Below are 144,179 nucleotides of genomic sequence, written 5' to 3' on the forward strand. Positions count from 1 at the left end.
CATGTAGTAGACAGAGTAAAAGCATAGTGACCGATAAAGAAAAAAAAAAAAACACAGTAAATCTTGTAAATCTTGTAATGCATAGTATCGCTTGGGAAAAATATATATAATACATATAATAGTCCAGTTTTATTCGGGTATTATGACTGTTTTTATGTAAAATAAGTATCACTGGCAATGAAAAACAAAAAGCAAAGATTCTCCTGAAACAGGAAAATAAAGAAGATAAGTTCCAGTCAGTGTTCAAACAAAATAAACAATTCCATGCAGGCTATATTTTAGACTCAAGATACATTTAGCACGGTGATTTGGTCATGTTTCAGAGTGATTATTTTTGATTGAAGCTGTCAGTGTAATTAACTCATCAACTGCTTGGAGGAGGTCCATTGCAAAACCTTTCTTTTCGGGAATATTTTGCACACCCTTTTTATATATACTATGACAGATCCACACATCAGGTTACTTAATCACACTTCAATTAAATCTCTACATCATGGTTTACTCCCAAAAGAAGGTTTCGAGATGATAGCGTGATACTGATTTATTGGCTGATGTAACTCAGGAATACTCAGAAATGGGAAAGTGACTAATCCTGTCTTGCACTGTACAGACTTGCCCCTCTGTTCTCATAAGAATAAATATACATTTCAGAATGTCCTCCTTTTGTGCTTCTTAAGCAAACTAGTGTTGGCAACTCCTGATGGCTTTGCCATTTTAAAGCAATTGTCCCCAATGCTCTTTTGATGTGATTGCTATAACTCTTTAATTGCATAATATTTACAGCAATTCAACTGTTTTTACCATGTTTTTATTGATTCACTTGTAACATAATGTAAAGACCCTTACAGTAATGCAGAACACAAACAAACAACAGGACACCATTACAATTACCCTGAAGATACTACAGTATATCAGAACCATTAGCAAGCCACATTACCAGCAATGGCAACACATATATTGTCCATTATAGAACACTGGTGGTGGTGTAATGGGATACCAGTATATTGGTTCAGCATTGCAATAGTATTCTGATAGCATATACTATAGTGGTTGCCCCAGTGCTACAGTTTCTCCTTATGTAGTGGAGAAGACATAATGTTTATATATTAATAAATCTCACTGGAACGCCAAAGTACTGTTTATTTAATGCACTGAACTTTGTTTTTGTTCATTAGATCAATAAAGTTGTATACAAATTGCATTCTGGAAAGGATAGTGGGAGACTGGTGGGCAAAAAAACCAAAACTTTTTATTGAACTGATAGTACATTCATGGGTAGGTTTTAAGTTTTGTATTGTGTATTGGGAGTGAGATTGTTTTTCTGCCTCTCTCAATATGGCTTCCTGCTGAGAGCGAATGCAGAGTGGAGAGTACTTACTGTGCAGCAGGCTTTATTTTTATTTTCTTTATTTAATTTCACTCAGTTCTCTCAGAATAAAGCTGCAAGACGTCAGTTTGTGTCAGGTGGTCCTTTAATATCCTGAAGAAAAAAATACACAACGCATAGTACACGAAGACGTCTATTACACTTAGTACAGAACCATTGCATCTCCATTTCGAAGCCTCTTCTGTTTGCCATTGAAGATCATTTGGTAATGGTGCTATCTGTTGGATATATACATTTGGGGTCTGATTTTAACCTTTTGCCAGGTTTTATTCCTTTGTTTGACATACTGGGCTGCACACTTTTGAAATCACACGTGGCACATGTACTAATCTGTGGCCCCATGAACACACGTGGCTCTGGGTTACTATAAATCAGTGTGAAGCGCTCTGCCAAGGTCCGAACCTGGGGCTTTGGACTCAAGTTAAAGTATGCTACTACAGCACAGAAGTGTTTCTTGTGACTGCCTTTTTCATCATGATCTTTAACAACAACTACAACAGCAACGAAACGGACCGCTGCAGCAATATGAGGCTGCCTCACTTTTAGTAGACTCGCTCCTGAAAGAAGGGATGTTGTTTCAAATCTCCTTCTGACCCTGTCGTTCTCTTCCACAATGGTAATGTTTTCATGCTGTTGACAGACGAACGGTATCACAATAACATAAAGCAAACCCTCTGTTGGTAATCCAGTGCAGTACCATCGTAGGGTATCTGTACCACCAGTGTGTTTCCGTATGACTGTGTCATATTCATTTGTATTAGGTTTCCATTGCATTCATGGTCATTGTTTTATTTAAAAGCAGACTGGCTGCACTCACAATGCAATGTAAACCCCTGATGTGGTCTGACCAGGCTGTATAAGCCTTAGCAGAACACTGTAGCTAGGTTAGCAGACTCTACAAACCAGAGCAGTGGTTTATCTTGAAAAACAACCATTGTTCAGCCCTGTATACACTATTTCATCCCTCAATGGCCAAACCAATCTCTGTTCTGTGAAAAGAAATAAAAGTGCAGGATTTATTTACAATCATAGTGTTAATTACCACAAATTCCCTGCTTCAGCATTGATCCCTTTGTTTGTGGTTTTATACTCTGCACAAAAAGCAACTTCCAATAGCTTTCATTTTGTAACTGCAGTACCCATGTAGTTAAATAGTACCTACACAACCATCTTGTGATGATTAGGTTATGTTATTATGTTTTTAGTGCTGTACCTTTAATGCATGACAGTGTCTCGTGCGAGAGACTAAAGGTCACATGAGACTCTAATGACAGTGGAAGAGAGAGAGAGTTCGTTGTAAATGGAGGATGTACGTTTTGTTGCTCTGTTCCTCCTTTGTTATGTCATTGATGTAGAGACAGTATACCCAACGCCTATATGTTTATAGGATTAATACTGCTACAGAAGGGAACAGAGTTATGTATAACACATGAGATATAATAAAAGTCTTAAGTTGAATTCCCTGAAACGCTGTGTCTCTGTGTTTGAGGCCTCTCATCGATCCTGGATCCAAGGACCCCTCGCAGCGACCCCCGAGCGGCGATTCATTCAGTCTTGGGCCTCTCTAAAGCAGAGGCTGACAATCTGCATTGTGTGGTGGTCAGTTTGAGATAACAATGTGCTGTGCCACATAGCCCCTAACATTGTAATACAGTACATTTTCATTGTTTAAAAGTCTCTTTGAGCTCACTGAAAAATCCTTGTTAATTGATGTTTGGACAAGTTGTTTAGCAGAAAGAAGTATGAAACACTGCAACTTTCAACTTGAAGCTATCTCCACTGTCTTTTGTGATACACTTGTCTCTCTCATACATCTCTATACATCTCTCATGTTTAACCTGTGAAACAAACGAATAAACTATTTATCTATCTATCTTCTTATGTGTTAACACCTGGTGACAGGAAAAGCCTTTGATAAGAGCTCTTCTGAGTCCTCACATGCTTGGCTCAAGCACACGCAGCTGTCTGCTGAGGGCACCACAGCCGTTACATTGAGATGAGATTGCACTAGAGGCAGGAAGCCTGAGGGTAACAAACAGTAACCGTTTTTGGGGACTTTCCTAAAGACTTAAAGCTACAGTGCCTTGCTATCATGATAGCATAACAGAAAATAAAACAGGAATCACCTTTTAAAAATCATATCAGGCACTACACATTTACTGCATATTCACACAGTGTTTGCTAAATGGAAAAACAAACTGGTGATGTGCTGCGATAAACAATTCAGTATATTCAAGGCCCTTGTACACACCTTTGGTATTTCTTGTTTACGTAACATTACCATTTTACTTCTTTTAAATGACTGTACTGTTTAACTGCAAAGCAATGACAGACTGCCATTGGCTGTACATTATTACCAAGCAGGTGTGAAGCAATGGTAAGATACATTTACAATGTGAGTGTCACAGTGTGAAAAGATTGCACAGGATTTGGCAAATACAGGGTTAATTAATTCACAACCTGTGTCTGTCCCAATAAGAATGCCATTAATGACTGGGTCTATTAATTAATTAATTACCCTGTTAATTAATTAATTAATCAATTAATTACCCTACCATCTCCAGTAGAAATGGAGAAATGGAGTGTGAACGAAGGGCACAGTAGGTTGTGTTTGGCTGGGAGCAACAGTATTTTGCTTTGTCATTTTAAAGTGATTGTAGCAGACAAGAGTAGCAGGACCTGGCTTTATGTGTAGTTGGTTGTAGCGGTGAATGTGCAGCACCTGTTGTTCAATGAATAATACAGACAGAGAGTGCCCAGTTGCCAGGGTTCCTTACTGCCTCAGCAAGTGCAGGCAGCTTTAGGATTGCTCATAGAAGTTTTAGCAATGCCTAGCAGTGCAAAGGCAGATGTCTGGGATAGTGGCTTTGTTCAGTCACATGCTTGCTTTTATAGAGGCACCTTCCTTGCACGCAAACTGTATATGCTCTGTGGTAAAGGAACAGGGAACTGTAAGGGAGACGGAAATCAAGAGCAGATTTGAAGATTCAGCCCTCCCATACATACAGAGATAAAAATAGGCTGCAACCTGTTTCATATTTATTTCATGGTAAGAGATTGGTTAATGCATTTTAATATATAACACACATATAGGTTGATAGTTGTATTAATCACAAACACAAAGATCTTAGCAGGGATGTGCAGTGTAAAGGTTTACGGAAGCATTTTCCACTGTACCAAATGATCTTCAGTGGTATTGCAGTGGTTCTGGGATAAAGGGCAGTGGTAGCACAATGGTAGTTACACACTAGTAACATTCTCATATCTTCACATACAATGGTATCACTAAACAATACAAACTGGTAATCTGTTGCAGTACCATAGCTGTACCAGTCTGCTACAGTATCAGGACCACTGTAAATACATGTTGCCTTTGCTACATGGTTATTATGGGTTCCTAGTGGTAGACATTTATCAGAAAAAAGCGGTTTTCTGCACTACTGAAAAAAAAGATCTTAGATTGCTGCTGTGTTTGCCTGTTACTGTTGCCTGGGTGACAGAGATCTGAGAAAGTGATACACTTGCCACAGTTTTTTGACAGTATATGGTAGCTTGACAGTGTGGCCGGAGTCTGCTCTTCTTGAGGTCCCAGGACCAGGAGACTGGACATTCCCCTTATTTATAGGTGTCCAGTTTAAACTGGCTTCTCTAGAGCTAAAACTACTGTTGAGGGAACTGTCATCAGACATTAAGAACTCCTCTGCAGGTGGTTTTAACTCTAACTAAATTATAAGACAGAATTAATTTGAAAAACCAAAATACGTATGAAGAGAAACAGGAAGTTTGTTGGCCTGACTATATGCAAATGTTTTTAATGTTCTCGGTTCCCTCACTTTTGTGTTTTTGTTTAGGCTTGTTTATCATGCTCCTGCAGGGGTGACGTCAATTGCAATGTAACTTGCTTCAGCAGAGGGTGGCAGTTAGTTTGCTTGTGGTTTAAGATACATATCAAGTTGCTTCTCCAAGTTGCACGCAGTGTGTTGCAATCTCCTGAGACGCAGAAACAGCCTCCTGAGGTGCAGTAGAGCCTTTACCGAGGTAAGGGCGTGCTGATCTCTTTTTAATTCTTGTACACAGTATAGATGATTCATTAGTTCTGACACTTCTCACACCTGTTGTTGCATGATGAGGAATGAATGGAGGGTGCTGGACTGTATCAAATGTACAGTAAGAGATTCCACTGCAAGGCTTAGGTAGGTGTTTGGTTTTTGTGCAGATTTCATGGTTCTTTTTATAGTTGTGCTCATAGAGCTTGATAGGGAGATTCTATAAGTGAGCACCGCAGTCAGAAGTGGGTAATCTCTTTCACTGTGCTTCTGTTGGAGTTTCACCTTTAGGGATTCAGAGATTTCATGTTCTATTCAAAACCGTTTCAAGATCTACTAAATGATTAGCAAATCAGGGGTATTGTGCTATATTACGTATATACAGATATATAGAAATGATAAATAAAACATTTTAAAAATATATTATTTGCAGTTTTTCTTGTGCTATGCATTTGCCATTCTTTACCATGTCTGTCTGTCTTTCAAAACTCTTTATTCTATCTATCTATCTATCTATCTATCTATCTATCTATCTATCTAACTACAGCTATGGCCAAAAGTTTTGCATCCCCCTATAGAATTAACTCATTGTGCTTCATAAGGTCGAATGAAACCTGCTGAATAATTGAACATATTCAATTACATACCACTTTGCAGTTTTCCATATACTGTGACATTTCAAAATCTAACATGAAATACTGTACTACTATTATGGCTTTTATAATATAATTTTGTAGTTTATTTGACAATATGTTCAATAAAATATCAAAATATGTTTATATATCTCACTCCTAAAATTCTAGGTGAGGCAAAACTTTTTGCCCTAGCTGTATGCATCGATGTATTTGTGCCTGCTCTGATTTTTTATTTATTTATTTTTTTAACATACACCTTTAAGCTTTTCCACACTTATGCCATGCTTTACTGCACTGTGCTGTGCTTGTACTGTGATAGACTAGTGTTGATGTTTAGATCCACCTGCATCATCGTGTGAGATGAAACTGAAATCTTACAGCAGGTGGTCTGCACGAAGAATGGGGCTTCCCACGGTCCTCGCTGAGGTTTTTATGCAGCCACAAATAGCAGGTTTTAAAAGAACACAAACAAAAACACATAATTTGTGCGAGGAGCAATAATTCCACTTAAAAACAAGCATGCATCAGAAACAAACCTGTGAACCCAGCCAGGAACCTGAATAAGACGTGTGAACTTTTATTAGATGGACCTGACATTCAAATAAAGCATCAACCACAATGACCTTATAACAAGTAGACAAGTGTTTGGGCTTATGTTTGCTACCGTTTAAATACTGTTTGGAGGGTAGCAGACACCTTATAAAGGTTTACCACAGTGAATTCTGCACCTTCCTGTGTTGTTCCCATGAATACTGGTTATTTACCATGCCATACCATTAATTAAGTCTGTTTTCTTAATCTGCTAACATGTGCTTTACCGTACTTTCATTATTCTACATTTGATTTACTACAGATTACTGTAAATAAGGAATAAAGTACCCTAATCATGACACTTTATCTTCATTTAAATACATGTTTTTAATGGTTTAGAGATATACGAATGACATCACAATATGCAGATAGGGATCTGGTTAATGGCACGGTCCTGATGGGTTACTTTTAAGATGTGTAATAAGATAATAAGATCAGATAATCATTAACAAGGAACGTTTTTGTTAAAAGGCACATATATATATATATATATATATATATATATATATATATATATATAACACAGTTCTTTTGGTCATGTATCATCGCCTTTATTATGATACACTGGGCCGTATTTTCAAAGCATGTACTCCAGTCTCTAATGAGCTCCGATTTTTTGAAAGAGGTAAAACACCTGTTCATTTTACAAAAGTAAAACCAAACAACTAAGTAATATATTTCGAGTTCTCTTAAGCACTGTTTTGTTTTTCATTTTGTTACATTAACATAATTAAGAAGCAAACTCTTTGAAAACATGGCCCAACATGTCATGTAAAAATATCACAAGAAAAGATACCCAGTGACTCAATACACCCCTACATAATAGTGCTTCTTTAAAAACAATTGGGACACGTTTCAGGAATATCAAACCTGATTTAATAATTAAGACAGGCTTTTAAAAATTCTTCAAATGAAGTATTTTAAACAGAGCTCAGTGTTGACTTTCAGCAGGTTGTCGGAGCTGATAAACCAGTCCTGTGAGTCACAGATGCAAATCCAAGGGTTAGTTTGTACTATATTAGCAGGGCATGCAAAAGCAAACTGCTAAAGCAGCAAACTCGGTGAGATTCTGAAATCAGCAGGGATGGCATGTTGTGGTTAAAGCACAAGACCAGAGTGCAATCTTCAACACCAGGTCAGAGCATACAAGGGCTTGCAGGGACTTTTGGTGCGAATGCTGTCTTAATTCTGGTAACGCCAAAGAAAGCTTTTAATTTCCTTTTGAAAGGATGCCAGCAGAATCAACATAGGAGCTCCCAAAAATATCTAATTTCCTCTGTTCACAGCACAGCCTCTTATATCTGATGATTATGTCTGTTGGTGTGTACGTCTGTCTGCGTGGCAAAACACAGGTTTGCAGTAAATGGCAGGATTCAGTAATGCAGTGCTATTGTCTTTTAATGACTAAAACTTTAGTCAACAGTGTTTTTATGTTAAATTGTTTGACATTGTGAATACTATTCAAGTCTGAACTGCTTTTGTTCTACTTGGGGTGTCCTGCCCGTCGCGTCCCAAGCTGAAAATATATGGGTAACAGCTAGTTCCAAGTGGTGAGCTGCAGTCTGAGGTTCCAAGGATGAATAGAACAGGAGGGTAGCTGTCATCTCTCTCCAGCCGGAAAGCAATTTGCTTACTGTCTAACCTGAATTAACAGACTGAGCCTGTGACCAGTGTGATCATTACAAATCCTCTTTATAAAGACCACTTATACATGGTGAGCGGTTATTACAAAAACAGGTTTTTACTGAATATGCAATACAAACAGTATTAGGATGTTACTCGCCAACAAAATAAGGCACATTTTCATAGAGGTTTCAGGTGACATGATCTGAAAAAAAGAAGTCAATCAAATGGAAAAGCAGACAAAGAACACCAGCAAAAACAAACAGTATTAGATTAATACTTATACAATAATGATTCAATTAAAACATAATACAATTCAATTACAATGCCTAATAATGCAAAATAAATGTTCAAAGATGTGATAATTCATCATAAAAATGCAATACATGTATAGGTTGTGTGATGAGTACTTGAAAAATGTGCCAGTGAGTCTGCTCCAGATTTCAATCAATTCAATCCTGTTTTTGCACTTTCACAAAGGATATGAGATATGACAAGTTCATTAACATCTGTCAAGTCATCAGAATTTCTAACAATTTCCAGTAGCTTCACTGCGATTGTGCAGAGCCCCTGTATACTTCAAAGCAGTGTGCCCCACGATACCACCTACCCCGTCTTATAAGAAGCATGTGTGCCATGAAAAACACAGTATAGAATAATATAGCATAAGAAATGGCAATGCATAGTTTAATGAAAAATGCACACGTGGTTTACAATAACTCAAGTAATGAAACAAAATGTCATAGTGACCTACATTCAACAGCATGTTGAATAGCATCTTGTAACAAACATCATTCAAAAGTTTCATCAAGTTTGTGTAAGCCATCATTAGCCCAGCTAAGCCAGAACCAGTGCATAACTGCTGAATTGCAAAGAATGGGCTAATATTCTTCAATGCACAACAAACTTGTAGATGCTGTCAGCACAGAGGCCTCACTGTGATACTGGAAAGGGTTAAGCTGTATGCAGCTGTCTTGGCAACTTTTTTCTAACAGATAGAATATAAATTGGAAATGAATGGGCGAGAGTCAGAAGCAGAAAATGGGAACAATAGGAAGTCGTTTAATTATTCACACTTTTAACGGTAGATTGATTTATGACCAATCATCTCATGCACATCAGCTGTAGGCGTCAAATTTACATACAGATTATTTATAATAGGTCTGGACAGGAGGGTTACTTTCGGCATAGTCATATTTCTATTAAGATGGTTCATTTAGTTGTGCAGTGCAACCTTACTAATTAGTAAACCAACTTGTCGTTATTGATAAGACCAGAAGAAGTTTGATTGCAGGAAAGAGGATAGAAATTAACTAAAAAAATATTACCCTTTTCAACACTAAGTGCTAGATTTAATAGAAACATACATACATATTTAAAATAGCATGCATCTTTTCACTGAAAACAGTTTAGAAATGGGGCCTACTGTTTTGAGTGGAGTTATGTTTTCAAGACCTAATGATTAAATTCAGTGCAAACACAGTTAGCAATGCAGTATAGGAGGCAGTGCACAGTTTGATGGTCTTGGTAAAAAAAAAAAAAATGTGCTCATTGAAATGTCTGTTATTCTGCATTGCATCATATTCATAGAATGGAACCTAATGTTCATTTGATCTGTTCCACCCCAACTGTAACACCGCACACACACCCACTCACATATACTAAAATATCCTGCTGAGATCGTTTTTTAAAAAGCTTCAGTGTTTGAAGCCTGGCCAGTGGTATGAGCTCTAACACAACGAAACTTCCCGCCGTTTCTTGGTTTGAGTTAGCCCACAATTGAGGAAGGGGTTGAATTACGCTATGTATCTCTGTACAAACTTTGTCAACTTACAGTTTTTTTTTTTTTGTCACACAGGAAAGCCGTAGTTAACTGTGAAAGATCTAACCAGTTCTATTGAATTTGTATGAATCGATGCAATGCGCGACAAACAGGAAGTACAGTGCTGCGTTTTACACTTAACTGGCAGGCTGTAGTCAATGACAACCATTTATTTACATTATACTATTTTAAACTGTTTGCATTCATCACCTTGCATGACTCAAGTGATATTAATCATTGAGTATTGCATGTTTGTGATCAGCGTATTTAACTGCAGTCATTCACGGAGGCTGGTGGTCCAATGCTTAAAGAAAAAAAAGAACTTGTAACCAGGAGGTCCCCGGTTCAAATCCTAGCTCAGCCACTGACTCACTGTGTGACCCTGAGCAAGTTACTTAACCTCCTTGTGCTCCATCTTTCGGGTGAGACGTTGTTGTAAGTGACTCTGCAGCTGATGCATAGTTCACACACCCTAGTCTCTGTAAGTCAATTGATTGATTAAATAATAATAATACCTGTTAACAACCCTAAAAACACTAAGCTTCTTTCCATACCCATTCCTCTCTTTTAAAACTCTTCTTAATCATGACATCTGTCAAGATTTCAAGCCAAAAGTAAGCCTGTTTGGACTTGTGTAAGAAAAACTAAAACAGGCAGATAAGAAGCTGTAGTTTACACACCTACCGTAATACATTGTATTATGATACCATAATACAATGTGTTATTTCCTGACCAGTGTCAGTGCAGCACCCTCAGTGATACTAAAAGTGACATCTGATCAGTCTTCTAAGCTACCTGCAATACCCCAGTTGATAAATCAGAGTCGTCATCCTGCCCCCGCCCCCCCCCCCCCCCCCACTGCTCTCTGTGCTAAACACTGTTCCTTTCAGAGGACATATTCATCTCTATTGTGTCTATCACCCACCCTCCTCCCCCCCAGGTTTCAATAAAGCAGTGTGGAATAACTTTGATCAGGAATGAAGAGAGCTGGCTGGTAATGTTATGAACATGTGAAGAAAATGTGTTGGAGACTGTCAGTATTCTACCTTAAATCAAATGAAAGCACCCATATTGAAAAGCATTTCTTAGCAATGAAAAATCTATTCCTATCTCCCGGGGACTGCAAAAGAACGCTGACACATACTTGGTCAATGTCCTCCAAATACAGTATTATTTTAAAATTACATTTTGCTGCTGACTGGCCACGAAGAAAAAGAATTCCTTAAACTAATTTTATAGTATTTATTATAAATTACAGACATACAGCAGTGCTCACACTAGCGACCTTATTGGTTTAATCACTGAGCGAGATTGAATACATTTAGATTTCTGTTAGCAGCTAAAGTTAAACTAATGAATATATTTCCATTTTATTCCTGCTGAAAATGTCTTTAAAGTTTCTATATAATGATAATGCCTAGATGTATAATGTAAAAACCAGCCAGCCTTGAGTTATTTTGTGTCTGGGCCAATTAGAAAGACTGTTTGCTTGGACTATCAATGATAGTCAGGAGGCATTGTCACAGAGATGAAAAATCTGCAATTTGAAAAACTCTATTAATCCGAGAGATTTTCCTATTAATTGAAAGTTTTATTATCAGAGAGATGTTGATGCACTCATACAAAGCATAAATTATTTTTACAAAGAGAAACATGAAATACCGTTGATACTTTCAGCACATTTTGTGAAAGATTAATACATGTATTATAATATTGGTTAGTCAACAGGATAAGTGTAGTGGGCTGTAGAATTATGGCAAGCCTCCAAGATAAATGAATGAATATGACATAATGGTTTATTAAGAGCAGGATGACAAAAAACAAGTTACATGTCTGAGCATGGTTTTGGAATATCAATTTAATGTCCTTCTTTTGGTGTTCTCTTAGTTTCAGATACACACCCTCCTCTTTTCTGGCCAAAGATTCTTCAATAAATGACTCAACAGCATCAAGATGCACAACAATACATCATTGATGAACCTGCCATGCCCTGGAGAGAACATCGCGGTGGAATACACATACACGCTGTACTCCACCTTCTACCTGATCATCTTCATCCCTGGCTTGCTGGGAAACAGCGTGGCCCTCTGGGTCCTGTGCACATTTATAAAAAAAAAGAACAAAGCGGTCATCTTCATGATGAATCTGACCCTGGCTGACCTGGTGCACGTCTTCTCCTTACCCTTACGCATCTACTATTATATCAACCATGACTGGCCCTTCGGCAATACCTTGTGTATGCTCTGCTTCTATCTGAAATATCTCAACATGTATGCCAGTATCGCCTTCCTGGTTTGCATCAGCATCCAGCGCTGCGTTTTCCTCATCAATCCCTTCCGCGCCAAGAACTGGAAACGGCGCTACGACATTGGGATCAGTATTGTGCTCTGGCTTTTGGTCGGGGCCGGGTGCTCCCCTTTCATCCTAATGAGGAAAAACTCTACGGCGAGCAACGGCTGCTTCAAAGACCTCCCCACGCGAAAACTCAGTCTGAAGCTCTCGGTGACCATGATGGCCTTTGCAGAGTTGACAGGCTTCGTCATCCCCTTGGTGATCATCGTCACCTGCTCCTGCTGGATCATCCAATCCCTGAAGGACAGCTCGGTGTTTAAGAAGGACAGTGACAAGAGTAAGGCTCTCCGCATGGTGCTCATGTGCATGCTCGTCTTCCTGCTGTGCTTCGCCCCCTACCACATCAACTTCCTCTTCTACCTGATGACTGGCCAGGACATCATCACAAACTGCCCCCTGCGGAAAGCCATCCGACAGTTCCATCCCATCTCTCTCTGCCTCGCCAGCCTCAGCTGCTGCCTCAACCCTATAATGTACTACTTCTTGACGACCGAGTTCTCTCAGCTCTCCCATCGAGGCAGCATCATGATCCGCAATCGTCTGATGAGCCGGGAGAGTGGATCCTCCATCAGGGAGTAGGAACATTGTGCAGGACCACACTGGAAAAAGAGACTATAATGAAAAGCAACTTGAACTGCCAGACACATTATTAATAGAAATGTAAAACACAGGTTCCTTGTTTGATGTTGGACAGGTGTTGAACAAACAATAGAAACACCTGCAGTATGATACATAGCACATACTGATAGTAAGCACTCAGAAGTGATGACTCTGTGGGGCATTTTGAAGAACACACTTTGTGACACATTTCCTTGAAGATATTATTAATTCAGGAGAGGCTATACATTCCTCCAGAACAATTTAAACACCTTGTCATGTTGAATCAATACCATCATTGGTGAGCATGGTGCTACAACACCTTAGTGGCACAGTTATTTTTTTTAAATGTATTTTTTTATTAAAAAAGCCAACCCCAGCAGTACCATATAGTGAAATAATGCAATGCACCAATATATATATTAAAGACTTAACCAATGAGTTATTTATAAATTAGCTGTACATGTCATCTTAATTGCTTATTTATATTCCCCATTCTGTTTTATGGTACATACAGTCATTTTGAGTGGTTATGGGTTCTGTTACTCGAATATTCAGTTCAAATATTCTTTCTCAAAATCTCCCATTACCCGACTTTAATTGTGCTTTGAGCTTGCATGAACAGCCTTCTTCATTCCACTGAAGTCATGTGACAATGTGACCTTTCAACTCCTAGCCCCACCTTCATTTTAACAGAGTAGGTGGGGCTGGCAGAGTTGAAAGGCAGATGGAGAGAAATAATAAGAACTCAGTATTGAAGCAACAGAGCCCACAAGCACTTTGAATGATTGCAAACACCATAATAAAGTAAGGGAAAAAAATAAATAATACAAGGTAACAAATAATTCAATCATATTTAAATCTACTTTAAATACAGTTTGATATTCATAAACCTGCTTTTAAACTGTTCTTAGTTGTAGCATACAAACCTTTTTTTTTTAATCCGTCAAAACTGTCATGAGTTGAAGCTTTGTTAACAGGGCAGGGCCCTCCACTTCATATTATCAGGAGTTTGCATAGATTGCAAATGAAGTTTATCATCTTTTTTCACCATTTTGCATTCCATTTTTTGTATTCGCTTTCATGTGAACTATACCATGTACGAGAGAAGTTGTCTTGCCAAGACTTTGAAAACGCATATATGCATTATTAAATATAGCACTGATAGGAAACGTAACATGGGACAATTATCCAAACAGTGACTGGAGGAGTTATAGGCAGATTGATGTCTTGAAGATGCTGTATTGTGTGCCAAATGTGACCCATTTCCCCAATCTTAGACCACACAGATTATTAGATGCCTATGAAATACAAGGCCGTGGGTTTGCTGTGTAAATAGCAGTTTAGATTTCAGTATTGTGCACATTGTGCTGCTTGTATGTATGTTTTTCTTTATTTCATAGGATGCCTATTGTTGTATATATTTCAATGTCTACAGTGAGCTACGTAAATAGACACAGCAGAGCCTGATGTAAGCTACCTGACACACTAAAGTGTATGCAATAAAACAACAACTCTTGAATATATATATTTTTTATTTTCTTTCTTTAAAACAGCAGTTTTAATAAAGCAAATTATACATGTATTCACTGGCTGGCCTTGGTGAAACAGAATTGGTTATAGAATGAACCAGTCTTTAAAGAATAAAATAAAGGTATTGGAAAGTATGATTCAAAGGAGTAAATAAAACAAGTTATTTATTTAAGTACTTCTTATAGTGCTGGTGTAAAATATTATTTCTGTCTGAGAAACATCTGTGCTTATGACCTCAGTCTGCCAGTGTTGAATATGTATAAACTTCTTACCAGAGGTCACCACAGAATCACATGACAGGGGAAAATAGAAAGAGGTACAGTACCAGCAGAAGAGCTTTATCCCCTGGTGTGCAAGGGAACATTAATCCAACCAGGCTGTTCATTCACTAATGCAATCTATAGTCAGCTATACATCCCCCACTGTTGCAAGTTTAGATGAATACATGGGTTAACAGATATCTGAATGCATGTGCTCCCCTCTATTGGTATCTCTAAGAAATAGTTTTACCATCGCTGGAAACACATTGGGAATGCATTCAGGAAATCACTTGCTGGTTTTATATAGTTGTATCTCTCTTTGGCCTTAAATTAGAATGCACAATGCACAAGCATAACATGGAGCCAGCTCCACACAAAACAGAGATATTTATCAAATAAGAGTTGATTAGATACAGCGGACTACAAATTGAAACATAATACATCTCCTTCAATAAAATCAGATTGCACTTTTTTCACAGAGAAATGAGTTAATGTCGTATCACATTGTGAAATCTCTACAGGCTTCTTGCATGTGGTAAAGTGATGTTAAGTTTTCTTAAAGGCACAGTATTAATTCCGTCTCTAACTTGTTCTTTTGGACTGAACCCTTTTTTTTTCTACGACAATCACCTACAAAACACACCCAAACACAATTTCTAGCAATACTTGAATCTTGTGTTTTCTAGGCCTGCAGGAACACAAACGTGTCTTAGCAAATTATCACAAAATGCACTGCAGGTTCAGTGAGTTCTTTTTTTGCAACATAAAGTCTGACTGAGATTACCACCAAGATATGTTTCCTAACCTGATGTCTTTCAACACAGAAGGAATCAAGTCTTACCAGTGACCACAAAAAAAAAAGTTCCTCATTTATTTTGAGATCTCTGGTTATACGGTAAGTTCCAGCTGTATATATCTATTATGTGAAATGCAATTTCAATGTTCAGTTTAATTATGATCGTCCACTTTGATATGAAGCAGACAATATTCATGTGTTAATTAAAGTAATGAAACCACACCTTAAAATTGAAACTGAAACTCCAGAGGCGTAGGCCCATGTTTCAGTACTGCCTGGTGATTCACTTTGCTTCTGTGAGCTGTTACAATGCAACATGCAGCTTGCTCTGACAGAAACAGCTGAAACAGAAGCAACTCAGTGACCTGAGAAATGTAAGAGGGGTCTCTCTGTAAAAAAAAAAAACTGGTAACAACAGCCAGACTGCTGTTTAAGGGCTGTGATTATTGAAATATATTTTTGTTTACGACTGTAAGTCGCCCTAGATAAGAGTGTCTGCTAAAAAAATAAATAATAATAATAATAATAATAATAATAATAATAATAATAATAATAATAATAATAAACATGGATAATACATACAGTAATTGTACCATTAGGAATTCACAATTCAAAATCATGATTCACTTTTTTCTTTTTCTTTTTGATCAATTTTTGTATTCATTTTAAACAGATAACAACAAACACCACTAAATGTAACTAACAAAAAAAAAGCTAAAAAGGGGAAGACCTAAAATATATCCTCAAATTCACCCAGTATTAATTCAGGAATGGCTACACATTCCTCTACAACAATGTAAACCCCTTGTCATGTTGAATCAATACCATTCTCGCTGAGCAAAATATGAACAAATGGGCACCAGAACTACTAGGGGAGAAAATCAATAACCATGGACAGATTGGATGACAGATTCAAGATGACTACAAGGTGTTTATGGGGTGACCATTCCTCAATAACTATCATCTCAAATTCCAGGGAAATCTGGTCTTCAGAATGGCCCATCACTTGAATGTTGATACTCAACACCTCCATCTGGTGGAGCTGTTAGGTCACTGCATGAGTTTTCTTGATCGTATTATTGTGGAGTGTGGGTTCTGAGATGACACGTCCTCCATCCATCTGGAAAACTGAGAGGAAAACACATTTCACAGAGTTTTAATAGATCTGATGTGTGATACATTTTCACATTTTTCATGTGGCGATATGTGGTCTCGTAGCACTAGTGCTATACAGTAGACAGCACTGTTAGTACGTGCTGGTTCTGGCGTACTGCGTACACTGAATAGGGGACCAAGTAGTCCGAGTTACTGTGGGTACTTCCATGGCGTGTACAATGTGTGTGTTCCTACCTTTTAACAAACTGCTTTAAAACTTACACCCACTTTTCTTAACTCTGCTACACAACACTAACCGTACTGTTGCATTTAAGTAAAATGCATATGTCTGCTTTTTCAATAAATTATCTCATAATGAACCGACAACTTTCATACATGCACAAGGGTTGTTTGTATAGTATATTTAATATATTTAGAGTACACAGGGACAGAAGGGAAACAACACATACCTGTGAAGCCAGCTACCAAAATAGGTATCTCTCAAACCCCAAGTTAATTTGTCGTGTAAATGACATTCCTGGCTTCTGTTACATATGTTACACTTAGTCAGGATTCGGCCAATCACCGACAAACAATTTCGCGATTTGAGCACAAATTATCAAATAACGAAATTAAAGGTCATTTCTGTCTTCGAGCAAATTATTTTGGTCAAATTGCCAAATGGAAAATGCCAAACAAGAAACGAACACGCCGCTTTCTTCGGTCTTTGAGTAAAGCGAAATGTGCTTTTAGCAAATGCAGTTCCCGAACACGCTTTGAAGATGCGCGGCTTCATTTCTTGCAAGTGCAACAAGTTTTGTCAAACAAAGACCTACTTCTGTGTTCATGAGGGCGTTCAGTGCAATTCTAAATACCACAGCAGCAAGCCTTGCAAAAACAAATACAAATATAGGAATTTCTATGTTGCTAAATCTAAATTGTGATTTTTTTTTAAAGTGTGCTCTAATATGGTTTATTTTTATGTATCGAATTTGATTGAACAACTTTAATTTTACCTGCCGGTTATTATTTAAACAATCAAAACAGTGTTTTAAAATGAGGCTCAGTAGCCCACTGGAGCTCTCATTATGGACTTTTGAAAATGTTAATTTACCAAAGTTGTAATCGTCAACAATAAAAATTTTTTTAAAAAAAAATAAAAATTAAGGTGGTGTTCTTGTTGTCAAAAAGAGTCTCTGTCTTTATCCCACAGGCGCGGCACTGTGGCGCTGATCGGGTCTGCAAAACATGTTTTCTAAAAAGTGGTACAGTTCACCACTTTCTATGATTATGAGAATATTAAACGTTTAATAAGTACACTTCTTTATTTCGCTTAAAAAACAGTAATTACACACGTGGTTTTATATTTGATTGTGCAGTTTAAATATGAATAAAACTTAATTTTTTAATTGTGTTATCCTTTTTCCTCTAACACTCTATTTTCTAAATAACAAGGCGAGAACGGACGTCAGTTCAAACTCGCTTGAAGTTTAATATTTTATTTAAAAGTTTGTATTTCACGTGATGCCCATTTTTAACACTTCGTAATGAACTGCTCTTCGCAGATTGAGCAGCAATTTGTTCGGGAACTGTGTATTCTCAAAGCACATTTCGCAATTTGATTACACGACTTTACTCAACGACCGAAGAAGCTTCGTTCTTTGCTTGTTTGGTATTTTCCATTTTTCAAGTTGAGCAAAATAATTTGCTCAAAGACCGAAATAACCTTTCATTTCGTTCAATGAGTTAAATCTGGAGTGGTATGGCCCTGCAGGAATGTCTACCTCTACCCTGTACCTCTTACAGTACGGCAGGTGACTCTAAATGTGTATATTCCTCATGAGACTGACAGTCAGACTGTACAGCTACAGAACTATTGTCAATGCCCATATTTGTAATTCAGGGAATCCCCTTACTATTTCGTGGGGAATCCCGTTCGATTCAAGTGAACCTGCTTTACCTGTGTTTTAATGTTGTGTAACACTGCGGTTCTATTAGAAATATCAATAATTTTAACAATGGTCTTCTGTGAAGATATGTCGACAGGAGCCCTTTAATAAGGAGGTAGGTTAAAACGTTTCTTGTTTTGCTTCTGAAAGTATTTTGGAGAACGTGCATGTTTCAGTTTAGCTCACTGTGTTATAGTTCACACTTTGTGTCTCTGATCTGTTGAATGAAGGTTATGATTAATACGGTATGTCTTCTATTTAATGCAAGTAGCAGCTATTGCCCTCTAGTGGATGTTGCTGCTCAATTGGGCTCATTCGGGTGCTCATGAACTGTACGTTAGCCTATACTGTATAACACCAAGGGCGTAGGTTTGGTTTGAACATTGGTGGGGACACAAATTTTTAGGGGGGTGGAGTCGCGGTCGCTAGGGGGGTTCAGGGGCGTGACCCCCCGGGAAGACATTTTTTAGAAGACAGCTGTTAAATGGTCACTTCTGGTGGCTTAAAATGAATGAATCGAGGATAATCTGATTGACATGAAGTTGGCTGGTATACACTTAAAACACTATGATAAAGTGGCACTCCTGGAAGCTGGTTTGACATCCCTGCTATAGAATTACTAATAACCTGAATTATAACCTATCCCAGCCTTACTGTAAGCTACCATTACCCCTACCACTACAAGCATGAGCACATGCACGCTCACGTGCTCTGCCTGCCTCTCCTGTGTCTGTGCTGCTGCTCGTACCTGGGTGCATTGCTTCATTCAGCTGATAAAATAATAAATTAATGCATGCCATATAGAGAGAAAATATATGGCTATGCTAACTTTATTTGCTGAGTATTACTATACAGCATTAGCCTACTATCATATCACAATGTGCCTCAAACAATAATATATCTCAAAACTGAGTCTAACACTTTCACTTTTATTATCACTAAGCCATTACAGACCTCACCTGCGACCCTGTTGCTCCACCTGCCTCTGTACTGCTTTTACCAGGTTGCACTGCTTCACTCGCCTGATAAAATGATAAATTGATGCATGCTGTTTAGAGAGAAAGTATGACTCTGCTAACGTCATTAGTAAATTATTTTTACATTTGCTATGAGAATCAGTATCAATTGTGTTTATTACTTTAATAACATCTTCCTACTTACACTTTGACTTTTTGTAAAAAAAACTTCCTTATGTCCATCTTTATTTTTTTGGCTGCCATTATGCTTTAGTCACCTAAAGCCAAATTGAAGTGATTCGCTAACGTTAGTTGGTTGACGATATCAAAACATGCTCACGCACACTGACACTCTCTCTCTCTCTCTCACACACACACACACAATGATTAGCTATGAAAAGCTAGCTAGCCACCAGGCTCGTGGGGTTAGCAGCTAGCAATGGGTCGCTAAAGTAATAAACCTACTTACCTACCCAATAGGTAGGTAGGTAGGTTTATTCTCTAACTATGTTGCTGATGAGCTGACAATACCTTCAGCCGCGGTACCTGACTTTCATTCAGTCAGTGGCTCACACTCATCAGACTGACCGGCAAGCAGCAGCTTCAGATGAGCGTCTTTACAGAGTCCATCTTAAGCCAGCGGGTCTCAACCTTTTTTACTCACGCCCCACTGAAATTTATTTTTATATCTCCTCCCCCCGGTTAATTTGACTTTTTAATATATATTTTTTTTATGACTACCTATATAATATAGAGCGTTTACCTAGCCGCCTGGATAGTCACACTGTCCATTCAATCAAATATATGTTCGTGTTCGCTTTTTACAGACACGATACAAAAATATCAAACAAGGAGTAAGTTAGTTACAAAGGGAGGAAGGAGGAGGATTGAAATAATGTGACGACGCATTAACCAACAAACACAAACTAAATATTGAATTTAACTGAGTACATTTGTTCTTATTTTTTAAAATAAATGTGAAAAATGTGGCACAATATACACCGTTTAAGATTGACTAGAATGTTCCTTATTTTAAACCCGGAGAATCACCTTTAACTCCCGAGTCCTTGTTCACTTTCGTGCCTCAATAAAAACAGAACACTCTGCTTGGTCGCTGACGTCACCCGCGCACTGAGTCCGTGTTACAGTGATGCATTATGGAATTTGTAGTTCTCTTGTCTGCTGATTACACCCCAAAACCCCACCAAACACCTACAAATCCCAGGTTGAGAACATACTACCTAAGCCAATCAAATTAGCGTTTTTTTTTTTGTTTGTTTTTTGGAGGCGGGAGGAGCAACGAGGGGATCTTGAGAGAGTTAACCCTTTGTGGAGCGGATAAAATAACATGACAAAAGAAGTTTCAGATTTATAAAAATTATCGGTAGGGACAATTCAACGGTCCCTTGACATTGGTAGGGACATGTCCCTACCGTCCCTAGCTAAATCTACGCCGGTGTATAACACATTCATTATTATTATTATTATTTATTTCTTAGCAGACGCCAGTGCGATTTACAATTGTTACAAGATATCACATTATTTTTACATACAATTACATTATTTTTTACACGTTATTTTTACATACAATTACCCATTTATACAGTTGTTTTTTTACTGGAGCAATCTAGGTAAAGTACCTTGCTCAAGGGTACAGCAGCAGTGTCACCCACCAGGGATTGAACCCACAACCCTCTGGTCAAGTGTCCAGAGCCCTAACCACTACTCCGGATACTGCAAATTCTGCCCCTGGTCCTGTTTTTTAAACTACTTTTTGGGGATGTTGTAATGATTGGCATCACAGTCCAAACCGCAAACAATATGTTTCAAAGATGAAAGTCTTGCCATTCAACTAAAGAGCAATCTCTGTAGTGAATAGGCAAGTACAGGCTGATGTCAGTGTCATTAACGCATCATCTGCTAGGAGGAGATTCATTACAATATGTGCCCTTATAAAAAAAAAAAAATGCTATACAAATCTATAGCTATTTATAGAAATCTACAGACAATTAAAGAAAGGTACCATCTGTTTTAAAGATCTGCAGATATATCTACAGAGGAAAATGTTACAGTTTTTCTTTAGTAATCAAGTATTTGCTCTGAAGTAATCATAGGACTTATCCAACCAGTGTTACCATACCTGACTGGGCTTTGCCATGCTTTTAATATGCTATTCTTTGCAATTCAATCTATACTGCAGTACTGTACACGGTTTGGCCACTTGTGTCCACTTGATTGGATTGAGCATCACCCTGAATCTGAGATGCAAAACAAATTGATCATATGGTTTGACATGTGATCCCTGCAGTGCAATAAAGCTGTCGTAGTTCACTTAGTCATGGCTACTCTGGTACCCTAATGCCAATGGTTCTTTAAAGGCAATAATGCACCAATCAGCCATGCCAGAATTGTGCACGTGTAGGTTTGAGGATCAGGAAAAAAGACTTCAGGCATCTTTAGGCATATTTGGTCCAGGTCCTAATAAAATGAATCTAGGTATATGAGGGTTAATAAGATACATTAGGAACTAGGCTGAGACCAGAGACTAGTCACAGTTCATTGAACCCGGTTTCTCTCCAAGCTCTTTAAATTTGTTTACAAAGTCACAGGAACGGCAATGTTGGATACCAAGGGAATGGTGTGGTTTGGACTTTATTATTGAAGTGAGTTCACAGGCAGGGCCATTTTCTTCCTTGAGACACTGGTATTGAAGCCAAATATTGCTATCTGTTTGTGTTGTCTTGCCAATACCACAGTCCCAACAGGGACTCCCCAAGTTAAATAAATACATACACAAGCTACCAAACTGTATTAGAAAGGTTAAGGACACTCTTGTCCCAAAAGCTCAATTTTAAACAATAGTTCATATTGAATAAACAAATGTTTAGTTCAAACATATTTTGTGTTATTTTAGTTTTGAATTCTTTTTAACAATTGTAATCCTGTGTGACAGGTTCACAGGCATATCACTGCACAGTTCTAAAGACAGATTTATAAGCAGAACAGTTATGCAGGCATAGGGTAGGGCTGACAGAGAGATAGTCAGGTACAGTAGAAAGGACAAGGCCGGCACACTGACAGGCAGGCAGGCAGAATGATCAACAGACAGCTACACAGCAAGTCAGGCACAGAATGTGGTTTTAAAGCGCTTCTATTTTAAGGAAGGAAATTTGAAAAAGCCCCCGAAGTTTCCCATAGTGACTCAAAAGCACTCACACCAAGGTTTACACAGCCACTGCCCACACCCTAGTGATAATATCTATATATCTATATCTGTATATATATATATATATATATATATATATATATATATATATATATATATAACATAATAATAATAATAATAATTTGGATGTTCTATAATTAGTACATGTTAACAAAGCTAACATAATTTTAGCACATTTTGGTAAGAAAATATTACTAGTTAATGAGTAAGTAATACCTTGTGTATACGGTATCTCCTATCCTTATAAAAGTTTGGATGTAGTTTGGACGAGAGAAGCACAAATCACGTAGTTTGGTTGAGATGACAAAAACAAAGATTTTTTTCAGTTCTTATTTAATGATTTTAAATCCTGGAGGTCCGGATCAGTACACCCTGACGTATGTTCTCTGCACAGAATGACATGTACTGGAATTTTCAGAAATCCTTAACAGTGATTGGTTGAGTACTCCTGCGTGATTTATTATAAATCAAAGACACGGGGCCAAATACGAAGATTCATATTTTTATTAAAACTAAACGTCAGGTAAAGTAGCTAAGGGTAGACTGAGCGTTCATAGGAAAGCGAAGAATAAAATATGAAACATGATAGAAGATTGAGAGGCAAAGGTGTCTTGGTACACTGCAGAAAAGCAAAAAATATATAAGCCTACATATCATAGGTAAAGACTATGAAACCTATTGATGGCCAACTACAGCTTATTAGATAACACTCTATACACATGTGTCTTATTTAGAATTCATTTATTTAGTTTGCTGGGTTTTTGTTTGGCTACCAGGACCCTTATTGGCGTTACAGGAACTGCATATCCTCTTACTTGGCAGAAATGCAGTAGTAAAGCAGTTTTGGGTCCAGGACACTCCATCCTATTCTTTGTTTATTTCAATTTCTCATGACTCTTCATTGTTTCTGAAAAGCTCTGAAGGGCGTTTTAGATGGCAGGCCTTGCATTAGGACCCACTGTTTCCTGGACTCAGCTGGACCCTGAGCTACAGATCACAACCTTCAGAAAGACACATTCCTGCCAGCTGTACAGATTGGACCATGTCGTGCAGAAAATGAGACTCAGCTATATTTAAACTGGAGGCTTAGATTTAGAGAGAGGCTAAACATCCATGTAGTAAGTGCTTGTAGGTACCTGTACTTGGATTGTGAGGAACCCGGCTCTAGGGTTACTTCACATATCAGATGTGGCCTATGGACAACAGGTTGGTTACCTCTGATTCCAGTTTCACTCACAGAACAGCAGATATTTCATACAGGGCTGTCAAAAGGTGCTCGAAGGCCTTTGGATATATATTCACAACAGCATAAATTATTTCATGAGAAAGGGTAAACACAACCAGAGCAATTTAACATTACCCTAACCCCTTAAACAAACCCCGGCTGCCCATGGTGACCCTACCCCCGATTGACAGTTTTATGGCAAGTTTGTCATTTTATTTGAATAAGTCTGTCATAAAAACAAATCATCATTGGAAAGATCCCCTTGACCAGAAAGACAAAATGAAATCAAAACTCTGTTAAGACATTTGTTCTGCTGGAGATTTGCATAACCACAGCCAGGGAAAGGAAATGCACAAAGAGATCTAACTGATTTTATGATTTGGTCTCTTTCTCTTCAACCCACAGTTCAAACAGTATTGGTTCACTAAAGCATGTGCACAGGCTGATGTCACGTCACTCGCGGTTTCTTTAGAGAAGGAAGCCAGCATGCAATCAAAAAGGGAGGAGATAACTTTATAGTGCCAGTTTGGGTTTGGTTTTCTTGACTGACTGAGGTGGTACCAGCTGAGAAAAGGTAAGGGTTTCTTTAACCTTGAGAAGGTGACTGTCTTATGAAGTGCTTACAATCCTGACTTTCATATGGGAGGGCTCAAATACTTTTCAAAAGAGTCATTTCTCTTATGAATACATGTGTGACTTTCATTTCCCACAGCACCAGAGAAAGAATGCTGTATAAACTCTGTGTTTGTCTGTTAGAAATAATATCTCTGGGTAAAACATAAGGGGTACTCCATTCAGGCTTGAAAGTCAGTTTCTAGTTTAACCCAGTTATCGATAGTCTCTTGATGTTGTAGGCGATGTTAGCATGGTTCCTGGAACTGAAGTAATAACGATGAATCAGTAGGTGACATTTCATACTTCAATGCTTCTTCACTTTTAGCGTGTAGTTTTCCCCTGTTACATCAAAGCGCATTTGTTTGAGTTTGAATCTTGCAGTTCATTATCTCAACAACATGAAGAAGTACTTATAAATATGAGATACTGGCAGTAAATGTTTGCAAGCAATAATATAATTGGGTCAGATTTACTTAGTGTTTGTTTTTCACTTGTTAAAATAACTGTGAAAAACAAACTAGAATTACAACAGAGCATCAATGTATTTGAGGAGATATTATGGATTTTTATGTTTGATTAGTTTTATCTACAATGTGCTTTTCCTTTCAGAAAGACAATGATAAACACACTAGTATAGTAAAAAGTTAGATAAATGGCAACAATTAAATGGCAAAAAATGACCACAAAACCTGTCAATACAGTAGACATTTAAATATATAACAGACCCAGGCAAAGTAAAAGTATTTGAAAATTAGACCAAAAAGCAACAAAAGGGGATTTTATTGTATTTTGTATGCTAATGTTTCTTTTTAATATTTATACTTTTTGTATTTTAGAGGGTGTTAGAATTTTAGGGAATGTCCAGTTGGTATTAGGACTAAAACTATTAAAAAATAAACCATCTTAAAGGGGTCCCCGAGTGGCTCACCTTGTAAAAGTACTGCCTCATGTTGTGCATGGTGAATCATACAGTGCAAGTTCGCGTCTTGGCTGTGTGAAGTGGCCGGTCTTCGATGGGGATTCTGAAGGGAGTGTTGCATTGGCTCTAGCGCTCCCATGGGTTAGGGAGGCAAAACTGGCAAGGACTGTTTCTCATCGCGATGCAGTAAACACTGCTGGACAGGCACCTGCAGGGCTGGCCTTTGCCCTCCAGAGGTCGGTAGCTCTCTGACATCGCTGACAGTTCCATGGGTGTCAAAGAGAAAGCTGGCTCAGCCGTGGGATCAGAGGACGCCCGCTGAACCTTCAGTGTGGGGAATTGCTGCGGTGAGAGGGAAAAAATAATTGGACATTCCAAAATAATTGGGCACACTAAATTGAAAAAATATATAACATATAAAATAAATAAATAAACCATCTTATGAGAATGTCAATATCTTAATAACACCTTAAATCCCTTAAGGTTTATTAGTTTGCTTTATGAATGGCCTATTTGGAATACAGATGTAGGGCCGTATTGTTTCTTTTCTTTTTTTTTTTTATAAATTTTGAATTGCCAATTATTTTTCTCCCCAATTTGCAATGTCCAATTATTTTTTATTTCAACCCGGCTGACCGCTGCTACCCCCGCGCTGACTCGGGAGGAATGAAGACGGACACACGCGTCCTCCAAAACGTGTGCCGTCAGCAGTCCGCTTCTTTTCACTCTGTGGGCCCGCCATGCAGCCACCTCGGACCTACAGGAAGACAACGCAGCTCCGGGTAGCTTACAGGCAGACCCGCAGGCGCCCGTTCAGTCTACAGGGGTCGCTGGTACGCGGTGAGCCAAGGACACCTTGGCCGACCTAGACCCTCCCCACCGGGGCTGCGCTCGGCCAATTGTGCGGCGCCCCCTGGGAACTCCCGTCCACGGTCGGCAAGTGGAATAGCCTGGACCCGAACCAGCGACCTCCAGGCTATATATAGGAAGCATCCTGCACTCCACATGGAGTGCCTTTACCGGATGCGCCACTCGGGAGTTTACAGTTTGTGACGTTTTGACACAAGGAAAAGCTTAGTAAATCTGATTCACTCCTTTGTAAGTATACAGACATATCAGTCAAAGATATCAATGAGGGCCATGTTCCCTTGTTTGGACGTAAGAATGCTTCGGACTGTAGGGGAAAGGGTCTCACTGATCTCCAGAGTGTCAAACAAGAGCCAGAACAAACATTTCTGTGGAGTGGGAGGCGCAGATCTGATTCTAGTCCGTGTTTCTATGCCACATTTCTTTTACATCTCATCACATTTTACTGTAGTATAGCAAGCATTATATCATGCTTTTCGACCAATCATGTAGTAGAATATATGTGGTTTACCAGAGCAATACCCCAAAACGTACTGTTATCAAGCAATAACGGCACTTGAATGACGTCACTGTCCTAATTCCCTTTTCTAATCAAGAGAGCATGTTGCTTTGCATGGCCCTCTGACAGTGAGTAAGAAATGTTACATAGAAAGAACAAACTGGCAAATCGTACTCCCCGTAACAACACTATTACCGTACAAACAAACCTAAACTAAAAGCTACTGGGCAAACTCATTACAAATACGGGAACTTCTGGCTCGTTTCATCCATCTTCACTTTTCTATTTCTTTGGATTGCACTTGCCAGTCGTCATGATATCTGAGCAGAATACATGCAAAATAGGCCGTGTATATTATAGCATTGAGTGAAAACTGGGATTGTTAATACAGCCATGGGAAAACAGTCCAAAGTATTGTTAAGCATGGTATTGGAGGAGATAACTAGTTTGCAAAGAGCAGGCTGTTATATCTTGGAATAATGTTTACATTGTCCACTGTAAACAACTGTCAGTGGCCACAAAAAGAGACCTCTCCTAATGTTGGTTAGGCAGAGAGATGCGGAGGAAGGAGAAAAAATGAAGACAAGAAAAACCTATTCAGAAAAAAAGACAATAAAAAGTTTCAAGTTGCTTAATTAAAATAGCAATAAGAACAAACTGTAACTACCAAAACTCTTTAAAGGGTACCGCACAGAGTAGGCAGTACAGTACAGGTGAGCTACTGCAGGTGCAAAGAAGTGTATTCTTCAGAACCAGAGTTTTGAAATCCCTCTATTAAAATCTCCTGATCTAAGTCAACATTTAGATCAAAGTTTACTTCCATTATTTTGTGAATATTGTTTTAAATGATACACAATTTTCTTCGCAATAGAATGTAGTTGCGTTGCAGTATGTGCCTAGCTTATTTGTATGTTAAATTACAGTTATAGCACTGTTGGACTGCAGGCCACATGCATTTTCCTAATTTGTCACACTTTCATGGCAGTTTTATTTTAATGTGGGTGCCAAAACTCCTCCGATACTCCTACATTTTGTATTGAAGCAGATAGAAGAATTTTGACACAATATAATATACAGCAGTTCTTCAAAGTTACAAATAAAAGCTAAGAATAGAAGTCATTCGCAGTTGTTTATAATAATGACTGATGCCAAAATCTAAGTGCATTATTGTCCTAACTCTGTAACCCACAGAACTACAGCCTACATATGTTTTATTATACCCTAATGAACAAAATGACGTTGAACTTCAGTGTAAAACCCACAGCTGCCTGACAAATCCCAGAAACAGCCTGTGACGTTTTAATAACCACTGTTTTTGCACTTCTTTTTAAAGTACAATAATAGAGTCTATAGTTCTTCTTCTGAGATATGTGAAAATCTTTCAGTGGTGAAATAATTCAAATAGGACATTTGGTAAGTCTGGAAGCACGTGTTGTGATTTCACTGCTGGGCTATGTGGACTGTTGACAACTTAATTCAGCGGAATCATGTGACACTGTGACCTTTCAACTATCCAAAACCCTGGGCCAATAGAGTTAAACAAGGTCACAGTCTCACATTATTTAGGATCAGGAAGCACAAACACATGGTTAAATAACATCAACGGTATCTATAAAGTTTAGCCCAATAATTAAAAAACAGACATAATCTAAATGAAAATGCATTAATCTTTAATTTAATCTCTTAGCAGAATGGCCCAGTTACCTCTTTTTTTATCCAGTATGGTTCTACGTTTACTCAGTTTTAATACTGGGGGAAATCCACTGTGTGAGAACATGCCAGCTATTCTTGAGAAGTGTTCCTCTAGCCTGTTTAGTTCAACTATCCTTATGTTTGATATGTAAAGTATTAGTTTATACATGATATAATGTCTATTAGAGGCTTGTAAACAATGTGCAGTATTCATTTCTGAAGAAAGTGATATCATCCAAGTAATATGGAAAATGACTGAAACCTTTGTCATTGTTTGTCATTGCAACGTGTGCTCTGGGGGGGGGGGGGGGGGGGGGTAGGGGAGTTCTGGAAATTCTTGTTTAACATCTGACAACCAGCAGGTTATCTGTCTATAGAGAGAGAGCAAGGTGCCAAGCCAACATACCTGGGAGCACAAAAAAATGAAAGTGCTTGTGAAACTTCACGAAAAGTCAAACTGCTTTTTGTTTGCCACCATTTAAACTTGCAGTCATTAAAAAAAAAATAATAATAGAAAAAAAAAACACCACTCTCCTGACAGGATGTTTCTCGCTTTCAAGCTGTATGCTGAAGTTAACGCTTGCTACAGCTTTAGTTGTTTCTCAAGTTACAAAGATCAAAGTTGGCTGCAACGCTTCTCAGTACATGCTGAGGTATATCCATCCTGAATGCAGTTTCATTAAATAATTACTCGTAGCAGAGCAGTTTAAGCACAATACATCTGAAATGCTATTGTGCTGCTAAACTGATATATATCAGCATGTTGCTGAAATAAAACCAAAAGTATAATGAACCTGGTTACTTTGTGATCTGTCCCCTGTGAATTTGTACCAGCGCTTACAAAAAAATGAATGACACTCATTTGAAAGAAACTACTTCAAAGCAAGGGAAACGCCACTCTTGAACATAGTAAGAGTACAGAACCATTGGGTTGGGTTCATTGTGGAATGACCTTATTAATTAAAGTAAGGATGAGGGTCATGGATAGGATTGGGCCATTTTAAATATCCATCATGAATCTTAATCCAATGGGGTCACATTTCTACTTGGGATCCTAGCATTTACAAACCGCTGTCGGAATTATCAGTGAATGTTGCAACAGAATCTATAAATCAGCTGCTATCAGTTAGATAAGTTTAACACTCTGGGGCGGATTTTGAAAATGAAGTGCACATTTGAAATTCACACTGTCACCAAAGCTTAGTAAAATGGACCCAGCAAGTCTTCCATTAGGAAACTGCTGCTAATCTAACCATGTGTGTCAAAATGTTACTCTGGGTGGGGGAGGTGATACCATCAGATTGCAAAACTAGAAATAGACTTCTCTGTTGAGCAGACTGCACTGTAAATATGCGTGCATGTGTACTGTACTGTAAATTTAGAATAGAGGAAGCTATGTTGTGGGGAGGGGAGATGCAAGAGGAAGAAAAACAAAGCTGACATACAGAAACTCAATTATAACACAGTGTAAGTCTATGAAAAGTCAAACACTCTTATACAAGAACAAAGGCTACAGAAATGATTTTATTGGAAAAGGCAGTTACTGCTGTGTGTTTTAAAGAGGTGTATTAGCTAATAGCCTTTAGAATACAGTTCTTCCCTCTTATTAGCATAACAGCTTTTGAGCTTTTGTTCAAATGCAAATATCTTAGTTGTTCATTTTCACTTTGACTCTGGTGCAGTCCATGTATCTTGGCAGCGCACTGTGAATTGACTTCCTGTGCAGCAGTTATTAGGATATATGAATGTGGGGTTATTATACCTGATGCACAGGAAGTGAATCTATAACATGGTAGCAGAAAAAAAGGCAGCAGAACAATCTGCTTTCTGAGAGGTAATAAAATGTGTAAAAGCATATTTAACAGGTTACAATAAGTTATTCAGTTAATGGAGACAATTGTCCAGAAATGTATTAAGCAGATGATGTAAAGAATTCTTACAGGAAATGTAAAACTGTCTGGGTCCTCAGTTTATTCAGTGCATACTTGTGTTTTATCCATTGAGGCCATCTAAAAAAATTATTCGTTATGTTGAGATCATGAGATCTCAGGATCAAAATGATGCCAATTGTTTCCAATTGGGTAGAATTGAACAATGTAGCCTATTTTATAGCTGGTAAAGTTGTCACTGCCAGACTTATTTTGCTGGGTTGAAATGCCAGTGATAAAAGCTTGTACATCCACCCATTGTGCTGCCTAGGAGTAACCCTTTATGATAAGACAAAACTGTGTTTCAGTATGTTGTAACCGCAATTCAACCTACTTCAGTCTGGAATGACTGTGTCAGTGGTATTGCCAGTAAACACATCCAGTCCTAATGTAGGTTTGAAAAGCTGTAGGTATTTTTGGTAAAGTCACTTAGAGTTTGCTGGTGAACTGTTTCCTGCGTAGTCAAGGTTATCGCCAGGTCATTGTAGCGCCCAGGTTGAGAGCTCAAAAACATACAAAACATGAAACCAATATTTGAGAACCTGAAATATTGAACGTTCAGTTTTCTTCTGAGAACGCTGCCTTTATCTACTGGCAAGGCACAGTATCTTCCAGAGTATGTCAACTACAAGCCTTTATTAGAGAAAAAGAATAATGTTCTTGATACCGTGTTTTGGTGAGTGGTTTTCAATTATCCTTACAGCATTTCACAAGGAAAGTAAAAACATTTATTGGTGAACGCTTCCATCAGTCTGCAATTGTAAAGATTCCCATAAGGAAATGAGATGCAAATCTTTCTGGTGAAACAGAATACAAGATGCCTCCTTTAGCTGACCTGAGTGCTCCGGCTGGAAACAATATATCTTCTGACCCACTTGGGTTTCAGATCATTAAAATATCTTTCAAATCTTATACTCAGAGTTACAGGGGGTTAACGTGGGTTTAAATACCTGACGAAATTACTGGGCTGTCCGGTGATGAAACAGTACAATTACAAGCTAATGGTATAGATAAATCACATTAGCTACATTTTATTTATTGCCACCTTTTGAAATACTTCATGTAAAATTATTTGACAAACATTTAGACTAGAAGTCTTTATTAGTGTCTTACACAAGAACGAAAACAGACCCGCTGAAGAATTGCTTGCCAGAGTCTGTCGAAGGGCAAAAATGTAGTTTATCTGTCGGCTGTCTGGTTTATTTAAACCAAATTCACGTCCTGGGGAATAGGAAACTATTACTAAAGATTTGCACTCCTTTGATCCACAAGTTTCAGTATTAGCTATGGTTCCACCAAGGCAGGCAGAGCTTACTCAATTAAACTCTATCAATCACCTCTCTGATATGTGGGGGGGTGTGTGTAAGAGTGGCGGTAAGATAACCTACAGCTGCTGCCAGCTCCAGTCTAGTGCCACAGCGTGAAAAAGCTAAACTGTTCAGGGAGGATTCCACGCTCTGCAAACAATAATTAAACTGGAAGAAATAACTGCAGAGTGTAGTCAGACTGTACAGCAGTGTTAATAATTAAAACATGTTAACTTCAGTTGTTCCATTCCCAAGTGGCTAGAACTGCATTGCATTTATAGTTATACTAAATACTACAGTTACAGTTACAATTACTACTGAACACATTTTTAATGCAATTGCAGCTGCACTGCAGGATAAGAGCCTTAATAACATTCAGGTTTATGTTGTTACCACAATGCATTGAATGTAGAAATGCACTGTTTGCAGTTAAACTTCACTCTGCTGTTAGCCATTTATTGTTCATTCATTTTAGCAGTTAGTTCAGAGGTTAGTGTAAAATGTCATTAGCGGTGTTATAGCTCCAGTCCAGTGTTGCTGTGCCTTGCTTAATGCTTGTGATTCTTATGGTCTCTCTGCTTGGTATTTTCCAGGAATCAGCGCTTGGAGAAGACAGCAAAAACAACCCCCTCCTCCTACACATGTTTGGCTTTGCAAAGGGAGTGTGCTAGTTCTAACTGACAGCATTAGCACTGTGAGTGCAGAGGACAAGGCTGGACATTCTCACTATGCATGTACAGAGAAGCAAGACAGGGCCCAGAGAATGGAAGGAGCACTGGAACAGCCTTTGATAACCTTTTTCCAACAAACTGATTCATTTTTGGTTTGGAATTACAGATCACAGAACAGGACAGGGAAGCTTCCCTTGCTGGATTGTTTATTAACTTTTCACAATCTCCCCGAATGGGGACATTCAAAAAGGGGATTTTATTAACGCTTTAGGAATCTTTGATTGTGGAATAAATTGGAAACGACTGTGCATACGGATTGCTCTGGACAAACTTGTGAATAGATCGCTGGGATTTTGTTAGCAGAAAATGAACAACGATACTTGCGAATCGAATTCTCCCAAGGATTACATCCATTTCATCTACGCGGTCACGTACACTGTGATCCTGGTGCCTGGGCTGATTGGTAACGTGCTGGCACTTTGGGTGTTCTATGCTTATGTTAAGGAGACTAAGAAAGCTGTGATCTTCATGATGAACCTGGCCATCGCGGACCTGACCCAGGTGCTTACCCTGCCACTTCGGATATACTACTACCTGAGCCACTCCTGGCCTTTCGGAGAGTTCCTCTGCATGTTTTGCTTCTACCTAAAGTATGTCAACATGTATGCCAGCATCTTCTTCCTTGCCTGCATCAGCGTTCGGCGATGTATGTTTATCATCTACCCGCTGAGGTACAGTGGCACCAAGGGCAGGTTTGACGTTTACCTCTGCATCGGGGGCTGGGTTTTTGTCTTCTTGTCCTGCCTGCCTTTTCCTATGCTGAGGCAAAGCTCAAACAACTCCACCTCCTTCAACCAGTGCTTCGCAGATCTCCCAATGATGAAGGTCAATGTGGCGACAGGAGTGACCATGATGACCCTGGCCGAACTGATGGGCTTTGTGCTCCCGCTCATGGTGGTCCTCACCTGCTCCTGGAAGACAGCCATTTGCCTGCGCGAGAAGAACTATGTGCTGCAGGACAGCGGCGAGAAGCGCAAGGCCTTCAAGATGGTGCTCACGTGCGCCATTGTTTTCCTGGTGTGCTTTGCTCCGTACCACATCAGCTTCCCCTTCCACTTCCTGGCGGTGTCGAACGCAGTGTCCACCTGCAGCGTGAAGATGGCCATCCTCAAGTTGCACCCTGTCACCCTGTGCCTGGCCAGTCTGAACTGTTGCCTGGACCCTATTATGTACTACTTTACCACGGACGAGTTCAAGAGGAGGCTGTCCTGGCAGGATCTGCCAGAGACTTTTCACCTTTATAGAAAGTCGTCTTGTTCAGTGGCTACTGTGGAGATGCCCTTATATGAAGTAACTAATGACAATCTGTAAAATAGTTCAGTATACTGAGATTAAATATTCAACTCAATTAAAAAAAAAAAACAAGTCTGAGACTGTCCTGCCTCAGTGCTCAAGTTGTTTTTAACCTTATACTACATTTTGTCTAGCACACTGGGCATTTAATTAGATGGTCCAAATTGGGGCAATCGCAATGAAGTATAGCATATTTTATACTCAGCCAACTTAAGCTTCACTATCTATTGCCCTGTAAAAACACATGCATAAACACACATTGCTTTTTCTATGGCCTTGCATCTATGCTTCCTTTTGTTGACTATTTTTTTTTCAACAACCAATGAAACTGCCAATGAAAATTAGTTTATTTCTCTATTGTATCAATAGGTATACTATCAATCCCAGAGTGAAAACCAGAAAATGTACTTTTTTTTTGTTGCAGTTCAGTTCAGTATATAGGACTGCTAATTCTACCCTTATACATCTGTTATTTTAATCTGTTGTTCTTTTTTCAAATGCATATTTTTTATACAAGTGTATTAGCTGGGAGGAAAAAAATGCAATAAGAATAAAACTGCGGGCAGCTAACATTTTTTTTCTTTAAATATATTAAGGAATTATTTAAATGAAGGAACTTTTGTCTGTGAATTTTGAAGAAATTATTTGGTTTAAATGTTAACTGTCTAGAACTAAAGTACTTATTTTTGTGGATGGCATGCTTTTAAACAGATTTACCCCCCCCCCCCCCCCCCCCCATTATCTCAGCATAACAATATAGAAATAAGAGTCCCATTGCATTGCAGTTTGGTCTACTCGAGATTTCCTTATAGTATCACATTAGTTAATGTAGACAAACCACTGAGGTCAGATATTACCAATTAAGCTCACAATAAATCTTGGAGTGGCTCAAACCGTCATTCAACAGGATTGTAGGTGGATCCCTGTCCTCTAAAGCAATGTCTTTGTTTTTCTTTCCACTACTTGCCAGAACTGTAACTCTGCTCTACACATAAACACAAAGCTTTGAGAAAGTGCACCAGGCCAGTACAGACAGCAACCTTTACACTGACAACCATGCTGGAATGCACTTTTTGGAAACGTTTTGCTTAACGTTTTTTTGGAAACGTATGTTTCCTTAACTGATGTGCATTATAAAGAAAATAACAAGATAGCCATTTCAGAAGGCAGAAGACAAACAAGTAGCAGAGAAGAACTAGACATCTACAAAACTTGCACAAGTTGCGTTATTTTACCTAATCTTATGCAATTATGTCAACAAAAATATTACTTTTTTTTTTTTATTGTTAGGGAAGCACAGAAACCCTATCATGACTTAAATGACCTTCCCTTTACGTTATTTTTAACTGCAGTGTACATTTCTAACAATATATTTCCATAAATAATATCTATCTTATGTGCCATTTCAGCATGCCTCTTCAAGGTAACATGAAGCTTAAATAGACATTTAATTAATTGGAAAAGCAGCGGTTGGTAATGGAGAACTGCTTTTTTTTAAGTAAAAAAAAAAAAAGAACCTCAAGCCCCAGAAACTTTCTTGCTTAATATCATAATCAATTGTTGCGTTTTCTATGATTTGCAGAAAATGACGTTCATTAATACCTTTCATATAATAAAGCATTCAAGTAATCAATTACACATTTACCATTCCTTTAACAGCCTACTTATACAAAGCCACTATAAAATACATCTGTTGTAAGTCACTTGTAGTCCATATGACTTAAATCCAACCCAGTATCCAAAGAGCTGTGTGCAGCCCTTGAGCTGCATCTGTGAAGTAGTTTTTCTTTGTGAGGTATAGCATGTCATATTGTGTATCAGACATAGCACCCTACTACAGGAGCACCCCACAGCGTTTATTTAACAGGTTTTTAATTTATATTTAAACACTGTAAATATATGTCTGTCTGTGATGTTAAGGTTTATGATTCCTATAACCGTTAAAAAAATATATATTAATAAAAAAAAAAAAAAAAAAAAAAAGCTTTATTTGATGTGGCTTGTATTTCTTTTTCTGTCTATTAATATTTTGGATAGTTCATATTTTGTAAATATTGTCTGGCATTTGTTTAATGATTAGATAAAATAAAACACCTTTGTCCATTTAAGGCTAGATTTTGGTAGGCAGTAGCGCTCTGGGGTGCAGTTATCTCGCTGTGCAAGTTCCAGTGGAAACCAGTGGAGGCGTTTCTCACATTTGGTATCAAAAGAAACGATCTGATCTAATCCTCTAACTGCAGCGACAACAAATTTCAGCTGAAACCAATGAAGATGTTTTTTTTTTTTTAAACAAAGCAAGGGCTGTATTTTATTCTGTTAAGCATCCTGTTATTCATTAAGCAATCGCAGAACCACGAAGTACAATAGTTCTTTAATGCCAGAAATGTGTTCCTGACATGCTTCTGATCTATTTTTTAAGACTATATATTGTGAGGTAAAACTTTATCAAAAAATGCATGCTGGATATTTAAATAGGGAGATTAGAAACTTGTGTAATTCATTTTCTGATCCGAACCAACTGTGAAACCAGCCTAAGCTAAATTCCTACATGTATCCCCTGCAGATAAGCCTGCTTGCACTTTAAGAAAAGTCCAGTTAAACATATAGATTTGTCTTTCCTCCATGCTGACAGAATGCAGCAGGTGCAGAAAAAATGGCCAGAAACTAGCAAAAATGTATCTTGTGCTGAGGGAGCCCAGGGAAGAATATTTTACATCTTTGAGTACTAAATTTACCTATTGTGTTATATTGTACAGTCTTTTAATGTTTAAAACAAAATGTAATTTAAAAAAACAAATAATAGCAGGCAGCAGCTAATTGTTTAAACCCAAGAAGACATCAAACTTCTTACTCTGTGTCTTGAGTTTGGGGAAAGATATAGTAATCTGTATTATCTCGGAATTAAGTGACGTCATTTATGTCTCAATTGTTAAGTTTAAAAGAATTAAAAGCAGGCCAAAAAAAAAAAAAGCTGACTAACATGAGCTTACCAGTTAAGGGGGCAGAGAGGCAACATTTTGAATATTTTTCTACTCAACTTTGTTTGATTTTACAAGCATGCAAGTTAAAACTTCCTGCTTTGATTGAAATTCAGACATTACTTTATCATCTGTTTCAGTTTCACTGCGACTACATAGAGTATAAACTGAACTACAACAGGACGTGTTGCTTCATCAAGTTTCTCACCATTAAATCCTACATTAACACTCAAGAGAAAACATTTCAAAATATACAAAAGCACATCTTTAAGTAGAGAACACTCTGCATTGAATCTGGTTTCAGTTACTAAAGATGTTGAATTGTATGGCTGCTACTCATAGGGACTGGTTAAATCACCACAGGATATAACACCTCTTGCCCAAAGTAAGCACTTGATAAAAAGCCTTGACAGTGTACGTGATCAAATCAGAATGTTGCAACAATGTCCTGTATTGTATCTAGAAGTAAGAATTAAAAAAAATATTGTTCTGTAACTTTCTGGAAAGTGAGTCACTGAAGCTGCAACGTATAAGGCTCAAGCGACTTACAATCGTAAGCAAATACATTTCAAGTGTTACAATACAAGTAATACAATAACAGCAAGAAATACAATAACTTTTGTTCAAGTGTGACAAACCACAGCAGATAATAGTGATAGTTACATCAGGATATGATTAAATAGTGATAGTTACATCAGGATATGATTAAATACAAAATACTACAGGTTAAACACTTGGCAGATTACAGTATTCTGAAGTACAGGATTAAATGCAGTAAAATAGGGGGAAGATAAGAGCAAAATAAAGCACATTTAAATGAAGGGTGATAGTGTCCCAGGATACAAACAGAGGAGTTCTACAGGTGCTGTTTGAAGAGGTGAGTCTTAAGGAGGCGCCGGAATGTGGTCAGGGACTGGGCAGTCCTGACATCTTGTAGGAAGGTCATTCCACCACTGTGGAGCAAGGGTGGAGAAGGAGTGGGCTCTGGAGGCAGGGGAGCGTAGCGGAGGTAGAGCCAGTCTTCTAGTGCAGGCGGAGCGGAGAGGTCGAGTGGGGGTGTAGGGAGAGATGAGGGTCTGGAGGTAGCTGGGTGTAGTCTGGTCAAGGCATCTGTAGGCTAGTACTAGAGTCTTGAACTGGATGCGAGCGGTGATCGGGAGCCAGTGGATCTTTAAAATGTTACTTTTTCATCCACCAGCTAATCAATATTTTGAATTGGGTTCATAGAGCGGTTATGATGTATCATGTATATACATATGGTTAGGTTCTGCCCAGTTTGGTTCAATGTTAAAGAGTAAAGCAGTTGTCTGCTAGTTTCACAGATACTGTAATTACTAATTACTTATTTTTCTGACAGGCTAATTTTACAGTGCCACAATACATATCTTGGTGACCTATGGTCCTGACAGCAGACCGCAAGTATTATTTTTTTTACAAGCTCACAAATATTACTTTCTAGTGGTGTACGTGCGAAACAAGCTTTTAAAATATGCAAGTACATGTGTGAGATCACCAACTGTTGTTTTCTTCTTCTTCTTCTTCTTTTTTGCTTTTTGAGCTGTTCTTTCCTGCTTTGGCCCACAAACCAGAATAGCTCATTAAATAAAAGCAACTTCATATATTACTGAAGAATGTAATATATATTTGCGCAAAGAATGCCACAGACAGACTGAAGGCGTTATATAGCTTGTGTCCCACCAATACAATATACCTCAGGCTTGAACTTTTCAGTGTTTTATGTTTTACGAGTGCTCAAGTACTGTAATCAGTCACTCACCTTTACAGGAATGTGTTTTCAGCTGTTGTGGGCTCTTTGTTGAAACTTCATGAAACCCGGTAATTATACAACTACTTTCAGGCTTTTCTGTTTTTTACACACACTACCAAAATAATTAGCTGATCAACAAACATTGAAACCCTGTGAACAACATTGTGACCCTGTGGTATTATTGTGATATCTTTGCATTGGATCTATGACTATGTGGTCAGAGGTGCAGAACACATGCAAGCTGGATGTCAATTGTATGTTACAACCCATTTTATCAGCACAATTCCCCCAAACGTTGCAGGCTCACATCTTAATTGGTTCTAGCAAATCAGAAAGACCTGTAGTGATCTTGTACTTTTAAGTCTCCTATATGAGCCACGTCGCTCCTCATTGGAAAATTAGCAGGCTGTAAAATGAATGACAGCACTCAGCATTTACCCACTCAGTCAGCCACAGTTTAATCCAGCTGATCAAAAATAAAGGACAAAAATGAAACCGGGAAACCTCTGAAACAGTTAACGGGGTTCATGATGTTTAAATGAAGAACTGAATCAGCTCAAACCAAACATGCTCCTCTAAAAACCTCAATTGCATTTCTAGGTCAATGGTAACAATACCAGTTGAATTATGATACTAGAAAAATGTGTTCCAATAATAAAATAAGGACAGTTCCAATGTACCGGTATATCAAATACATTAAATAACCACCAGGGGTCAGGATATGCAGCGATGGGAAAAATCACTTACCTACTTACCTTTGCCAGTTGCCATGTTGCAATCTAACTTTGGAAAGTGTGTTTTGCACTGTACAGGACATTGTATTACATTTCAAAGCTTTTCCCCACCAAAGGGCCGTACAACATCCTGAACACAATGCACTTTTCTTTCTGAAACAGCAGACGACTGCAAAAGTGGTGCATTGATTAAAATAAACTGCTGCACCACATGCTGTACATTTGTGCGGATGAGACGTGTGCTTACTGGAAACAATGTTGAGAGGTGCAGCTGCACAGGAAACAGTTTTTTTGTACTACTACAAACAACATAAAGAAAGATAGAGGAAGGCAAATAGACCCAGCTATAGTGACACAATTAAACTACAGATGCATAGTTTCACCGTTGCACAAGTTCTCACTTACGTCAATAGCTCAGGGTGAGGGCATGTATGCAGAGTGATCTTGACAAAGGCTGAACCGCAGTGGCAGAGCTGCAGAATTGTTTCACTGTCTGTGTCTACTCTATGGAAATAGTAACCAAAACATCACATTTTGAATACAGTCTAGACCTAACATACTGAGTGAGATTTGAGCAGTTTAGGGATAACATGTTTGTTTGTTTTTTACTCATTCTGTTAAACCAGATATTTATTTTTTAAAATCACGGTTTTGAATATTGTAATTTTGCCAACTGCTTAACAATTACTCATTTGGTCAAATGCCTGCTTTAACATAATGACATTATATATATATATATATATATATATATATATTACACTTTTTTTTTTTTTTAATCATTATTCTAAGCTAATATGAATGCCTTGACCCAAAACAAGTTCAGGCTACAATATTATGATTGAGAACAAAAACAAAGCATTCCTGGGTGCATAATGTAAGGGGAAATGACATCAGTTGCAATATGGTATGAAAACATGGACAAATGTGCCATCAGGGAAAAACCTAAGAAGTTACATGACCTCAATATAGAAGTCAATGTCCACGGATATAATTAGCAACATGTAGATATTAAACTAGTACAAATAATAGTTTCAGATGTTTGAGAGTGTGTTGAAGCCTTACAGATCTTCTGTACCAACATGGTTAAACAACACCCATGATGGATAATGGGGGGGGGGGGGAGGGGGGGGGGGGGGAACAAAAAAAAAATAATAATAATTTTGAGATACAAGCTGTTAAAGATGCATTGCTGTATTTATATTAAAAAAAAAAAAAAAAAATCTGAATTACAACATCGCCTTTAACCTCACCCCCAGGGCATTTCTGAGGGACGATCACTGTGAGCAGGTAGTTTACTTTGCCTGACACATACTGAAATATAAGCAGCTCAAAACCCAGTTCAAAAAAAGAGAAATTAGCCTGCTTAGGATCAAACAATCTTTACCAACAGCAGAAATTAACAGAACTTGACTTGTATTTTCAGTACAGCAGGATGGCAGAGTGTTAATTAGAATTTAACAGCGAAGAGACTGGGCTGGAGACAAAAATAGGTGCAGGATAACATGAAGAGGACAGCACTATTGTGGCTTACTTTCTTAGGACTTCTGACCACCTGAGAATGCAACAGTATCTTCATATATTTGACATACGTTGTCAATGTCTTAGATCAGTTCATGCCTATTATACTGGATAACTGAGTTACCAGCACCCTCTAATGACACTGAAACGTACTACATTCAAGGAGCAGAACAGTTCATTTTTATTCACAAGAGGGCACTATCTCAACATACAGAATATATTATGAAGCTACATATTACAAAAACACATGCAATATTGGGTTTCAAAGGCAGTGAAGAACTGGAACTCAGTCATCACAAAACAAGGAAGTGCACGGTGGGTACAGCACAAAGTGCTGACTGTAAGAAACAACAGGAATTTGGATTAAGAAAAACACTTTCAGAAGGCTCAGAGGGTTTTGAAAGTTATTTTTTTTATTTGTAAATGTAGAATTACAAAGTGAATTTCATTCAATGGCTTACAAAGCAATATCCTCGTGTACTTTTCTTACAAGTCATCCCGTATTTTAGAATTCCTTTATTTCTTCAAACACAGGTAAGACATTCAGTTTCACCCCTCTTTACCGACTGTTCCTCCTTGCACAACAGACCACTTTGATTTCTGAATGTTACTTAAATTAAATGCCATTTAAAAAAAATCTTAGCAGTAGAAATAAAACACTTACCAACTCATGCTGTGCAGATGCCAGTTTTAGTGATTAATCAGAACAGATACAAGCAAATCTGTTATTTCTAAAGGAAACTGCCACCTTAGCAACTCTTAGTGCTACAGAGTCAACATTTACCAATCACCTTGACGCACGACAGGCAGTTGCTTCAATAGCAATGACATTTTGCATTTAAGCCTTACATATCACAATGGACATGGCCTACAAAGACCCTTTTCCAGACAAAAATGAAGTGGTCCATATGGACTATTTCTTTTAAAGGTGGGCCTACACTGAAGATGCACTTCTCACATTGCTTAAAGTCCCTGGTCCCTATCCAAAGGGTGATAAAATGTTTCAAACTAGGGCCGTATCATACTTTAAACATAACAGCACTCAGGAAACACTAAAGTGCTAAAGATATTAAACATGTTACCACCCTCCAAGTGTACTTCCAATCACGGATGAAAGCTAGCCCCATGTTTCTAAATAGGAGAAAGTGTTTGTTTTTTTTCTGAAAAGGACCTCATCTGTAAGACTGAAGAAGCAAGTCTCCCAACTAATAAAGGTAGCACCTGGTCTTTAAAATGACAGGCTTTCATAACAGGATGTGTACTTTTATCCCTGGCATGTGCCTATTCGTTTAACTGCAGAAGGAGTGAACATTTACATTTGTTTCACAGTGTGTAACAGAAATTGATAATCAAAAAAAGTTGTGTATAGTCTTGTAATTAGTAGATCTAGTTAAACACTTAGGCTATTTTCACTGCTAAGGCTAGTATTTTCTCATTAACATACATGCCAAATAATTAGAACTACAAAAGACTAGTTCGCTACGGCCCCTTTCAATTACACACATATATACACCTTCAACCAGAAGCCACACAACCATGTCTGCTGAAATTAAAAATGCCAAAATAATTTTTATATTTTATATTTCATAAGACTGAACTGAAAGTACACAGCATTTTATTGTCTTACAATTTTTTTTTTCTGATTGTTTAACAAAATAATGTTAATAAAAGTATAGTAGTTCTTTTCAAAGTTATAAGGGTGAGAAATTAAATCCTGCTACAGAAGGCACATGTGACATACAACATGCTGAGGACATTTTTGGGACTCAAGCTAAATATTTTCTCTCTTTAATATACTCCAAGATAGTACTACCTACAGTTACCTTTTACCAGTCCTGATGAAAACAAAAAATCCTGAAATAATAAAAAAATATAGAAAACTGAACCTGAGGGGGAAGCAAACACAATCTCCCTAACTTTCCTATTAACCAACATTTAAATATCAGGTCATTTTCTGAGTCGTAATAGCCAAGCAATTTGTTTTCATAAACTTGAAGGTTACTAAAATGAAGAGCGACCGTGCTAACAATCATCTTGAAATGTTATGAAAATGTGAGAATGAATACAACCAAAATCTTATTCACTGCAACAAAAAACACTTTTAAAAAAGGACTGTTACTCATTTGAACAGAAACAAAAAAGGTTGACCCCTCCTCCCCATTATAAAATTAAACAAGCCTGGACTCACAGCAGAGAGTAAATACAAACTGTAAAAAAAATCTCCTGTTTACTGAAAGTGGATAAACAAGTAGCAGGGTTGAAGAACTTAGGTTAATTGTATGCACAAAAATGATTGCTTTTCAGCTTAATTAAGATTTTGACACAAAGCCCAGACCCACCCCCCACTTTCATTCCATCTGCATACCCCTCCCCTCCCCACTCCAACTAAGCTGACGGAAGCTTCTTTCCTCCTGTCTGCTTCACTCAGGCTCTGCAGATCTTGGTTTCAGTAACAAACTTGTTCTCGAAATGCCTGATCTTGAAACAGTTTCCGAGTGAGCGCTTCTGGATACCTGTGGAACAATGAAGTCAAGCTGTAGATTTACTCGTTTTATTTTCCAATGAACATCAGGACCAGTAATCTATTTGTATCGACTACACAAAAGGGAAGATCATTTATTTACTTTTTAAATCAGAATTGGGTCACTGTTACAAATGGTATGATGACAAAATCTGTTCTGCGTTTATCCATTATTCTCATACCTTTTGCCCAGGGACTTCAGAAAATCACCCAGTAGAACCCTTCAGGGATATCAATATCATGTTTGTCCCAAGCCAACTTTACCTATGATGTCACTCCTGCGCTGCATTCTGTAGGTGTCCTTGCCCTCACAGAGCTCATAGATATAGAAACCCAGTTCGGAAACATCATCAATTCGTTCGGTCACCACCAGGTCCTCTTGAATCAAATATGTGTTGTAGGAAGCAGTCTATACAAAAAAAAAAAAAAGTTTCTCAGCTGCATTTTAGAATGTTGTAAACCACCCCCCCCCCATAAAAAGGTGCACTCAAGAATCCTGCCTTACTTCAATTTCAAGTGAAAGCCACTCAAGTTACCTATTAATCAGTCTAATTTCTATAGTTTTATAAATGAAGACTTCAACCATATAGTGGAAGACAAAACTTTGCCGTGTTTGTCAAAGACACATACAATGTACTGAAATCCAGTACTCACAAAATGCATAAACCCATTAAATACACAAATATATTTACAAACCATTAATTGTAGAAAGAGGTCCAACAAATCTCGAGGAGGCATAACGACAGAAGTGTTCAATGGAATCACATAGCAAGTATCCAGCTGCAGATCCAGGTAGGCAGTCAGTTTCTGGAACACAAAACAATCATTTTGCAATATTTAATTGACCAAAATGGGTCAGAGACATTTAGCATGTTACGGTTAGATTATTTACCCGATCAAAATCATGGAGAATGGCTGCTGGGTCTGTATCAGCAAACTCTGGAACAGGGACGTTGATAATGGCCATGTTGTCCCTGATCTCAAGATCCTCGTCAATCCTGGGCAGGTAATAGGGCTCCCTGGTTTCCATTGTGTCTGGCAAAATATTGCTGTCCATTTCAGTGAAGTGCATTCCTCCATGGTACAACTTATGCTGGAAGAAAATACACAATTGTGATGTATAAATTGAGATATATAACCTGAATATCAACCAACCATGCAAAGAAACACGTCTGTAAAACCTTACAAGCTTTTAGATCAACTATGATGGGTTTTTGACCAGATCATCATGTTGTTCATCCTCCATACATAAGCTCAGACGAGGGTGATATTTTAAGATGTGTGCTGTATTTTTTGATATTACATTTCAATTTGATGCATGTCATTTTAATCGGAATTTGTCTACAATTAGGTTTGAAGGATTGTATTTATATTTGGGTTAGTAAAATGTATTATTAAATTCATGTTTCAAATAGGGACCACTTACTTTGGGAATGAAGTACCTGTAGATGCAGGCACCACCAACAATAAGTCCAGTTAAGATAAACGCAAGCCCAAGCAGGGTCAACAAGCATCTCCCAGTGGAGTTCTCATTGGTGTACACAGATGCAGTTTCTGGATCCTGCAACAAGGACATTTAAACACTCTGAATTATAGATGTTCAGTAAATATAGTTAAAAAAAATAAAATAAAATTGATAAAAATCAAACTTAAGAAATACGCAATGGCAAAAAAATTCAGAAAGACTCCATTCCAAGCTTTCTTCTTGATAACACCTGCTTCTTATCTCTTATCTCAAACACAGATGAGGTACATGTAGCACCTGTTTTCAAATTAATATGGCACAAAAACAGTGACATTTTTGGCATGCTCTAGATATATAATTGGTAGATAAGGCCTTCTATATTTATCTTGCTCATTTCCTATACATTTTTAATGTGGTTATTTTGGTGTTCCAAAATATACCACAATTACTGAAGCAGGCTTGCTACTGCTGTTGTATGTGCTGCAGGTGTTACTTTGTTACCAAAAATATTGTTTACTGTAACCACCATTCCTATGTTCTGGCAGCACTATACATACAGTGTGTGTGTGTGTGTGTAATATATATATATATACACACCTCCAATGTTTTGATTCAAACACAGGCTCCCTTGAGAAAGATATGTACAACATATCGAAACGTTGGGCAGCTGGCTCTTTGAGCTAAATATATATATATATATATATATATATATATATATATATACACATACACATATACATACACATATATACACACACACACACACAAAGTATTAAAAGTACAGCACTTCTCCAAAAAAAAAAAATCCATTTGCCTGTACAACAGTTAATTCAGAACTGTTGTTTAATTGGTAGCAGAACTAGGTGTTTGTCGAGATTAAGTTCTTTCTTCAGCTTCTGATTCAATGTGATGAAAACTAGAGGGTTATTTCTGATAAAAGTCCCTTTGTTTGTTTGTTTGTTTTTTAAGGAAGTACACAGATGGTACTTGGGTATCCCACAGTGATTAGCTAGATCTTCCACAGGAAATAATTTAGAGTAGCAAGTGCAGTGATCAAGCCATCTTGTCCATGGGTGCTTAATTATTTCAAGTAACATTTCGCACGGCATCATTTTTTTAATTTTGTTTCTCAATTAATCTTTACTATACTACTGATTCAGAATCAAAGGAAATGCTGCAAATCCATTACAAAAAAAATGCATTTTTTGTTTTGGTACCTAACCCTCATTTTATTTAAAAACATTATCTAAAAAGGAGAAAATAGAAAGTGACTAGGATGACCAGTCAGGTTTCCATCTGCACACTGAAACCGTCTTTAAATTTCAACTCATTCTCCAAAGACAAACGAGGGCTGCTGTAGGTTCCACCTGCAGTCTACAATACAATCTGCAATCAGATGCAATACTAAAGGTAATAGATCGCTTCTATGTATCATGTTTTTTGTAAAACTCACCCAACCCCAATACTCGCCTTATCAATTAATTCATAGTTCCCTGTTCTGCCAACGTGTTTATTTACTTTTTAGTAAACAAGAAACAACTCTAAATCCTGCAACTTGGAGAGATCAAGTTTTGCCAACCCGCACTACTTCATGACATCACTAAAGTCCCAAACTGGGGAGCTTTATACCGATCTGGGCCGATTTCAAAAGGTATTATAGTTGACTCCAGTGGCAGATGGAAGCATGTCACCTGTCTATTTTTCCACCAGCCAGTTTTATGACAGTACATGGAGTAGTACTTATGTCCATTAGCCAAGCAAAGCTTTGGAAGTGCCATAAATATAAATTGAGGCAAATGTATACAAAATACACCCCAATGGGGAACTACTAAATTATAAAAAGGCTACATTTGTGTGAAAAAAAAAAAAAAAACACCAAAAATTAATTCAATATATTCATCTGGCTTTTTGTGTGTTTGTTTCAAAAAGTTATGCATAGAGATATGAATTATTTTGCATTAGTTTGGAGTAAAGTAGGGAGATGAAAAAAAAATCCAGACTTTTTTTCTCAATCTTTTGAAAATGAAAGCACTCTCTTGGGATTACGTACATCTAAAAACAACACCATATTTACGGCATTGTAATACATCCAAATTAGGATTACAGGTAATGACATTACTGCTGAGTGGGTCAGCACTTAAATCCTATACCTAATCACATACTTAACATAAGTAAAGGCATTGACCGGGTTCCCTTATATTAGTGCGATTGTTCAAACATTATTAAGTCAAATACAGAAGTAGAAAAAGTGAAAACATTTCAAAATGTAATACTCGTAATTATTTCACAGTCAATACATTACTAAGAAGAAAATAAATACATTTAGTTTGAGTAAAAACTCTATCTATCGTCCAGGACTATACAGGACACATTCATTGCACGACTCCTTTGATATAAGATACACAGTGCATGCACTATACGCAAAATCACTTGAGTTGAGAACATATTCGCGATATGAATCACTGTACCTGTACTTACTAGCAATGCTTATGACCACTAGATTCAGTCAGTACGACGACAACTAGCTAACTACGCACGCAATGTTATATTTTGGTATTAATCAATCGTTGATATATTGTAACACACTTTTAATAGGGGAAGTCGATACTAAAACATAGTCCGAAAACGTGTTTGCGTTGCATTTACAGTATTTATGTCAGCAACACCTGCAACTTGCAGTGCAAGGCCCAACGTCCGTCTCTGTCCACCAAAAAATAAAATGAAATAGCGAAAATGAACACGTCCGTACCTTTTCAGCAACCAGCACCTCGCCTTCTTTGGCAATGGCTTTTTGTGCCAGGGCAGAGTTGAATGCAATTTTTACCATCTTTACAGAGTCTGTTTTTCACAAATGCCCCGAAGAATGTTGTTTCTTTCAATGTCTTACGCGGTTCTCATGTGACGCACTTTCTGTTTGCAGCTTCTCCTTCTTCTTCAAACCGGAAACCCCGGCTTCCTCAAATCACCTGACCTCGTCGTTTTTGCAGTGTTATAGCTGCGTTTGCAGATCTAGGGGTACGTTCATGCTGACCAATTCTTATAAGATCATTGGCTAAATTGGTCCGATTATACACAGAATCTGCGCAGAATGATTTCCGTGAACGCTAGGTGTTTATATAAAATTTATATATAAAAAAAAAAGAAAAGAAAGATGCGGCATTATTAAATATGTTTTAAATATCTGGTTTACAATACAGTATTTAAAAGAAAAAATGGGTCAAAGTTCAAGTATATTTTCCTCTAGAGGAATTAAAACTTTTTGACGTCACTGTGGTAGTATGCCTTTTTTTCGAATGGCTCAGGATGCAAATATAGCCTCATCCATGTATTATATATAGTAACCAATTTGCATTATAAACATAATAGGACGATACAACAGATAAAATGATAACATCTTCCTGAGCACAGCTTTCTTAACTATTTAGTTGTGGACTGTTTACTACTTTTATTTGAATTGCAGCCTATTTTTACATTATACATGTTAATTTAGTTTGGTGGTAAAATAAATGATGGCTAAACATGGCAGCAAAACTAAACGTGAAACAATTGTGAGCATGTAAACTAATAATAGGGACAGGGCAAATTAATCTTGCAGTGTTCCGCACTGAGTACAAAGCCTTAAACCAGTTGGATGTGATTATCAGGGGAAAAGGTTATAAACTCACATGATGGGATTAATGCCAAGCCTGCTCATGTTTGATCTCTGTACCATAGGGCTCCAGACAGTGGCTGTTTCTCATTTACATTGTATTTCAAGACAGTTCTAGTGTTTCATAACTCTGTGTATTGCATATATATATATATATATATATATATATATATATATATATATATATATATATATATATATATATATATATATATCTGCCTTAAAAGATTTGTGTTGTTCTCCATAAGTAGTTCGAATTGCAATACAGCATGGTATTTTGAAACATTCAACCCTACAATTTATGTTTCCTACTACTACACTGAACATAAATGTATACAAAAATGGTATTAGCATCTGTTTTCTGCATTATAATTGTAAGTGAAAAGCCTTAGCTGATGGGATGTAAAGTAATAGCAGGAAGTGTAGTACAGTGAAGCCACATATGAAAGGTCATGTGATAATGGCATTGACGTGAGCTTCACCTTGCTGCCTTCTACAGTAAAAACAACAGATGCTCTTAGAGAAGTGGCTGTTTTTATTATTCCTTTCAGAAAAAACAAGGGGCTCAGTGGCAATGTCATCCAGCACAAGACTGTGCAGTGTCAATTTGAGAATCTAAGTAATGTTAGATGTCTGGCCAAATAGTGCCCCATATGAAAAATAGATGCTGGTATGTCTGAAATGTATTTAATTACATTTCAGCACAGTAATATGCAATTTATATGCAGTTCTACTTTTAATGATTTTGAGGGATAGAGTATATTGTGAAAAATATTCATATTCAATTTTTTTTAGGACATAATTTGTGTTTAAAATATAGAGTGTAAAAAATATGCACAAAAATATTCTAGATATATTTTGCAGTTGCAATTGCCATTAACCGTATTTATATACCAGTAATCAAAACAGTGGGCAGTAGGTGTCAAAGGAGCTATGGGCTCCTCTCTATTATTGCTGGTGCTTACTATTATTAACACACAGAACTCATAGTCAAAGCACCCTGACACAGAAAAGAAAGTATTTGAGTAATTCCAAGTACAATAAGAACTACTCAGAATGGTTCAGATTGGATCTGAAATATAATGAAGTGTGTTTCTGAAACAGGAATGGGATCTTCAATAGAATAAAGTCTCATAAGACTTGTTCTAATGAATGAATGCCGTAAGCACCAAACTTCAGTGGCTACACTATGTGTTAATGCAAAACATACTCTGTGGCTTCTGTAACCAGACAGAAATATACAATGCAAATGTATTTATTCCTGTATTCATTTAACCAGCCTAAGCAGGTCACACTGTCTGTGTGAGAGTGTGAGTGACTTCAGCAGCTGAAGGAAAATAAACAGCTGGATATTGCTTTGTGATATTTATTTACTTACTTGACTTAATGATCTGCTACCCCACTGAGCAGCATAGAGAGCAGCGATGCCTGTCCCAATAGACCTGGCATTCAGAAATCACATTTTATGAGTTTACTGTGGTAAAAGCATAGTAATGTAATAATGAATAGTGAAAAGATAGTGGAAAGATGGTAAAGAGCAGGTAGAAGTGGTGGGGGAACTACAAAAGCATGATTTGAAAAAACATGTTAAAATGCAGTAAATTCAAAGCATAAACTTGTCAAATTGATAATAAACTGCACAATGAATGTGTGTATATACCTGGTCAAGTACACCAGGTATACACACACACACATTCCCCAAGATTTACAGGGGTGGGGTTCTATTTAGAGGGTTGGTTTGGCTCTGAATTTAAGCAGCTTCTTAATGCCAGCAGAGGCATATGTTGTTCTTTGGCAGGTTTTTTGATGATGTCACTTTTGGAGCTTGCTGTATGCATTGACTCATGGAAGACCACCAGCTTGTATCTCTGTGAAAGGACTATAAAAAATGTGCTTCCTGTAGCTGTAGATCTTGTCATCAGAAACACTGATTCTGATCAAGGTGAACCTGATGAAGATCCATTTAAGATTGAAATATTGACCCTTTCAGTATTCTCATTGGGTTAATAAAGACATTTGTAATGGAGCATATGAGTAAGTGTGTGCACTCCGTAAAGTGCAATTTAAGTAAGCTGTCTCTGGCTACAATCTTCGAGCAGAAAACACTGATCTTTTGTTAGTCCACAAATTTCAATTAAATAGCTGGAGAGCCTGCAGCTCTGCCACTCTGGAATTCTCTTCCCAGCATAATGTTGGGTTCGGAAGACATAAGTTAACTGACTGAAAACATATTGAACAACACATACTTTGAATTTGATGGCTAGTGCACTCCTTTTTGAATCAGGTATCACTTGAATTCACTTTTCAGACTGAGCTGTAATTTATTTAATGACCTGCAGGTGGCTCCCCACCACTCCCCTCCCTGTGATTCAGCTTGGGTTTTATTCCAGGATCTCCTGGCTCATCATAGTCCTTTATCACCAAAGCACCTCCTCACTTGGAATTAACCAGGAGTATATACACCAGCACCATCTGCTGGAATCATAATGTATAACAGGACATTGAAGCGAGTAGAAAAGCAGGTAAGCAGTTACTAGCTCATCACTAGTAAAGTTTAGTAAAATTGTTCTGTAAGTTGCAAATTTGTAGCACTGCACGTTACAAAAATTGTTCATTATTATTATTTTTTTAATAAACAAAACTATATCGGTCACAAACAGACCAGTTTAAAAGATTAGCAGATTTTTTGGGGGGTATTAATAAAAGTTAAATGAGTTTTGTTGTCTCGACAGACAGAGTCATGCATCATTGCTTACCTTTATCACAATGTGTGTTTGTTTTGATATTTGGTACTTTTTAAAAGCTGCTGGAAGGATAACAGTGCCATAACAAAACATGATCGTTGGCTTGTGTTGGATTACAGTTTTAATTATGGCTTTTCTATCTTATAGCCGCCTTAAAAATATTGATAAAAAAATGATATTGGAGGTTTTATTTGTATTATTCGTTATTGCAAGTATAGCAGCATCACAACTAAAATTAATGAAATAAATGTTACAATTGCTTTATTTCCACAAAACATTTGCCTTTTAACATGCTTCTAAACAGGAGCCAAATATGTTCTAAAAGTTATGGTATGGATAGGATTCTGATATAAAACGTAATGCCCCCATGCCATTTAAATTGTTTCCAGGAACCATATTTTAGCTGAACGTGATTGTGGGACACTGCAGTTTTAAATAATCAAAAAAGAAATATGATTGAGGCGTGATATTAACCTCAAAATCAACCTTTCAATGAAGAAGGGTATGAACCTCAGTACATATTTAACATGAACCTCTAATTGTATAAATTGAGATAAACTGAAATCTGGTTTAAATACATTTGATTTTCGTTGTGGGTGTTTTCATTTCTCTGGCATGTTTCTTAATGTACTTTGGATGACAAAAAATAAAAATAAAAAATGGTTTCACGATAGACTCAAGCCATCTCTGGGATTTCCTGTGCTGGATTAATTATGTTTATATTAAAGACACACGAGACAGGAAGTGCATGGTTTGATCATGTCATAAACAGACTCAAAACGCTAGTTTCAGATTACGTCTTTTGCACTGTCTGCATTGCAAGGAACCCCTTCCTTTCAGAGTGAATTCTAAATGCTGATCTGCAAACTACCAACGTTTAGAGGGAACCAGTTGATATAATTGATATAATTCCTCTGCATAAACTCTCAGTCATTACACTGATTGAAGGCAATAGCTGAAAGGTTAACGAACCATGAAAATGAAAATGACAAAATAATATAAAAGTTTCCCAGTTGGTGCTGATAAAGCGGTATTTCCCTTATAAAACTTTACCATGATACATATGTGCTGTCATTTTGCACAACACAGAGAACGCTGCATTTTAAAGCTAATACTACAAACTTGTAACTTTCTTCACATTACTTTGCTTTGCTTTCCCATGGCATCCCACGCTTAACTTTTAGAAGGGTTACAGGATAACCTCAGGTTTAAAGCAGGATGCTGTTGAATAAAACATACTGGAACTCCATACCAAAGGTGTTCTTGCAAATAACTGAACTGCCTCTCTGATATACAAACCTTTCCTACTTTATTTGAGTTTGGGATATAAGGTTAAAAGTATTGACTAGGATGCATTTGCAGCATTCATTAGCAGTCATTCATTGTAATTTATACAGGAGTGAATTTTATACTGTTGAGACATCTGCTGATTCTGTTCCACAGTTGATATGTTGTGTTTATGGTGTCTCTTACTGTATGAGAAATGTCATCTTGTGCACTTCAGAGAAATGAAGTTGCTAGTTCTGGCTGCTCAAACTGTGTGAAATTACATATTTTATAATAAGAGGCACCCGACATAGTATTATAAATCATAAAAAACAAACATTGTACTAAAGAACTGCTATTAAGCATAGTGCTAACTTTGAAATTTTGTTCTTTGTACAGGTTGATATCTGTAAACATAATATTATGTAATGGAATTTTCACAAATCTGTACGTGATTCGTTGATTTCTTATACGTGATTTATACTTTTTCTCAACAGTAGGACATCACAGTTCCCTGTCATTTCTGGATGTGGCTATCAAGCCTTCTTTGCAAAAGAATGATGAGCTGTTTACCTTTCTTTCACCAAGAAAGGCTAGACTGCAGAAACAATTGCATGTGTTTTTAACTTTACTTGTTCATAGAACTGTAAAGTTGTTTTCAAGCCCTCAAACGCTGTTCAAAACTGACAGTACAATGGGTGCTTACCCGGGGGCTTTATTCAAGAATGTTCATAAAAACAACCCCCAGACCTGCTCCCTGCAGCCTGCATCTCACTTCTCCGTACTGTAAATTATTGGTCCCATCTTTTCACATACACTTTTCCTGACTTTGACGTTTCCCATGTTTTGCAGGCTGAATGTTACCGGTAATCAGAAATGGCTTGTAAATAAACAGTACAGATGATTATTGAAAAACCTACGGCTTTGCTTACCAGGCCTCCACCTCAGTTGCAAGGCTGGTTAAGTGGTCTTGAAAGGTTGTATATAGGTTCGTTTTACCATTTGTTTGAACTCTTTAATCCTGGTGACATACATAAAGAGAGGAAGAATTAACAGGCTGTTACTGTTAAACCAAGAACAATCTGAGCTCAATTTAATCAAGGGACACCAGAACCACTTAACAGACGAGAAGAAAAGAATCTCTAACTGTCAACAGAAATAATGCGCGGTGGATGCTGGGATCTTTCTGTTCATGCTCAAGGAAGTCTACAATAATCTGTGGTTTTTGATGCTTGATTTAGTTTTCCATGGGTCTAATTAACACCAGATTAAACCGTCTGCCACTACCATTTATTGCTGAAACTGACAAATGCACTGTGCTTGTTTGCCTTCTTTATGGGAATGACTGCATGCAATAATGCTGAAACATGACCCGCTACACCACAGTCTTTTCGATGCAGCAGCGGGGATAGTTAGTGAGTTGTGTGGCGTATCGGCCTTGCGGTCAAGGCTGGCCAGCGGAAGGAATAGCAGAAGACTGCAATTCAGTGCTTTTCCACACCTTTATTATTTACAAACAAAAAGTTTAAGACAATCAAACAGACAAATCAAAACAGAGCTCAAGCAACGCTAACATGGCACATAGACAGGGAGCACAATCCTCCAGAGTCCCTGTGTTCCCTATCAGTCACCAGTCAGATTTGCCATTCCTTTAGATGCCTGACGCAAGTCATTTTTCCTTGATTGTAGTACAATTGTCATATAAATGTTCTCTCTGTCAGTCATCCACTATTAAACCCTTTTTCAAACTCAGACTTCTACTTATTTTACTGTCACTATTACTATATATGAATGTGTTTTTGTAAAATAAGGGCTTGTATACAGAAGGTCAAACACAAGATTTAAAAAAACAGCAAACCATTTCTGCCGCATGCCATATGTGGTTCAAGTTTCCTTGGTAAATATTAAAGTGTGACAACCATTTTCCATTTTAAAATGAAAACATATAGTAGATTATAAAATCAAAATGGCGAATGGCAGAAATTTCCAAAATTCCGAGCTTGATATGTTAAGTTGTTTTGCTTAAAACTTTGGAACCATTTGTACTTGCTAACGCTATTTCTGGAAAGGGAAGTATCTCAGAGGTCAAAGTGCATAAGGTCATGTGTCCCTGCCCGAACTCCCCGAGGCTATTCAGCTGTGATGGTGCCTGTAAAAACTGCTGTGCATCCACTGTCAATCATGTTCTGGAACTCTCCCTTGATGAACGACAGCATCCTGACGACTGTCTTCCCTTCCTTCTCCAAGTTGGTTTGTTTCAGTGTTCTAAATGTAGACCAAACCAACACATAGGTTTGCGAATGGGAAACAATATCAGCAGGGTCTCTCCACCTATAGTCTCATACACACCTAACACAGTTTCCATTGCTGAGCAAGGATTTCTACTTCAAAGCGAGTATGCGCACACTACCCAAGAGATGGTAGCAATTATTTTTAATTGTGGGCTCAATTAGAATGTTCCTCAGCAAGAACAGTTTTGACTGTGCATCTGTGTACGGTAACATTGGACAAAAGGAGAAACAGCTTATAATCATACATGAAACCGGCCACTTTATTGACAACAGCTCTAAATTATCCCTTCTGTTCAAACAGTGCAAAACTGCAAAAAGGCAACGCATACAATTCCTGGTACAAACCTTGGCTTATACTTTCATTTATTATTGTAAAAGCATAGTGGTAGAACACTGGCAAATATGGTAAATTAAGTGTAAGCGGGATGTGTGGTAAAGCACAGAAAATGCAAACAAAGAGGTAAAGAACAAAGACATCTTCAGTACAATGTCCAGTGATAATGTTGCTAGTGCTAATCAGTGGCAAGACAAATGATTTCAAAGCTATTTGTGGGCTTACTGTAAATACTTTTGTACCAGTAGCAGAGCATCTGAATTACAAATGTTTGAAAGCAACAAGAAAGGGAATCAGTCACTAAAAATAGTTGCCAAACTGCAGTTATACATTTCAAGAGGTAGATTATTTTATCCTGATTCTGTTTGTTCCTTTCTTTCAATCCATAATTACATTTCACTTTTCTCCTCCTTGTCATGACAAGGAATAAGATGATTCATAAGCCTTTAGTCCCCTTTTCTCGAAGTGAGGGAGTGAGTGTACGTGTGTGAGTGTCTATAATTGCCTTGGAAATTTGATAATTTCATCCTTAAGGAGAACCAAGGAAAAGTCAGGAAAAGCTCAGGTTTCGCAAAACTGGAAAAAATTAATCTTGATTAAAGTGCTCCCCTCCCCCCCAACCCTCCGACGTGGAAAATGGTTATAGACTTCACAGAGTGCTGTCGATCATGGAATTATAGCCCCCGCTTATAAGTAAATCTTGAAAAAGAAGTGAAAGTTACTGATATCAAACGATAAAAAAAGATTTACTGCAATTTAGTGCAATTTCAACAGTGATTAGAGCCAGTAGGTTTGCCAGTAGTTTTACACCACTTTAACAATCTATCATGCTTTCAAAAAGCTGTCATCCTTGTGTAGCACGCTGAAAATTAACTCAAACTAACAGTCTAGATCTTGGATATCCAAAAATAAAATCTGAAAAAAAAACACCAAAAATTGTGCTAGGAAAATAAAGAACTGTTTTGGTCAATTTTCATGGTCCATGCATTTGCTAAACTGAGCTGAAGACTTGTTAGGGGACATTTTCTGATGTGCCTCGAGAATTAAGTTGATTTTAATCATCACGGCAATCTCTTGAAGGAACTTCTTGGATAACCTGAAGATCTGAAGAGGTTGTAGTTTCCATGTAGAGGGCCAACCATACTAAACTATTATCTGAAGTTGTTTTCCAACAAAATTGTGTAATTGTTTTGAATGTTGGTTTACTGTTTCCCTTTGCGACATGTCTCCTGCAGGTAAGATGCTTACATCTCAGTGCAATTGCCTATGGAAATAACTTAACATCTTAAAATGAATTCATGCCCTGAACTCCTTAGGGCTGTAAGGTCCTGCAGCTTTGATTTGTGTACAAGTAAAACACAGTCATGACCGCCCCACGGCGCTGCAACAACTATCTTATTCAGTAAGACTGGAGTCAAACTTGGTTCTACTTCCCATCCTGGCTTAGTCTTTTGCTTTAAGATCACACTATGTTTAATATCCCCCTTACCTGTTTTCCTCATCAGTGCTGTTTGCCAAAGCCATTGACCTAGCTGTGTTGAAGACTTACTGGGATACTCCATGATTTCCTCTCCAGTTCAGCAAGCTTAAACCTCACTGTGACTCAAGTCTATCTGAAGTGGGGTTAAACCCTTCCCATCCCAGTTTAAAAATGCCTTCCTTTATATTAATACCCACAAAACATGTGTCTCTGAAAACGAAGGGGTGGATTCAATCAAAACATTCAGCACGGTTTTACCATCCCCATTATGCCCCTGTTCTATGGCCCTGAATAAACATATTAGTTTGTCTTGTCCTGGCTGAGGAAATGGGCAACCACGTCCAGCTGTATGGCTTTAGGGCCTGGATCTAGTCAGAGGTAATGTCCCTTGGGAGGCTGCGGTAGCTTGCCCTCCTTCACCAAACTTTGTAAAACCATCCTGACTATGAAACGGCCACAAACCAGAGACAATGCAAAGCAGCAGGCAAGGAATTTTTAAATTTCTTTAACAGATGACAAGCCTTAATGGCACAACCTGTCTTTAAGTGGTCACTCACTATTACCAGCCAGTAAACCCTGTAAAGTGTTTCATTAACTCAGGTGAATGACTGAGGCACTTGTTTTAAGCAGCCACATACAGTATGTTAAGTCCCTTTTGTGACCAGTCAATTCTGGTTTCACTATATCATAGACAGTGGAAATGCAGCAGCCGGGGGCGCTATGGAAATTACCTAGTAAACTCCAAGGTAGCTCTGAACAACAAATCTTATACAAGATATCTCATTGTCTTCCCAACAGGATTTTTTTTTTCTTTTTTTTTTTTTTTACATTTGATATGAAACAGTTATACATTTTAAATGACCAGTCTGGACATAAGGTAACAAAACCATTTTTAGACCTGTACAGGACTCTACACCTTTAAATATGACTATGTCATTACCATATTCTTGTACTCAGGGCACTTCAGGGGATTACCTAGGCTGTTTCTCTGAGAAACAGAGCTGGGATTTCCATCTGATGACTCGATTCAGGATTTCCCCTCCTATATTCTTAGTAAAACAAATGAAAGTATGAGAAGTGAAAGTGATGCATACAGTACATATACAGTGGGACTTTACAGACGCCTCTGGACAAATGGGATGAACACATTTATTATTGGATAAACACAATATACTGAATCCTGTATCGGCTCTCCCTCTCCCATCAGGTACTGATGTCAGAAGTGGAGTTGATTTCTTCTCTAAGCTTATTTCATATTCATAAAGCGTGACATGTCACATTTTACCACCCAGAGTTGTTTTTAAAAAGTAATAGTCTCATTACAATGTCTGGCCACCAGGAGGACACAAATCCAATTAAGATAAGTGAAAAAAATTCAAACATATATTGAAAGTGTTTTTATTAAACTTGATTACTCATTCATTTTCTTTCAGTTTTCTGGGAGGAAAAAAAATAAGCATACATTTTTTAATTATAAGCAATACAGAGAGTACCAAAAATAAAAGCTATAATATATTGTCAATAAACTGTCAGCTCTTATTTGACTTGAGGTTAAACCAGCAGTATTGTATATACAGCCTGGGGTAGCATGAATTATGGTTGCCTTTATGGTCTATATAAAGTTCTCAAACATAAGATTACATGTATATATACATTTATGCACACACCACTTTGATATTGACTTGTATTTCCCCAATCTAGTAAGAGACAAGTGAAGCCCTTGGGTGGAATAGCAGTGTTTCAAAGTGAAAACCAGAGTCACTAGGCCTATTTTCAAACAATGTGCGGTGTCCCATGTCCACAGCAAGTGAAAACAGATTGGCAGGGCTGGTCGGTGCAGGAATGTTTAGACTAGCACCAGGTCACGGCGATGTGCTTTGAGTTATCCTAGTGACAGAATTCCGCAGCGAGAGCCCACAGTCCTAAGGGACTCTAGCTCATCTGATGCCCGCTCTCATTTGGAGATGCTCGCGCTGAGTGCTATATCATTTGTTATTAATTCCATGAGACGCGCCAAAAAAAATTAATCTCATTTCATGCATCCGATTGTTTGGGCACACTGTGCCACAAAACATACGAGTCTCATTTGAAAGTCTTTCAAGCCGGTGGAATGATCCATGTGCAATTGATAAAGGACAATTTTGACAGGAGGGGGAAAAAAAATAAAAAATACAGGCCGAATTCACACAAAGTCCAAAAAGGACGCCCTATATGTTTTCTAAGTGCTAAACTCCTGGGAAATTACTTCATCAAAAGCCGATCCAGACCACTGTAATGAAGACTGCGGTGTAGTCAATTTACAACTATGTTGACTTTACAGTACTGGAATGAATCCATCTACATTGCATTTCAGTGAAATCACTTCCAGACCCGAGTGTCTCTGAGGCTGACTTCATCCCTTCGGGTCCATGTGCTGAATCCACTGCATGGGGGGAGTTAGCAGGTTATTAGTGGAGTGCTCTTAGCGCCCCAGCACTGACAGCTGTCTGTCTAACCTGGGGGTTACACAGCATGAGCTGAGGGGTTCACTGCAATTATATACTTATAGACCGGGGCAAACAACTACAAACACCTGCTGCACTGTTAATAGGGTGCAGGACAATGGGGAGCCATGACTGCACGGATTCCAAGAAAAGAGTCAAGGTGTTTGAATTTTTAGTGGTACATGTTACTATTTCTCAATGAATGTAGCACTTCATTTGAAAAGTTGGGGATTAAGATCTACAGCAATATCTATTCTCTAAAACGATGCCAAGATTCATCATTTTCCCAGTTCATTGTTTAACATCAGTCTTCAATACAGGCTTAACTTTAAATACTACAGTAATAGTGCTGAACATCTGCATGTTTAATATGACTAGAAATCTCTCTCTAGTAACAGAATATAATACAGCATCTTTCATTTTTTGATAGTTAGTATTTGTTCTGGACCGATCATGCATGCAAGTCTACAGTGAACAGCTTGTGTGTACATAAACTTGATCCTTAGGTTATATCCCCTTCCGTCCATAGGGCCACAAATGTGGTCATGATGTCCAAGGTTTTCACTCATGGGTTCTCTCTTCATATGAAAAAAAAGCTCTATTGATAGCTTTATTGAAGCCACAGTGGAGCTTTAAACTTCTGAGAATGATGCAAAGTAAATTCAAGAAACAACAAGCATACATTAGTTAAGATAACTCTGATATTTCTTCTTACCCACACCAGCTTGCTCTTTTTAGAAAGTAATTACAGGGGATATCAAAAAGAACCAATAAAGAAGTTAACTAAAAATCTAAAAGACAGACTCCAATAGTGCAGGACAATATCAGGCAGGACCTTTGACCAAAAAAAAAAAATATTTTAAACGGCAACCCTGCCCTTCCACACAGAACCTTTCATTTTTGTAGTATGATGTCTTTTTTGCCTTTAAAGTTACCCAAGAGCTAGTAAATCTTAATGTATTTTGCAGCAACTTTATTGGCCAGGGCTGACCAGTTATAATAACCCCGACTGCCAAAGCAATGCAGCTCTGAGGACTAATGTTGGGAAGCAGTGCTTTTCATTTTATAACACCAGAAAAATACTAGCCACCGTATATGAATTATCTTTGAGGAACAAATTGAAGGACAGAGTATATTCAATAGACGCAAATGTGAAGATCCTTATGTAAGCAAGAAATGCTGAGGTTGTTCTGACAAAGGCATATATTCTTTGTCATTCACTTAAATTGGAATTACAAATACTGTTATCCTACAATAACAGGCCCTGTAATCCACAGTAATCCACTCATCATTTTGTTTATATTAAAAACATAGGCCAATCAGTTAAGTTAAATCCTCGTCTTTTGTAATATAATAGCTACAACCAGGGGATGAATAAGCTATACTTGGTTTGCGATTTTATCTATTCAGAAGACTCTCCTTCTAAAGAAATATTAGTTCAGAAATTAGCCATACATTTTGATTTACAAAGAAGGAACAGGTTTTCTGGTAACTGAAGCAAAAGGTGATATAATTTGTTATATATAAACAAAAGGAAGAAAGGAATACAATATTTTATGTTTATGTAGTTTTACATTCTCTCACAGGACTGAGTATAGCTGAGGGGAACACACACAAGCACTGTATAGCGCCTCAGAACACACTGACCATTATAACAGTGTGTTCGAACCAGAGGAAATACCCACTGCATGAGGAAAGAATGCTTTCTACAGTCATCCGTACATGTCGCTTCAGGTGAACCATAAAGTTCTGAAACTGACATTTAAAGAGCTGTGGGGACTGGGGATATTAAAGTAGCTGGAGCAGGCCTCTTCTGGAGCCAGGCATGAACATGTCATCACAGAGATGGATCACAATCCCACTGAAAAGAGAATGAAAAGTTACAGAACATAAAAACATATTAATGTTGAAATAATATGATTTATTTGTATTTCTACCGGCTGTTAAAGATAATGACACTGACATGGCATGCATTATAAAATCTGGATTATAATAAGCACCGGGGGTATTCTGTGGAAACTATACCATAGGATCTGGCACCCATTCTTTTCTATTGTGCTCAACCAAGATATCGTAGTGAAATGAACCTTGTGGATTTATCAAAGAATCCCCACAGGAAACAGTTATGACTCTGGGGTGAAATCTGCTAGCTAGACATACAGATGCAGTTATACCCTGGTTTGAGTTATGGAACCTTTACTGTCAAACAGTCAGGCACCGATCCAGTTTGAGTTGAATGGGGCCCCAAGTGAATCCACCCAAAATGAAATAAAACTTTGCTTGCTTTTGTTATAAAAACCTGGTAGACTGGTCATAAAATGCTAAATTGCTCTAACAATACTTTGAAAGGATACTTAACAGACATTTTCATATAATTGAGTATTTTCCTAATTGTTTACTTACATATGTTCTCTATTTGTCTCTATGGTTATTATTATTATTATTTATTTCTTAGCAGACGTCCTTATCCAGGGCGACTTACAAATGTTACAAGATATCACATTATTTTTACATACAATTACCCATTTATACAGTTGTTTTTTTACTGGAGCAATCTAGGTAAAGTACCTTGCTCAAGGGTACAGCAGCAGTGTCCCCACTGGGGATTGAACCCACAACCCTCTGGTCAAGAGTCCAGAGCCCTAACCACTACTCCACACTGATAAGATAATTATTTGCCATGCTTACCAACTATTCCATTAAAAATTGCTTTGGCACCAGGTTCATTTGACACCCTGTCATAATGCACTAGCGCATTGGTAAATGCATAGAACTACAAAAAAACATATACAACTTAAAAACACTTATGATGATCAATATAATAATGCTTTATTAATATAGGTATAGCCCATTGTATCACAAAGCTCTGATTCTTATGTAATGCTGCAATGTTGAGAGTAATTCTATTGTGCCAGGACTCATTTGATTCTACATTAAAGTCCATTCTAAGTATACTGATGAAGCATATTCCTAAACATTTTAAACTATGATGCCATATTTATTTCTGTATTTCTGTATTTATAATAAAATATAATAAAACGACCTTGCTATCAGTATAGGTGTCTTTGGGTGAGCAGTCTGTGTGTGGCCTGCCTAGGCAGATGTATACAACAAATAAACTGGGGCAGCTGCTTGTCTGTCTGCACAGTGGGACAAAAAAAAAAAGTTAAAACAGCTGGGCTGAGAGATACTGGGTTCCTTCAACAGTGGAGATGGATGTGTGCTCCTTTTGTATAAACCACCACTAAAACACAGCATGCAGCCTGACTGCTAGCTAACATACTGTGAATAAGCTGACAACCCACACACATTCAGGGTGCTTATCCCACATTCCCTAGTTGTTACCTGTATCCTACATTAGGCTTCTTTATTGACATTCTAATGTACTGGTGAAGGTGACCAGTCAAACATTAATTTCCATAAAACTGCCCGATGTTCAGTTATAAAAGAAGATCAGGGATAATATACCATGTGCATCTTTTACTGTGATGTCATGAGGTCTGTCTAATTTCTCAGTGGTGTATTTTGAATATCGCACCAGCAACTAGTTTGAATCCCACTTGTGGAAAGTTGCTGATCTTGGTCGGGGACCTGCAGTGAGTGCTTCTTTGGTCATTACTATTAGCGGTGTAAGGGAGGGCTAGTTCACCTTATTTCACTTCAGCAACCACTGCTGGTTAAGCACCGAACAATCCCAGTTGAAAACTTTCCAGGCTGTTTGATTGCTTCCAGGGTTCAGTAGTTCGGGTTCGGCGGGTGAAAAGTGCCCTTTGGCTTGACAGCATGTTAATCTCCAGTCCTTGAGTGGATGGGCTTGCAACATTTGAATGGAAAAGTTGATAAAATAAAAAAAAAACACCTAAAAGCTTCCAGGGACCCAAGCAGCCAGGCCACTACAATATTGAACCTGCGCCTGCAGTAATAATTGCTCACTTTCAGTTTTCAAAAGGTGAAGGTGTTACAAGCTTACTGCATCGCCTAGGCTAGGGAAAAAATGCTTAGTCAGCTCCCAGTCCACTCTGCAGCCTTCCATGGATTCCTAATTCTGAAGCTGAACCTGTTGAAGGCTTGAGCATGCTTGACCTGCAAAGACGTGAGATGATTCTGGTGTTCTGAGTTTCACTTTACAAATCTGAGAGGGGCTGTTTGTATTGGCAAACTACAGAGCAAAATTCAATTACAAAAAGCTCCAACCACCCACCAATGTATTGCTCAGTTATTAAATAAGTTTGGAAAATGGTAACAAAATAACTTTCTCTGAGAATCTGCAGTCAAAATAGACAAGCAACCTCCCTTTTATTAATACTTTATAGCATATTAATAATAGAGTGCATTGTCGTTTCTTACTGTCTGAGTGACAATATCAAATGCAAAATGCAAATTCCATTTTGGTTCAGCATTTTTTTTTTTTTTTTTTGCTTGCACAGCTTTTGTCAAACATTATTTGTGTTGCTTTTAATATGTATCTGGTTTGAAGTGTTGTGAGAACATTTTGTAGAAAACCAATGTAGATTTATCCCAATGTTCCAAAACAATTCTAATTATTATTTCTTAGCAGACGCCCTTATCCAGGGCGACTTACAATTGTTCCAAGATATCACTTTTTTTTTTTTTTTTTTTTTACATACAATTACCCATTTATACAGTTGATTTTTTTACTGCAGCAATCTAGGTAAAGTACCTTGCTCAAGGGTACAGCAGCAGTGTCCCCGCACCAGAGATTGAACCCACGACCCTCTGGTCAAGAGTACAGAGCCCTAACCACTACTCCACACTGCTGCCCACTACTCCACACTGCTGCCCACTACTCCACACTGCTACCCTCTCCTCCACACTGCTGCCCACTACTCCACACTGCTGCAACAATCTTAAACAAAGCAATCTACAGTTTATACTCTTAATGGTAGCTGGAATTGATGCTCCACTTTTTATTTACAGCATGCAAAATCCTACCAAAACTGAACAGTAATTATTCTGTAATTATGGGGTCACACAATACAAACTATTATGTAACTAGACACCAGAAGAAAAAAAAACATTTCCAGGACTTAATTCTTTCTCAGAAGTACTATATACTTACACACACACAGATACAAAAAAAAAGCATCAAGAAGCTAGCTATTTCTGGATGTCCCTAACGCTATTTTACAAGAGTAGCCTGATGAGAGCAGCAGCCTGTTATAATTGACTGTGTTTCTGAGCCTCTTGCTACATGAGGTAACAGACTGCTTGCCACATGTGGTGTACCACACACTGCTCTGCATATCCACTGCAGGGAGGCATGTCAAGCCACTTTCAGCCTGCTCTAGAGTCCACTTTGCAGTGCTGAGAGTAAGAATTTCAGCAGGCCTGTCCTGTGTTTTTGAGCACACTTTATTTTAAGAGACACTTGTTTCTAGTTGATTATCTGTTAACAACTAGCTACCTAATATGTCAACACGGTGTGCATTAATGACAATAAATAATACCTGCTAAAACTGTTCAGAAAACATAATATCCCTACTTTGGGATTATCAACAAGTCTTTACTGTTAAGCAAATGAGAGGTCATTGTTTTATTTTGTTATCATTTTTTTTTTATTAGTTTATAATTAGTCTAAAATATATATTTACTGTCAACACAACATCTGTTAACGTGTTAAACTGTTAATACACAAAAACAAAATACATTTCTGTGACGGGGGACTGCCCGTCTTTATGAACATGGTTGGGACTGGCAGGGAGGGGGTTAAAAGTCCTCCCTGCCAGGAAAACATGTGAGAATGTGGCTGGAGCCCTAATTGAATAATCAGCAATTATTGATTAATTGGGCTCCAGCCACAGGGGATAAAAGCCAGGGGAGAGGTCCTGGCTAAGGAGAGAGAGTTCCAGAAGAGAAGGAGTGTTTTGTTTGTGCTGTGTTTTCTGTTTTTGAATCCAGTGAAGGCAACGCCCAGCCTGGAAAGCTTATTTTGTAAGTTTTGCTTTATGTTTATTTTATGTTTAAAACCTTTTTGTTTGGCCCTTGTGCCGGTTTATTTTGTATTTGTGTTTATTAAAAACTTTTTTTTTTGAACTTCAAACTGTCTCTGAGTCTCAAACCTCGGTCAATCCTGTCACAATTTCACTACTGGGACTGACGCATACCATAACCATTTTTTTTATTTTTTGATCACTGATAACAATGAAAACCCTATTGAGCCCCTATTTATTATTTGTATTTGTTTGCGGCGCGGATAAAAGCACTGCGTCTTTTGTTATTGTTTTTTATATTTAAAAACCCCGTGAGGATGCATGACTGATCAGCTACTGATTATTTAACTAGCTGACAGTCATGCATCCTTACCAAATGGGTGCAGACTGTGGCCGAGGGGTAATAAGATAATCAGCTAGTTAATCCCTTGGCCAGAGTATAAGAACCTGCAGCTGTCCGTGCTGCAGGGGGGAGTGTACAGAGAGGAGGTACGGGGAGACAGAATATAACAATTGCTAAAACGTGCTGGATTAGCCAGCACAACACTTACTTGTTTGTCTGTTTATTCGTTTGGCCCTCGTGCCCTTTGGTTTCTGTTTTGTTATTTGTTTAAATCTTTTATTTTTGTTTTGTTTATTAATAAAATTTCACCTGCCCATCTATTGTTTTGATTCAGTTACTTCCTGGTCCGTGACGTCACCACACCTCACCACTGCGAGCCATCCTGCCACAAGCCCAAATGATAGTTGAATCAAATCCCACTCTGAAGTCTTTTTAAAGTATCTAAATTAAAAAGTGACAGCTTTTACAAATTGTGTACAGACACGATAATAATAATCGTATATCAAATATTATGTGTTGATATTATATGTATTTCATACCAGTAACCATGGAAACCTGGACACTGGCGAGCACTAGCGATAGTGAAGCACTGTTTCAGGAGTTTGTATCAGAGTGCACAAAAAACACCACTGGGAAATGTATACATATAACTCATGGATTCATTGCAATAGAGGCACTATATTGAACGATATTGCCAAACAGCTGAATACAACATGGTATATTGTTCCTGCTCTTTTGGTGCAGCTGATTTCAATTTATTAAAATGTTTATTAATATTCTTCCTGCAGTTAACTTTTTTTTTTTAACAGATCCTTTTAAAAAAACAAAATACATTTGTAGAACATTTAGAAGAGATTGCTCAAACCTCATCAGTATTAATGGCCTATAGTTTATTCATGGCACAAATGTAGGAACATATTATAATTGTTTATACTTGTTCTGAATAATTTAATTGTCATAAATTATTTTATGGAGCCCTTTATAATGAAGTAAAAAATGCAAACAATATCATATTACAAGTTTTTCCTTTTTTTAACTGTACCATTAAATCTAAGCCACCTTTTGTGCCTTTTGAAACTTCAGACTACTAAAAAAAAAAAGGAGACTAAGGAGAGCAGCATAGGGCACTAAGCAAAACCTGATGACATGGGAATTAGAAGAAAATAGGTACAAACTGTTTAAATTGATTGAATCCTCTTTTCTAGTTTACATGCCAAAGTTCACAAAAAACTTAAACACAGGAAAACAGAACAGCCTCAGTCTGGTATATTTTCCTGTACTTAAAGCCATGTCTGATTCAAGCTCAGGATGTTATTATTGAGAGTTAATTTGAGTGATATTTGATTATGGCTTTTTGAAATGAGCTCTGAACTGGCCCGCGTTTTATCAAATAATGAATCTATTAGTGGGCATTAACTCAGAAAAGATGCTGAATGGTTAAAAGCAGAATATAAACCGCAGTGATGTCATCAAAATAATCCTCCAGCCAACTCATATCCTATAGCCTTTTTTTATCCACACAGTATGCTATCAAATCGTGCTTTTGTTTTTTTTGTTTAGTGCCGTTTGTCAATTGCTTTATAAGATTAGGTTTTGGCAGCGGGTATTATTTAACATAAAACCAAACAGTAACATATAATTGTTGTGTAAGTTTTGTTTTACAGTATGTTTTACTCTTACTTCAATAAAGTAAAACCTGATTTAACCAAGCAGCAAAGCGTTAAACTTAATTGGTTTCCTAAAACAGATGGCTGCTTATCAATGGTGAATACGTCTTTCAAAAGGTTAGTTCTTGATGACAAGTTGGTAAACAAAGGTGACTCATCTATAACTTCAGACATAACTTTTAAAGCAAAAGTGTTTCTGACTTGAGGGATTCATTTGCTGGTATAAGTCACAGACGGATGGTTACAGTACTGAATTAATTTAATCAAAAATAAGAATGTTCTAAAAAAAAAAAAAAAATCCAGCTGTGTCTATTCCTGGCGGTGATTTGTGTGTCTAAGCCAGTTAGTGTCTTAGACTTTCTTTACTGTATGGAAAAACAAATACTTTTTTTTTTTTTTTAAGAAGTGCTAATTTCTAGTCTCACATATGCAGGTCAGTGAAACATTCCCCAGCATACATTAATATCTTACAGCAGGGTTCATGCTCCAGCATGCGATGATCCTGCCACCAAGTTAGAGCCAGCACTCCCATAACAGTGCTAAAGATCTCAATGTGGCAGGAACTGGTTTAAATCTTGGGTAGGCAGTGTGGAAAAGAGGTAATTGATATTTCCAGAGGAAAGACCAAATTGACCCAAATTCATACTTTTCCTTTCCAGAGTCTATTTTTATTACCTTTGCTCCGGTTCTCTCCAAAATGTTTATTTACATAAGGATGGAAAACCATTGCAGTTTAATACTGAAACTTAAACAGGACAATCTGCCCCTCTTCAGTAACTCGTAAATATCCTAATAAGATTACAGGGACACTGCTGCCTTTGTGGATGCTTTCATTGGGGCTGTTATAAACACACATTTGAGGTTTGGCTGATGCAAACAGTCACAACATTCAGATACTAATGTTATTGTTTCCATAGCAAACTTGGGCTTGAGGGTTATTAATTCAGCTGGCAAGGAGCTGGAAGCTATCTTTAGTTTGAGCTGCATCCTGAAATTCTTCTCATTGTGTCGTTTAGAGATTAATCCTATAATGAGATCTGGGCAAGATTATCCAATCTGTTTTTCTTGTGTGTTGAAAGCGGATGGCTTTATTCACAGCGACAGAAATACAGTTGATGCTGTTTTAATAAATAATTTTGCTTGGCATTGATAAAGCAAGGAATCACCAGAAATTAAAGTATCATGGATCAGAACTGCTGTCTGGCAGTGCTGTGAGGCAACTGGTATATCTCTCTTGAAATAGCATGCTGTCTTTCGAGTCAGAATTTTAGGTTAAATTGCAGTGTCTTCTTTTAATGAAAGGCTTCTATTCAAAATGAAGAAAAAAACATTGTAATCCTTATTCACAAAGTACTGCCATCACTGGCAATGATGGCATTAACAAAAGCCAATGTTCTGATTTATCCTTTACTGGATCGCCTAGCTGTGAGCAACATCTTATTGAATCTCTTCAAGCTGCTTTTGAAGGTATTCTTGATAAAGTTTAAATGTTGATGAAGTCTGTTGTTTTTTATGATGACCCACACACCCACACCCACACCCACACCCACACCCCACACACACCCACACCCACACCTACACCCACACCCACACCCACACCCACACACCCACACACACCCACACACCCACACCCACACCCACACCCACACCCCCCCACACACACCCACACCCACACCTACACCCACACCCACACCCACACACACACACCCACACACACCCACACACCCACACCCACACACACACACACCCACACCCACACCCACACCCACACCCCACACACACCCACACCCACACCTACACCCACACCCACACCCACACCCACACACCCACACCCCACACACACCCACACCCACACCTACACCCACACCCACACCCACACACAAACACCCACACACACCCACACACCCACACCCACACCCACACACAGACACACACACACCCACACACACACCCACATCCACACCCACACCCACCCCCCCCCACACATACACACACACCCACACCCACACCCACACACACCCACACCTACAGCCACACCCACACCCACACACCCACACACACCCACACCCCCCCCACACACACCCACACCCACACCTACACCCACACCCACACACACACACCCACACACACCCACACACCCACACCCACACACACACCCCCACACCCCGCCCCCCACACACACACACCCACACCTACACCTACACACACACCCACACACACACACCCACACACCCACACCCACACCCACACACACACACACACACACACACACACACACACACAGTTCTCAGACTGTTTGTTTTAATTTGCTTGATTTACAGACAATTTCAAGTGTTAGTATATATTCTTAAACTAGGTGTGTATGTTACATTGGGCAATATATAGCAGGGAATGACCCATAACTGAATGCAGCCAGCCCCCAAGGAGTGGAGGAAAGAGAGTGTGATTCCAGCTCATTAGATTACTGGTTTGAAACCAGAATTTCCAGATTCTACACCCCCCAGCTCTAACCCCTAGACAGGCTCCAATTCAAAGTTATATACTGTTGATAGAAATTAACTATATCTTGGCGTGGGTAGTGTTGATTATCTTCGTTTATTACGGAACAGATTGAATTTTAAAAAAGAAAAGAAAAAGAAAATGCTTTAGCAGAGGTCTCCCAGGCATTCTTTATTTCAAATTTATTTATTTATTTTTTATTTTTTACTAGCGCTCAGGTGCAGACGCAGCAGAAGTTCAAGACGATGCTTTTGAAACTTGAAATTCCACCTAGGAAAATGAATGACAGCTTTAAAAGTGGGGTTTCTGTCCAAGTGAACAAAACATTTGTTGGGGCAACATCTATTGCTGTTTTAACCCTGGTTTCGCTTTCCCTAATGGCGCTTTAATAAAGCAATAGAGTTTATTAAACAACCCCTGATCCCCCAGACCCACGGCTCCCTTCAGCCGAAATAGAGAGAAGCCCTAAATCCTAAGGCATCAAATTAATTTTGATGATCACACTCCAGGTTTCAGAGCCATATTCAACTTTATGGACCTTTAAGAAACATTCTTTAGTAGACTAATGCCAAAACAGCCTTTCTAGTTAAATTCCTGTGACTGACACTTGAATTACACTCTGTGGTAATGATAATAAGTGTGCAAATCCAGGCCAGATTTGAAGTTTTTCAACCATCACCACTTCAGGTCTGGCAAGAATTTAAAAGCCCTACACTGAAGTTATTTGAAGAGGCACATAAACTATGACAAGCAAACTGTTGAAGAACTGCTGATATTTCACATGTTGTTTAAAAGCTTTTGCTTGGTTGCCAATTTTTCTAAGGCTTTTAAAAAAAGAGAGAGAGAGAGAGAGAGAAAAAGAGAGACATATTTGGTAACATGTCTTTGATGAGTGTTGTCTCATATTTTACTGATCAATTTCATGACATGGACCAGTTAGATGGAAAAATTATGTTCCACTAACACAGATCTTGATTTAAAGGGGCATTAGACAGAGAAATGATGTGAAGTTGTATAAGCACAATAGCATTATACACTTGGACTATACAAACTTCAGGACAGTGGTACTTCACTGTATAGTTGAATTGTGCTTCTGCCGCAACAGGACAGCCTTATGCTAAAATGACTTTGTAACCTCAGTGGTTTGTGTAGGGAGTATTCACGGTTACACCTCTCTAGAAACCATTATCACTGCAATCTACCGGAGCAACTGGTGACTGATAGGGGACGACAATGACTTCAGAAGACCAGAAAGCACAATATAACTGAATTCAGGTATTTCCACCATGTCACCACCAAAACACTGTCTACCTGCAACTTTCAAACAAGCTCTAATATATTTAAATCTCAATTCTCCAGCATTGGCATGAAAACTTTTCATTTTCAGGTACCTACAGCTCTGGCCAAAGGTGTTGCATCACCCTATAGAATGAACTGATTTTGCTTCATAAAGTCGAATTAAACCTGCTGAATAATGGTACGTTAACATATTGAATTACATACCACTTTGGCATTTTCCATATACTTAACAAAATAAACTGACCAAAAATTGAGAAATGTGACATTTCTAAATCTAACATGATGATACTGTACGACTATTATGGCTTCCGGTAGACTTTTGCGATATAATTTTTTGATCACATGGTGTTAAATAAAAGATCTAAATTATGTTCATGTAGGTTTTTTTTTATTTTAATTATGTCTCATTCCTAAAATTCTAGGTGATGCAAAACTTTTCACCATAGCTGTAGTACTCTCCCGCTGCACCTTAATAATGAACACTGAAGTGCTATTCAGTGTTCCCAGGAGCTGTCATCCTAAATATTAATGACTACTAAAAACTCAGCACCAAGTGAGTAAAGTCTTGGAGCCAAACAAGCCAGCAGTGCTTTTTCTTCTCTTTGTGGTATCTGATGGCTTGCAGTGAGAGTATGACATTCATTATCAATTTGAACTCTTTTTTGTTTCTCAAACCACAGTCATGAGCCATGCATTGAGTGCCAGCTGCGGAAATCATATATTGCTGGGAGGCTATACATTTTCATTATAGAAAGAAAAAAAGAAAATATAAAAATCTATTTTTTGGAACAGAAACATATTTCTTACTAGGAGAATAGAATTCCAGCAAACCCCTGCAGAGAGTCACCCAGAGCTAACTTGGAACACACTTGTGGCAAGACTCACTATCCTGGCAATGGCAGGCTTGGTCTGACATATAAATCATTGTGGATGTTCCAACCCTCCTATCGTGACAAATGTACGTTTGCCTGAATTAAGCAATAAATGCTGGTTGCCCAACCATATGAGGCATTAAATCCCAGCAACCATGCGTCTAAAGTGCGGAAATTCATATTTAACATTCCTTTTAACCCTGTTTTACAAAGTTTTGGCACTGGGTGTTAAATTTGCAATCAAAGATTTTGCAATGTCAACAATTGGCCACTGTTGGCACTGTACGCTATCCACAAGTGCCATTAGAATTTAATGTAAATTAGAACACACTTTTTTTTTTTTTTTTTTTAATTCCCAATCAAAGAGTTTATAAGCACCTAGAAACTGAAATTTGCTGCTCAGTTCACTCGGGAAGGCCACCATTTACTGCATGCTATAATCCAATGTTTTTTTGTTTTTAGGAATTTAAGAAAAATTCTGGCATCAGATGTAGTTTTGGAAACTGCTCATCAGCGAATCAGAATGTTTATAGCCAATATAATTAATTACCCATAAACTCCAATTGGATGTTATGGACGATTAACTCCTGTTCTTTGAACGTTGTGATTGGCTTTCAAGACTCTGCTGCGTTATACCAGTCTATTAAAATAGTCATAATCATTTTTAATTATTATTTTACAGTGCTTTTTCCAGATGGTAACCCAAGACAGGGTTGTCAGTCCCTGCAAGTCTCATAACGCCTTCAAAAGGAGAAGCTTGGCACTTCCAACAGAACCCTGTTTAATGTGTAATAAGTATCGCTACTAAAGAAACCCAAGCTGCTTAGGGAACATATCATCAGTAATGAAAAGTGGAGTCTTCAGATGTTGCAGCAAGTTTCCACTTTATTGTGAAATCTCCAGGATCCCTTGGTAATGCATAACTGTGCAGGTTAGTTTTTCATTCACCTTTCAGGTACCCTTAGCCCTCACTGCTCAGTGCTGGGTTACCCTTCCCTTTTTCATTTATTGCTAATGTTTCATCACCAAACCTGCAGTTACACTGAGTAGAATGGCACAATGTGTGTTAAATTAAAGTTTAAGTTAAAGTTTAAGTTTAAATTGAGTTTAAATTAAATCTGAATAGCAAAGGAATCATGTGGGACAATAACAGGTGAAGACTAACATGTGGGAGAGGGCTGCCCACTTGTTGCCCTACATGCTCTCTGTCTGAATGTAGAGTGGGTGGAGGTAGCAGAGTTGAATGGCTATATTGACCTTCTATTTTATCTACTGTGTTGTATTTGAAATATGCAAATCCTGGTATTTTTGCTGAAGGTCACATGGTCTTACTGTAGCTAGAGTGAGTTTGAACTTAAACACATGAAATGATTTGGGACCAACTAGAACTATAGCGTTGTCTTTGAAAAAACTGCATAGTCCAGACTGAAGGATAAAATACAAAGCTAAAAAAGGATCTTCAACAGAAGGAAATGGGGGGGGGGGGGGGGGGGGGCGGGGGGAAGCATGATCAGCAGCATGATCCACTTCACAATGGAAACTCTTCTTCAATTTCCTTGAAATGGATGGTCTGCTAGTTTGACCTGTTCTTCTAAGATTTCCATGTGTGAAACACTCTGGGACTTGAGCACAGCATTCCTACACTGCAGCCTCTCAGGACCATAACCCAGAGAACTCAGCTCAATGAAACAGAATGCAGATATAAGTACGGTATTCAATAAATATGGTTGTCTATAGAGTCTGTATTATTAGAATCAGCTGTAGAGTAGACAGCTAGTGCCAAATGAAATGTCAGTTTCAGATCAGTGTTCAGCAGGGAACTAATGTACTTACCGGTACTAAGTAAAAAATATTTAGAGATATTATTCTTCATTCAGCAATATGTACTGTTACAGGATTTTTGTATAATAAAATTATTACAAAAATGCAGTATGTAATGCATGTCTGTAATTTCCAAGCTTCGGTGAGAAAAGAGCATTTGACAGATAAATGAAAACTATTGTATAAGACAAACATTACGACAAAAGGTAGTTTATTTACTGGTTTATTCTAGACAAGACATGCTGATATATTTTCTTGCTAGAATGCTACTGGTGCCCTTCCTCTGTTGCAGGTAAGTGGGTCCCATCTCAGTCTTACACTTGCACTCTATGCTTCACATTGGAAACTCTGTGGCCAGGTTGGTGCTGATATTTATAACATGGGACGTGAACTTGTAGCATATAGCAGAAAAAACAGGCTTTGTTCGTGTCAATGAGAAAAACAAAGTTAAATGGCACAACAATCAGGGTCTGCATGTTGTTAATGAGAGGTTAAACAATGATTTAAAGGCTTGGGTAGTATTACTGTATGATTGTTTACATAAAAAAAAAACAATTTGTACAATGTGGTTTCAAATGTGAGCTTTCTTGCCTCAGGGTAGAAATAACTTCTCATTGCAAGTTTTCTTTTTTTCTTTTTTTTTTAGACAGGGCTGTTACACACTGGAATAAATTGCTTTGAAGAATAACACAACGTCTTTATTGTGGCTTGTGTCAAATCTCCATCCAGACTCTAAAGTCGTTAATTATTTAATTACACCTATTAGACCTGCTATGGCCCTTGAGGACTGGCTTAATAAAGTGTTTTTTTTGTTTTGTTTTGTTTTAAATTTGCACTTAGCGACACCAGGTGGGCAATTATCACAATTGCACAATTGCACTATCCTTTTAACATTGTGTTGAGTACAGTAACAAGGTACCTGGGAATTCCATGCGCTTTGCAGAATGTCAGGTGGGTGAAGTGTTAAAATAAACCACAAGGGATGTCCTTTCCAATCAGTGCTAGTGCAGTGGCAGGCTTTACCCTGGGAACCCTTTTTTTGCACGTAATTACTGTAGCTTTATTACTTGGATTCCCAAATGATCCAGTGATCCTGTGTTTACAAAATGAAAGGCAAGTCACTTCAAGGAGCTCTGATTTCAAACCAGATTGTGAAGGAGGCTCTTCCATGAATACAAGATGTCATGTGCCGAACCCTGCTGGCAGTATCTCTTGTGTATGAGAGGTCTGATAAAAAATACAGAGCACAGCTTAATGCATAATAGATCTTCAGCATTGGACAGCATCCTTGTCCAGTTATGATGTCTCTTCTTCTTCATCATATGTACTACAGCTTAAAGACACGGCAGTCTCTATCTTTTTCTGCCAAAAATAAGAATATATATATATTTGAATGATTTAAATAATGGTGATATTTAGATCAGCTACTGCTTAGATCAACCAAATAGACCCCAGTGTGTCTTACTGTGCATATTAGCTTCTTATTTTGTTCAACTCCTGTAGGCTCGGACATATCGCAGTTATTAATCATTTGTATGTATCCAGTGCCAAGAGTTTGACGTAGAAATTCTCAAGACAAGATCTCTGTATGATCTGCTAAATCAAAATCAGCTACCCCATTGAGACTCAGCATGTAGCTGAGCCCGGCTTGATCAAGCTGCTGAATGGTACAGCTGTACAGGGAAAGGGGAACGTTGTTTACATCTGTATAGTTTCTTCCACATCACATTAAAATGGTTGATCCCGTTCCAGTGTAAAGGGATGAAAGGGAATAAGCACTTATGTAAAATATTTCAGTATCAGATGTAATCCCCAATGAGCAAGGATGTGTTTACATAACCTCATCAAGACAGTCAAGGAGTCTGATGTAATCTTGCCATCCTCAAACGCTCAGTGGTAAGTGACATTTCAATAAAATCTTTTGTGGTGTCAATAACCTCCAGACTTAGGCTTTAGGTCAGCCCTGAGCAAAAAACGCAGCAGACGACAAAAAGGAAATCATCACAGTCCTCAAGTACGCCTTTAGTTTGTGTGATACCAGGCTTCAGCACTAGATGGTGCTGTTCAGTATCATTTTTGGACACTGATGGAAACAGTCTCTGAGGAACAGCCATCACGTGAAGGATAACATTCCAGACTTAATTGGCTTCCCCACGTCACAGTGAAGACACAAACTGGAAAATGTGTTGTATGTTGTTAAGGTAAGAAAATGGTGTCAAAAACCTGGTTTCTCAGACCTTTAAGGAATACAGTGACTTCCTCAAGGTAAGATTGAGCAGGTTTTCCAACCAAGTTAAGGTATTCTGGTTGTTATCTTTTCTTTGTTCTAAAACCAAACTAGCTCCCAAAATCTATTTAAAATTACATTTTACTTTTGGCATTTCTATCCTTATAGGGGCTTCTGAAAAGTACTAACAACAAACAACTGTGATAAAGCTATATAGTTTTATTTTCTTCTGCAGCATCGTCATAAAACAATTGTACACAGCTTATATAGTTTTTGTTAATTTATTTTTTTAAAGCTCCCATAAGGATAAAGCCATAATGATTAAAATGTAATCCTAGAGTCAGTGGTCTCCAGGAAAATTAAAACATGTCCTAGATGATCAATATATACAGTACCATTATGTCAAACTCTACATGAAGCTTGCTTTATTTCTATAATCCTGCTGGCATGTGCAAGATGTTTAGTTTGTAATATGGAGGGCTCTGTCCAGAGTACCGGTCAGGTGTTATTATATGGTATACATATGTAATATATGTTTTGTTATAAATAATATTTGTTTAGTACACAGCTGTACTGAAGAAAAATATGATGAAATTGATAAGAACAGTAGGCTGAACATTCTCCTTGGAGGACTGTGGGGAGGACAGAATTTTGGGGCTTCATTTTTCAATTACTACTTCCATCTTCACCGTATCATAAACTACTATTCCCAGGAGGCTTCTCGGAGACTAAAACGTAGGTATACAAAGCAATACAGAGCTGGGTGGTCCCGCTACACATTAGAGGGTTGAAATTATTTTATTGATATACATAGTGGATGCATTTTCTAAGTATTTTTTTTAAACACTTATCAATCAGATGTTTAAGAAATTGCAGCCCACATGTTGAATTTAGTACAACATATACAAAGTTACACATGAAATATATTTTTCAAATGATACAGACTACACAGATACATACTTTCTCCATTCAAAACAAATAGGTCATTTGTTGCATTTTGTGTAATACGTATATCACATTTTGTATCAATGTTTTTTCCATCAAATTTGCTAGATAATGGTTTAGGCGATCCAAAATGAAATGTATAAAATCGTTTAAATACATTTAGATCAATTTGATCTGCTCACCAGTTTTGTTATCACTTATTACTTTACTTTGAACTGGCAAAACTAAACAAACTAAAACAAAGTGTTTAAAAAAATGTATACCAACTGCAATACTTAAATATTCTATGTAGGTTCAAGACTATAAATGTTATATCTCTGTAAATCTATACATTTAAATGTTATTACCATGACAACAGCCTGCAACCAATTTATTATTATTTATTTATTAGCAGACGCCCTTATCCAGGGTGACTTACAATTGTCACAAGATAGCACTTTATTTTTACATACAATTACATTTTTTGTTTATTTATTTTTTTACACATTATTTTTACATACAATTATCCATTTATACAGTTGGGTTTTTACTGGAGTAATCTAGGTAAAGTACCTTGCTCAAGGATACAGCAGCAGTGTCCCCCACCTGGGACTGAACCCACAATCCTCCAGTCAAGAGTCCAGAGCCCTAACCACTACTCCACACTGCTGCCTACAAATGCTGCTTGTGATTAAATGTTTTAAAAAGCAACATCAGTTCTTTGTTGTACAGATATACAGTCTCTATTTAAGTGGTTTCTTTATATTATTTACAGAAAGGGTCGATTATGTGAAATTACTGGGTATTAATACCTATGGGCACCACTTTAACTCAAAATACCCTTCACTACATTCTTCTGAAAAAGACCTGCATAATTCGTGTTAATGTTTATAGCACAATATTATAACATGTATATTATATTGTCCGCACCATCGTTTTATATCACAGCCTGTCAGTTAGAAAAACAACATGTTTGTTCAAGTCTCAACAGGTGTACATTGTTGTTGAAAGAAAACAATTACAAATGTGAAATAAATCTGGATATTTTTATATATGAACAGCAATGATTTATTTGACCAGAATCAAACTTTTACATTAAACTAGGGTTACTTATGGAACAGGTAGGCGGACACAGCTTAACATCTGCAAACACTATACAGATGGTTAACATTCATACGTTTTTTTGTATAAAACTGCCCGACAATTTGAGAAAATTTAATTAGCGAATTCAGTTTTCAACCAATGCCGGTGTTGTGTGCTAAGATAGTTGAAGAACATTTTTGGAAGCATTTGGCCTCATTTCGGAAGTGATCGTTAGCAATTAGAACTGATTCAAGGAATATGTCCTTAATGGTAACCAAAACAGCCAGTCTGTTTGGGCAGGTTTTAATAAGGAAAAGCGGAGCTCGACCTGGACTATAACAGGAAACACATTTTCTATACATACTGGATTGAAACAATCCCACTTGTTTGTTTTATTTTGCAGAATAAAACGAGATAGAGACATTTCCTGTATTTTAAAAACATAATTAAAGCCAGATAAACAATGTTAAACTGACAAGACCAAAAACAAAATCAAAATAATTAAAATGCAAATGCTTTTAATATGAACAATACTACTACACAACTACTATTAATAAAAAAAACCCAAAAGAACAATTATTTTGAACAATTCATTATTATCACAATTTAAAAGAGTCCAGTCGTTTTACCTACGTTTTATGAGTGACCCGCAAGCCATCCATTATTTCATAGTGCTCCCGTTTTGTGGTTGGTGTACAATATGCACCAGAGAAGAATAGTTAGGTGAACAGGTAAATAACTAAATGTGTTTTCTTTCAAGCACGTCTAAATAATTAAATAAACGAAAAAGAAAACAAAACTATAAATGTATTGTGAATTATACGCACATCGGTATGTGTGTTAGTTTAGGAGTTTTTTTAAAAGTATTTATGTATTTATTTATTTATGTATTATGTCGTTTGGTTTTAGTGATAATACAACGCTTCTTCGTCTCTCCACGTATTTATGTTAAACCAAAGTCAAGATTGTATCACTACTGTCCAAATACCACATATGAAACCAACTTCTTCAAATAAACACAGCTGCTGTTTGTTACATCATTCATTTTTGTGATTTTTAAAAACAATTTAGTAGGGCTTTTTAAAAATGTATTTGTGTAAACAGGTCTAGTTCAGGTTAGACAGTAATTTAATAATCTAGACCTGTCAATAAAGCCATGCTATATAATGGCCCGAGCCTCGCTTGCTATTATTTTAAAAGGAAAGGGCAAGAATAGACCTACCTTTTTGTTTTGGTTTTCTGAAGGGAAAAAAAACGCGTTACCTTCTTCCTTTTAATGTCAAATAAAAGTTGCATTTATTCGGGAAATGTTAGCTTCAAGCGAGGTGGATTAAGTTTTTATAAAAAGAAAAGAACACGTTTTCCCAGATGGCTCTAGTTAGCGGGAATAGAGATGCCACTAAATCATTTTTCTTTTAGAATCAATCATTCTCAGAAATGTACGCCAGTTACAGGCTAGTATAAGTAATGTATTAAATCAAATCATAATAGGCTCGATTACAATGTATTCCCAAATCCAGGAATGCTTAAAAATACCGGCGCTCGAGGCTATATAAGAGGTTATACAATATGAAATACAGGCACATAGTAATAATAATAATAATAATAATAATAATAATAATAATAATAATAATAATAATAATAATAATAATAATAATGTTAAAAAGCATGACGTTTAGGTCTAGTCTACTGCAATTCCACGAGTCATTATACCAACACATAATAAAACGGACAGTATGGAGCACCTTTTTCATGTCCTCACCGAGATCCCCAAGGAAGAAGTGCAATGTGTCTTGATAAGCATCAAAGCACCTGCGCAGGATCTAAGAGACCGCAACCTGTGCATTCGCATCCGTGTTTGTGACAGGCATGAGGAATATCAGACAGTGTACCTGTCTCTGAGCGGGGCACGGCCAATTCCTCTCAATCTGCAGTGGTGCCGCTGCACTGTGCTGAGTGTAACTCGAGCTTCTACATTACATGCCAGTGTTATAAAATATTGCAGATGTCATTCTGTGCAGCAAGCAGAACGACGTTTAGAACATATTTTAGGCCTATTGTTACTATGTTTTAACAGTCCAAATAAATACAGAAAGGACCTTAATGGCCTATTGATTTCTAATTTGACCTAACATGATGCGAAATGTCCTTTCGTCGAGCCATGAAGCGTTACATAGGCATACTGCAATGTATTAAAAGACCATACAGAAATGTACATTAACAAAATGTTCAAAAAGAACCCTATTCTCGCTTGGTTTAGGCGCTATTAACGCGCTTGAAGAAGGGCTTGCTCGCCCCTGAATGCACTATGATTACGATACTGCTGTATTTGTGAATACAGAATACAGTATGTACATTTTGTAAAGAGAGAGTTAACCTTGTTTGATCAATTGACTCTAATGTAAAATGTATTATGTTTCGAGTGAATTTACTTTATAAATTGCACAATAAATTTGAAAAAAAAAGTGCTGAACAAATAGCTCGGCTTGTATTACCATAAACATCTGGAATCGGTGATGCCCCTCGTTTATAAATGTAGAAATTGTTTATTTAAAACATATTTTATCAGGAGAAAACCTCCTTCGGATCCTTATCTCGTTTTTATAAAAGCCGTTGGAGACTTCAAACAGATTCATATAGGGAACAGATTCACACAACAACATCAGAAAAGAACCGTTCAAATGATCTGCTATATACCCAGTTAGAAAGCGGGTTTCTCACGCAGTAATCGTTGTTTTAAAAAAAAAAAAAAAATTATTGAAAAATGATTTGATGTGTGCTTTGTTTGTTTGTTTGTTTGTTTAAGCATATACCAAGAGACTATTAAAACTTTACGCTTTAGGCCATTAACATCTGGATCCAATGAAAGTTCATTACTGTAATGCTCTATTAGTAGGCTATGCACAAAATAATTTATCTTCTGTTGCAAGTGGATCGCAATTTAAGAGCGGTGTACACAGCTCTTAAATTGCAATCCATTTGCAACAGAAGAGAAATACATTATTGCTTTCGCACTAGATGGACGAGCCAAAAAAAACACAAATTTAAACAACGGCATATTCTAACTATGAAATCCTGTGCTTAAATCCCGTTTTCAGCAAACACAGTCCCTAATGATCTATGTTCATACTGTACCCCATACGTTTCTAATCAAATGTATTGTTGGCGATATATTTTGGAAGAGTCGAAAAATGTATCTATGCAATATAGGGCCTCCGGTGTGCGTTTACAAGGAGCGTTTTGTAAACAGCAATGGGGGTTATTCTTGTAAAGAGTAAATTGCGTTTTTTATATCTGTTTTCATTACATGTATTGGTTTTTATTTGCAGTTTATGTTTAATATTCCTGCCATATAAATTATATTCTTAAAGAAGGAGACATGTACATTAACTGCATTAATACAATTCAGGAAAAAAATTGATTTTTATATGACAAACGCAATTTGTTTTAAAAGTTGAATTGAAAATGTCTTTACAGAATACAAACTCATACATAATGTAACTGCAAAATACTTTCAATTTTGAAAACACATGAAATACTTGGTTTCATTTCATTCTGGTGACGCCTACTGTATATGAAACAAAACAATTGAGAATCAATATATTCATGCATCACGTAATCGAGGAAGTAATGGAATTTCGCCCCTTGTTAAAATTTTCCTTCAATTTTTTTCTTCGTTGCTTTTGTTTCTCGAGCCTTGTCAAGTGTCAATAAAGTCTCTTCTTTCCAAAATAAACACGGGAGGCTGCCTCATCTTTATGTGGGGGAGTCCTTCGCTGCAAAAGTATCCCTCACAACCCCTCGCACTCCCCAATTAGAGATCTCCTATTTGACACTGAGGGCAGGTCTCTTAAAAAAAAAAAAAAAACCCTACCCAGCCTTTAAGAGACATTAGGAAAATGGATCAGGGATTTAAAACTGCTTCCTGCGGAGGGATGCCTTGTACATTGTAAAGGACTTCACAGGAGACCTGCAAGTCTTTCCTTGGGAAAGCAGTGCAGCTGGCAAGCAGGAGCTGCGAGATTTCTTACATGATTTTCAGGATCGTGCTCGTTTCTCGTGCTCAAGTATAAGGACCCTGGACCCGAGGATGGCTTTGAGCTCCCGGGCTCACGCTTTCTCAGTGGAAGCCTTGGTCGGGAAACCATCAAAGAGGAAAATTGAGGATTGTAAAGAGGAAAAACGTACTAACGATGCTTTGGAGCAGGAAGAAGAAAATGTTCCATCCGCAACGATTGAAGCAGACGAACTTGGTTAGTAATTTGGGATTGTGCACGAAATAGCTTTTACAACGTTTTCACAGAAAAGCGAAGCCTAGATACAGATAAAATAAAAAAGGCAATGTACTTACATTTTAGACCAGATTGCAGCACATGAGATTTTCTGTAAACGTTTTTTTTTTTCTTGCACAGATTATTCCAGGTTGCATTATACAATATTATAACACGCACACACACACACACACACACACACAAACACACATACACACACACACACACATACACACACACACACACACACACACACACACACACACACACACACACACTTTTAAACTTTGACATTGCAGATGTATTCTAAGTTGTGTTACATTACAATATACTGTAGCCTGCCAGTTATGCATTAGGGTTAGAAAACATAATGTAACAAAGTTAAAGAAAGTACAGCAACAATTTTAGCATGCTAATTGAAAACGTCCAGCTTTGAAGAAAATATTGTTACATAATATCGTTGTACAATAGCTTAAACATGCCAAGTTTGAAAGATGTACGCTATATTTATATTAGTAGCTACAGCTGTAACGTCACAGTAATAGATTGTATCCCCTGTTTATTAAATTGAACAGGAAAACGAAGTAAACTGGACTCTTTAATTCGGAAATCCCCTGGGGTTGAAAAGTCTGGTTCTGAGAACGATATTCAAGTGGGATTACAGGGCTCGGACCTGTGGAAGAGATTTCATGAGATTGGGACAGAGATGATCATTACGAAAGCCGGGAGGTCAGGACCGCTAAAGATGTTATATATATATATATATATATATATATATATATATATATATATATATATATATATATATATATATATATATATATATATATATAGTCATTTTAACATAATTTAGCGTAGAATCAATCCTACGTTTTCTCTTTTTTTAGTGTAAAATGATTTAAGTATAAATCGCTTGTAAAGGGTAATTTAAAATGTAATCTTGCCTCTAGCTGGGAAGAAAATTTGATTAACCTACCCTCTTTTTTGTTTCCTCGATAAAATAATAATTTTAGACACTATCACTTTTTAAATGTATAAGTAGACTACTGTGCTATTTTTAAATAAACAAACATGAAACGATATTGTTTTTTAATGCTATTTGAGTTATTTAAGTGCATTTTGAGGATTTGACACTGACCTGTCAGTTTGCTGTAGGAGGATGTTCCCTTCTGTACGAGTGAAGGCGAAGGAACTGGATCCCTTTAAACAGTATTATATAGCAATGGACATAGTCCCTGTGGATTCCAAAAGATACAGGTAAGAATTCTCACATAACTCTTGAATGTCAAACACAATAAACGTGTATGATGTTGAACATGAGTCGCGCGTACCACAAATACTGTCGCAAGTGTATTAAAAGCATAATATAGCCTAATGCATACACAATACACATTAAATGAAAAAAAAGATTTTACTTGGAACACAAAAAGGGTTTTCTTTTTTCAAACAAGCATCCCTTTTTGATAAGGAAATATTTATGTGTATGATCTTGTTATGGTTGGTTTATGGGTGCCGCGAAGTGCTGGGATTTTGACACAAATAAATCATTGTACAAAGGAAAAGAAATATTGTCTGGCAGAAACACAAAAAAATATGGAAACTTTTCTTTTATGCCGTTAAATGTTGGACAGTCTTAAAACAAAAAAAAAATGTTACATTGTACTTTTTCATGCGGTAAAACGCATATTAACTGCAGACAACTAACGAAAAAAAACATATTGAGCATGCGGCAAAATAACAGAGCCTCACATAGTCTGGCACTTTAAAGGCTTCCAAAATATTACGTGTTAATAACATAAATATGAAATCTTAAGTATAGTTCTTGTAAAACAGTTACGAAACACGTTGAAAAACAACTGCACAGTCTTTGAAAGCAAATGCATTTAAACGAAATAAACCTGTACTGTAACGAGAGTACTTTTGTTAGATGAAATATATGATTTTTTCCCACTCAGGATTAACTGTTGTCTCTTTCAAACAAGGTACGTGTACCATAGTTCGCAGTGGATGGTAGCAGGCAACACCGACCACTCGTGTATAACGCCCAGGCTGTATATCCACCCAGATTCGCCGTGCTCTGGGGAGACGTGGATGAGGCAGGTCATCAGCTTCGACCGGGTTAAACTCACCAACAACGAGATGGACGACAAGGGGCATGTAGGTGTGCACGCTGTGCTCTTTCCATTCTCTGCGGACTTGTGCTCACGGGCCACCTGTTTCTATCGCCAGTGACCTTCTCGTTGAATGACAACTCCTAGTAGCCTACATTTCTTTGGAGACTCGGGCAAGCTCATATTCTTACTGGATTTAATATAGGTTACATCTAGTTCTTACAATTCAGTCAGTTGGCATTTAGGCGATTTATAGTTAATTTTCGGTGTGTCCGCAATGTGGATGTGAAATGTGTTGTGGTGTGTACTCTGAAGCCTGCATATGCTGAACTTTTCATCTAAAGTGGGGTCTTTGAGATATCTGTATAATAAAAGTATAAAAACTGAAAGTCAGAAGATCTTCAGCAGAAGAACGGAGCTACCAGTAATAATGAGGAGGCTGTGTGGTCCAGTGGTTAAAGTAAAGGGCTTGTAACCAGGAGGTCCCCGGTTTAAATCCCACTGACTCATTGTGTGACCCTGAGCAAGTCACTTAACCTCCTTGTGCTCCGTCTTTCGGGTGAGACGTAGTTGTAAGTGACTCTGCAGCTGATGCATAGTTCACACACCCTAGTCTCTGTAAGTCGCCTTGGATAAAGGCGTCTGCTAAATAAATAAATAATAATAAGCACGCATTGTTAGCGCTAATCAGTAGGAACATAGATTTGAAACCCGTAGTTAAAATGTAATTCTTGAAAGAAGTATTTTTGCAACATTGTAGTAACAAAGTAATGTTATGATAACAGCAGTTATGAATACTGCATGTTACTGTATGACGGTGATTATAAGGGAATAGCATTATATTTAGTGTTAAAGCCTTGAAGGTGCTATCGAAGGCAGGCTACATCTGCTAACAGTCCTTATGTCGCCGGGAATGTTGCAAGTCAAAAATATTGAAATAAAAAATAAACTTTGCTATTTGTAATATCCTTATAAAAAAAGAAATGTGTTCTGCAAAAGCTCAAGCTGTTCACAGTTCACAGAAATCAGAAGGTATCGAGTCCGCTGTGCTGTTCAAATGATACGTTTCCATTTATTTAAGGCATTTTTAATAAGTAGGCCATATGATTGCAGGATACTTTGTTATATTAATCACTGTCTTTGTCAACGCCAAAAACAGTTTCGACAAGTGGAGTTGACTGTAATAAGACTGCACGTCTGTACCATACAATTTAAATAGAACGTCACGAAAGTATTTTGTAAATAATACTATTTAGGAATACTTTGTATAGCCTAATATTTTTTCTCCATTATTTAGATCATTCTGCAGTCGATGCACAAGTATACGCCGCGGGTCCACGTGATCCTTCACGATCCCAGGTTTGACTTGTCGCAGATTCAGTCTCTGCCAGCTGAGGGCGTGACGACATTCTCCTTCAGAGAGACAGAATTCACCACCGTCACAGCCTACCAAAACCAACAGGTAGGCTACGAAAACAACAACAATATTAATAACTTGCACTATATTTTTTCTCTTTGTATAAAACCAAATATAAAGTCAATATATTTCAGTTATGGAGTGTTATTCATATGTGTATAATTGTATATTTTAAAATCATTCCCACCTCTGCTTTATTACACGGCTAACTAATATTATTAATATGTTATTAATATTACTAATATTATTAATATGTTATTAATATTACTTTTAGTTCGATGACTTGCAACACTGGGGGGCCCGACATATAAACTGCCAGCACTATAAACCGCTCTATTGGGAAAGTAGCAGCCCTGAACTTGCGTGTTCCGAAGATTGAAAAGAAAGGGACTTTAAAAGAACATGAACTTGGCAGTCGTCTCTCCCCAGCCTCCTTACTGACCACAGACCGCCAGCTCTTTCCATGAGCTTCATAGCTACTGCCATGCCAATTAGCTACCAGGCAAATCAACAGCATGCAGTAATGCTGAGTTTGCGTTAACTGCTTTTTGATATTCTTGATGACTGCTAATCACGATCGAGCCCAAGCTTCCGTTGACATGTATCCCACCCAGGTTCTAGAATGATACAACCAATATCGTTTTCCATCATCATTCTGACTACCCAGCGGCTTGGTGTACAACTGAGATATGGGTGTTGTTACACCATGCCACCAGTCTTGTGTTAGACCATTAGCTCACAGAATGGGTATAAAGAAACCATCCTTGTGAAGAACAAAGTGGCAGGAAAGTGTGCTGGCTGGGTGCATTTTGTTTTTACTTTTCAAAGCAATGCAGGATTTTATTGCTTGAGGCCCTTTTCCAAGTTCACAGTACAGCTGGGATGAGGCACAGGGTCAACCACTGAGTAATAAACACAAGCGTTTCCCATAGAGTTTTATTATACTTACATTTTGTTATTTATAAAAGACTTATTTTAGACTGTACTGTATGCGTTCCAGAAGCTAATACCTCCTTATTTGTGTGTTTTTTTTTTTTAATTAGATCACTAAACTAAAAATAGACAGGAATCCCTTTGCCAAGGGTTTCAGAGATCCTGGAAGAAACAGGTAAATACGTTTAAATATACCTTTTAGCTTTTTGATGCAGTGGGTTTTAATACTTTAAAATGTGTAGCAACTAAAGTTTTAAAAAAGGGCTTTCATCAGCCCTTTTATTGCATAGTGTTACTGTTTTCCTTTGAATAAATTGATTCACAGGTGTTAGAATCCCCAATGTATTTTGTGCCTAGATGTTGACTGTCAAGACTGGAAAAAGTGTATTATTATTATTATTATTATTATTATTATTATTATTATTATTATTATTATTATTATTATTATTATTGTTGTTGTTGTTGTTGCTACTTGGAGTGAAGTTGCTCTCCTTTACTCTCATCAGGGGTGTGCTTGATGGCATCCTGGACACCTATCCCTGGAGGACCCCTTTGAGCTTTGACTTCAAGCCTTTTGGTTTGGAGACCCAAGGTAAGGAAGATTACTGCAAAAAAAAAAAACCTTTCAATGAAGTCCATTTTATTGATAATATATGATTAGTGAACCACTTTTTATTGAAAACTGATAACTTTTGTTAAGTTACTAACATAATATTGTATTTCTCTCTTCCAGGAGGAAGCTCAAGTTCCCCCTCCAGCTGTGGGACCCTTTCCCCTCTGAATGGGCAGCTCTCTCCCTCCTGCTCCCCTTCATCTTTCCTGCTGTCTCGCAGCTCTTTCGGGCTGCCCTGCTCAGACTGCCTGGGTCTGCCCCTCTGCTACAAGATGTGTTCCCCCATGAGCATGATAAGGACCCGGCCTTTCAGCCTGCCGGGCCACGACAGGCTACAGGGCAGCGGTTCCCCAGGGCTGCCAGCACTGACCGACTTCCCCTTCCTGTCTTCAGTGGGCATCTCAGCACTGCGGAGCGGGAAGGGAGGGGACTGCAGGGGGCATTGTCTCCAGGGCCCTCCAGGCTCTCCACACCAGCCTCATCTACACAGGGTGCACACGTCAGGCAACGTGGGCCTCCCTCCCTCGCCTCTCCAGCACATCCCTGCTCCCCTGCCCTCTCCCTACAATCTCTATGGTTACAACCTGCCAGTGACATCAAGGCTAGCCAGACATTTTAAACTTGCTGAAAACAGCCTCGCTTCTTCTTCCAGAGATGATCGATTTGCTCAGGCGCCTTAGCACTCCACAGTCAACCATTGCCTTTGAGAGGTATTCTGGAAACTACAGGAATTTCAATATTTATACTGTGCAAATAAACCGACAACCTCAACATTATTCTTCAATTTTACATACCTGCCTGCTCGGTCCTACTTGTTGCCTCTTAACTTCACTCTTCCTTACTTAGCCATACACACAGACAATACTTGTAGCAGTAGGTGGTTAAAAAACACATTTAAAGCACATTTTGGTGCGGTGTATATTAAACAATGCTTTCTTATTTACATTTGCTCTATATGTTATTTCTCGCTGCCGTTTTGTGTACATCCATGAGGAGCAGAGTGTTACAGGAAGAATGCATTAGTTATGATAAACAGGAAGCTTCATACCATACCAAGCTTCTCTTTAAGTTATAGCTCAGGAATAAAGACAAGTGTTCATTTTTTAATAAGGTGTTTTTATTTGAACTTAAAGGAAAAATACACATTGTGTACATTTTACTATGTGCTTTTAAGGTAACAGGGCCAGGGGTAATAATTTGACCCTGTTCACATATCCACACACTTTTTAATAATTTTATACTATGTAAATTGTATCTATACTGAAAGTTTAAACTACAAATGATGCTTTGTAGTTGTCAAAGTTATGTAATTGTATTGTGTATGTAAGTATGTAAAAAAAAGACTATATAATCATCTTGTATTGCACTTTGAACTGAAAACAAATAGTTTTAAATGTACTGTAAATATAAATATTAATGGATAAAACATGTTATACTGTTAAAAGGCATTTCTATTTTATTTCAGCATCAGGCTTTTGAATTGGCGTTTCCTAATTCTATTTTGCAGCAAGGCTATGCTAGAGATTTCTCCATAGTATGCTAATGAGTGTATATAACTGGAATTTTTTGCAAACACCTATATTTGTAATAATATACAGCCCAAACAGGGGCCCAGAGCTGGTGAAACTTGCAACAGTAGACTATGGAGAAAAATAAGGTAAAAATGACACCCTAGTGTCACTGTTGAGTGGAGCTGTGGTCACCTACAGACATACTCTCTATGAAGGTGTCCTGTTCTACTGTTGCCTATTGCCTACTGCTCTACGGCACATATCTGTTACTGAGTTCTGAATGCAGCAGAGTCAGATTTCTGTAGCAGTGAAATAATAATAATATAGTACCAAGACCACAGTGCTTCAACTATTGCTTTCTCTGTGTGCCATAAGTAAGCTTGACAAGAACTTTACAATGAGCCTCGAAGACTAGGGAGTAATTTACACAACTGTCTAGTACTTCAAGCTGGAGAAACACCAAGTGCTGAGCAATGAGGTGAACAGGACTGAACGGGATGAAATCCACGAGGTTCAGGGAATCTTTTCCTTCCAAGATCACTCTAAAAGTTCATGGCCACAAACCACACAGGCAATCTATGCTGTTTGTTCTTTTACTCTCATCAAAAGGTATACCTTAATTTTATTTGGTTACCATGGCAATCCGCCCCAACCTAACAAGAGAGGAAGGAAAGTGAAGAAAGAAAGAAAAAAAAGTTTTTTTAAGGTAGAATGTGGGAGAGCACAGCATGGTAGTACACATTTAATATCCTTGTCTGAATTAACAGGGATTTTAAAGAAAGCGCAATAGCCAATGCCATTTTTCAGAGAAGAACAACAAATGTAACTCTATTAAGAAACTACTCGGAATACCAATGGTATAACTGTTCCTTCCAGCAAGTAACCTGCATCTCACTACTTTATACAGATCCCATTTGGCTATTCCTCTCTGAAAATACATTTATTTAAAAGAGGCCCCTTCAGGGTGATGTTTAAAACATTACTACATGTATGTGTACTATGTACAGTGCTTATTGACAAAACCATGGAATAAATATGCAATGTGAAAAGAAAATGGTGCACTGTAAAAACACAAAAGTCAACTCCTTTTATAGATAATGGCTAAAAACAATGAGGCAGAATTCTCAGAGCATGGATGCTATGTAGTTTATGTAGGAGAAGCACACAGTAGAATGTAAAAGGTAATTGGGGAAAACAACTTTTCATCCACATGCCTGGCTATAGAGCGCTTCATAGTTGAGCAGGAGGACCTTGTGTAGTCGATCCTCGGAGCAAATGTGTGAAAGGACTGAAGACAGGGACATTCTGACAAGCTTTGGTTTCGGAAGGAACTCTGGCATCACCTTAGAAACCCTCACTTCATAGGAAGGGTTTTTCTGAAAACATTTGTTAGGGTATAACATTCCCACACTGACACAGAGACAAACTGAGGGAATTCAACGCATTAATGTAAAAAAATAACCATTTGGAGTGTTACTTGCTTTTTGTATGTGCAAGGTCAATTTCAGCACACTTCAAAGAAACACTGTGTACATTTCTTCTTAATCTGAGACAGAATGTGAGTGGTATAACAAACCAGAGGAAACATACTTTACACACAGTCACGTAACAGAATAAGGGACTCGCTTAAAACTGGACTCCTGCCACATCAGTTAACTTTACACTAAACAGAGACCTGCAGCTCTCACCCCCTTATGGAGCACTTAGCGAAACACTAAGCAGACATTGGAAGTTAACCTAGCGGGGTGCAGACTCACAAATAGGTTGATCTAGTGCTGTGTACATTATTCACATGTGAATGGGTTTGCCACAGTAGTGACTAAGTTACTGTATAAACAATATTGTAGATACAGTACTGTACATAAGAGTGTTTGACTGCATGTAGCACCAAACTATCATTTGTTTTCTTTTATTGACGGACTATGTTTATGCTTAGCAGCTACTAGGGTCCAAGAACAATATGATTCCATGAACACCAAATGAGTGCTTTGTATTCAAAACTGATCACAATCATTATTAGTTTTAACTAAGTCTAAACTCTGTACTGACTGGGTACTGTGGTTGGCTGGACTAATACATTCTCAGGAAATATTTCTTGATACAATTAGCTATAAAGGTTTGGCCATTACTTGCATTTGAAAATACGTTTGCCCTGTGCTGTCAAAATTGTGCATTATTTTGTCCAAAAAGCAATCAATGGTGCTTTTATGCTTGGCTCCAGTGGGTAGCTGTGCCGGTTAGGTATTTATATTTCATAGAAGATTATGCAATTTGTTCACTTTGGATTAGCTCAAGGGGTAGGCATATCAAAGTTATGGGTTTAAAGCTTCTCCGTGGAACCCTTAAGAACAGAGATATTATGTATTAGTAGAATTAGTGAACCCAGTGATTGACGCAAAGCTCTGAGAGGATAAGTTACAGCAACAGATAAACAAACACGGCCTTTGTGGCAATGCAACATAGAACAAAATAGGTAAATGAACACTGAGTGTAGCCAGATTTCAAGCTAGCGCTGTGCGCCTGCCAACCACACGCATCATGTTTTAATAAAGCCTCGATGTTTGAAAGAATAGGGCACGCATGATTGTTTCTTTATGTTTTACATTTTGACATGGTTTTGAGCAGGTTTTCAAAAAATTAATAATAATTGAAGTGTACCCTTAATGTTAAAAGAAATGAAAGGCTTTGAAAATAATAAGATGTCACGTAAAGCTTTACAATTCCAACTTTTTTGAAATATATGTATATGGCTGTTCAGAATAACATTCTACCACAGTGTGCATTTACTATTCTCTGGTTTGGCGGAGAAGTGCCATAATGATCGCATTGGTATGGTTTTCTTTGGGCCCACATAAATAGACCAGTAATTACCTCGCTACAGCCTGATCTTGCTAACCTCTGGAAATAAATATTTCCTTGCGAGTACAAAACGCCTGCAGACTTCTCCAACAAGGCCGAGTTTTTCTCACTCGTGCGACAGACGCACGTCATCCCAATACAGCTATTCATTACAATAAATAGCAGGAAAGGAGATAATGGCCCGACATCGCGAGCCTTCTGTTGAAGATTGGAAAGACATTTTTCAAGCAGGTGCAGATTTTTTTTTTTTTTTTTTTTGCCAATCAATGTGAAGGTTTAGAAATGCCTGCAGGCTAGAGTTTGAAGCTGTGACATGTTCCTGCACAAACCCCCCTATTTGTCAAAAGTATATAAAATCAATTCAAAAGTAATTGGTTGTGCTCTGATAACCACGTGTCAACAATATGCACCTGTCTAATCAATTTATTCTCCCTCTCCCCCTTGTGACTCCGCTTCTACTCAAATAAGATCCACCTGTTTGTGTGTTTCTGAAGCGCTTTCTTGAAAGGAGCTGGCGCGCATTAAACTGGTACTACTTTCGTGTCCAGTTTCGGTGACTCACGCTATTTCTCACAAAGTGCGTGCCTGGTTTTTATTACAGACTCTCCACATGCTTTATTTTAAAGTCTGGTAATTCATTTGCCAAAAGAGACGAAGATTGAAAGTAAATTGCAATTAACATGTGTGCATTTATAACAAGCAACAAAATATATTATTATTATTATTATTATTATTATTATTATTATTATTATTATTATTATTAATAAATTATGTATTATATTTTTTCTTGCTTGTGTGTACAGAATCATTGATATTGTCTAGGTATCTAAAGTAATGTAAGATTAAGTGGGTGGATTTTGCCAAATGTTTCCTTTATTGCATTACCTTTTTGTTGTATGATTTAGGCCAAAAGCCTGCCTATTTTAGTCATCTGTGTAGTCATTTACCTTGGTAGCACTCTGTCACAAAGCCGCGCCGCAATTGATGATGACATCGTATCTCTAAGGCAAGTTTTGCCTTTGGGCGCCTTACAAAAAGCCTGTGGAGTCAGAGAGGCCTCAAACTTGCTACCAAGATCGCAGTCTACCAAGCAATTGTACTCCTCTTGTTATATTGGGCTGAAGCTTGGACACTCTACAGCCGTCATATTGTTAAACTGGAGAGTTTAAACCTCGGATGCCTAAGGAAGATCAGGAGCTACAAGTGGCAGGATAAAATCCCGAACACAGAAGTGCTTACAAGGTGTGGCATGAGATGTATAGAAGCTTACTTGATGAGGGCACAGCTGCACTACTCTAGCCATGTCATCTGCATGCCAGATGACAGAATTCCCAAGCAGAGACTCACTGAAACATTGGAAAAGTGCAATATAGACCACAACTTTGAGGACTTAGCTTTACACAGACTTCATTGACATCACCTATGCCATCATGGTCTGGCTGAGTTTGAGGAGAAGAGAATTGTTGAATTCACTGAAAAGCACAGACGAAGGAAGGCTGTTCCCACTGCAACTTACTGGTGTCCAGTCTGTGATCGTCCGTGTGCCTCTTGAGCGGGACTCTCCGCACAGGTATGCAGTCATCCATAAGACAAAAAGCATGGCTGTCCCCTAGTGGTTGACATACCATGAAATGTCTCTAGTATCTGTATAGTAGTAGCACCAACTAGCTGCTTTAACTGGTATCAAGGAAACTCATTAAACTAGTACACATTTTAGATTTAATTGCTGACCTTTGCACATCTTTTTTAATGGAAAGCTATAATGTAGACACATATTTCTTATGCTACCAGAACACAAAATTTAAATAACACACACAACAAATATACAATGTTTTATTATTGGCAGGCCCAAAGGAAAAAATAATAAATATGCAATCTGAATTCATTCACAGAAAAAAAAAATGACTCTGGTTACCTTGAGCACATTTACACATCTGAGTCTAGCAGTCTAGCAGGGCAGCAGTGTGGAGTAATGGTTAGGGCTCTGGACTCTTGACTGGAGGGTTGTGGGTTCAATCCCCAGTGGGGGACACTGCTGTTGTACCCTTGAGCAAGGTACTTTACCTAGATTGCTCCAGTAATAACCCAACTGTATAAATGGGTAATTGTATGTAAAAATAATGTGATATCTGTAAAATGTGATATGTTGTAACAATTGTAAGTCGCCCTGGATAAGGGCGTCTGCTAAGAAATAAATAATAATAATAATGTATTGTTTTTGTCATTTTCACTGCCTCATATGTAACATATCATCCAATGGAAACAGTTAGGCCAGGATTAATGTTACACAACAATAATAAACAACAACAACGATAGATTGTATTTATTTTCTCTCGGCTGGTCTGAAACACAGAATGGATCATTTTGTTAAAGACAGTCTGATAGCGGGAACAAATAATAATAATAAAGGTCCGTCACCAATCCCTCCAACCACCAGGTGTCGCTAGTAAAATAACCTACAGTACTCTAGGGGAAAGAGCTGGTGACAGGAACCAACTAAAGTGCAGAGTTGAGTCCACAATTTAAAGTTAGTCAAAATGTAATAGTTAGGGTCAATAGCAGCACCAGGGGAACACATTTTCATGTTTTGTCATACTAATACAGACTGGTGACCCATACATTATGTGCTAATGTATCTTACTAGGCCTACTGTGCAGATTTGTTCCATATTCTTTATGTTGACATTGTTGGTAATTCAGTGGTCTGCTAATGGCGTTGCAAAGGAGATACGCTGGTATAGTAATGATATCGGAATGTAAATATTTCTGTGAGTGTCTGCCCACACAGTTGTTTATCATAAAAAGGCTGCTGTTTCTGAAGACATTTAGCAGTAAAATGATTATTGAAATCCAAATAAACAAAGGTCCACTCTTCTGGCCGCAGTCGCAGCTGACCCTCTGAGATGTCCTATTTTGTTTGAAAGGGGATGCCAACGTTTAGCAGTAGACACATGCCAATCACCTGGCAGCTGAGGAAAATATGCTCTGTGTACACACAGAAGGCCCGTTGTCCATGGCGCGTTGTGTGAGGATTGATTCACAAGATGTGCTGCACTGCCCAGGGCTGAAAACACAAACCAGGGGACTCTCAAGGGCTGAGTTATAGGCAAAATCCCACTGGCAGCAGCTCTGAAACCTGCAGTGGAATGACTGAGCTCAGGGGTTCTCTTAAAAATAATAATAAACACACATTTCAAAGTTGTATAGTACGGCTTGTGTTGTATTAGAAAAACAAGATTTTAAATTCTTAGTTTTGGGGGAAGTGAGTCGACTTTTTAAAACATTTTAATATATATATATATATATATATATATATATATATATATATATATATATATATTGTTGTTGTTTTTAAATACATGTGAAAATGAAGTAGCTCAGCATTTATTTTGCAACACTTGCAGCTTTTTTAATTGCATCGCCATTACCAAAAACTATTACAAAATTACAGTTTTAGTTGTACTACTGTCACTCAGAAGCCGCAAATAAGCTTTATATAGTAAAACCCAAGTATCCTATTATATAGCCACAATTAAGTACTACTGAAACTACTTCCATATTACAGGTATGGTTGGTGGTATAAGTTTCTTTTGCTAATATTTTGCAAAAAAAAACTTATTATAACATCACCTTTTTGACTTCCCAAATCACCCTCAAAGCAGTGGCATTGCAAGGACAGTGACTCTGTAAGGTCCATTTGCCACCTTGAGTCAATCATGCTGTGGTCTGTTTATGGTTTTGTTTCTTCAGGGTATACACTGGGATTATAATGGTATGTTTATGGTAACTCTGGAACTAAATGGGAAATGGTAGTGTTCTTCCATGCCTGGTTCCATACTCCATACTGAACCTACTGATACTCCTTTCAGTCGCCTTTGTTTGTACCTGATTAGTCAGATGCAAGGTTTACATGGGCTGTATTTTTTCTGCAAACTCAATAAAAAAGGTTAGTTATTGGGTCAGTTTATAGGATGTGAGTGAACTGTGTACATTTAAAGTGAAACCAGCTGCCAGTGAAAGTGAATTATACCCGGCTGGTAAAGTGAAAGGCAGTGCAGTTTTACAGATTATTTGGACCTGATTCCCTGAAGAGTTCTGTTCAGCTTTATTCTGCAACTACAGCTCTTTCCTTTGTAAAATGTAAAGCTTATCCTTCTGTTTTGCTGCTGAACATATGGCCTTTGTTGACAGCCCCCAGTTGGCCAAAGTTGTGTTGTTTGTTGTTGTTGGTGTATGCATTTGTAAAAACACAGAATAAAGACATAAACAAGAATGATGGCACGCTACTTCATTACAAACAAGCTTGTTTGCATTCTCTACAGGTAGTTTTTTTTTAGCAGCAGGCACACAAACTTCAACTCTCCACCCTGATACTGGGATGTAATCAGGTATGATTACCATCTGCAAGCCTGCGTGGCTCACCTGGTAAAGGCATGACAGCACAGTGTGCAGGGTGAGTCATCCAGCCGCAGGAGTGTCCTGACTGTGTAAAGTGTGGTCTTCGCAGGGGATTCCACTTGGAGCGTTGCATTGGTCTGCCGGGTCCATAGATTCGGGAGACACAATTGGCTGGGACATAAGTGATGGAACGTAATTGGACATTCTAAATGGGAGAAAACGGAGAGTAAATACATTTGGCACACTAAATCTACATACTCTGCTGCAGCTCGGGAAAGCAAAAAAAAAACGACAGGAAAAAAAAAGATTTGTTTTTACAATAAAAATTAAGATAGAAAATACCAGTACTAGAGATTTAGAAATTAAAAAGCTAGGTAAATCCTATTAAAAGTGATTAAAATCAGGCTCAACCTAATATCAGAGCTGGAAGTCTTATTGACTCCACATGGGCCTGTCTAGTCCACTGAGCAGCCCCCAGGTCCGCAGAAAATCTGCGAACAAATGAACGGCCTAAAAGGTTAAGTGGCAGTTTGGCAGAGCTGTGCCCTGTGACTGGACTCCTCTGGAGCCTGCATTGAATTACAGGCTTTGGGGGCAAACGGTTCAAGTAACCCAATAGGAAACTGCCAGAACATGTGGCCTGGAGCCGTGCAGCTGTATCAAGCACAGCCGCGCAGCCTAAGTGTGCCTTTATTTATGTAGGCTGAGTTTCACTGCTTGTGGAAATTAAAACAGCCTTCGGTTCATTCAGTACAGCCATGGTGATGTAATAAATGACCCTCTCCTGTGAGTGAAGCAGCCAGAGTTCTGTGTGTAAGCCTCAGATAACTTGCTCCTTATAGTTTAATTTTTGGGACCATCTGCAAACGTTTGGATATCCATAAAGCTATTAGCATGAGGAATTGCACACATTTTTTTTTTCACATTTCCATTTTTTCATGCAGAAAATTATCCATCGGTTGTCCAAAGCACTCTCAAACAGCACCAGCCCAACTTCAATACAAACACTCAGAATGATTACATATTAAATAAAAAAATAATAATTTTGTGCATATCTGGGTAATTATGCTTTGTAGGAAATATTCACTGTAATAATCAAACAATCATCAGCAGCATGTACAGTAAGCTAGTATGTAAAGTTTGACCTTTTTTCTTCAGATTATTTCAGGTTGTTGTACAGCTGCCACTGGGGATTCACAATTTTACACAAGATTTCTTTCATCAGCATTGCAGCTGAATAATGCCCTACAGACAATTCAGTGGTATGGGAATTTAAAGACAGATGGCCAATGGAATTAATAGCTGTTTTTTAATCTATATAAAGAAAAAATGGGGGGGGGGGGTTCCAAACAATGACAGACAAACAGACGTGCATACAGATAAAGCAGAAGGATAGATAGATACATAGATAGATAGATAGATAGATAGATAGATGTGCCCCCTCTTTCTCACCCTGTGTCCCCTTTAATTAGCCCCCTAGAAGCTGCGAGTCCCTCTGGGGCTTCAGCGTTTTATTTTCCAGCAGACTAAGTTCACTTAACGCCTCCCAACTTTCCAGCAAATTAATTCTGCTGGTGTGAAAGGGAAGTGAACTGTAGAGTAAGCTGTCAGCAAGTCTCTGGGATCCAACAAAGACCAGCAAATGCTTTCCACATTCTAGCCCTGATTGTCAATCAGCAGGCAGCAAAGGCTATCCCTGCACTGCTGGCTCCTACTCAGGGCTCTGATCTCTTCCACAGGTCTCGCTCTCAACGCACCTTTCAGCAGAGGGGAGTGAAGGGGGCTGAGATCCCACAATGTGCTTGCTGGTTAGCACAGGGATTTTTGTGTTCTGGGACTTGGGCAAGATTACATCTCTTAATAAACTCCTGAGTAATGTTGAGAAGAAAAAAAAACCCTCTCCAATGTATACCACACAAGTAACTACTTCAGTCTCAGTGATAAGCTCTTAAAGCAGTCAAAGCGGAAGTTCATTGGATAGAAGCGCTGAATACACATCGCAGGGCATAGGCTAGCTTGAGGTTTAATAGATTATGTCACAAGGTTATGTCTCGTAGCAATTCATTAAAAATTAATTCATTAAAAATTTGAACATTTTGGGTAAACGTTTTATGGTATGTTTCTATTTTACAGTAAGTAAAAAGAATTGTTGTGCAAAGTGTATAATTGTTAAGAAACACTCCTGGGTCAGAAACAACAAACTTGACAGGGAAAATGATCATCTGGCAAACCAAACCCAGAGGTGTTCTATCCCTTTGTCACACTCAGAGAAAACAGGATTTGATTATCATTGATTGGCACTCAGTTGTGTGGATGATGGTAAATGAGGGTGAGGCATCTTTTCCTGTTGTATAACACACTTAACAGGTTCTATTCTGTTTTATTTAATATCTGCCAACAGAAAAAACATGTTAAAGGGAACTGCCAAAAAAATCCAGGTATCTGCACACCCCTACTTTTGTGAATGTTCAAATTGTCTGTTTGCGACAGGTTCTTTCTTCCCTACGGGCTACAGACATGACATTTACAAAGATTCTTATTGAGAAGGTTTGTGGAACTCAGGACGGCTTTCTTAAGAGATATCCTATATCAGGTGGCAAACAAAGGAATACCTCAAATAAATAAAGAGGAGCTCCATGAATGATTTACTGCTCCCGTTCTCTCACAGCTCCACTGATGCCCTGCACCCACTTTTATGTGCTGGCCTGGGTCAGGCAGGCGAGGACGGGTTTCACTCTGGCTGCCTCTCCCATGTGCTGCTGTCATTCCACCCTCCCTTTCTCTGACTTACAGGATGTATATATGGGGGCCTCATCCCCTGCAAGACGTTAATTGATTTCAGGGAGCACCTCCTCTCTCACACACACACACACACACACACACACATTCACCCCTTTTGGGTTCAGCTGGTTTTAAACAGATCACCCACTAAGCCTGCTGTGCACTGTCAACGGTAATTCAATTAGAGCTGCAGAAGTGTGACTAACTGACCCGCGTCAAGCACTTTACCATATGCCTGTCCCCTGTAGGAACTCTCATTATAGAAAGCGGATTCTTTCACTCAAGAACATGGGCACTTCCTATCCCAGCAGTATGACGTGACTGACTAATGGGCTGACTGGTCTTCCAGTGACTACTGTTCCACAGTGGTGAAAGTGGCTGGTCATGCTTTGTGTGTCTTTGCAGGTTAGTCAATTGAAGTAAACTCCAGCCCTCCAGCATTTTCCTTTTTTTGTTTTAAAGTTTCAGTATTAAAAATGATTGGATGTGATGCACAGGGTGGTCATTTATTACCAACAACTACAGTACAGCACAGCCACACATGATGAGTCCAGATCATCCCTAAGCCCCAACACCACCATGCCCCACACACCAACCATGGTAGTGTTCTGGCTGATGGATTAGATCCAGATCATTTCCAAATTCCCACTCTATGTGTTGTGTTGCTGACTGATGAAGCAGGTCCAGGTCATTGCTAAACAACATAGCAACCTGACACTGCACTCCAGGTGAAGGGGCTCAGGTTGCCAGGGTGCTGGTTGATAGAATCTCCAAATACATCATTAGCACAGTTAGATGACCCATCATACTGATAAAGTAATGTAGATAGATCCTGTCCACACATTCTTAAACAGCCTTTCACCACCACTGCATCATGCTGGCAGATGAGATGCCAGATGGAAGAGACCTTTCAAATATTACAGCCTTACTGGATCAAACAAAATAACAAGAAATTGCTTAAAAATAAATAAATAAATATGCCTCTTAAACTGCTGTGTGATCAACAAATCATATTTTCGACATGTGTTGATCACGCATTATTTATGTAGTGTGTGGTTAGAAATGGCCAATAAAAGTGTAGTATCAATCCCAGATGGGGGGACACTGCTGCTGTACCCTTGAGCAAGGTACTTTACCTAGATTGCTCCAGTAAAAACCCAACTGTATAAATGGGTAATTGTATGTAATAATAATGTGTAAAAAATAATGTAGTTGTACGTAAAAATAATGTGATATCTTGTAACAATTGTAAGTCGCCCTGGATAAGGGCGTCTGCTAAGAAATAAATAATAGTATACTGCAGGCACAAGGTAGTAACACTTACTGCAGAAAGCTCCCACAATTATTTAACTGTAACATGCTTTATAAAACTATAGACAATAAAACTTAGGGCAATAGAATAATTTTGTCAGCCATTGTAAATTTACCATAATTTAGACAGGATATGAACTTGTCATCTTCTAAGCGATGACCCCAATAAAACATGTTTTGCGGTTTCTTAACAAAGCTGCAAAATTTTAAAATTCTCTCCCTTCTCTGAGCTGTGACTCGGGTAGCTGCAAATCATCCCCAGCAATACAAATGTGAGTCTCTGTTAAGTGAATCAAATAGTAAAAACATGAGCGGTGCTCGTAACTGGATCAGGCAGCGCTGTCGAGAGATGGGTTGAAACCGGAGAGATGATGGTTTGATGTGGAATCCATCTTCTTGGTGCAGATTTTAACTGATTGGGGCAGCTGCTCCGAAACCCATTAACACATCCACAAGGAAGCGATCCCTGTTCCTGCTATGATTCTTTTTTTGAAGCAAGGGCATGTGCGGAGGCCCTGTGAAATTGATGCTCGCGAGCCTGAGCGATTGGACACACAGCTCATTCGCAGACTGGAACCGATCCTGAATGCTTCCTGAGTCAGAGTAGGTCTCTCTCCAGACAGTGCTTTTATATTTTACAAATTGAATATCTCAAACATAATTGGAAAAAAAACAGCCAGTCAACCCCTGTGAAACTTCACACAACTACAGTCCATTAGGCTTTGGAAAACCCAATTATGAAATTGTTATGTTAGGAGGTTGCAATCTGTACCATATTGAAAATGCCTTGTCAATCACTTGTTTAATAACATTTTTGTTTTATTAAAAACTATTAGAAAAAAATCCCCTTGAATAACAAATACAGATACTGTTGTAAACTTTACACACTTAAAGCATTGTGATATTGAAGTTTGATTTTAGTGCACATTCATTATGATAACATGGCTAGGATTATAGGTCAAGGTTTCTGATTAGTGACAGTCTAAGTGTATACGTGTCTAAATATCTATACATACATATTATTTGAGTATTACACTGTGTTACTATGGATAACAGATACTGTGTTGTCTTTGTGTTAACACGATTTGTGAGGTCAAACAAAGTCATATAATTCTGTGCAATAACACTCTAAGGAAATCATTGCATGCATATAGGAGGCAAGCAGGGCTAGCCATCTTACCTGTAGTTAAGAAACCTTCACAGGGGAAGGCAGGAGCTGCTCTGGGGTTTCTTGTTCAAAGTTACTGTCTAGGGGCAGGGTGGATCAGTGATTTTGCAATAGAAAAAGGTGGCTGTTACGGAACTAGTGGATTCTCAGAGCTCCATATTAAATACATCTTAGTTGGCAAGTTCATCTTAGATTGGGTCTACATCATAAAAAGCAGTATATGGAAAGCTCTCACAGTTTCTTCCAAAAGGTACAATGGTGAAGGCTTTAGAGGAGACTTTTACTTTAAACATTGGCTAGGCTGTGTTACTTTGCTTTACTTTGTTTTAACCCCCCCCCCCCCCCTTTGAACAATCTTCCTGGATTCACAGCCGAGTCGCGTAAAGAAAACTGGCCGGAATTTTACGAATACACTTGGAATTGTTTTCTAATTACCCATAAGAAAGACCCTTGAGAGCAGTGATTGTCTCTCAATCACCACTGCCCCTCCCATCTGTGCCATAATTGAAGACACTGGAAGGAATTAGGGATCGAACCTCCTAAATAATTTTATTTATTATCCCAGTAATGGCCTAACAATATTTATAATGGGACCTTATGTCTAAGCCAGGCTTTTCCAGAGTCCATTTGAAACAGCCTTGTGATTTTAATTGAGTTTGACTTTTTTTTTTTGAGGGAAAGGTCGAGCTAAGCCCTGTACAGATTCCTCCATCTCAACAAGAGCCACAATGGTGCAATTGGCACTGGAAATTGGTTACAGATGGCACAGATAAGGCTTTTCCTTTATTGAAATGGTAATGACGGGATGGCATGCGATTGACGAGAGCCGCTTCCTACACAGGTGAGACATTTGACCCCTCACATGTTTCTTGTGTAGGATTGAAGAGGGAAGAGGAGGAGGCAGGCTGGATTAAAAATGAGAGCAGAGACCGAGAATGTAGGCTCTAATCACAGTGAGAGCTGAGGGCTGGGAGGCAATGTGGTCTAGTTGTTAGAGCTGAAGTATCAGTCAAAGTGACAGTTTTATGTTCTTCACAACATTAGAAAATGCATTTGGGTGCAAAGATAAATCGGTCCCAATGTGTCCTAGTGGTTAGAGTGGAGAATTAGCTAAGACTGGAACATGAATATCTTTGTTCTTCCTTTAACAATATACAGCTGTGTTCAATGTGCATTATACAAAATTACAGCATTTTAGAAGAACATAAATCATTGTTATGCATACTATTAAATATAGGTTGCACTGCATTTTCTAATATATAATGGATAATAAAGAAAACTGTACTGTTACTATAATTTCACAGCTAAAAACTATACTACTTTATACTGTAGGAAACTAACTCTATTACCATTATATTAATAATACTGCTATAAATAGAATAATGCAACAGTCCTACTACAGTATATTTGACTTCAGTCCCTATTGAAAATGACCATTGCTTGCTCTCCTGTTGTATAGATTTCTTTCAGTTTAGTGTCATGATTAATGCTGTTTAAAGAAGAGCATAGAATTGACTAACAACCTCTTAACACCAGGTGTGCAAACAAGCCTTGTTTCTCTGGCAAACTTGAACTTGTGTCCAAGCAGAGATGCCAGCTTGTTTTTTCAACATGATCCTATTGATGTTTGTAAGATTTTACAGTTGGAATACTTGAAAGGAAATGCCTAATCATGACAAAGAAAATAGGACTGAAATGAGGACATAAAGAAAAATGTTTAGGTAGACTGGAACAGGGAACTGCACAAAATGTCTGGGAGTTGTAATTAGTTAAATCTACACTGGCCAAAGCTGGCAGTGCTACTCGTTTAGCTCAGTGGTAGCATTCCCATTTTATGTGGCCTGGAACGCAACTTCCATTTCAATTAGTGGTTACTCCTCTCAATTAGTCACTTTTAAAGATGTACAAAAAATCCAGAACCATCTTACCTTTTAACAGAAACCTTAAAATGTTCTTTAAAATAAATACATGTAGCACAATAGCTATGTACAAATATAAAATCCTATTATAATCACATCAAAATTAGAACACCAGAAAAGGGGGAAGGTATTTTGACTTTTTTTCTTCTACACTGTTATTTTTCTTCCTTGGCTGCTTGAGTATGATCTGGGGGAGGTTTGACAGAGTTTTCAAGCAGTTGTCATAAGGTACAATGCATTTCAAAGCTAAATGCAGAAGGTTCTGAATGGGTATGTTTTTTGCTCTGTGCTCGCTTCAGGAAGGAACAGGAAAATCCTTCTTGGCTTGACATGAGTGGATCTTTTTAAGTACAGGGTTAGCTGTTCTGTCACACATCTCTTGCAATGGAGGGATGGGATACACCAGAGCTTTGAAACTCAGCGTGTAAAGAATGCCGCCAGGCCCTGAACAGCCAAGAACAGTTTATCCCCCTCATGTAATTAGCTTAAGAAACTGGAAACAATAAATGAAGACAGAAAAGATACAGAGACAGTACTCTGATTGGAAACCCTGGGTCAGACGGCACTCCAAAGTTCTGGTTCCAAAGTAGGAACCAGAAACAAAAAGCCATGTCTTACTAATTATTAGAAGCACAGATGTATTATTTGTGTATACATATTGATTGCAGACTCCCTTTGTAGAGGGAGAACCAGCTGGAAAGAGCATCTGGAAGGAACGTGACCTTGACTTCCAACTTGCTAATTAGCACACGAGTACATAAGTGGGCACTTTCATGCCACATGCCACGACAGCCCATCCTCACCATCTCTACATCAAGCACAGCTCTTTGTTCAGGGTTGCTCATTCACAAGCACAAACCAGCCATGTGAAATGTAATTGAGGCAGGGGGTTGTAACACTGCAGGCAGATCAGTCTGCCCAGTACTTCAGAACAACGAGACTTACAGGAATGTGAAATAATAATATATAAATATTTTTTCAAACAGTAAACCGATGAAAACTCTATTGTAGATACACAGGTCTATTGGTTGGCCATATGCTGTGACAACCCCCCCCCCCCCCCCCCCTCCCTGAAGAGGTATGTGTCCCTGTGGACCTGATGCTTTCTGCTCTTTATCATTTCATGTTGATAGTGGAGATCTTCAAAACAAATCATGGCTGAGCAGCAATGGGCATAGGCTACTGGGCCCTTAATGACCATTGATGGTGGTCATACAATCTTGGTTCTTTCACTAAATTTTACACTGCTGTGATTTTTGTCCACACTACCACAGGTAGCAGAGGGAAGTAGTTTGGAGATACAATAAGGAGCTTCCCATGGCACTTCAACTAATTTATGTAAGTGTGGCAAAGTGCCCCGCCCCTGTGTGCATTTGTGTGTTCTGTGTTGTATATATGCGTGCGTATGTTAATGTTGGTGTATAGATTGGTACACGGGATATAAACGGGTCTGTGTTTCACGTGTGTAAAAAGTGTATATTTGTATTTAGGCACGGGATTGCACATCACGCACGTGTATTTAAAATGTAATATGTGAGCACGGGGTTGCACAGAATTAATTCACGTGCTGGGATTCAAGTGAATAATTAATTAGTAATTGAATCCCAGCACAACAGTATATATAGAGACACGTAGCACTCAGTCAGGGTTGGTGTTCGGTGAGTGGAGAACGAGTGTGGAGAAGGAGAGTTAAAATAAGAACGGAAGAACGTAAATATAAAGTAAATAGTGTTTTCACTCACCGTGTTTGTTCGTCCCTGTTTGTTAGTGTCTGTCCGTTTTGTCTACCTGTTTATTTTGGCGTGAAGTGCCGTGTCCCGTGTTTTGTGCTGTTTTCAACCCTTTTATTTGTTAATAAACGCTGAGTGCAGCCATTGCACTCAGCTCATCACAACCACCGTCTCTGTGTTTGAAATCCTTTCTGGTCTGACGCAACCCACTCTGGCCGTCTTTGTGACAGTAAGTCAAATGCAGTAACAAGGTTAAAAGACAAGAATATGGAAAACTACAGTTTTTTTCTACATTTTTTTTTTATATAATTAAAGTTCAGATTGCCAGTATAATAGACCAGACCTTTGACAGAAATTTTGATAAATGATCTTTATTCTCACATGAAAGCCAGAATCCAGAACAACATTTACATGTTACAAAATAATTGTTTTACCTCTGCAAATCCTAACTAAATCATCCAGATAAAAGGTACACAGAAACAGAACAAAAAAAAGTATGAAGAGCAGGGAAAATCCCACAATCAAACAGACCAACAAATATATTATATATCAATTGTTTTGTTTTTTTTTGCTTGCATTTTAAAATCAAATATGCCAGTATTACACACTTTGTACACGCAAGCATTACAAAAGGCAAATACAATCTAAATGTAATATTGTGAATTGGATTAAGCCCATTGGGAGTTGCTTTTTGGGGAGTGTACTTTTCATTCACTCGGATTTAGCCCTTCGGTAATGTATTCAGAGGCAAACATCTCGTCTCCACTTTGGGTTTATCGAGTCATGAATTCTTCCTTCAACACTTAGCTGAGCAGCAGATACGGTATGGCAACAGGTTCTCTCTTTGTTGGCAACTTTTGTTGACAGTGACACTCCAGGAACCATGTTTCTACCAAGTAAGAATATCCTGCAATGGTTTTTTTACAGTCCTAGATCGGAACACACTGTAGATACACTGTACAAAAACCAAAATGGACAGAAAGTAGCTTCACACCCTAAAGGGTAATATGAAATGGGCTGTGTACACGAGAGAAAGGGGCTGCCATGAGGTAGCAGAGAGAGAGAGAGTGAGAGTGAGAGAGGCCTGTATAGTACAATAGTTTAATAATGTTCCACTCCCATTTACACCAGAATGGATGTGCTATGAGAAGCCAGTTCAGTCAGGCCAGAGCTCCATCGTTTACACCTGATCTCGCAGGCGTGCCAGTCTCTGGGAGAGTTCATCCTAAAAAATATATATATATAAATAAACGTGGAATGAAAAAAGTGTCGCATCGTTCCAGGACACCATTGGGTCACCTGTCTAATGGCTGTATTTTCCTGGTTAAGGATATCTAAAAAGCTGAGAGAAATGTGATTTTTCTTCTGCCTGATTTTAGGGTTCCCCTGTCTTGTAACACATTTGCAGTCGTCCGAAGTGATTGTCAGCAAATATTAGAGGAGAATATTTCTTTCACATGGGCATGCTTACACATCAATAACCATTATATGTTTACCTGCTCTGCTGAAGCTACACTAGTACCAACTGAACCAGTCTGGCCCTGGGGAAGTTCCATGTTCAAATCCAACCTGCATTAATTAAAAAATATATATATATTATATTCAACCAGAATGCTGTTCTTCATCCTCCATACAGGAGAGAAGAGGTTCTACTGTTGCTACCTTCAAAGCTACTGTTTTATATCGGTGATTAACTTGTGTATAAAACACATCAGAATACAAAAGCACTTACCCGGCTTCATCTGCCAACTCCTGCATAAGTGTGTCCACTTGATTCTGAAACATTGAAAATGTGGTTTAAAAAACTGAAGATTTTATCAATAGAACTGCAGAGGTGTTGAGATTTTTACAGTTTAAATATACTTATATACTTAACTATTTTTCTCAACTTGTGTTATTTGAGTTGTAGTATAGCTTTTCTGCCACATCCAGTACGTGTCTATTAGAAAGCACCACTACAGATCTCCAACACAGTAAATGTTTAGAATAGAAGTTATGAAGCAGGACTGACACTAGAGGGAGATATTGCATTATTAAAGTCCTATTTTGTGATGCTACATCAAGCATACTCCAATTATTCTGATGATGATGATGATAATGGTTTCTTTGGGAGGTTCACTTCCTCACCTGTGGTGTTGTCAGTGTTGTAGTGCTGCTCATAGTGTCCTCCATGTGTGCAGTCTGTACATCTAGCGTCTCAAACTGCCGCTCAAACTTATCCATCAGGGCAGAGATCTGCATAGGGAAACACAATCTGGGTTACACACAGAAGATGCCAGCTATAGAAATTACAGTTACTACTGTGTAACTGTCTCACAGCCTGGAGTATATTTTTGACAGTAGTTTATTTGTATATATTTGGCTATATTCATGTAAGCAAACTAGTTAGAAACATACTTACAGTACCTTACTGAATTAACGTTTGGCCAAACAGCACTGTATATTTTACTATGTTTACTGTGGTTTAAACAAAAAAAGCAAACAAAATAAAATCTAAAGACTCATCAATAAGCTGGTCACAGCCCTTGCTGTTGCAGAACGAATGCAGTTTGGTTTTCAGCTTCATTATCAGGTTTCAAATGGAGAAGCTATTTCCTGTTGCTACAGCAACCACTGTCAATGTTTAGACTGCACAAACCTTACAGCATGGCAAGAGTAAATTGTTATATCCCAATTGGTCGCAGTCCTACCTTTTCAAGGTTCATGCTCTTCAGTGTGGAATCCATGGACTTAACAACTCCTGCCATCGATTTGGTTACCTGGAACATAAAACAGGCAATGAGGACAAGTGTTACTAACTACACTGTGTTAGTAATAAACAACGAAAACCTGTACTGGGTCTATGTGCTGCTTTTATGAATTAAACCACTAGAATCTATGTGGGGCCTGTGGATTTTTCCATCCAACAGCCCTGATGGCCCTCTAAACGTTTAGAATTATGCTTTTAACTGCTGACAAAAACATATAGGTCAGATATGGGTGTCACATGCTTCTGCTTAGGGTTTACATAGCAGTAAGTGTAAAGTGTAATCCATTTATTTCATAACCAATATTTCTATTCCTTAATTAAAGGTTGTACACACACACACATACATGTAGCAGTCATGTATACAAAGTGAGGAAGGGTTTCTTAGGATGGCTTTTCTGATTTGGTACAAACATCCCCAATATGTTCGATTCAACGTGTCTAATAGTAAAGTTCAAACGTATAGGAAATGAAATGGTAACTACAGTAGCAGCCCTCGTTCCCTCACTCTCTCTCCGCAGTTCTACCTGGCTTCAGGGTCGTGGCTCTGCTCACCTTGTTCATGGTCACTGCTGTCTGCACCCTCGCTGCCACCGCGTCCACTCGCGCACTCATCCGCAGGAAGTTGATGGACTGGTTCTTTTGCCGGATGGCATTTTCAGCGTGTATCCTAGCAACCTCTGTGTTGCCTTTCTGAATAGCCTATAAAAGGAAAGGAAAAAACATTGAGAATTGCATTATTATTCCTTAAAGGGAATCACACATCTGGATTTTCTGTACATACCGGTATTTCATTACTGGTTTCATCTACTTGTGAAATTTGGTAAACTGGAAATTCAATTCTTTGAAATAAGAATAAAATAGCCAGCGACAGAACTACCAACTCCCACTATATATCTGTCTGATGTAATTTCATGTTTCACTACACAACCTTAACTTGTTACCAATAAACTGTTGTTAATAAGACATAAATGTATCAAACTTCTATCCAATGTGACTACCCATTCCCATCCCAATTAAATTTACAGCAAGAACTGCCCTAACCTGGCACTTTAGTCACTTACGTGTGCACTGGTATAGGTGTACAATCTGATGTACCCTTCATACAAAGTGACAAGTGAGATTGCAAACATATTGTGAAACAAATGATACAACTCTCCCAGAAGGTCTCTAAAATAGAATTGAATTCGAATTGCTAATTGACCCAAACCTTTAACAAATGTTAAAAATATATATATATATATATATATATATATATATATATATATATATATATATAAAGAAAATTATGTTAATGGTATTGTCAACATTTGATGCCACAAATTCAGGGTTTTCCAGGTAAAATAATGTAATTGATGTATCTCCAGATCTGATTCTTGGTACCCCTGAAAGAGATCTTTCGGTACACTTACCTTCTTAATCTTCAGCTTTTCTGCCTTTTCTTCTTTGTCGCATCTCTTGGAATTTCGAGACAGCTCCTTTGCAGCGAACTTCAGGTTAAACAACTGCTCTGTAATCGGAAGGTTAAGGAAGAGGCCAGCAAGTATCGCGTTTCCATTGTTATCCCCACTATCAGTCCTCCATCCAGGAGTCGTACTATGGCATCAAGATTTGAAATATGACATCATCTAGATTATAATGCTTGTGACTGACACTGACGCAATCACTTGCGAATTGCATGAGATCCACTGGGAATAGTCACAGGGAGTGTCACATTGGCGGAAGCTTAGCGCTGCCAGGAATAGAACAGGTATGACCAAACGAAATGAAAACAATCAACAGATTCAACATCTAGTGTTTCTAGTTAAAACAATGGCCGTTTTTAATACAGTCAGATCATGATTCACGTCGCTTATTAATATTGCTAGTGTAGTAGTACTACCGCCATCATAGAAACGTAAACACAATCACATTCCGCCGTGATCTGAGTGAGAAACCAACTAAGCTGCCCTACAGAAAACTGAGCGCACTGTCCCATTGTGTATTACAGAATTGCAATCTAAGTGATGAATGTTTTTGTAACTATCCTATGTGATGCTACTGTTATGTATGTGAAAGTCGATGTTTGATTTTTAAGTTAATTTACGTACTGGAAAAGTACGCGTCGCTTTTCCTTCTTTATTTGTGCTGGACAAACGAAACGGGTTATCCAAGCAGAGTTTATTAAAAAAATAAAGTGTTGTTTAATCCTTTATGAAATGGAATTACCTTATCACAGCACAGGCCTGCATCCATAATTACCCGTTCTACATCCCTGATTTACACACATACTATAACAACCTTTCATCTTCACCAAAACAAGGATACTGTCCATATTCGACATGTTGGGTGTTCCACAGCGCTCTGACAATGAAGCTAAAAAGAAAGAAAAAATTAATAAAACTGTACAAATACACCTATAATAATTCCAATGACGTCCTCGGTGTTTACAGCACTAGAGAACTTCCTGCTTACTTTATTTTTTATTCTCCGGCTGCTTCCGTCTTCACGGGGTGACATCAGCGTCATGCTTTCTGTAGGCGGGTTCTCTGTGAAGACGTCACAAAGCGTGATTATCCCAAGTCTAGTACGCGCTTGGTAGGCGGGTGCGCGCCTACACTAAATTTCTTACTATTTTAACCCCCCATTTGTTATCTTTTGTAATAATATTTCTTCGTTTTGTTCTGTCTGTCAGTTGTGCTATGTCAGGAAATGCACTTTGTATTTGTGGTTATGTCTGTCTGAACATAGCTTTTAATCATTCCACTGCCCAAATGAATGAGTGAATAGAAAGACTGATAGTTATCACAATACCGTTTCTGCACTTCAGACGATCCCAGCATTCTTTCAGTCGAATCTGTCTTGTTGTTCTTCTTCTTGTTCAAGAAGATGAACATTAAATCAATTCATATACTGTACATCGTCATGATGTGATTGAAGGGGTTATCATGTCCATGTTTTATTGAGTGGTTCATATGTTTAATTACCAATCTGTTCTATTCAAATCAGATGAACTTTTTGGAGACACAGATAGACATTGTAAATACAGTATACATTACTGTATGTATGTAGGTAGGTAGGTAGGTAGGTAGGTATCGCATGCCCATACCAGACTGCCATTTGTAAATACACGTTTCTGCTTTGTTGGTAGGTTGGTACAGTAATGATACAAACAGTACACCACGGTACTGTATACAGAATCTGTTCTAAAACGCCTTCAATAACTTATTTTGGCCACAAGAGGGCAGTTCATATAGCTAATGTTCAACTGTGAAATGCAACAGTTGATTTAACAGGTATATATATATATATATATATATATATATATATATATATATATATATATATATATATATATATATATATATATATATATATATATATATATTGGGCAGCTGGCTCTTTGAGCTAATATATATATATATATATATATATATATATATATATATATATATATATATATATATATATATATATTTGCTCAAAGAGCCAGCTGCCCAATGTTTCGATATGTTGTACATATCTTTCTCAAGGGAGCCTGTGTTTGAATCAAAACATTGGAGGTATTTATAGGTTTTTGACGGCATGACAACTACTTGTTATTGTTTACATTCAAATCCATGATTTATTCTTACATGATGTAATGGTGTTCTATATATTGTGACATCATCTCTACTTCTATCTTTGAATCTGTATTAATTCTAATTAACATTACTTTATATAAACTTATATTTTTATTATATCATGCAATGCTGGCTCTGAGGATCAGTCTTGATTTGACCTCCCCAGCGTATCAGCATGCACAACTTTTGAATGAATTTTGTTTATTTATTTAAATGTTATATATTTATTGAAGATTATTAGTTCATTCTTTTCTGTTGAGTCCCGCCGGCATAATCGTGTTCAGTCTATTTATGCATTTACTTTCTTTTATTCTTCTATAAATATATATTTAACATTCATTATATTAGTTTTTTGTATTCTACAAAAAATAAATATTATCAGAGTAAATGGTTTAATCAATATGGTATTTACATTTAACATAATATACCCTTGGACATTTGAAATATGTTTTTGGACGGATTATTTTTAATTTACGGTGGTCTATGAAGTGTTATGTCGAGATCACGAGATAAATGATCTCAGGGTCTAGAAATAACTTCTTTTTTTTTTTTTTTTTTTTTTTTTTTACCGTGTCCTCAATGAACCACAGTATGCATTACACATAATAATAACTGTACTATTATCTTTTGAAAATAATTTTCATCAAAAAAAAAAAAACTTAATCTAAAATAAAGATTTAGCTCTAGTGTAATTATGATTTTAAAAGCACTTCATTAACAGAGCTAAACGAGAACATTACAATTGCCTAAATTTATAAACATAAATACGTTTAAATAACCAGGTCGGGCAAAACAAGAAAATAAAGAAAATCTTCTAGCCTTGAGGAAATGAAGGCCGAGTAACTGAATAGGTTTTTTGGGGGCACTTCACATTTTTCTTCCAGCCTTGTATAGTCTACCCCCAACTGGTTCTAGCGGAGATCGTTTGAGGATCGCTGATTGTTGCTTAGCATTGCGAAGGCTCAGCACCCGGACTTGAATGAAACGGGAAAGCATGCTCTGCGGCCCCGAGAGAAGGACAAGTCCAAGGATTCCTGCAGTCTGCTGTGAGTGGAACGGTAATTCTCAAACTCTCCCTTCTGGTACAGCTGCTCACAAAGCACCGTAGATGCCAGTGTTATGTGTGCGCCTCTGCAGGACGTCTGAGCGACTTCTTAATGGGAGATATAAAACTTGCAGTTTAAGCCAGAATAACTGGAGACTTGATATATGTTACTCAGTGGACCACAGAAAAATATAGCAATACAATTAATAATATGATAAAAAAAAAAAACAGTCATACAAAACAAATAATATTATTGGTACAAATACGCAAATTAATAACTATTCCAGTACATATATATGCAAGTGTACACACACACAAAAATTAAATTAAAATATTTTTCAAGAATTGTTGAAATTATATATACACAAAGAAGAAAATGCACTAACATTAAAAAGATTTAAAAATAAAATCTGACTAAACAGCAGCAAAGAGAGTGATCAAGATAGATCCAGTTTAGACCTGACACGGCTTCATTATTTTTTGTGCTCATTAAACAATTTTTGTTGCACTTTGACTGTTGATGCTTCTGCCATACCAGTTCTAAGACTATACCAATTGTCTTCTTTTCAACCCTTTTAACCGATTTAACGGCCTTCAAAGGGATTCTTCACCTCTAAATCAAAAGATCCATGTTGTGGAGTTCAGGAAGCCATATGTGGTTCAAGATTAATCTGCTGGATAGCCCTGTCAGCAAGTTTAGAGCCCAGAAGGCTGTAGTTACTTGCAACTGTCAAATCATGATCTAACTCTAAATGAGAACACACATTTCCCAGGTCAATGAAGGGAAGCACCTCTTAATTATCCTAACCCTAAACACTCTCTGGTTAATTTCTTTGGATCTGTTCCCAAAGCCACACTAGATGAGGATTTCTGCCCTGAACCTAATGGAATCCTGCTGATGGAGCAGCTTGACTGGAGAGCACTGGCTGATTGATGATTTGGTTTGTGTTCCTACATCACAAGTACTGAGGGATGAGTCACCATAGCCTGCTATAATATTGTCAGATTACAGTGCTAGTGGTGCCGATCGTACAGCACAACCTCACTCGTTCATCCTTGATTAATCAAAGCAGTTTAACAACACTGCCAAACAAAGGGCAGGGGAAAGGACTAGAGCATGTAAAATAGGAATTGTAATGTGAAGCATTTTTGTAAACGAAGGGATCGTTTAATTGCAAGCGTCATTACAGCACCTGAGTCACATGCTATTTGCCATTCAATATAATTAACATTTCTGCTGTTCTACTAAGTCAAAGACCGTGGGGCCTGCCTGGCAACTGCATGAGTCATCCTTCTTGAGCACTGCGCTACTCTAGCATGTGGCAAGCAGTTCCTTCTCAGTTTAGCCAGTGGCATTTATTAAGGTCCGAAGATTAAAGTAAGTAGCTTCAAATTTCATTATCTTAGTTTGTTTCACACACCCCTGAGCTTTTTATGACATTTACCATCATTCTAGTGTTTCTTGCATTTTCTGAGATGTTGTGTTTTACGTTGTATGTGTTGCTCAGTCTCTGTTATGGAGCTCTTCAGTTCTAGCTGCCATTGACATGCACAGTTTCTATATAGAAGAAGCAACATCTGCTAATATAATTCTGACAATCAAAGCTAAAGACACTGGCTGATCTAGCCCACATTACACAGACTAGAAATGAAGAGCAGCTCTTTAGTTATCAAAAAATGAAGAAAAAGACAACATTGAATAATTACAATAATGAAACTGTCGGTAGAAATACACAAAATTACACAATTACAAAAAAACAGATTTGTATTTGGAAGCAACATGAGGTATGCTCTTTTAGACCTCTCAGACACCTACTGGGGCTTCACTGCCATTCAACTGCATCATCAGTGCGCACTAGATTCAAATGTGATAGGTGAATCACCCCATGACATTGTATTTCCTGTTCATTAACCAACCAGCTGCTGCAACTAACAACTGACATGATGGGAAACCAACATTTAATTCCTGACATCACTAATGAACAACATAGCATTCTGAACGTGGAAACTGAGACTGTGAAAACCAGCTCCCACTCGGAAGTCATTACGAAAGTATCTTATCCTATAAGATCTGAACTTTACATATTGACAATGCAATAAAAAGATGTGCACTTCAAAGGTACCAATTTACTCCACTTTAATTCTGTTTACTCAGTGTCATTGTCAAGGAACTAGGAATTAGTCCATCTCCCTTGTATCTTTCCTTGATTCCAGTAGGGGGGACTCTTTAGTTCACATCCCTTTGAAGCACTGCTAAAGTGAGATTCACTGAAGAGACTTTTACCTCCCTGACAAGAATTCTGAACAGAAGATTAACTACAAGACTCAAGGACCAATGTGAAAAAAAAACAAGTGATTATGAGACAAATAGGCCATGAGAGTATTGCTGAGCTGGATCATCTCAGGTGACCTCCCTATGTTAAACCACGTTACCCTGTGCTTTTCTCCATTTACACCCATTTCAGTTTTCAATTAATGGAGTAATGGGATCTGTAGTGCATGTAATAATGTGCAGCAGAAATTACTGACAAGTTGCTGGAGGTATTTGTTGTCAAGCCAATTGCTGAATCTACGGGAAGGCACTGAATTTACCAAACCTCTGAACCCTGGAGGCAGGCTCCACTTGTAATAAACTATCCACAACTGATTGTCCATTAAAGCAGTGCTCCCTGTGGGCCCCCAGCAACTCAACATGACCAGGATTCGAACCAGCAATCCCTGATCGTATGACCCTTTACTCCATGCCTGTACTGGTTAAGCCATTGGAAACTCATACCATTTACTTGATATATAAATTCTAATCATCCTATTACACCAGGCAATGTCTCATCTGCCAAGCAAATTTGCATGCATAATAAACACACACACATACAGTAGATTTCTGATTAACTCTAGCTGTATGTGATACAAGTATAGCCAATATCATTGCAATATAGGTACGATTTACTGAATAGATTTTGTAGCTTTATGTATTTACTGTCTGTCAGGGCCTAATACTGGGGAAACCTCAAAGTCTGTTGTCCCTGTCCCAAGTGATCCACAAAGGTAATGGTCATAATAGTATGAACGCCGTTGTAGTAATGCTTCATTTTATGTAGCAGTATTTACACATTAGGTACTATGTAAGTACATAGACTGCAGTGCTAAGTGCTATGTAATTATATTGCAACTAATGTCCATTAGGATGCCTTATTTGCCATAACACAAAATGTACTGAAAGCACGACCAGTAATCCTGATTAATTTTAGTAGGCTTATTGTTGTTGCAAAACATGCATTTTCATAGTACATAATGTGCATATGAAATTAAGCATAAACAATTAAGCATAATTTCTATGTATCATCCAGGTTTCATAAGATGAGCTAGCTGGAGACATTCTGGACCCCATCATAAACCACCCTTGTGAAGAGCCTTCATCTAATTTAGTCAACAAAGCACATGGCTTTTTCTTCACTTAAACATAAACTAGAAGATACACCTTTTCCATAATAAAAAAAAAACATTTTGCATGACAGTATTGCATGATATATCATTATGTCATTAACAAGACTGTACATTTTCAGCAGTAGCTTTGGAAAAGTCAAAGTTCTACTACGCAATTATGGCGCAATATGCATTTTGATTTGATTATATCATGGATAGTGTGTTAATTCATTCTAAGTAAATCTACACCATCTATTGGTGGAACTCAAATGTATTTTCTATAGTTGCTTCTCCGAGCCTCTCATAATAACACTTTTACACATAACTGGCATTTACAAATACGTTTCAAATGTCCTGATTTGTGATTTTGCTGTATTTAAGTGCAAAGGGCTCCAGTGTGTCTGGAGTTTCACACTTCTCTGACTGTAGGCCTTTGTTATCAAATCCAAACAGGGCAATATTGTTCTTCTCTTCTGGGGCTTTAAAATAAGTGGCATATGTTTTTGAAATGCGTGAGTGTTCACCATAAAAACGACAGCTTATTTGCAACTTCTTATCTTTCAGTTATGCACCGATACGTTCAAAAGCACATGATTGATACATATGCTATTCACTAAAGGAAGAACCAATAGCCCGTATCTATAATTCCAAAGAGTGCCTGGGGACTCATTAACCCTTACCTTATTATTCTCTTCACCATGTAAGTAATGTGAAGCTTTGCAGGTGTTTATTGACAGACAAAGGAATACTCCCGCGTCATTGGGTTATCAGGAGTCAGTGCCACTGATAACTTCCTACGCTGGGCTGCTTATCATTGTTTTTTGTTTTTTTCTGGAAAGGTTTAGTAAAAACAGATAGCTTTAGGAATACTATTCAGCGTGGGGTATTAAAGTGCTTTGTATACAGCAATAAGCAACTCAATGTCGCAGCTGTTACGCATTTTGAACAAGACACTTTTGTTGCATTCATATTTAATATTATTATTATTATTATTGTTCTAAATACTTGCTTTTGGTATATTGTCTTTGTACTGTAACTACACGCTGTAAAAATGACACACTACACACACAGAACACTAACACGTAGCAACGTAGATATAATTGCAGTAAAGTACCGTATTTATTGTTGGGCATAAACAATAAATATATGTTGTTTCTCTATCTCACAATTTGCCTTTGTACTTCTTCAAATTTGAAATTACAGTTATTATAGTCTAGCCATTAAATGTGACACTATTTTTGTAACTTCAAAAGTGCAAAGTGTTTTAGCTATACAATCTCAACTGGGTTATATATATATATATATATATATATATATATATATATATATATATATATATATATATATATATATATATATATATATATATAATATGAGGAAACTGCTGTGTACCAAAAGGAGCAAAATCAAAAAAGAAAAAGATAAAGTAGGTACACAAAAATGTGAATAATTGATAACAAAATCAATTATGTCAGGATATTTCGGACTACAAGTCCGTTTTAAATCTAAATCATAAAGCAATCAATATAATATGAAGATTACAAGAAAATGAAATCCAAAGTATTTATTTATTTGTTATTTATTGATTAATGTCTTGATCTATCTATTGATTTATGTATGTGTTCTTTTTTCTTTATCTATTTATTGATGTATTCGTTATTTATTTATTATTTCATCCTACGTTAAGTGCACATTACATAACTTTGTTCTTGAATTAAAGCTAATTGCGCATTGTTTTAATAAAAGTACTACAGGCCTATTGGAAGTAATTATTCAAGGCTCTGTCTTAACCATTGCAAACGCGTTCCAGACAGGCTTTTTATCATCAATTTTAAACAAACATACAACAACAGCAACAACACATACACATACACACATATATACATTCACAAATAACCAAAAGCGATATGGATGGAATTCCTTAATAAAAGGGTAAAAATAAAAATAAAAATAGTAGACCGTTTATTTTGGAAATTAGCAAAACAAGGTTACCGCCTTTCGGGAAGAAAAAAAAAATCATCCCTCTACCTACTTAATGTTTTTTGCAATGTTGTTGTTTTATCATTGTGGACCACCTTAAAATTGTGACGCCAGGTTGTCATGGAAACTGGTTTACGCTACAAGGACTGAGCTAGATAACAGTGCAAGATATTCAGCAGTTTGATTTCAGCACCACGCTCCGCCTGGACAGCAACCAACGCTTGGAACTCCCAGACTTGACAGAGCTCGCGCCTATACCTGAGAAAATAGACTGTAATTGCTTGCACTGTCTTCAAACCGACACCTGTTGGAACAGACCACTGGTTCACATCGTGTGGAAAAACAAGGACATTTATAGAGTTCTACTTTTGAGGTGAGACCGAGAAATATTCGGTAAGTTTTAAAGATTTTTAGTGTTATATATATATATATATATATATATATATATATATATATATATATAGTGACATTGATAATGACAAAACTAGAAAACGGTAAACTGTTATTGGCTACCTCTAAGTTTAGATGCGTTTTCCCTTTTAAAGATAATACTGATACTAATACTACTTCTAATATTAATACACAATGTATTACTCCGATTCCTTCTGCAGAGTGCTAGGGTTACTTGTGATTTGGTGTAATTAATGTAATTATGGAGTGGGGGTAACATGTGAACCTATAATTAAGAACAATCTTTCATGTGTTTTCCAAAATTGTTTCCTGTTCTATCACAGTGGTAATCATTAGCGAGTTTGTTTGGTGGTGTTACAGACAGCCAGTGCGGTTAACAACACGTCAGGCAGTGGCTGGCTCGGTATTGTACAAGGAATTGAGCCAACTCTCTTATGGGTGGTGAGATGCTTGGAGTGCGTTTGTCTGTGAATGAATGAATGTCACATGGCCAGTGACAACAATAGGAGTCACATTTTTTTTCAGCTATAGAATTATTTATTTATTGATTTATTTATTAAATTCTTCAATAGTTCCCAGTTATGCAGAACCTTCACTACGTCATTATTTAAGGTATAGTGATTTTAAAACTCACTAATTACATGTTGGATAGCCAGGCATATTTTAAACGTCGTTACAATATTGAGCATTAGTAGAGGTATGTTATGAAACTTCGCAATTCGATGATTTATTTTATTGGGCAGATTTCGATACCGCTTTTCTGTTCGGCACTGCGGGTGGTTAAAGCGCTCTACATGATACTCTGCATAGGGCGTTGAGTTAATAAGCAGATCGATAGCGGCTACACAGAATGAACACAAGCAGAACGTGTTTTTTTTTATAGTCTATTTTGATTAGTCTATTTTGCGGGATGATTGTATGTATCTGCGCTGCCTGGGATTATATAAAACAGATCAGACACGAAACGCATCTGGAATGCAGGTTGAGAGATGAGTCACTGGCTTATTTGCATTAAAAAAATGAAATGGGGAGAGGCTGCAACATTGCTGGGGTTACATTCATGCCGACCAGCATAGGTTCTTTCAGGGTTATATGTTACTAACACTGGCGTATGTTTGCGATGAATGAATTATCACCACATAGTATGTATCACCACCGCCACGTGTAAACGTGTATGTGCAAACCCGCTGTGCATTAAAAAAGACATACAGTGTCAATGTCTGAGGCACGTTGTAGTGATAAAATACCGGTACATCAACGTGTTGTATGTGTGCAGCAAGAGTTTAAAAACAGTGTTGTGCGGAGCCCTGCACTAGGGTTACAATGTGTAATAGTCCCCAGTGGAATTTTACATATTTCTACAGCACTGAATCTCTGCAGCAATATAAACAAGAGAATATGTGAAACAAGATACTTGCAAGTTAAGTCGTGTCAAGATCTGTGGAGCCAAGAAGACACTGGGATGCATTGCATTATTTGCATAGCTGCAGTATAAAACATACCAATCTTTCTATGTAATTAGGACACACACAATTAGGAAAGTGTTATATTTCAATTTTGGAAGAAGGTAAAAAAACAGACACCAAATTATTTAAATTCATGAATTGATAGTGATAGTGGGATACTGCAGCTGTAAACCATTGCTGTAGGACAAGCTTATTGTTTATAAAAGGGAACAGCCCCAAAACTTAATTTAACACCGTCACTGAGCCTTAATCTGACAAATATTTCAGTGCCATACTTTATGTACACAGTATACGGTATACACAGTATTTGCAGGAGGTAAATTCTGAGCAAAGTTTTAAATTGTTGCTGTGGAAAACCACATTTCAAACCAATATGAAGCATGCTGTCTGCCAACATGTGTGTCTCTGTTAAAATGTGGTATCCTGATGTTTATCTTGTAAATACCACTTAAATCTAGACAAATTAAACCAATGTTTAAAAGCTTGTTCAGGTGTCAGCTATTGCAAATAAGGCTGTTGATGGTAGTCCTGGAATCATGTTGCACATCATTACCCTCCATCTACCTTCATTGTCCTGTAGTGAATGTTTTCTCCAAAGCAGCATTTCAAAGTGGTCTTCTGACTGGATCAGACTCTAAGATAATAACTGATAACTGCAAATGGTGCATCAGCTCAGGCAATTCAGCAGGAGTTTTAAAAAATAAATTAGGCAGAGCAGCATTGGCAGATCCTACTCAGTTGATCCTACTGCAAAAAAAAAAAAAAAAAAAAAAAAAAGCAAAATTGTCTATTCCATCAGGTTGACAAACAGTAGCTATCCAAATAATCCTCTGTGTCTTTTAATTGCTAAACTAAAAGCAATTCACCATGGAACCCTGTTGATTTGGGCAACAGTTCAACAGCAGCCACCTGTTGGCTGTCTGAGAGTTTAAAGTGAAAGTCCCTAATGCAGTTAGCCTCCAAACAACATTTGTGCATTTATTGCTGAACACCTGCACAGATGCATTAAATAACAAAACAATTGTCTTTTTAGTTTGCAAATAGGATTTAATAGGTTATTTAACTACAGGGTGCATAAAGAGTGCAAGGATATAACAGTCTTCCAATCTGATACAATCTGAAGTCATGGTTTGTACACAAACAAGGGAGACAGTTGTCTTCAAATACACTTTATACACCCTACTGTTAGAGATATTATATGTCAAGTGTTTAGCTATTTAGGAATTCGAATTTGATTCAGCGTCAGGCTGTTTTCTCAAATGGATCCTTTGTGATGCTTGTTTTTCCAAAGTGTACCGTATCATATTATTGCAGAATAGCTGGTCTGGGAATCATAAGGAAAGTGATTAACAGAGACATTATGGGCTATAGTTTTTATACAAAAGATCAGGAATACGTTTACGTAGTTGAAATGTATTTAAGGCAGTTGAATGTTTAGTTTTAAGCTCTTTATTCGCATAGGTATATCAATGATTGGGATCCATTCAAGTTTTACTAGACTTCTACTACTATTTACCATGCTTTACGAGGCTTATTGAATTCCTAAACTATGCATGTTCTTTAAGACAGGAGAATCTTTTGCAATGGGTTTCGGTTCATTTACAAAAGTTTTCAGGTACCAGTGGAAATGATGTGTGTCAATATGAGCTATGGGCAGTAGTGTGGAGTAGTGGTTAGGGCTTTGGACTCTTGACCAGAGGGTTGTGGGTTCAATCCCAGGTGGAGGACACTGCTGCTGTACCTTTGAGCACAGTACTTTTCCTAGATTGCTCCAGTAAAAAAACAACTGTATAAATGCGTAATTGTATGTAAAAATAATGTGATATCTTGTAACAATTGTAAGTCGCAGATGGCTGTGGTTTTCAATGGATGTAGGATAACCTTCATTTGGTCCTGAATATTGATGACAACATGGTCTGTCAATAAGCTGTGGCTCTGATGAAAACCCATCATAATGTAAAGCTGGTTATTTTACCTTTCTGTGTTTTTTAATATAGGCCAGGAAATGAATTTGATCATATTGTGCTGTGCCTCTAAAGTTACGGTCACAGTACCCTGTCATGTGTTCGGTTACAGAGACCAAACCTGCAATTAATACAGGTGTTGGTGGGAAGGTCAGCTATCTGAGGCATGGTTTTAAACAAGAACACTCATTAATAATATGTACTGCGGATAAAGCTGCTGGTTCCACACACACACATAATTATATATATATATATATATATATATATATATATATATATATATATATATATATATATATATATATATATATATTGTAATGAAATCAGGGGGTGCAGTACCTTATCTTCTCTTCAAAACACCAACCAGGAAACCAGGGTGTAATGAAAACGCCGTAGCGTGCATTTATTAAACAAAGCAACCAAACAAACTCAAAACACAAACACAAACCCAAACCCAAACCCAAACCCACTCTGGCATGTGCTCCCTTATCTTTTTTTTCCTTTAACAGGTTCTCCCTGTCCCTTTTAAAGGGGCTCTAATTACCCCAATTAGCCCAACTGAAAAACACTTAAACAATAAACAATCAATAAAACAATTACCAAAACAATCAAGCACTTAAGAGTCCTTCACCAAGATGGACTCCTTAGAGACAGGAACATTTACCAAGATGGAGTATATGTTCCTAACCCCAGGGTCCTAATGCCTCCATATTATGGTCCGGGACATACACATCATCACAATATATATATATATATATATATATATATATATATATATATATATATATATATATATATATTAGTAGTAGTAGTAGTAGTAGTAGTAGTAGTATTAGAAGTAGGACTGATAGTAGCAGTAGTAGTGGAAAATGTTTACATCTTTATAAACTACAGCAGTTTACAGTCTTAATACCAACTCCAGCCTTACCTGTTTAACCATTGCTACATTACATTTCTACATGAACTGCTAAATAAAGGTTCAAATAATCTTTCCATGCCCTTTGTTAATGAAATAAGATAAAATAAAATTGTATGTATAGCAGATCGTATGTATATCAGATTGTATGTATATCTCTTGGGGTTATAGTATCACAAGAACCCCTCATATAGTTACAGCCTTTGGATGTCAGTTTCACTTTAAGAGAAGCATCACGCTATCCCCTTGAAATAATAGATGCATACAACCATCAGGTGGCACAATAAACACACGAATTAAAGGTAAAGAATTGAACCTTAAAAGGGAAACCATTTAAGCCACAATATTGTTTTTGTCTACAGAGAATGCGATGTTGGCAGATTAGACCTAACACAAAATTGGCTTACTCTACTGATTTAAAACTGTTTTTGCTCTTCACATTTGATTAAAGAACAGTCCATTAATCAACATGGGATCGCCACTAACTTGTGCGTTTATTGTATCAATGTTGAAATGTGAAGCTCAGCAGTGCATATTACCACTGTGCCACATACTGTAACTGTGAGCTGTAACTCTGCAGTGCTTTAGCTGGACTTTAAATGCATCAGACAGATCTGCTGCTTTTAGTTATGGAAGGAGAAAAGAAGATATTATATTCAGTAACCAGCAAGAGAAAGCTCCAGGTACAGCAGGATGTATTCTTGCAGTTGAACTTAAAGATTGAATTCTCTAGGTTTTAAAATCCATTTTCCAACACAAATCCACTTTTGTGCTTTCTTGTAGTGTAATATATTGTTTCCAGATTCACTCTCTTTAATATTATTATCGTGGTTACTGCTTTGTCGGTTCAACACTTTATTTGTTATCTAAAGTAGAATATTAGTGTGTAGTGTTTGGATGAAATGGGGAAAGAGCTTAGTGCTGTGCTGTATGGTGCTTCATCTGGATGATAGAGCTTTTTCTATTTTCTTCTTTTTTATCAATGACACCAGGATGATTAATGCTTTGAGCCAAGGAAGGGGTGAGTCATCTGGTTAACCCTATCTGTACCAGAGGTGGAGGCAATAAAATCTGAAGCAGCAAATGCCAGATTCATCCATAACTATGAAACACTCAGCAGTTTTCAAACACATATTGAAAGAGCATATACATGAAAGAGGATACAGAATATATGCATTTTTAAATTCACTACTTTTTATTCTTGAATTAAACTATGTCAAGATGAGGCATGATCAACAAACAGTGAACATTTGTATAACATGTTTATAAAAGAATGTAAACACCACTTTATTTTCCTTATTTATAATAAATAATAAGAATAAAGTATATATTTTACCCCCTTCATTAATTACATTTGATGGATTTTTTTTCTTTTTTTTCAATTAATGAGGAATATAGCTCAGATATTTATAAAACACCTTGGTACAGATAAACAGATTGTTTGCAAAGCTTCATAACCTATATACAGTACTTGGGGATCGTGGGCAGACACAAGTATTTTAGAAAAAAACTAAACTATTGGGAATACTTACAGATTAATTTACTTTGATTTCATTCGAAGGTACTGTATTGCTACAGGCAGCTCCTTTGAAGATGCATGCTTTTTACAGAACAACAAAGGGCCTGTACCTGCGCTGAGGTAGAGAAGAAAATTAATTGACATAAGGAAGTTCTGTGGTACCGTTTTTAAAATAGTCAACATTTGATGTTGATAAAGCTGGATCTAACATTTATTTCTTCCTTTGTGTTTGTTTCCAGCTTGCCAACATGACTGAGAGACCAGCTCGTAGGTTTCATAACCTGACAATTGAACAAGTTCACACTTTAGACCAGGTCCTAACAGAGGTGATACCCATTCATGGGAGAGGCAACTTCCCAACACTGGAGGTGAAACCCAAGGACATCATTCATGTGGTAAAAGAGCGACTGATTGAAAAGGAGATTACTGTCCGTGACATCCGTCTCAATGGCTCAACTGCAAGTCACGTCCTGGTCAAGGAGAATGGGACCAGCTATAAGGATCTGGACATTATTTTTGGAGTGGAGCTCCCTAAGCAAGAGGACTTCCAGATCGTGAAGGAGGTAGTCCTTGATTGCTTGCTAGACTTCTTGCCCAAGTGCGTCAACAAGGACAAAATCACTGCACTGACCATGAAGGACGCATACGTTCAGAAGATGGTCAAGGTTTCCACCGAGCATGACCGCTGGAGCCTCATCTCACTCTCCAACAACAGCGGGAAAAATGTGGAGCTCAAGTTCGTCAACTCAATGCGGCGCCAGTTTGAGTTCAGCGTGGACTCCTTTCAGATTATCCTGGACCATATACTGGAGTCTTACCAGGACTCTGAAAGAGAAATGGCAGCAATGGCCAAGGCCAAGAAACTCCTTGAACAGATCAAAGAAACTCAGACTAAGGACAAGGAATTGCAAGCCCAAGACAAGACATTGCCAGCCCAGACCCAAAGGTCAGTGGACCAGACAGAAGAATTGCTGGTTGAGGCCAAGGCATCGCTGGCCCAGGACAACCAGTTGACAGTCCAGGAAAATGAGGCACCAGCCCTGAACACAGAAACAACATCCCATGGCAATGAGTCACAAGACCAGTGCAAAGAAACACCAGCCATGTGCAAGGCAACACCAGCCATGAGCAAGGAAACATCAACCCGGGGCAACAAGTCACCAGCCCAGTGCAAAGAAACACCAGCCATGGACATGGAATCACCAGCCCAGGACAAGGAGTCACCAGCCATGGGCAAGGAAACACCAACCCAGGGCATAGAGTCACCAGTCCAGGGAAAAGAAACCCCACCTCTGGACATGGAGTCACCAGTCCAGAGGAAAGAATCATCAACAAAGGACAAAGAATCACTGACGCCAATAAAGGAGTCCCAGACCCCGGCCAAGAAGTCCCTGATCCTGGCCAAGGAATCACTGACAGCAGCCGTGGAGTCAGAGACCGTGGACAAGATAGCACCAGCCCAGGATAAAGAATCTTTGACCAAAATCATGGCATTGCCAGCCCAGGTCAAGGACTTACTGGCAGAGTCCAAGGAGTCACTGGCCAAGAACAAGGAATCACTAGCCCTGGCCAAAGACTTATCTTCTCAGACCAAGAAATGCATTACCATGGACAAGAAGTCCCTGAACCAGGGTAAGGCATTACCAGTCCAGCCCAGGGAGGTAACGACTCATGCCAAAGCTTTACCAGGTCATGCTGAAGCCTTGCCAGTCCAGGAAAAGGAATTGGTGGCCCAGACTAAGGCATTGCCAGTCAAGGTCAAGGACTCATCAGATCAGCTCAAGGATTCATCAGCTCAGGCCAAAGATTTACAGGTCAGGGCCAAAGTATTACCAGCCTGGGACAAGACACTGCCTGCCCAGGACAAGGATTTAGCAGCCCAGGCCACTGAATCCCTGGCCCAGAACAAGGAATTGCTATCCTTGACTGTGGTGGCCGAGAGCATGTATGGAAATTTTGAGCAGGCCATGGACCACCTGCGCTACCGGCTGATTGCAACCAGGAAACCAGAGGAGATCCGTGGTGGTGGGCTCCTCAAGTACAGCAACCTGCTGGTCAGGGAGTTCAAGCCAGCCTGTGAGACAGAGATCAAAACCCTAGAGCGCTACATGTGTTCCCGCTTCTTCATCGACTTTCCGGACGTCAACGAGCAGCAGCGTAAGATCGAGTCCTACCTGCGCAACCATTTCATTGGCGAGGAGAAGAGCAAGTACGACTACCTGATGACCCTGCGTAGCGTGATCAATGAGAGCACCGTGTGCCTAATGGGCCACGAGCGGCGCCAGACTCTCAACATGATCACTATCCTGGCTCTAAAGGTCCTCGGCGAGCAGAACATCATCCCCAACACAACCAACGTGACCTGCTACTACCAACCAGCGCCCTACATGAGTGACCACAACTTCAGCAACTACTACATTGCTCACGGGCAGCCGCCAATCATCTATCACCCCTACCCTCTGCACATCCACATGCAGACTGGTCTGGTGTAGCGAAAGGTGGGAGTAGTAATAAAGATAGAAGGAAATCAGATTCAAATAAAGTGTGTGAATGAAAATATTTCAGCTTGAAATCTTAACAATTGGTCAACGATGCACCGCCTACGTGCGGAGTCCCTTATCTCAAAAAGCTCCAGATAACTCTTGCCTGTAGCTGTTGCTGGCTCGCACTGCAGGCACAGAGCCCAGTGACCTGCGGAAAGTTCTCCGTCTAAGGCTAGGCATCACAGAAATCAGTGCGGTGGATCAACTAGAAGGCGAGGTTACCTGCGTGATCTAGTTGAATATATGAATCTAATAATAGCAGGTCAATGCAGGTGTTCATGCATCAGGTCCAATTTGAAACTGGTGTAAGAAATAAGTAGGCAGGGTTGTGTGACTGACTCATACCCTACTTTTTTTAAAGACCGCTAAAGTGTGCCACATCTGTATTGTTCTATTCCTTTGCCAAAATTACAGGTATAAGGTCAAGTAGCTCCTGCTAACTCCATGTTAGCCACATGTACCTGATATAAAAGTAACTGTTGTGGTGGAAGATAATTCCACATTTCTGAAGAACTACAAAGGAATAGAAATGTTGGTAACATTTTTTAACAAACTGTCCATGTTTAAATCTATTTAAACAAGAAACAGTCGATACGTTCTTACGTTACTTTTTTTACATACCAATATTCATATGGCTTAGAACCAGAGCGACTAATTTAAAGTTCTTCATTTTGAGAAAGTGAATTTAAAAAGGCTTTCATTTTTGTTTCACATGGTTTTGTAGATTGTAGGTGCATACAATAATGTTGACTGTGTATTGCACACAGCCATTGGCAACATGGCAACATTACTATAGCATCTGTCGCTCTAGTTCTGAAACAGTAATATTGGTAATACAGTATAGAACGTATAAGTATTAGATTCCATTTCCCATAATTACATACAATTCTGATGTGCCATATTGGATTTCTATTTTTACTGAGATGAAAATATTTATTTTCCAAATGTTGTAATTTAGTAGTAGATCTTGTGAAAGCAGTGTTAATATTATGTCAGGTTTTGTAGAATAATTCACCCTTAATAAATGTAAGGTTTTTACCATTATCAATTCACTCATCTACCTATTACATTGGCAATAATGCTACAGTCACTTGCCTGTACAAGACCACAGAAGTAAAGGCTTAAGCCAAACTATTCATTGAAAAAGGATAGTTTGTATGGTTCCCATTGATAAAGCTTGGGCAAATCATTATTTACCATTTTGTCAGGGGATTTTCTTGAACCCTTAAAGCTGACAGTATTCTATATCAATGCTTTCCCTTGAATCACTGTTTTTTAGGCTCTATAAAAAAAAAACATTCTTACAGTATATACTGAACAACAAGTGGTCTGTACAATGAGTCATGGAGGATTGAGTTCAATATGAAACCCCAGATATCAATAGGGGTTCCATAATGTGATGAAACAATGGATTTGTAACCCCTAGATAGGGTTTGTTTGGATCAAATGGTTTTTAGAACCCAGCGTACAGAAATCTGCTGTTCAGTATGTAAGAATGGTTCCAGTGAAAGACTGAATGGAACTTATGATTCTTTATAGAATGCAAAGGCACCCTCTTTGATAGGAGTGCACAAGAAGGAACAATTCAGAACACTAAATAATCTTAAATTAAACAAATCCTTTGTTGGTATGTGACGGATTAGCTGCTGCAGGAAAGCACTGGCTGGAAGTGACAAGTTGAAGTTCAACCTCACTTTATACAGATAGAGGCGAGTTCATTTTCAGCTGGAAGTCACACTGTAGATCAGCACCTTTTTACTTTAGATACATCTGTGCACCTTAAAGGATATGAAAACAAACCCTGGATGATATTTTCTTATCAGGATTTAACCAGTAAACAATAACCACACAAGTGCTTATCTCCAGAAAAAGTTCCTATGAACCCTATATTATTATTACTACAAATACATTACATACCATGAAAGCCTAAAGAGTATTTTTAAACATATATAGGGAACAATATGCATTTTTGTCTCAGGTAATGTGTCAAAAGTCTGTGTTGTTAAATAAGCACCCTGATGAAATTTCCAGTAAAGTGTTTCCCTTGAGATTCCCCTTGAATTTGGATATTTTAACCTCACAAGTGGAGAAATGTTGCTTTCAAAATGGTTCCACTTCAAATTAAACATTTTAATTGCATTTAATTGGCACCTTCTTAATCGTCTCTTACTTGCTGGTCAATGCAGTGCAGATAGCAATCTACTTCAATTTACCTTTAAAGGCACTCTCCATTAATACCTTTACAGGGAAATGCATATCTATTTGGGGAACCTGATAAAGGGTTGTTTTCTATTAATCAAAAATGCATACAAATTACAGTCACTATTGACAAGTAGTGGATATATTACATTGTTCATGGCTTAACCAGGATTTCAGTACCTCTTTCACTGCACTCTTGCATTGGTTAGTTTGTTTAGTTCATTTCTAATGGTTTTTCTAAACATCTCTACAGCCCTCTCCCCTCAGTGTTTGTTTGCAGGTGTTAGAATCCTCCCTATGTACTTTGTACTAGACAGAATAGGATTGATTCAAATGGCAGTGGATTTAAATACTGGCACATTTTATATATTATAAATATGGACCCTGGTATTTTCTAAAAGACAAAGGAGACTCTAATGCTGGTTTTAACAAAGGGTCTTGTATTGATTCAATTGTTTGGTGTTTTTTTTAATATTGAGTTGATGCACACATGCATATTACAATTAAGTAGAAAGAGCAGTTAATAAGAGATCAATTCAGATGAGTCTTTCCCAGTCCAGGGAAGAAAGATTGGGGGCTGTAGTTTGGGCTGCTATTCGTATATGTTGCACTGACATATCTAAAGTTAAGAAACAAATTATCTGCACAACAACAAGAAGAGCATGGAAAACGGTCAGATAGCTAATAAAGGGAAGAGAAACTGATAAAAGCTATAGATTTAGCAATATTTAATGTAAATATTGAGCTGTGAAATAAATACAAACAAGCCTAATTTGTAAAGACTTTGCATTAAGTGGGTGCCTGTTCTGTTGAGTAGAAACCCATTGAAAACCTTATTGAGCCTATTGGGGTCTCCTTGTAGTCATTACTGGAGTTTCCATATGAGTGTTTAACAGGGGTCTCCAATTGAATGGGTATGTATGTCCATAGTGTGTGGAGGGTCATGCAGAAGCATGTTTCGTAATCAAGTGTTGTACCAAAATGACACTCATTGACAACAGTGGAACTCTATCACTCTGCCCATCTGGGTGTGAGTGACTCATCGGAAACCAGTACCAGCCTGTCTATTTAGTTTCCAGCACTGGGATTCCGAGGGCCTTGGAACACCGAATTGATGATTTGTTTGGTCTGTCCAAATCAATTTTAATAAGTCTGGGACAAGGATGAAATGCTTGTACACATTACATTCTAAAAGAATACAGTTGTGGCAGTGCTATATAACACTATGGAGGATTTAAAGAGTAATTTATGTAGTACAAGATCTATAAATACTAAAATTATTGGGATCACATTTGGGCAAATGCACATACCTCCACATTAAAAAACCCTCTGTTGTACTATGAATCGTTTGTTTGTCGTGTCTATGAGAAGGTAGACTAGTTATATTGAGGAAAACTTATATTGAGGAAACAAGTAAACCATTATGCTAACATTGTTTTACATTGTTTTTCAGAAATACTGAGGACAGTTTCATATGGACCTCAGAAAGTTTAATCTTTAAAGGTATAGCCTTTACTTCTTATTAAATTAGAGGAAAAACAAAAAAGTCCCTAGTCAATTAGGGAACCTTTTTATTTTGGGACCCTCGTTAACCCAGCACTTTCCATTTTCATTTCGTTTCACTCCCAATTTTCAAACAATTCCACTGTTTCTTTTCACAATTTTTAAATAAGCACTTGCCCCACTGGATCCAAGCCAGCTCTTAGTTTAGCAGTCCGGGCTCTGTAAGTGTGTGAAAAGTAGATACTGATTTTCACCAGCAGAGGGAGCGCTAACGAGATGCATCGTTGAGGTTCAAAGACAGGACTAGAAAGGTGTTGGTAGTGTGTTAGTTTTGACAACCATTTTTGCAGCAGTAAAGCTTTTTCATAAAATACTGGCACGTAAGAAATATCAAATTGAAACCATTTACTACCCTTTCAATGTGAACTTCAGGGCATGTTTCAATTCTCAAGTTATTTTTATACAGTGTTTCGTCAAATGTCTGCTGTGAATACAAATTATTTATGCATGCAGTACTGTATCAAATATTGGCGCAATTTTTGGGGTAATGTATAAAAAATAGAAATACAGAAACAACCTGTATGTTTGAAGTCAAACTGCCGCTGCTTATACCTTTTATTAAAACATTTAAAAAATGCCTAAACCCATGTATATATTATTTATTTATTTTAAAATCTAGTCGTTGCCAATTTTTTATTATTTTCTCCCAATTTGGAATGGCCAATTATTTTATTACGGTCGGCTCGCCGCTACCACCCCTGCGCTGACTCGGGAGGGCGAAGATGAACACACGCTGTCCTCTGAAGCGTGTGCCGTCAAGCCGACCCTTGGGCATCTTACAGGCGCCCGGCCAGACTACAGGGGTCGCTGGTGCGCGGTGAGCCGAGGACACCCTGACCGACCTAGCCCTCCCTCCGCCCCCCCGGGCGACGCTCAGCCAATTGTGCACCGCACCCTTGGAGGCTCCCGTCCTCGATCGGCAAAGTAATAGCCCGGATTCGTACTCGAGACTAGCAGGCTATGGAGCGCATCCTGCACTCACGTGGAACGCCTTTCCTGGATGAGCCACTCGGGAGCCCCTGTATATTATGTATAATGGCGATGTTAATCAAGGCAATAGTGAGTATAGATTTGAAGAGAGTATTGATTAATTCTGACAAAAGACCTCAAAAATGTCTTTCTTTTTAAAATTTCCACTTACACCTGGAGAATAGACTTTTGAGGTTTTGAAAGCTAATTTATAACTGATTTTAAACCAGTACAGCAGTTCCCTGCAGCTTCAAGAGGCACGTCTTTTTTTGTTGCTGTAGCTTTCTTTTTTTAATGTCTTCTCCAATTGATGCCCCTCGGTTTCCAGTCCTCAGATCGAATGCAGAGCCTTGGGTTGCACTTTATATAACGTCTTTGTAAAGGCTGAGGGTCTGTACAAATGACTCCCTCCATCACGCTGTTATCTTGTCAATTACAGAGCACTGATCCCATCGTTAGAGTGATCGCTCTGGCCCTGGCTAGACGCACGGGAAACAGAAATGAATGAAGGAATGGGGAGAACAGCATCATGATACCGTGACATGCCGATTTCGTGCTTTTCATTACCAAGGCGTTCGTCTGAGGAGCCTCCTGAGCAAATTAACAACTCAAGACGCTTTCGCTAAAAGCTCTTGTTGGATTTTCAGTCAATCAGCACACGCCCAGTTTAATTTGGAGCCTTGTAATGGATAACGACAGCTCCCGAATAACCGGTTTGTTTTACAAACGGGCTTCATAGCAGCAATTTGACATCATTTAGGTCAAGGTTGTCACGTCTAGAGGGTTTTTTAAAATCATATTCTGACCGTTACAAAGAATGCATTCCAAAGCGACTCGTTTTTATTCATGTTACCACATATAGAAGGCACGTCCCTGTTATTTTTAGATTAACTCTAAAATAATTAGGAAACTTCTTGCCACCAACTGTAAAGTAGGTGTGATATTAGATAATGCAATATCTCTAACCCTGAAAACAATCCTGAAATTAAGCTTAGTCAACAGTGTAAACCTGACCCATTTCCCCTGCTTTGTAAGCATAAAATATACCAGATTCCCAACTTTCCTTCACATCATATCATAAAACCACAGCATATTCATAACTAAAAAGAAAGTGTCTAATCATTTTCGACATTTGTTTCAACAAGCACTCATCAATGTCCTTATATATGTTTTCTTTGAAAAGAAAATGAGTATGCCACCACAACAGCCAATCGAATGTTCTGTTTAATTGTTCTATTGCTAAATTCCAATTGTATTTCTTCACAATGTCTTTATTACATGTCATTGGAATACAATTGTGTCATCATCACAGGTCGCAGTCAGGGCTACTGATGTTTTATTTGATTTAAAAAATGCATTAAAAAAGACAATGCAGTACATTGTAAAGCTAATGCAAAGATAATATATATTTTATACTGCAAATGTTTTCTTTTCCTGTACAGTCCTGTTTTTTTAATGTCTGTTGATAAAGGCTTTAAAACGTATTGATTATACACATGGTGTTCTGACAGACAGATGGGTCATTACCAGTACTATGAAAATGTGACCCTGTTTTTTAAGATTGCTGAAATGACTATTATGATTTGTGAGTATTAAATTGAGGGTAGTGTATGTATATGGTTAATACAGCCCTCCCACTGCGGTTCAATAATAGATGCCTCATTAGGGCCTGTGCTTTTGATGTTCAGAAACAAAAATGCATTCAGTGAAGACTAATGTCAATGCAAGCCTCTCTTGGTTGCTGCCAACGACATGCACAAAATAGCCTTTCCCTAGGGCTCGTTTCAATTACAATGAAGTGTAGGTGTACTGTAAGTGTCTTTGGGAGAGCAGCACAGAATAATGTCAAGGTTTTAATTAGGTGTCTATATTAAAAAATAAATGTAAGGTCATTGGGGGTGGTGAGGTGGTGGAGGGTTTAAAGTCTATGTTTTGTGTGGTACAAAATATTTTCGCTTACTCTTGTCAGCTATTTGTTCACAGATTTTTTTTGTGTATTTGAATTATTCTGTCATATATAAACAGTTTTTTATATATTATTAAACAGCCTGGTAAGTTTTCTTTTGTCTTTTTGTCATGTTGTGTATGGAATAAGCTGCAGCCTAATTCATTCAAAAGGTGGGAGTGGGTGACTAGGTGGCACAATGGTTTAGCACACTACCCTTTCACTTCTGGAATCCTGGTATGCAATCTAGCATAACAAAACACTCATATAATTGGACACTTTTGCTTGCAGTCACAAAAAGAGCCCCCAGGGATGAGGAGAGACCGAACTGAAAGGATAGTTCTTCCGTAGCTGGCCTGCAGGGCAATGTGCTTTCTTTGAAAGGAGAGAGAAAGTCCAGCTACAGTAACAGAACCCCCCACCCCTGTGTGTAAAGCACATTCTATCATATCAAACCCCTTCCGTACTGAGCACTTCTATTATATATACGAAGGAATGATCACTATTGAACCTGCTCTTTGAGGGCCTTTGGAGCAGACATGCAATATACCAATGGGGTGGCTGTCAGCAGCACAATGGAACAAGCAAGCCCTGCACACTGAGTAACATGCTGTACTCTGCTAGGGAGGTGCTCTCGAATGACTCATCCAAACATGACCCCTCACAAGAATACAAAGCCAGGTGAGATCTGACTGTATCAGGAAGGGGGCTGTGAAAGAAGGGTTGTCCCTGTGCCTTCTGACTTGGAATATTAAAATGGATTTCCTTTAAAAACAATTTAACAAAAAACAGAGGCATTATAAAAGTTCACCATGGTAAACATGTACTTTGTAAATTTTGCAGTTTACTCTTCAATGAACCACAGAGCTTCACCACACTTATTTGTGATTTACTACACATGCTTAAGCTTTAAATGCTTTCACTACCCTTTCATCGTGTTTTTCACTTTGCAATTATTTTACATCAGCCAACTTCAAATAGAACCCTTCATCTGGTTTGCACAGGTTGAATAAAAGAGCAGCTGGAAATATCAAACAATAAAACACAGGCAAAGAGGATCAAACTCCACAGGCTGCTTCTACACTAGCCTTACAGCCAGTGTAATCAAATTCAAAATTCTTACTGATTCCAATCATCCCAAACCAAAGCACTGGAATTCAGGTCGTAACAATTCAATCAATTTACCGCTGGCAGACAGCTAGCACAATTGAATTGGTAGGCCCCACGAGCTTGTTGGTTTTGTAACTTTTCTGAAGCTGAGAAAATGAGACCCTAATCATCTGTTATAGGGAGGATAACTGAATAAATGGCAAACTTACTCAAGCTTTCACTGGCAATATGTTCTTTGAAATAACAGTATTGACCATTTCACCACCAGATAATGAACAAACAAGCCAAATAAAAAAAAAAAAACTTTTTAACTAAAACAAACCACAGTATGCCATCACAACTTACACAAGGAATTGATATTAATGCTTTTAATCACTGCTATAAAAGGAAATCATGAACAATTCAAAATACCACATGTGACTTAGCTGGGTGTCATCTTTAGAAGGGCTTGCTTACCAGTCTCCCATACGGAAAGCTATTGTAAAACATGTGCTGCCTTATTTACAAATACTTAACTCTTATTTAAAGACTGCTTTGTCTGAGAATTAAATCAGCTTGTTATTCAGGAGCCATTTATAGACTGGTGTTAAATAGTCAGAGTGTGACTCTCCAAAGAGGTAGCAGAGGGGCAGTCAATGAGAGACTGCATAGCTGATCTGATTGGGTCTGGTTTGAAATCCTGGTTCCATTCCCACTGCATTAAACTGAATCAAGTCCAGTAGGTTGAGAAGCGTGAGCCCATCACTTTTACATTTTACCATTTTACACATTCTGATCAAGAGGTTTTTAGCAGAATGACCTATGATTGAAAACGTTATCTCTAACAATGAGTGCTGCTACTTATGTGACTATCGCCCCAAATGCACCTAGTGTGTTTTCTAAATGTTAACTGAAAATTCGGGGGGCGTGAACCAGGGCTTTGCTATTTCCTAATTTCACCTGCCTATCATAATTGACTAATTTCACCTGTCTGTCATTACTGACTCCCTATAATCACAGTCACAGCTCAGCTCTTTCTCTTGCATTTTGCTTTTTCCCTCCTCCTCCTCACTTCTTTCATATGCCGCGTGCCTCTGTGTCGGTCCCCTCTGGGGGGATAGTGAGTCTCACTTCCCCGACCTTGAGTTCCAGTAACTCTGCAGGTTCTTCGTGTGGTCAGAGGGGACCACCGGCCACACTATTCTTTCGCAGCTCATGTGCTATATATCTTGCTTCACGAAAGAAAGCTCTGTCTTACTTCCTCCTCTACCCTCCTGGGAAGTGGCCCTCCTAATCTTAGTGCTCGAGGCCCATAACTAACAATTATTTGTGTTCTTTCAGATTCCTTTTTCCTTACTTCAAGACTTTGTATGAGCTGTTCCGTCCTCTGAGGGTCAACCCCGGTCACTAACTGGGACCCAGTCGTCAGGCCGAGACGCTCTCTTTTCAGGGGCCAGGAGGCCATTAGGGCTAGACTCGACTCCATAGGGAAGGCGCTCTCGGTTGGTGTCTGGCCTGTCCTTCTCTCTCTCCCCTGATCTAGAGTCCAAGCCTCGAATCATAAGTTCCAAAACACTCCCTTCCTCTCGCAGCCCTGGTTCCTGCCCCGTGAATTAACTATGAAGATAACTCTTGACCTATTGGCTTTAATCCTTGTCTTTAGGACAATGATGGGTTATGAAAAACCAGTGCACTTATTATAATTACGCTCCTTCAAACAGAGTTTATATATACAGCTAAGTGATATTTTATTTATAAATTTGAAGGGTTTTAATAGCTTCAGTACTACTGACTTCCTTTAAAGCTATCACAGTAGGACTTCGATCAAGAGATTGGATTACTGCTAGGACTAAATTGCCAAGGTCTGTTTATGGGGTTCCTGTTGTATTTTGGGCGATAAGCACTTATTGCCTCCACCCTAAATGCCTTTTATACATTCTCTCAAGGAAGTAGACTTCATGCAATGTTTTGTTTTCCACAGAGTTCATAGCCCTATTATCCCCTGCAGGGGATGAAATTGAAAACGCTTCTAATCTTGGCTTTGTACTACTGAGCTTGGAAGCTGCCTTTTTTTTACTGACCTGCTTTAGACCGGCAATTTAAAATAGGAAAGATTTACACGCTGCAGGGTTAGCATTGCAGCGAACAATGAGTTTGCTATTTCTATTCCTCAGGGAGAGCCAAGGCTGTTCATCTTCTGTTTCACAAGCTCTGTTCACAGGTCTTCAGCTGAAGCGTGGGCAGGTGAGGGTGCTGTTAAAAAGCCAGTAGTGACCCACGTGGCTTTCAGCAGGAGGCAGCACAGGATCCCCTGCAAGGTGACTAATAGAAGTGTGTCCCAGCCAGGGAAACAGTCATCATTAAAGTGCCACTGCATTCTCCCACCCAGCAGGAGGCCAAAAGAGAACCATCTCTTGGAGTTCAGCGCTCGCTGAGGCTGGGAGCTGAGATAATGCGCTTTGATTGCTGTGGCATTGCCATTTTAACTGTCCTGCCCTTTTAACCATCCACCCCTTCCATTATTTTATTCAGATTTTTTGTCATCTCAAATTTCTGTAATTGTTTTGTATATTTACTGCAACATTTCCTACAGTTCTTATCGGATGTGCTGAAACATTTTCAAACCTTCCTAATGAGATCTCAAAGTAATGTAGTATAACATGTTTATGTATAAACAAGCATATTGTTGAATAATCTTTGTTTTTTTAAGCATGAGAATCATAACATTGTAATAACTATAAGTTATTAAAAAATGTATGCATCTTAATTAATATATAATCACATTATAATTATGGTAATAATTACCAAGTACAGTAATTTTAAAGGAAGTACATTTTAAATACACTGTTGTTTACAAGCAATTACTCTTTAACCTCTGCATAATATCTTAGTTATACATAACATAACACTGCAGTTATTAAAAAGTAATTTCAAGTAATATAATTATTGCCACACACTAGAAGCAGGAAAACATACATCTCTCTGACTGCATTTTGCTTCCTGCGGGGGCTACAATAAGGAGATTGCTTATGGTAAAAGAACATGTATAAGTACATGAATTCCCAGAGGGTTGGTTGGAGACTTGTCTCTCCGCAGCTCAGGTAGTAGCTCAGTGAGAAGACCAGGCTCTATTTGCTATTTGAGGACCCACCATTGTGCTCACATTTATGTTAAATGTCATCATGTGGAGGTTGGAGGGTGGTTCAGTAACACCATTAGAGAGGGATTGTCACAGTACGTTTGCTGAAATATATCCATGCAAATACACTTTATTTCAGATATGCATTGATTTGCTTTGCATGATATTTTTTTGATTTGTATATGAAAAAAACTGTAAGAATATCATTACATTTTTTTTAACAAAACAAATTTGTCAATCTGGCTGTAATTAATCACAGTGAAAATATTAAATACAACAGCTCAATCTTATATCCATTACTTGAGCAACATTCCAAATGGTACATACAGAAAGCATTCTGTGGAAACCTATTGACACTAATGACATAATTAGCTGTGTTAAAAGTCATGTTTCTTTTTTTTTTAATTCTCTGTCTACTTTGTCTCCCTGGAAACTGAAAACATGATGGCCATCAATGTTTCTGGAGAGGGAAAAACATGCTAAAGGCATTATGAGGTACAGGGGGCAACGTTAAAATGACTTAACATTATTATTATTATTATTATTATTATTATTATTATTATTATTATTATTATTATTATGCAGTAGCTCTGTCAGACTGTAGTTTATAAGGCAGTAAACAGTTCTCAGACATTGGCTTTGAAAAACAAAAACTGCTGCTCACGATTGTAATCAGAGATGGCACAAGAAATAAAACATAGCCTTTAGATTTTATATACTTAATACAAAATTAGTAGGACATATGAATTGTTATAAACCTCATGGATCATCGGAAGTTCCATTATTGGCCAATAGAGGAGCAAACTACTCACTCTGCACAGATCTGCAGGTCCGATCAGCACCTGAGGGGGTATTTATGCAGTTTGATTCATCCAGTCTATTTCCCTGCTTGAAGTTATTGTCTAGAATGAACAGCCAGGGACTGCAGCGGGAGAGATTTATGAAAAGAGCAGAAGCAATAATAAATCTAGTCACAGTTTTTAAATGTTTTATAAAATAATGAGCAATCATACTTTTCATGGGGTCATGGGAAGCAGTCAGAATTTTCATAGAGCAACTCTTTTTGTTTGAATCCAACACTAGTCTACAGTATATGGGACTGTAGTACAGACAGTACTTATCCTATCATTATGAAGACCTTGTGACTAGCTGTGGTCCACTTGGTCGTGTATTAAACTAAACAGAAACCAATGCAAACTTCCTGAAAGCCCCACCAGGAACTGCTTTGAAGATGGATCAATATGTGTTTATTGTGTGCAGTTTTAGTCTCGAACCCACAAGCAATTACTTGCAATCTGTACTGTGCAAGCCACAGTGCGAACACACCTGCCTTACTACAGCTGTCATTTCAGACCCTAGAATTACTAGCGCTATTGAGTGCTAATGTGTTATTTCCAAATCACTATAGGCTGCAATCTGAAGACAAAGTTTACATTGTCATTGCTCCTGGAAAGAATTCCTTCAATAACCCTTTGAATATTCTAGCCACATGTTTTAATTTCACTTTACACAGCTGACCCCGAGGTTACCTTTCTTATATTTTATTGGTTCATCCTTCTGCTTTATACAGTGTTTGTCAAGCTGAAATGTGGCCTAGCAGTCATAGAAAATAGTTTGGTAGTCTCAGCTTAGCCCACAGTGGACATTATTGCAAATCACATGTTCACCACATAAAGTGTCTCTATTTTCAGTTTTTTGTTTGAGAGAACCTCTGAACTCAATGGTAGAGTCATATTGTCAACACCCCACCCCTAGTGGAATTAAGAAAAACATCAGAGGTACCACATGGAACAAATGGGATATTTCTTACATCCACTGGGGGCAGGGTGTTGCAGTGGGGACAAGTTAACGGTACCAGAAGTACTTATAGATATTTCTCAGAGCTCTATTAAGGGCATGTTAAAAAAATATCCAGGATGTTATGACTGAAACAGAAAATGTATACAAACTGAATCTAATGTAAAAAGAGTACATCAGTTAGGATCATATTTAATATCCATATCTAGTTAGTCACAAACATTTAACTAATCACCAGACGATGTCAGTACCATGTCTGACTACAATCCTTATTGCACCGTGACTTTCACCAATACCAGCACATACATTCACATGCAAGAGCGAAACAAATAAGGTGTTTCATTTCATTTGAAAATAAAGCAAAAAAGCAAAGCTAAATCCCATAGCAGCCTGGGTAATTTGTATTTATTTTAATAAAGCTGTGGAAAGTAAATCCCACTTGAGATTCATGACGCTCTGCCTGGATGAATAATGCCCATATCTCCAGGGGCCCCCACAAATTGAAGTTTTGTAACCATTTTATTTACTTCTTGGGTCTGTGCGTGCTGCAACAGAAACTGTTAGAATCATGAAATGATGTGGAATTGGTGAGCTAGTTCTAAAGGCTACTTTAGCTTCAACATTACTCACAAATTAACATGCTTTCAATAAAAGCCCCAACTTTTAAAGTTATATATATATATATATATATATATATATATATATATATATATATATATATATATATATATATATATATATTATTATTATTATTATTATTATTATTTATTTATTAGCAGACGCCCTTATCCAGGGCGACTTACAATCTCAAGCAAATACAAATACATTCAAGTGTTACAATACAAGTAATACAATAAGAGCAAGAAATACAATAATTTTTGTTCAAGTGTGACAAACCACAATTCAATAATACAGCAGATAATAATGATAGTTACATCGGGATATGATTAAATAGTGATAGTAACATCAGGAGATGATTAAATACAAAGTACTACAGGTTAAACACTTGGCAGATTACAGTATTCTGAAGTACAGGATTAAATGCAGTAAAATAGGGGGCAGATAAGAGCAAAATAAAGCACATTTATATGAAGGGTGATAGTGTCCCAGGATACAAACAGAGGAGTTCTACAGGTGCTGTTTGAAGAGGTGAGTCTTAAGGAGGCGCCGGAATGTGGTCAGGGACTGGGCAGTCCTGACATCTGTAGGAAGGTCATTCCACCACTGTGGAGCAATGGTGGAGAAGGAGCGGGCTCGGGAGGCAGGGGAGCGTAGCGGAGGTAGAGCCAGTCTTCTAGTGCAGGCGGAGCGGAGAGGTCGAGTGGGGGTGTAGGGAGAGATGAGGGTCTGGAGGTAGCTGGGTGTAGTCTGGTCAAGGCATCTGTAGGCTAGTACAAGAGTCTTGAACTGGATATATATATATATATATATATAGGGGCAGTGTGGTCCAGTGGTTAAAGTCCAGGGCTTGTAACCAGAAGGTCACTGGTTCAAATCCCACCTCAACCACTGACTGACTCACTGTGTGATCCTGAGCAAGTCAATTAACCTCCTTGTGCTCCATCCTGCGGTTGAGATGTTAAATCACTGCCCTATTGTAAGTGACTCTGCATATAATGCACAGTTCACAGCCTACCTCTGCAAAGCACTTTGTGATAGTGGCCCACTATGAGAGGTGCTGTATAAAAATAAAGATATTCTATATATGGGATGTTTATAATGCAGCATTCAGTATATTATAACTTAAGTATAATATACACCCTGTATGCAATCTAGCAGTTTAAAGGATGCAGCATTCCATTTATCACCATTGCAAAAGCCCCACTTTCTGGGTTAAAAAAGAAAATAATAATAATGATCTATACAATGGTAGTAAATGATTGTAGTATTTTTTGCTTGTACTTTAGCATTGTATTGGATAAAGCAGCCTGACTTACATTTCCATTCACTGGTGGCTGTGCGGTCACTTATTTTGAATACTTAATTAGGAAGCTAATTAAATTTACCCTTTCAAAAGGAATCTTATTAATGGGTGAACCGTGCATGGAAAATGCATGTTTGCCCATTAGTAATATTCTTATTTTTGATGCATTTAGACTCAAAAAGCATTAAAATGTTGTCTCCAACTGGATTCCATCTGCATTTAATCTTTTTTTTTCATTCAGAATGTATGTCAGGAAAGCAAAATGTGCACATGTCTTTGAATGGCTATAAAATGTGGAGTGTGGAGTAGTGGTTAGGGCTCTGGACTCTTGACCAGAGGGTTGTGGGTTCAATCCCTAGTGGAGGACACTGCTGTTGTACCCTTGAGCAAGGTACTTTACCTAGATTGCTCCAGTAAAAATCCAACTGTATAAATGGGTAATTGTATGTAAAAATAATGTGATATCTGTATAATGTGAAATAATGTATAATGTGATCTCTTGTAACAATTGTAAGTCGCCCTAGATAAGGGCGTCTGCTAAGAAATAAATAATAATAATAATAATAATAAAACACTCTGGGTCCCCATTAGTGTTTAAAAGCTACAATATTCTTTGCCGTTTCAAAGTGATGTTGTTGGATGAGTCGGTGGTGCAGGGGAAGTCTCTTTGCTGTTTAATTGCTCTGAAAGCCCTTTTATTAAACATTGTTGGTCAGGCAATGGAAAGGTCTGTCAGCTCTGTTCAGCCTGCAGTGGTGACTCATCCCTGCCCCTCTCACTCTCATGCTCTCTTGACGAGCTGTCTGCAGAGTAGAGACAGAGAGGTGAGTCCAGAGGCTAGTCCTGCTGCAGATCTGACAGATAAAACCTTTGGATTTCTACTTCAGTTTACATAGCATTTGCAAGCACAAGTCGTTCACCCAACCCCCTCCGCTGTACTCCTACACACAAGCCAAATGCAAGTCTACCTGCAAACCAGCTAGCTTCTCCATGTGGGATGAAATTCAAAGAGCATCAACGTCTGTCTCTGTTGGTCCCTGGAAGCAGGGTTATTGATTTAATTACTTCCTACAAAACAGCTTTTTTTTTTTTTTTTTTTTTTTTTGTTTTGCCTTTTAGTGTTTTTCACTCATAAACAGAATCCACCGATTGAGGGTTCCTGTACCTGATATGCAATACGTCAGTAAGGTTCTGTTGCTTTTGGCAAATAAATAAAGCTTTCTTCTTGTTGATTATATTCAACCATGGCCTCTAAAAAAACATTATCGTTCATTAGTCCCTTTTTTGTTTTCCAGGTGTTATTTTCACACTATGCATTTCCCCAACCCTTATTAAGTTTACCTCTGTAAAAGCATAGCAAAGTGTAATAAAGCATAGTGAAGGTAAAGCTAGATAAGCACTGAAAGCCCAGACATTTTATACAGACATTCATAAAACATGCAATATAACCAGTCACAAATCTCTACCACCACCTGTCCTCCAGAGAGTATTGTACATAAAATCTGGAACTTGAAAGAGTAAATTACTCAATTTCTTTCAAAATGAACACTTGATTTGAGTTACAAAACTAGAAAAAAAGACACAGCAGGTATTTTATTTAGGCAGTTTAAGTTTTTTTTTTTTTATTTCACATCTTGTAACTTGAAAGATGTTTTTGTACCTTTCGAAAAAATGGAGTAATGTAAAAATGCTTTGAAAATCAGCCCCAATGTCTTTACCTCTCTGCAGGTTTCATGCTGTCTACACAGCTGTATCGTTAACCGGAACACAGGGATTAAAAAGGGAGGGGGAAATAATGATATCTTTCAAACTTAAAGTGCTTTTGCCAAAAAACATATAACTGAAAACCAAAACGATCACGACAGACTTGACAGTGTTTTTGTGTGCCAGTAGCACCTCCACTTCACATTTGCACACCATGTGGTGAAAACAAAGTCATCTAAAAGAAAAGGTGCTGGCAATGCAACACTTGTTTGTATTTGTATTTTATTCATGAATGATGCAACTCTAGAAATGTTTGCTTCCCTGCTACATGAAGAAAGAGTCGAAAAGCCCTGTTTGATTGAAGCTGACTGGCTAATGACCCGTGACGTTATCCCTGGCACGCTGTTTGCTATGCATAGCAGGTACTGTCAGTACAGGATGGTAAAGCAAAATGTGAAAACATGAATAAGACTTTACAAGCAGAAATGGACAGTATCATCGAATAGCAGTGTCCAGAACACTGGAACAGAAAGACAAGGAATTGAAATGCTTTTTAAAAAATCACCGTTTGGAATTGCAGTTTAAAATGAGTGTATATAGCATGTTTAATTATAGACATACAACAGGCATATACTGATTTGTATTCACATTATCTCTGAATACAATAGTAATTTACAAGCTGTGTTCATTTCATTTCACACACACACACACACACACACACACACACGCACGCACTGCGCAGTACTGGTGCTATCATGCAGCCCCCTACCCTCCTCTTGATGAATGCCCTCCATTGCCCTGCACTCCCCAGACAGTTGCATTTGACGCTGTCAGCTGTGTTTTATCGTAGCTTAGTCATTCTGTTGAAAATAGTAAGACAAGTGTCAAAAGCTGCCAGTGTTACTGCCCCCCTTGACAGGAAGCCCAGCTAAGGCTATTTGCTCAAGTTTGTTTTGACCGCACACAGCTTCATGGCCAAGTGGCATAGACTGAGAATTCAAAATAAACTTAATGGCTCTCAACTGTATCTGATACTGAATTCCACAGGTAAAAGGGACATGTCTGGAAACCATGGGGGTTTTGTTTTAAAAGAGTCAAATTACTAATTGTCAGTAAAAGACCTTCGCGTCAGTCATTAGCGCTTACTAGAGGCACAACTAACCTTTCAGTGGCTTAAAAAGAAGCAGCAGTTTTTGTTATTGTTTTTGTGAAATGCCAGTCTGGGTATGGCTTGTTTTACAGTTTGTTGGTATTAAATGTTGTCTGTTTTGCTATTTTTGAAACCCTAAACACAAAGAAAATCCCTAGGGTAAGTTGTCAGCTTTTCACCTCACACTTTTCATGAGTCAGTCT

The 144,179-nt window shown here is 38.0% G+C and overlaps 6 protein-coding genes and 1 long non-coding RNA gene across 9 annotated transcripts; 4 read left to right on the plus strand and 3 right to left on the minus strand.

Moving 5' to 3' along the window:
• The first annotated feature begins 5,283 nt into the window (after positions 1-5,283).
• Positions 5,284-14,579, plus strand: LOC131697825 (putative P2Y purinoceptor 10). Of its 2 annotated transcripts, none has more exons than XM_058989279.1 (2): positions 5,284-5,425; positions 11,992-14,579. In XM_058989279.1, exon 2 carries the CDS (start codon positions 12,058-12,060, stop codon positions 13,033-13,035), a length of 978 nt encoding a protein of 325 aa, XP_058845262.1. In that variant the 5' UTR covers positions 5,284-5,425; positions 11,992-12,057; the 3' UTR covers positions 13,036-14,579. The 2 variants fall into 2 exon arrangements, with proteins under 2 accessions (XP_058845262.1, XP_058845261.1); XM_058989278.1 differs by lacking the exon at positions 5,284-5,425 and adding an exon at positions 5,440-5,580.
• A 132-nt stretch (positions 14,580-14,711) lies between these two features.
• LOC131697826 (uncharacterized) lies at positions 14,712-20,768 on the minus strand. The gene is made up of 3 exons (XR_009307492.1): positions 20,693-20,768; positions 19,646-19,708; positions 14,712-16,770 (listed from the first exon to the last, which is right to left on the minus strand). It is a non-coding gene; the product is annotated as an uncharacterized LOC131697826 (long non-coding RNA).
• Positions 20,769-24,528: 3,760 nt separating this feature from the next.
• On the plus strand, positions 24,529-34,663 carry LOC117412047 (probable G-protein coupled receptor 174). Its single transcript, XM_034020011.3, has 2 exons — positions 24,529-24,667; positions 32,514-34,663. The coding sequence occupies exon 2, from the start codon at positions 32,958-32,960 to the stop codon at positions 33,960-33,962; it is 1,005 nt and encodes a 334-aa protein (XP_033875902.3). The 5' UTR covers positions 24,529-24,667; positions 32,514-32,957; the 3' UTR covers positions 33,963-34,663.
• Positions 34,664-41,334: 6,671 nt separating this feature from the next.
• Positions 41,335-47,896, minus strand: LOC117412550 (integral membrane protein 2A-like). Its single transcript, XM_034021012.3, has 6 exons — positions 47,678-47,896; positions 44,890-45,024; positions 44,356-44,556; positions 44,160-44,270; positions 43,728-43,872; positions 41,335-43,455 (listed from the first exon to the last, which is right to left on the minus strand). Exons 1-6 carry the CDS (start codon positions 47,753-47,755, stop codon positions 43,367-43,369), a joined length of 759 nt encoding a protein of 252 aa, XP_033876903.3. The 5' UTR covers positions 47,756-47,896; the 3' UTR covers positions 41,335-43,366.
• A 33,750-nt stretch (positions 47,897-81,646) lies between these two features.
• Positions 81,647-88,644, plus strand: LOC117412474 (T-box transcription factor TBX22-like). Its single transcript, XM_058989280.1, has 8 exons — positions 81,647-82,114; positions 82,708-82,861; positions 83,288-83,389; positions 84,115-84,289; positions 85,541-85,705; positions 86,704-86,768; positions 87,100-87,185; positions 87,327-88,644. Exons 1-8 carry the CDS (start codon positions 81,952-81,954, stop codon positions 87,884-87,886), a joined length of 1,470 nt encoding a protein of 489 aa, XP_058845263.1. The 5' UTR covers positions 81,647-81,951; the 3' UTR covers positions 87,887-88,644.
• Positions 88,645-105,237: 16,593 nt separating this feature from the next.
• Positions 105,238-110,162, minus strand: LOC117430360 (charged multivesicular body protein 1b). 2 transcript variants are annotated; one of them, XM_058989281.1, is made up of 9 exons: positions 110,083-110,162; positions 109,936-109,983; positions 109,041-109,138; positions 108,184-108,330; positions 107,573-107,641; positions 107,010-107,117; positions 106,615-106,658; positions 106,379-106,451; positions 105,238-106,107 (listed from the first exon to the last, which is right to left on the minus strand). In XM_058989281.1, the coding sequence occupies exons 2-9, from the start codon at positions 109,949-109,951 to the stop codon at positions 106,063-106,065; spliced, it is 600 nt and encodes a 199-aa protein (XP_058845264.1). In that variant the 5' UTR covers positions 109,952-109,983; positions 110,083-110,162; the 3' UTR covers positions 105,238-106,062. The 2 variants fall into 2 exon arrangements, with proteins under 2 accessions (XP_058845264.1, XP_033906224.2); XM_034050333.3 differs by lacking the exon at positions 110,083-110,162 and having other exon boundaries at positions 109,936-110,076.
• Positions 110,163-117,905: 7,743 nt separating this feature from the next.
• On the plus strand, positions 117,906-133,194 carry LOC117412473 (uncharacterized). Its single transcript, XM_058989282.1, has 2 exons — positions 117,906-118,071; positions 124,194-133,194. The coding sequence occupies exon 2, from the start codon at positions 124,203-124,205 to the stop codon at positions 126,444-126,446; it is 2,244 nt and encodes a 747-aa protein (XP_058845265.1). The 5' UTR covers positions 117,906-118,071; positions 124,194-124,202; the 3' UTR covers positions 126,447-133,194.
• Positions 133,195-144,179: the final 10,985 nt, after the last annotated feature.

Source organism: Acipenser ruthenus, chromosome 16 (assembly GCF_902713425.1).
Source record: "Acipenser ruthenus chromosome 16, fAciRut3.2 maternal haplotype, whole genome shotgun sequence".
In the NCBI taxonomy this organism is placed as follows: Eukaryota; Metazoa; Chordata; class Actinopteri; order Acipenseriformes; family Acipenseridae; genus Acipenser; species Acipenser ruthenus.

What these genes read in the sequence shown, in the direction of transcription:
- LOC131697825 (XM_058989279.1), top strand. Translation starts at nt 12,058, where the DNA reads ATGCACAACAATACATCATTGATGAACCTGCCATGCCCTGGAGAGAAC.
- LOC117412047 (XM_034020011.3), top strand. Translation starts at nt 32,958, where the DNA reads ATGAACAACGATACTTGCGAATCGAATTCTCCCAAGGATTACATCCAT.
- LOC117412550 (XM_034021012.3), bottom strand. Translation starts at nt 47,755, where the DNA reads ATGGTAAAAATTGCATTCAACTCTGCCCTGGCACAAAAAGCCATTGCC. An exon ending in AGGTGCTGGTTGCTGAAAAG is followed by an intron (nt 45,025 to 47,677) that starts GTACGGACGTGT and finishes TCCTTGTTGCAG; the next exon opens with GATCCAGAAACTGCATCTGT. An exon ending in ACAGGTACTTCATTCCCAAA is followed by an intron (nt 44,557 to 44,889) that starts GTAAGTGGTCCC and finishes ATTTTCTTCCAG; the next exon opens with CATAAGTTGTACCATGGAGG.
- LOC117412474 (XM_058989280.1), top strand. Translation starts at nt 81,952, where the DNA reads ATGGCTTTGAGCTCCCGGGCTCACGCTTTCTCAGTGGAAGCCTTGGTC. An exon ending in GATTGAAGCAGACGAACTTG is followed by an intron (nt 82,115 to 82,707) that starts GTTAGTAATTTG and finishes TAAATTGAACAG; the next exon opens with GAAAACGAAGTAAACTGGAC. An exon ending in GTGGATTCCAAAAGATACAG is followed by an intron (nt 83,390 to 84,114) that starts GTAAGAATTCTC and finishes CTTTCAAACAAG; the next exon opens with GTACGTGTACCATAGTTCGC.
- LOC117430360 (XM_058989281.1), bottom strand. An exon ending in AAAAGCTGAAGATTAAGAAG is followed by an intron (nt 108,331 to 109,040) that starts GTAAGTGTACCG and finishes TTCCTTTTATAG; the next exon opens with GCTATTCAGAAAGGCAACAC. An exon ending in GAGTTGGCAGATGAAGCCGG is followed by an intron (nt 106,452 to 106,614) that starts GTAAGTGCTTTT and finishes TAATTAATGCAG; the next exon opens with GTTGGATTTGAACATGGAAC.
- LOC117412473 (XM_058989282.1), top strand. Translation starts at nt 124,203, where the DNA reads ATGACTGAGAGACCAGCTCGTAGGTTTCATAACCTGACAATTGAACAA.